The 141,784-nt window shown below is 38.0% G+C and overlaps 12 protein-coding genes and 2 long non-coding RNA genes across 42 annotated transcripts in view; 7 read left to right on the forward strand and 7 right to left on the reverse strand.

The window, feature by feature from the left end:
- Nucleotides 1–14,930: 14,930 nt before the first annotated feature.
- LOC131308585 (uncharacterized) lies at nt 14,931–16,625 on the forward strand. Of its 3 annotated transcripts, none has more exons than XM_058335531.1 (3): nt 14,931–15,099; nt 15,303–15,395; nt 15,714–16,625. In XM_058335531.1, the coding sequence occupies exon 3, from the start codon at nt 15,901–15,903 to the stop codon at nt 16,600–16,602; it is 702 nt and encodes a 233-aa protein (XP_058191514.1). In that variant the 5' UTR covers nt 14,931–15,099; nt 15,303–15,395; nt 15,714–15,900; the 3' UTR covers nt 16,603–16,625. The 3 variants fall into 3 exon arrangements, with proteins under 3 accessions (XP_058191514.1, XP_058191511.1, XP_058191513.1); XM_058335528.1 differs by having other exon boundaries at nt 14,933–15,099; nt 15,303–15,492; nt 15,578–16,625; XM_058335530.1 differs by having other exon boundaries at nt 14,933–15,099; nt 15,303–15,425.
- Nucleotides 16,626–26,448: 9,823 nt separating this feature from the next.
- LOC131308591 (formyltetrahydrofolate deformylase 1, mitochondrial-like) lies at nt 26,449–91,428 on the forward strand. Of its 21 annotated transcripts, XM_058335542.1 has the most exons (11): nt 81,011–81,171; nt 82,789–82,982; nt 83,190–83,367; nt 83,958–84,070; nt 85,763–85,913; nt 86,020–86,093; nt 86,180–86,339; nt 86,562–86,660; nt 86,748–86,834; nt 88,290–88,476; nt 91,010–91,428. In XM_058335542.1, the coding sequence occupies exons 3-10, from the start codon at nt 83,218–83,220 to the stop codon at nt 88,434–88,436; spliced, it is 981 nt and encodes a 326-aa protein (XP_058191525.1). In that variant the 5' UTR covers nt 81,011–81,171; nt 82,789–82,982; nt 83,190–83,217; the 3' UTR covers nt 88,437–88,476; nt 91,010–91,428. The 21 variants fall into 21 exon arrangements, 18 of the variants coding, with proteins under 18 accessions (XP_058191529.1, XP_058191525.1, XP_058191523.1 ...); XM_058335540.1 differs by lacking the exon at nt 82,789–82,982 and having other exon boundaries at nt 81,012–81,171; nt 88,290–88,467; XR_009194490.1 differs by lacking the exon at nt 82,789–82,982 and having other exon boundaries at nt 81,013–81,171; nt 88,290–90,309.
- Nucleotides 38,736–42,848, forward strand: LOC131308587 (G-type lectin S-receptor-like serine/threonine-protein kinase RKS1). Its single transcript, XM_058335535.1, has 7 exons — nt 38,736–40,117; nt 40,580–40,705; nt 40,913–41,046; nt 41,173–41,383; nt 41,529–41,772; nt 41,858–42,008; nt 42,092–42,848. The coding sequence occupies exons 1-7, from the start codon at nt 38,836–38,838 to the stop codon at nt 42,398–42,400; spliced, it is 2,457 nt and encodes an 818-aa protein (XP_058191518.1). The 5' UTR covers nt 38,736–38,835; the 3' UTR covers nt 42,401–42,848.
- LOC131306909 (G-type lectin S-receptor-like serine/threonine-protein kinase RKS1) lies at nt 47,281–52,878 on the forward strand. Its single transcript, XM_058333338.1, has 5 exons — nt 47,281–48,690; nt 49,291–49,416; nt 49,649–49,782; nt 49,910–51,622; nt 51,997–52,878. The coding sequence occupies exons 1-4, from the start codon at nt 47,424–47,426 to the stop codon at nt 51,005–51,007; spliced, it is 2,625 nt and encodes an 874-aa protein (XP_058189321.1). The 5' UTR covers nt 47,281–47,423; the 3' UTR covers nt 51,008–51,622; nt 51,997–52,878.
- LOC131306910 (G-type lectin S-receptor-like serine/threonine-protein kinase SD1-1) lies at nt 51,532–53,478 on the forward strand. Its single transcript, XM_058333339.1, has 6 exons — nt 51,532–51,622; nt 51,997–52,130; nt 52,257–52,467; nt 52,663–52,822; nt 52,942–53,092; nt 53,173–53,478. The coding sequence occupies exons 1-6, from the start codon at nt 51,532–51,534 to the stop codon at nt 53,476–53,478; spliced, it is 1,053 nt and encodes a 350-aa protein (XP_058189322.1).
- Nucleotides 53,619–64,080, reverse strand: LOC131308595 (uncharacterized). Of its 4 annotated transcripts, none has more exons than XR_009194497.1 (4): nt 63,672–64,080; nt 58,765–58,914; nt 55,657–55,707; nt 53,619–53,721 (listed from the first exon to the last, which is right to left on the reverse strand). It is a non-coding gene; the product is annotated as an uncharacterized LOC131308595 (long non-coding RNA). The 4 variants fall into 4 exon arrangements; XR_009194498.1 differs by having other exon boundaries at nt 55,657–55,718; XR_009194496.1 differs by lacking the exon at nt 53,619–53,721 and having other exon boundaries at nt 54,280–55,718; nt 63,672–64,079.
- Nucleotides 58,930–67,074, forward strand: LOC131308586 (G-type lectin S-receptor-like serine/threonine-protein kinase RKS1). 3 transcript variants are annotated; one of them, XM_058335533.1, is made up of 7 exons: nt 58,931–60,928; nt 62,182–62,310; nt 65,171–65,310; nt 65,433–65,652; nt 65,764–66,007; nt 66,179–66,329; nt 66,426–67,067. In XM_058335533.1, exons 1-7 carry the CDS (start codon nt 59,650–59,652, stop codon nt 66,738–66,740), a joined length of 2,478 nt encoding a protein of 825 aa, XP_058191516.1. In that variant the 5' UTR covers nt 58,931–59,649; the 3' UTR covers nt 66,741–67,067. The 3 variants fall into 3 exon arrangements, with proteins under 3 accessions (XP_058191515.1, XP_058191517.1, XP_058191516.1); XM_058335532.1 differs by having other exon boundaries at nt 58,930–60,928; nt 65,433–66,007; nt 66,426–67,074; XM_058335534.1 differs by lacking the exons at nt 65,171–65,310; nt 65,433–65,652 and having other exon boundaries at nt 58,930–60,928; nt 66,426–67,071.
- Nucleotides 67,405–72,725, reverse strand: LOC131308596 (uncharacterized). The gene is made up of 3 exons (XR_009194500.1): nt 72,602–72,725; nt 70,518–70,592; nt 67,405–68,147 (listed from the first exon to the last, which is right to left on the reverse strand). It is a non-coding gene; the product is annotated as an uncharacterized LOC131308596 (long non-coding RNA).
- Nucleotides 74,926–79,088, reverse strand: LOC131308588 (beta-amyrin 28-monooxygenase-like). Its single transcript, XM_058335536.1, has 4 exons — nt 78,362–79,088; nt 77,362–77,655; nt 75,502–75,689; nt 74,926–75,388 (listed from the first exon to the last, which is right to left on the reverse strand). Exons 1-4 carry the CDS (start codon nt 79,044–79,046, stop codon nt 75,098–75,100), a joined length of 1,458 nt encoding a protein of 485 aa, XP_058191519.1. The 5' UTR covers nt 79,047–79,088; the 3' UTR covers nt 74,926–75,097.
- LOC131308590 (VAN3-binding protein) lies at nt 89,001–92,858 on the reverse strand. 2 transcript variants are annotated; one of them, XM_058335537.1, is made up of 6 exons: nt 92,632–92,857; nt 92,043–92,410; nt 91,001–91,379; nt 90,099–90,275; nt 89,567–89,674; nt 89,001–89,401 (listed from the first exon to the last, which is right to left on the reverse strand). In XM_058335537.1, exons 2-6 carry the CDS (start codon nt 92,304–92,306, stop codon nt 89,166–89,168), a joined length of 1,164 nt encoding a protein of 387 aa, XP_058191520.1. In that variant the 5' UTR covers nt 92,307–92,410; nt 92,632–92,857; the 3' UTR covers nt 89,001–89,165. The 2 variants fall into 2 exon arrangements, with proteins under 2 accessions (XP_058191520.1, XP_058191521.1); XM_058335538.1 differs by lacking the exon at nt 90,099–90,275 and having other exon boundaries at nt 92,043–92,858.
- A 24,397-nt stretch (nt 92,859–117,255) lies between these two features.
- On the reverse strand, nt 117,256–117,789 carry LOC131306911 (uncharacterized). The gene has a single exon (XM_058333341.1). It carries the CDS (start codon nt 117,787–117,789, stop codon nt 117,256–117,258), a length of 534 nt encoding a protein of 177 aa, XP_058189324.1.
- Nucleotides 117,790–124,852: 7,063 nt separating this feature from the next.
- On the forward strand, nt 124,853–126,295 carry LOC131308614 (probable 2-oxoglutarate-dependent dioxygenase AOP1). The gene is made up of 3 exons (XM_058335574.1): nt 124,853–125,272; nt 125,385–125,706; nt 125,831–126,295. Exons 1-3 carry the CDS (start codon nt 124,899–124,901, stop codon nt 126,086–126,088), a joined length of 954 nt encoding a protein of 317 aa, XP_058191557.1. The 5' UTR covers nt 124,853–124,898; the 3' UTR covers nt 126,089–126,295.
- A 1,532-nt stretch (nt 126,296–127,827) lies between these two features.
- Nucleotides 127,828–132,538, reverse strand: LOC131308613 (beta-amyrin 28-monooxygenase-like). Its single transcript, XM_058335571.1, has 4 exons — nt 131,762–132,538; nt 129,657–129,947; nt 128,414–128,601; nt 127,828–128,247 (listed from the first exon to the last, which is right to left on the reverse strand). The coding sequence occupies exons 1-4, from the start codon at nt 132,465–132,467 to the stop codon at nt 127,939–127,941; spliced, it is 1,494 nt and encodes a 497-aa protein (XP_058191554.1). The 5' UTR covers nt 132,468–132,538; the 3' UTR covers nt 127,828–127,938.
- An 8,808-nt stretch (nt 132,539–141,346) lies between these two features.
- Nucleotides 141,347–141,784, reverse strand: part of LOC131308381 (beta-amyrin 28-monooxygenase-like) — a 1,022-nt gene continuing 584 nt past the window's right edge. Inside the window, exon 2 of the mRNA XM_058335293.1 lies at nt 141,347–141,784. This exon is cut by the window's right edge and continues 258 nt beyond it. Within this exon, the coding sequence (XP_058191276.1) occupies nt 141,728–141,784 (57 nt within the window). The 3' untranslated portion in view covers nt 141,347–141,727.

Here is a 141,784-nt window from a genome sequence, read left to right on the forward strand (position 1 = left end):
TGAAGAGACAGGAGCTGTTAGTACATCACGTGCCATTATGGAAAGAATGGGAAATGTCCTTTTATTTTTTTTCCACCAGTCTAAGATATCAAAATTTTCTAAGTCGTCATCTTCGTTAAGATGCTCTATCTCTAAATATTTAACAAGTTCAGAGCGTGCACTTGCACTTTTACCTTTCTTGGAAATGAGAGACCAAGATGGGTCATTGCTACTTGTAGATGGTAAAGGAACAGTAGTAGTACTCGTAGTCGTAGTAGTGCTTGCAAACTTAGACTCATAAGAAGCATATAAATTAGTCAATAGCGAATTCACTTCAGCAAGAGAAGGTAATGTAATCATTAAGTTATCAGAAATTCCATCTAAGAGCATTTGAGCAGCGTCTAACTTAATCCTTGGGTCCATTACTGCAGCTACAATAAATATTTTTGGCATGTCCTTGAAATATTTCTTGAATTTTGATTCCATATCAATACAAGCAGCTACAAAATTTGTTTCCGTTCTATAAGTATTAAAATTGAAACTGATATTATACAAGTGATTAAGCACAAGACAAGAAGTAGGATAACGAACACCCGAAAGAGCACAGGTAGCAGCATAAAATACTTTCAAAAATTTCATGAACTCAAAAGCAATTATCCAATCAGAATGAGTTAAACCACAATCAGACTTGGTATTAACAAAAGCAGTAATCACATCACTGTGATTCCTACAAGATTTTAACATAATAAAGGTTGAATTCCAACGAATTTTCATATCAAGTTTCATTCTTTTTGGTTTAACGTTGTAACTTTTACACAATGCATTAAATTCTTGTTGCCTAGCTCCGGAAGTAGCAATAAAAAGAAGAGCATTTCTAATGTTTCGTATCTGTGGTGCTATAGATTACAAACCATCTTGCACAACCAAGTTAATGATATGGCATACACATCGCATATGAAAAAATTGACGAGAACGCAAGTTTGTCATATTTACCTTAAACAATTCAATTGCAGCGCTATTAGCAGTATGATTATCAAAAGTGATACTGAAAACTTTATCAATAATTTAAAACTCCCTAAAAACACCACTTATACATTGAAAAATCTGATTAGCATTATGAGGATGCTCCATTAAACGAAAAGCAATAATTCTTTTATTTAAAATCCAACTAGAGTCTATATAATGAGCAGTCACACAAATATAACCAAGATTATTTATACCAGACCACATATCAGAAGTAAAAGAGATTGTACTATCAAACTTTTTAATTTCAGTTATCATTTCTTTTCTAGTTTTCCCAAAAGCTCCCAAACAGTCACTTCTAGTTGTATTTCTAGAAACTTTAGAAAATTCGGGATTAAGATAATTCTTCACAAAATATTCAAATCTAATATCATCACCAAAAGTAAATGGTTGTTCTGCTGCAGCTACGTAACGGGCCAATCCCTCTCTCATTTTAGGTTTCGAATATTTAAATTTAGACGAACCACCACTAGGTCCACTACTGCCTAGTCTGCCTTCTTCTAGATCTTTTTTATGTATGTTTTGAAAATGTCTACCAGTAGACCCTGTGCCATGGTTACTATTGCAACTAAAATCACTTCCACAATAATTGCATACAGCTCTCAATCCTTGATCAATACCATATTTATCTTTGAAATTTTTAACTTTATGGAAATGATCCCATACGTATGAAGTGAGGCGTCTCTTTTTTGCCCCACGAGTACCTGTAGAAGTAGAACCTGCTGCAACAGTGTTTGAAGCAGCTTCACCTACGAAACCCATTTGCGGGGGTGAAATTGAAGGAGTTGCTCCATGTTCATCATGAGATGAGTCAGATGACTGAGAGTCAGAGTGATCACGTCCCCCTATATGTAAATGTTCAGGATCCATCTGTAAAATAACACAAAAAAACAAAGGAAATGAGTACACCACATTCATTCTGAAAAGAAGAAAAAAAATTATTGTAAACAAAACTACCACTTATTTAATCTCCTACTTGTGAAATCAATAATCTATTCAAAGTTTACCATCTTCAGTTTGTAAAATCAATCAACAATGTCTACAACTTTTTCAAGACATTTGGTAGCCTGATTCAGTATCTTGCTTAATCTAATTGAGCCCTTCCATTCATATGAAATCAAATAATCACAGAAACAGATTACAGAAGAGCAGACAAGACTTACATCATCAAATCTATTTAACTTAAGCAAAAGCAACTGAAATCACATGGACAAAAAAACTCGAAAACAACGAAAAATGCATTTCCAAATCTATTTAACTTAAGCTGCTACTATTTCGTCATGCACCAATAACAGAGATATATACCAAAAACGGATACTTGTAAGTCAAATCCTCATACGGAGAACTTGAGAGTGAGAGAGAAAGAGAGATACCAAAAACTATACGCTTGAACCGCTGAACTTGAGAGTGAGAGAGAGAGATGGCGCTATTCGGGAGCAAACGGCGGTGACCGTGAGCTGAAAGCCTGAGGCAGAGGACCTGAAGGCCCTGGACGGCAACGGCAACTCAGATGAGTCGGATCTGGTTCTAGGGTTTGAGTTTTCCGTTTGAGTCTTTGAGAGTTAGAGTCTTAGAAGCAGAGAGAGAGAGAGAGAGAGAGAGAGAGAGAGAGAGAGAGTTGTGGCTCAGTGGGTGAGACCGTGAGAGACTGAGAGAGAGTTGAGAGTGAATCCGTGACCGTGAGATGAGACTGTGAGAGTGAGAGTGAGAGAGAGAGAGAGAGAGAGAAAGAGAGAGAGAGAGAGAGAGAGAGAGACGTTGAGAGATAAAGAGTGAGAGAGAGACTGAGAGAGGGAGGGAGACGTTGATTGAGAGAGAGAGAGAGAGAGAGAGAGCCGTTGAGACCTGAACGGCAACGGGAAACTCAGATATCGATGATTCGATAAGATCTAGACTCAGGCCAGTCAGGCGTCTGGGTTTCGTTTAAGAGAGAGGAGATGCTAGGGCCTGCTGAGTGCCACTGCCGATCTCATCTCTTTCTCTTTGTATATATACTTGGTCATGTTGTGATCATGTGCATAAGTCACACCACAATCTATATGCACTAAATAATGGAAAATTCTTATAAAGTCTTATAATGCATCACTCGAGGGCTTCCCGAGCTGTTTTTTAAAAATCGGAACCGTCTATCTTTTATGTGAGAGAGATTATATAATTTGTGCAAAAAATGAAATAAATTGGTTATCATTATATACTTGATCGCACATAACAAAAAAATTCCTATTAATGAATCTACGTCCCGATGAAAAGGCTTCCAAAACCCAACAGACCTGAAATTTTGCGGGAGTGATTAAAACACTATGAACAACAAAATGAACGGTATGGATCGTTATAATTGTGTCGCAATCGCGTGGCTAGCGTACATTGGACTATAGCGGAATATATTGGTTTAGAACCAGATAAGTTAGATGTATAGATTTGAAAGGTAGCTGTAGACTAATTTTTTCGAACGTTCGATCTAAACCGTTACGATTTAAGATCTTATCAAATTTATCATTCTCCCATAAATAGGTGATAATCAGGTGTCAAAAACCACGTGATCGAAACACATTCGGTGTTTCCAAAGGCGTTAAAGTTCTATAATATACCACTTGAGGGTCGCCCGAGCTATTTTTTGAAAATCATAACCGTCTACCTTTTATGTAGGAGTGGTTATATCATTCGTGCAAAAAATAAATAAAAAAATAAATTGGTTATCGTTATATACTTGATCACACAAAACACAAAAAATCTTCTATTAATGAATCTACGTCCCGATGGAAGGGCTTCCAAAACCCGATAGATCCGGAAATTTGCGAGAATGATTAATTAAACACCAAGAACAACAAAATGAACAATATGGATCATCATAATTGTGTTGCAATCATGTGGTTAATGTACAAGAGACTCGTTTTTATAGAATAAAATTATATAATATATATTAGTTGTTCCAATTATAAGCGCAACAAGATTGTTGGCCTTAGTGGTTTGAAATGTGTGTCAAGTCCCCAAGGATTTAGGTTCGAGTCCCATAGAGATTATTTTTTTAAAACCAATTTTGTTTTCTTATTTATAATTCGTGCAAAAACATAACATAACTAATAGCCTTGGTGGTTTGCGATGTGTGACAAGTTCCATAGGACTTGGGTTTGAATCACATGGAGGTTTTTTTTTCTTTAAAATTAGTTTTTTTTTCTTATTCATTGTTAGTTGTTCCAATTTAAAAGCTTATTTTTTAATAAATTATGAAACTAAAATGCCTTGTTTTGTAATTAAAATTATTGTTATTTAATCACATTATATTTATGAGTCACAAGTCAAATTATTTAATAACTTTTTCCCGTGCCTTGTGTCGTGCTCGGCTAGAACCGTGTCGTGCCGTGCCTGTGCCGTGTCTGTGCCGTGCCGTGCCCGTGCCCGCCAAAACCATGTCGTGCCGTGCCGTGCCCGTTTAAGTACCGTGTCGTGCCCGTGCCCGGCTAAACCGTGTCGTGCCGTGCCGTGCCCGCCCACCTTCCGTGCCGTGCCCGTGCCGTGCCCGCCCACTTCCGTGCCCCGTGCCAGTCCACGTGCCTACTAAAACCGTGTCGTGTCGTGCCGTGTCGTGCCAAGGCCGTGCCCGTGCCCGTCCACGTGCTCACTAAGACCGTGCCGTGTCGTGTCGTGTCAGGGCATGACTGTGCCCGTGCCCGTGCCGTGCCACATTTAACCGTGTCGTGCCCGTGTCGTGCCGTGTCGGACTGACCCGTTTGACACCCCTAGATGAGAGGTTTTCAAACCTTCCAAATTAAGGAGTCTAACTGGCCTTTTTGGATGATGGGAAATGATGAGATAAGAAAGAAGAGCCTTTTCTCACAAAATCTCACCATTTTATGTGAGATTGGGTGAGGAAGGGAAAGGGTCAATCAAAAATTTTCATTTTTGTACTTTTCTGTCTATTTCTAACCAAAATGTTCAATCCAAATGAGCGATTTGGTTGGAAATTACTATAACCATTTCTAACTGATTGTAATCCAGTAGTGTGACGTGGAATAAAATTTTTCTTCAATCTATATTTCATGGTTTTGGACAGGTCAACCCTTTTGAATTACTATGCAGTATATTGATTTTTGTAGCTTCCCATGTGAATTTAGCCTCTCTTGTACAAAGATAGTATTAAAAGGAATAGGAAAAGTTGATAGTTCAGTTGAAGGATGAGGAATGGGTTAAAGTGTTGTTGGCTCGTGAGGGACTATATATATTGATTAATAATGAATATAATTTTGTACATGGTCGCCTCTTTTTTTTTTATTTAGCTCTGCCTTTAATTTTTTCCTAATCTTCTTAAAGCATTGTCAAGCATAAGTTTATATGAGGAATGCATTACATTATACAATTCCTGCTCGCTTACTTTGGATACCCAGCAATCACTTGTAAACCAATAGGTGTCGAGATGTCTAAGCTGTTTTAGGTAAAAAAAACTAAGACACTTCGTGAATTGACAATGATATAAGATGATTAATTGGAGATATATCTTGTCTTTGTGGGGGTTTTATGTTTTTGGAGTATGAAAATTGAGCTGAACAACTATGGGGTGCCGCAAAATTATATAGTTAAGGATGGAGTTGGATGAAATAGGGCCTTTTCGAATTGAACTGGAAGATTGTCATTGTTTGCTCTAGGATTTGCTAATGGAATCTTTAGCTGCACCACCACACATGTACTCTTACTGACTGTCAGAGTTCTTTTTTATGTTGTTGAGTTTCAAAACTAAAATTGCCCTCTCTTTTTTTACCTAGCTTGATCTATTTTTTGAAAATTAACTCTTTTCAACTGTCAAATATGTTTCTATACTGTTAGAGCTCATGATAATAGTTAAGTTAAATCTTTTGCACCTCATTGCTATAGCAGCATGCCCAAATTAGTACCTTGGACAAGCTGAAGAGGAGCTACCAGATTACAAGGAAGATGGATTTCTGTTTGTGAAAAAGACTCAATCATGGTTCATGCTCGTTTAGCTTTCATTGGAACTTGTATGATATGCCGAGATGGAGTCATTGGAGCATTAATTCCTAGAATGCATGGGAGATTAGATTCATGTTCCATTTCTCCGATGGGTATATATATGTGGAGCATCGAAATCCTCAAGCTCCGCATGGAGGTTTTTATTATCTTATTACTATTCAAGGCCGAAAGGTGATTGCAGCTGTTGCAAGGCATTGAGGAATTCGTTACTTTGATTACAAAGCATATGGTAACTTTGAACACGAGTACAAAGACGTATTAGGTTTGGGTGATAATTTGAGGTGGACTCTGCACAGTGATTTAGTCAAATGGCCGGATGCTCTTGTCCACAATTCATTCATGCGCTATGGTACTCCATGTTTATTTTCCAAAATCTGTTTGATTAGTGTAGATGCATTTTGCATATTGTTTTTCTATTTTATTTGTTATATAGGTACTTAATTGTGATAATGTTGGTAGTTTAGTTTATGCAAATTGCATGATAGTATTCTGGATAGTATATACGCAGACAACTTAGCCATATCAAACTTGTTCATTCAACTTCCGTTCCACTCACCTTCGTTTATGATTTTGAAAACCGTTCTCCACAACGGGCATGACGAACGTGCCTTGCACGTTGCGATTCACCTAGTGTATAAATACATACGGAAACCTTGAACCACATTCTAACCAGGGAAGGATTAATAAATCCTAGTATAAAAGAAATAAAATAATTACTAAATAGAAGGAAATTCGTAATAAGAGGTTAAGGCCCAATTTAGAAATGTTGGAGTTATGACATGCAGAATTTAGTGCTGGGCCACCAACTATTGGATCAAACCCTTCTTTCCATCGCTAAACACATGTTTCGGGCTCCTTTTTGGCACTTTTCTCTTTTTTTTTTCTCTTTTAAGCTTGGATCCATTATCAGCTTCAACCTCTTTAAATGTAACAAAAACACTCGTTTCGCCTGGAAAGAAAGGATAAATTTAGAGGTGGCAAATGGATGGATTTGGACAGGTTGAAACGGGTCATGAGTTGAATACGGGTCAATTGTAAATGGATTAAAACAGATTGGGTCGAATATTGATCAAGCCATACCCAACCCTACCCGACCCATTTTCTCCCCGTCATATACATATAACATGTACGGGTTTCCTAACCATACCAAATTGAATCTTAAAAAAAAACACATAATTAGAAAAATTCATAAAATAAGGATATAAATTGAGAGTACCGTGATCATGAAAGAGAGTGTAAATATTATAACCTCATATTAATGTATTTATCTTGAAGGGAAAAAAAAGAAGAACTATGTTCCAAAAAATTCAATGATCCAAGAGATTAAGAAGTCTTTGAAACAGAGAGAGAGAGAGAGGGGATGAATCTGATTGAAAAGGGGAGAGATTAGAAATGTTGATCATTGGCGCAAAAATCTAACTGTAATCGACAGTTTCGACTATGATTTAGATAAAGAAAGAAATTCGTGGATTTTGGTTATAGTTTCGGTTTTAGGTATAAGTTTTGGTTTTAGTAGCCAAATCGAATTGTGCTGTTGTCATCTCTGCCTAAGGTTTAGAGGTTTACTCCCACTTAAAGGTTTTAGGTTTAAAACTTACAAAATGTTTAGCTCTTTTGTGGCCCAATCCTTATGAAGTTTTGTCTAATTTTAGTTTAAGCGCCCCGCAAGTGAGGGATGGAATTAGACCTGGACACGTAAAAAAAAAAAAAAAAAAAAGTTTTTTATTTTTTTTTATCTAATAAGCTCCTCGCAAGCGAGGGATGAGATTAGGCCTGAACACTCTTGTTTTTTTGCATCTAAAAATTTTTTTATTTAACTTTCAATTTTTACTTTTTATTGATCGGCAAGTTAACTCCAGTTTTTTCGAGTTAACAAAAAAAAAACCTTCAGTTGAATCAGTTTAGTTTTGGTGCCCGCTGCTGAAAGTGAGGACGTGGTGGTGGAACGCTCGTTTCTCATCAGGATACAAAAAATGGGATTTTAAGCTTAACAGTAGTGAATGAGTCTTTTAATTCCAACCCATATAGAACTCATTTTTAATCCATGTAAATATGGGTTGATAACTTGATATAGATTCCATATCAACCCATTATACAATATGGGCGGTTTGGGCGGGTTAAAAAATATGGATTGAGATTGCCACCTCTAGATAAATCCATTAATCAACAACTAAGCATAAATTGGAGGAATTAATATAATACAAGTGCAATACAAGCTAGCCTAGAATAATAGGATAAATTTCCACTTTTAACTATTTATCACAAGATTTGGAATTGTTGACCTCTGTGGCAATGAAATATGTGACCTCGTGAAGGAGCAATTATTGCTTTCTCATAATCACGTGACCAAACTCTTTGAGGTTACTGGTGACAGGATGTTGTGATTTTTTTTTTGGAACAGCGCAAGCTTTTTGTAGTAATTGGATGGTCTCAGATTTTTTTTTTTGGGGTAATTTGGATGGCCTCAGATTATTCAAGACCATATCTTATCTTAGACCCACAGAGGAAGAAATGTCAAGGAAGGCTTCAGACTTGTGCAACAAAAGTCTCTATTGGGAATGCTTGGCCTTTCCTTTCCTTCCCTGCCCTTTTGTCTTTCTGTATTTACTCTTTCCTTTCTACCAAATAAAACGAAAAAAGAAAATGTGGTAGGGCCTTTGATAGCCTGCTCACCATATCAAGGGTTTGAATTAGCGGCGGAGTCAAGATTTTGACCCCGGAGGGTTGGCTTAAAAGATATATATTTTTTATCGGAACGTATCCTTATTATATCATAAGATTTTTGCTTTTCAATTCATTACATTTGTACATTGAAATGATTCTTTAGGCTACTTCAAATGTCATATGCATATTTTTTATTTATGAAAAAAATTGAGAAATGAAAATGTAAAACAACCGAATTTTTTTTTTTTTTATCAAAGTGAATCAAAATTATTAAGATTATAAGTAGCTATACATGGATAATTATCAATGATATTCAAAATCAGGTATATACAAAATAAATTTTTTAAAACTTGGACGTTCGGGGAGTAGGGGCCAGGGGGCGGCCGAGGCCCCCGGGGTTCTAACATAGCTCCACCCCTGGTTTGAATCCTCCCCACTCCTTAAATTATTGATTTAATTTTAGGAAATGATTTTGCCACTCATTTTTAGTTTAATTCTTGGTCCCTAAAACTAAGTGGCGACTCCAAACAAACAAAGTGCGCTGCAAGGGACACTGTCAATACAGACATGTTGCAACGAGTGTCTAGTGTTTCACTTATTGGCCATCCTGTGTGTGAGACTTTGCTCTCATGTGCGGGTATCCATAAAACCTTACGGATCGATCTCCTCTATTTTCGGGGATATTTTTGTTATTATCTACCAAAACTAGTTGTTTGTTTCAATCCAAAACGTTCATCTAATTATTTATGAGGTCTTAATATCCTCCTTTTTAATAGAAAGGACATCTCCACATGAATGAAAAGGATGCATACCCTATTTTGAAAAGTTGTGTTCTGTTGATACGATATAGGTGTGTACGTATATTTTCTCATCTAAAAAAAAATTTAACGCTGCTGATTTTGCCACTCCTTTTTCTGTTTGCGTCACTCCCTTGCAAGTGTAGCTAATAGTACAATGAGAGAAATTTGTCAGGGACCCTCTTTGCCCACCAAATTAACAGTTGGTCGTTAGTTGTTTGACATAAAGCGTTTCAATGTACTCCATTGATTTTGCAAATACTTTTTAATTAGTCATTAAACAGTGTGATGATATGGACAGGAAGATAAATAGTTAAGAGTGTTGCTATATGTACCGAAAAGGGAGGAGGGATTTCGTACCGACGGCCACCGGTGGGCCGTCTCCGACCACCGGACGGCCGATCCGAACCGTCCAAAAAATTTTTAAAAAAAAACCGAGGGGCACCTCGCGGGAATCAATGGCATCCGAGGTGTGTAGGGTGCTTGATCTGAGCACCCCTTTTCGTGTGTATATGTATAGGCCCCTCGGTTTTTTTTTTTAAAATTTTTGGACGGTTCGGATCGGCCGTCCGGTGGCTGGAGACGGCCCACTGGCGGCCGTCGGTACGAAATCCCTCCTCCCTTTTCGGTACCTCTATGATTTCCGAATAGTTAATGGGGGTTGGGGAGGGGAGCATGAAATTAAGAGACAACAAGAAGAATTATTTTTTTTTAACCGAGGAACAACATTGCAGCGGAGCTATTATTAGACCTGATTGCGCAATTCAAATCTCGAAAGAGACTAGCACAGCAACCCACCGCCATGACCCTCCACTTAAATCATGGTTTGTCTCTAGGGGGAATTGAATCTGGTGATCCCCATAAGATTTGGCCGTCGCCACTTCCTAACTAACGACTGCCACTAGTTCCGTCGGTCGCTACATGCATGAATACAACAATCTGGTGGCCGCCACGTGTGGCATTTCTTCTTTATATCAGCAGAGAAACAGAACCGAACAGAAGCTTAAAAAAGACAACAAAAATCAATAAATAAATAAATGGGCTGGCCCAGGACTGTATGAACATCCCACCTTAGATCCCTCATTTTTCGGCGAGATTTGAGAGCTTTGATTTTGCGACTTTTATAGATTAAAAGTTTGAAGAGTAGGTTGAACGGCGAAGAACGATGGCTGTTCGGAGGTTGAAGGTGACACTGAGGGTGTTTTTACTCACAAATTTGAAGATCTACGAACTAGGGTTTGTTTGCTCACGAATTTGGAGGTGTGTGAGGGTGATTGTTCGGACTATTGGGTGATATTATGATTGAAGTGTGCTGAATTCGGATGCAAAGGGCTCAATTCATAGAGGCTTAGAGAAAATTACTCATGATTATCGAAAATGAATTAATAAATCCGAAATCAAAAGTTAATTCAGCTATAACTCCATGAAGAAGAGTTGTAATTAATCCCAATGCGCGCAACTAGGCCTGTCAATGGACCGGATTCGATCCGATCCGATCCGAAAAATCCGATCCGGATCCGATAACATCGATCCGATAATCCGAATCCGGTAATTCAATACGGATCCGGATCGGATCGGATTAAATCCGTTATCAATCCGAATCCGAACTTTATTTTTTTTAAAAATTTTAATTTTTTTTAAATAGTAAAATTTTTATTTTGAAAAAAAAAAATGTTTAAGAAGTTGTATTTTTATTTTTATTTTTTTAAATTTTTTTTCGGAAAATAATTTTTTTTTGCTAAAATTTTTGAAGAAAAAAAGTTTCCGGATCGGATTCGGATTTTCGGATCGGATTCGGATTTTTTGGATTCGGATCCGGATTACCACTATCAGATTTGAGTCTTATCGGATCCGGATCGAATTGTGTCTTATCGGATCCGGATCCGGATCCGGCCCAATGACAGGCCTACGCGCAACAGGCGGGGGGAAGATTCAAACTCTCTGAGAGTTATCGGACTTCTAGAAGCATTCTGTAGAAAAACCAAGAATAGCAGTTGCTAGAAAAAGTGGTGACTGCCACATGCAATGAATGGTGATAGGATAAAAGTAGCGGGCGTGGTTCTTGATGAGAAGCCAAGTGGCGATAAACCAAGGGATTGGCGATCGACTGTTTATCTAGTGATCAACCCATGAGATTGGTGACGCCACATTGAAAAGTGGCAATCAACATTTTGAGTGAAGGCAAGAATGCTGAAATGCTTGGAACGGTGTTCTGAAGGAATACTCCAACAATCGTAGGTTCGTCATCGTTTAACCGGGCCTTCGTACTTTCCTTTAGAGCTCACAAGAATCATTTCATCATCGAGATGCGCTCGAGGTGGGGCTTAAATGTTTGCTGAGCAAAATTAGGGTGTCTACAGGTTTGCCGTCCGACTTGATAAAAACCAAAAAAATGGTGGTTTGACGTAAATTCAAAGATCATTTCAAACCTTTCTCTCTAATCCTCCTTCAGGTGTTGTAGGGCTTTGCCCTCTGTTTATCCAACCCTTAGTTGGATTTCCCCGCTTTTATTCTTAATAAAATGTTACTTTTGCTGATTAAAAAAAAATCTTCTCTCTAATTCCTCTGCACCTTTGAATTCAAGCCAAAATAGGTCTCTAATTCTCCACCCTAATCTACACCTTTCCTTTTTGTCATTATGAGGTGTCAAAATCCTGTTAAATGGAATGGTCCTCTCCAAAATATATTGATTAGGATCTATGTCAGGAGACGTCTATTTACAAGTGTTGTTTCTGTTGTGCGGTGAGGTGCCCGAAAGAACCAACCACAACCCGACGATTGTTGATGATCATGATATTTGTGGAAAATAACAAACCAAACATACTCGAAATAAATGGAGAAACCAAACCAAGCCAAACAAATCAAATAAGAGAGACCAAAATATACGTAGTTCGACTTAGGGCTGTAAACCTATTCCACGGGCAAGCAAACGAGAGACGATTCCACTGTGTGAAGGGAACAATGCTCTAAAGAGCTACAATGGGGACAAACGAACAAAACCCTCACAAAGAGACTCTCACCAACCCCAAAATATAAGTTCTCTCACCAAAAACACCTAATTAGAATCTCTCATCAAATACAGAGTCTCTCATCAAGTCTCACAAAATCCATAGAGTTTTTAACAAAGAGACACAAATGGAATGGAGTTCCACAAGCGTGACCCGATGTTACACAAAAATAGATGATTCTCACGAAACCCTACTATATTTACTAAAAAGAATAGGCGAAACAGATGATCTTCCAGATGGCTAAAAGCCTGCAAAACACACAATAAAAGGATGAAGATTGTACGATGAACCCTAAGGTTCTACACATGAGACTCCCTAAGGCCTCTCAGAGGGTTTCACTCAAGAAGTCCAAATTCTAATGAGAAAGCAAAGCTATATTTATAACCACAGATTGCTTTCTAAAGCAAAAATCTTTGCCAAATTATGTTTCATTTGCATATAGTGTCCAAAACCAATAAGGAAATTAAACTCAAATACCAATCTTTCGAAAGTCCAAATCATCTATATAATAATAGGGGAATGCTACGTACAAAGAAAACTTACCCCGAAAGTACCCCGAAAACAGCAATCAATGGTTGAGAATCACTTTGATGATTGGGTCACATACATCAAAGTGAATTTCAACCATTGATTGCTGTTTTCGGGGTACTTTCGGGGTAAATTTTTTTTGTCCCTAGCATTTCTGATAATAATAAGGGAGGACTGCTTCTGAATCCAATACATAAATAATAGTCCAGATTTATCTCCTCTTTGTGCATAAATCTAGACCGTTAGTTGAGCTATGGATCTTTTCCTCTCTCCCCCAACCTTTGTTCTCCATGTTCTCCCTCACGAGCAAACCCTAACCATTTTCTCTCCCTCCCGAGAAAACCCATTCCCCCTCTCACGTTAATCTAACGCCCCTCTCTCTCTCTCTCTCTCTCTCTCTCTCTCTCTCTCTCAACCGTGGTTCAAAGAGTGAGAGGTCCTTTACCTCTTCGGTTAGGGTTTTTTTTTTTTTTTTTTTTCATTTTTTTGCAACATGAAGATCGGTTCATCCAATAGCGTCGATGGCATCATAAGCCGACAAAGTTCTGTTCTTCCTGTACTCTCTTCCACATCCATTCAGTTCAGGTCTTTTCTTTCTTTCTTTCTTTTTTTTTACTGCATCAAAACTTGATTAGGTAGGGATTATTTCTAAATTAATTTATGATGTTTGATTTTGCCCTGCTACAAGTTTACCTAATGGGTTTATCAGAAAATTGAGGTACACTTACCGTGTTCTATTCTCGATTAAAGTTTTGGTTTACAATTATCCATTCGCATGCTTCTGAATTTTTACTATATCGAAGGTAGACAATAACTTGGGTTTGTTTGTGCTGGCATTAAACTTAATTATATGAAATGGGATATGTGTGTTATGAGTTGGAGAAACAAAAGAGAGGGTACGTGGGTATGCTGGAAGTAAATTGGGGAGTCGAGTAGTTGCACAATTGAGTTATTTGTGTGGCTATGGGTTGCTCTATATTTGGGACGGAGGGAGCGAGTATAATAAGAAAGGTCAAACGTTACATGTAAATTGAGAGAGAAGAGAGTAGAGAGGAGAGGAAGAAACGGGAACCCCTTAGGGGTTTCCCCCGCCATGTTTGAGCGTGAGATGTGAGTGAGTATTTGTATGTGAGCTGTGAGAGTGATGAGTGGGATTATGTAGTTTTGTATGTTATTCGTTTGAAAGTTTAAGGAAAAGAGTTGGATTGTGTGAATGTCTCTCTTACCCACCGTCAGTTTGTTGAGATTTTTTATTTCTACAAAATTTGCTTTTCTGTTTCTTGAATGTACACACAAAACACGTCTTTGATAAAAAGACGTAATCGCTATGTGTTTGATAAAAAGCCTAGGTGAAGAACTCATACTAATTGATAACTTTAACTAATTGATTAACCTTAACAAAGGCTTAGTCCCCTCCCTCACTAATTGATGGACCCTTTTTTTATTAGCGAAAATAAATTTCATTAACTCATAACACGAAGTGCAGAGATAATAGGGTTTGGGTACATTGGTCTGACCACCCAATACCCTCTACCCTTTGTCAAGTATCCTTAATAAAACTTTTTTTGCTGATAAAAAAACAAAGGGTTAGTCTAAGCATTTAAGTTCTTGATTGGGTAGTATTAGCTCTATTTCCTTTCTAATTTTATTTTTTCACAATTTTGGAGCATAACCGGTGGTCTCCTTCCATAATATGAAGGTGTGAGGACTTCTCGCACCTTCGGATTATGTTAGTCACCAAGGTCCCCAGGTAAAGGAAGAAAGTTTCAACTTCAATTTCAATTTCTATTGTTATTATTATTATTACCATAGTCATTGTTTTCCATTGAGGTTATTATTACACTACAAAAAAAAACCGGATTAAACGGCGTTTGGAACACGACACTTATTTGGGCGCCGTCACAGAGAATAAAACTAACGTAAAAACGCCGGCTTGTTTTCCACTGACTTAACGCCTCAAACTAACGGAGGCACACGCGGAAACCTCATTTCATCATTCCATCAAGCACAGCGCGAACCTAGGGCTTCGAGACTCAGTCCACATTCTCTCTTCCTCCCTCGAGAATTCTGAACTTCACTCCTCCCTCTCTCCGATCGAGAAATCTGAAGATCAAGAGGTTTTCTACAATCTGAATCGCAGAGTTTTTTTCATTTTTTTTTTGTTGGAAATCAAACGAAAAGCCCTAATTTCTCTTCCTCCCTCTCTCACGTTTTCATTCGAATCTCTCTTCGGTGAAAATCGAACTAGGTTTTTTGAAATCTCTCCTCAGTGAAAAGCCAAAATTTTGATAACTTTTCACGTTTTTTTTGCGTTCAACAGGAATCTCATTCATCAGGAAGATGTAGATGCAATTGAAGTTCAGAGACCAAAGCTTTTGCTTCTCGTTCATTTGAAAAGTTTGAAGTGCCATAGGTATAGAGCTTCCCAGTCGACCATTTCCTGGTGAGTTCTCGATCGATTATGTTTATTGTTTGAACTTTCTTTGTTGCAGTGGTAGTTGAGAACTAGGGTTTTTGGAGACACCTGGTTGAACAATGTACGGGGGTAGATTTTGGATTAAACCTTAGCTTTTCATGATTCAAATGTTTGACTAGTTTTATTTTTTGAGTACGAGATTGATTTTTGGAGGAGTCAGTCCACATTTTTTATTTGTTTGTTTATTTTTGTGTGATTTGAAGTCAAGTTGTTTGATACTGTGATGCTTGTTTTTTCATGTGAAAAAAAAAACAGTTGACAAACACAAATGGATAAAGGGTGGATAAGTCTTCCTAGGTTGCATCCAGCATACATTCAAGGAGTGAAGGATTTTGTAAAGTATGCACGTGGAATCAATCCTAATTCAAATGAAATCATGTGTCCGTGTAAGAAGTGCAGGAACGTCAAATTAGTAAAAAAGGAGGTACTAGGTGAACATTGAATGATAGATGGGTTTCTACCTAGTTACACGTGTTGGATCTTTCATGGAGAATTTGTAGCATCTCCTGTAGCTCGTACTGAGGATAAAGGGCAGAGTGACTCATACGAGGGCGATGAAATGCATGAACTGCTTTATGATGCCTTTGGAATTCCCCCATTTGTTCCTCCTACAGATGACACGACAGGTTCTAGTAGTAACTACGGTCCAGATGAGAAAACAAAAAAATTCTTTAGTTTGTTGAAGGAAGCTGAAAGAGAGTTGTATCCAGGGTGTTTAAAGTTTTCAACCTTGTCATTCATTGTTCGGCTTCTTCATATAAAGACCCTTTCTGGTTGGACTGACGAGTCTTTCACAAAGTTGCTTGAGCTATTGAAGGAGGCCTTCCCTAAGGGTGACACATTACCCAAGTCCTTTTACGCAACTAGAGTTCTCCTTAAGGACTTGGGTCTCGATTACCACAAGGTAGATGCATGTCCAAAAGATTGTTCATTGTATTGGAAAGATATCGCTAATAGAGATAATTGCATAGTGTGTCATCATCCTAGATACAAACAGTTTGAGAAAGAGGAGATTGAAGCTAAGAAGAAGCAAAAAAAGATCCCACACAAGATTGTTAGATACTTCCAGTTGATTCCAAGCCTTCAAAGATTGTTCATGACATCTGAAACAGCTTCATTGATAAAATGGCATGCAGCTGGCTGAACTAATGACAGAAAAATGAGACATCCTGCTGACACTCCTTTTTGGAAACACTATGATAATCTGTATCCAGACTTTGCTTGTGAGCCTCGCAATGTTAGACTTGGTTTAGCAGTGATGGATTCAATCCGTTCACGTCAATGAGTATATCTTACAGTGTTCGAAAAGATGCCGCATCTTTTGATGGAACTATCGAATATGACTCATTTCCTACTCGACTATCAGGGACTGATGTTTTGAAACAATTGGGATCTAGGTTCGATAACAAATTGGTGGAGAATGATGTGTCTCAAAAATCTACTAAGAGGCGAAGAGCTGAAAAAGGGGATGACAAAGTGGCTGATAATTGGAAGAAGAAGAGTATTTTCTTTGAATTGGTTACTTGGGAGTTTAACTTGATTCGCCATAATATTGATGTAATGCATAATGAGAAGAATGTTTGTGATAATATATTGTGGACAATATTGGACGTGGATGGAAAGGGAAAGGACCATTTAAATGCTCAACGTGACATGGTAGATATTGGAATGCGAAAGGCACTTCACCCTATAATTGCTGGTAATAATAAGTTTTATCTGCCACATGCATGCTTTGCCATGGATAGTAGAGAGAAAACTTTGTTCTTAAAGATGTTGAAGAACCTCAAAGTGCCAGATGGTTATGCATCCAATATTTCAAGCACAAATGCAAAAGCAGTTTCGATTGTACCGGGTCCAATTTGAGACACAAATGAAAGAGATGATGGAGACGCAAATGGCTGCTATGCGTACACAAATGGATGCTACTATTCGAGCGCAAGCTGCTACCATTCAAGCTCAACAAACAAGGATGGAGTATTTGGAGTCTCAATTGGTGACCAAGGGAGGGGGAGGGCCTGCTGCACGTGAGGCTACTTGGGGTCACCACCCAATGTCACGACCGCAACAAAACTCGCACGAGTTTACCTCCTCGTCGAGTCACCAAAAGGTGAGTGAACAATTATGACCAACATGTGCTTTTGTTTTTTGTTTCTTTTTTTTTTTTTTTCTTCTTTTGTCAAGCTATATCCCATTTAAGCAGATTAATAACCTTAGAGTAAAATTGCATGCATGTATCACATTAGCAGAGGTTATTTAAGCAGGAGCCGTGGTTCTTTCTCCTTTTCTTTTCTTTTTTTTTTTTTCCAACTAGCCGTGGTTATGATGAAAGGATCTAGAAATGATTATGTTCATATAGCATTATCCAAATGCCTGTAAAGAGCTAGCAGACTATTAGATATCCAAAAGTCTTTATGCATGAATGAACATAAAAGCTGCCTAAACTGACAATTCTTGTTTGTGTGTAGGTCATCTAATCAAAGACAAAGAACAAGAGCAAGAGCAAAAGGAGGCCTCATATATAAACTGCCTCTTGTTTTTTTGGTTTTGTTTGTGTCTTGTTTCTTTTGTGTCCTGTTTGGAGGCCTAAGAGATCTGGATTTTGCTGCTGATGCAATATGTGTTGCTGTATTATTATTCTATGAGGTAGAATATTGCTGATATGTTTTGATGAATTGATGGCTGAAAGATTATGAGGATGGATGGATGGATTGGTTGCAATTACACGGATGATTTCAGGTAGCAGTTGATATTTATGGCCTTTGGATGTTAGTTGTGGAAGTTGAAGTTTGGTTTTTAAAATTTTTTTTGGTTCAAACATTTGAAAATGGGAATTTGCAGGGCTAAATAATGGATTTTGGGCCTAGATTTTAAAATGGGAATTTGTTGGGCTAAATAAGGGAGTTCTAATTTGCTGGGCTAAATAATGGATTTTGGGTCCAAATTTTGTGGGCTTTTTTAAAACTTGATTCTGGCGTTTTTGACAAAAAAACGTTGGCGTACTACGTCATAATGATGTCACTGTAATGGACGGATGCCGAATGTTAACGGCTGAACCTTTTAGACGGCGTTTTTAAAAACGCCAGCAGAACTTCTACCCCGGCGTTTCTTAAGCGCCGGAAATATAAGCCGACGGCCACGTCCCCGACGTTTGGTATAAAACGCCGGTGAATATTTGGCGGCGTTTAACGGGTCTTTAATGGCGTTATTCAAGCGCCGACAAATGTATTATTCCTTGTAGTGTTATTAGTATGAACATGTTATACATTAGATGGGTTTGAATAGTTTTTAAACTGGAGACAACTTAGGAGAGGAAAACATGTATGGACATCCGTTTATGTTTCTTCATAGCGACAATGACAATTGGTAGTATTGGAAATGGTGTTATACTATTTTTCAATTTCTATTTTATGTGATTTACCATCACACACACAACCACCACCACCCCCGACCCCCCAATAGATATGCTACTTCTAACATGTTGATGGCTTTGAGAGTTGAGTTGTTTTCAAATCACTTATCAACTTTTACTAATAATCATTTCAGTTGTTTGATTGCCACAAGGAAAGGAAGCAAAAGGGACATGAGGTGTAATGCAAAAGTAGTCACATTTATATACTTGCCCAAAAAACACGCTTCACATTTATATACTTTTTGTGTTAGCATTCTTTTTGTTTTCTCCATCTTCATCAATTTTTCACTTCTTTTTTTTTCTTATTTATTGGAGGTACATTTTGCTTTTTTGTATGTGTGTGCGCGCTCACATTTTAAGATGCCTTTAGACATCCATGTGGATGCGACTATACCTATTTTAAGTTTTATGTTACATGTTGTAACGATCCGGATTTTTTTTGCCCTTTTTTTTTACAAATTTATATTGTTAAATTCTTAATTCAATAACTAATTAGATTGAATTATTAATTATACATTATTATGTGTATAATTGATATTATTTTCACACTTATATATGATATATATTTATACTTTAGATATATAAGTATCCATGCTCATCTCTTATCCTATCTAACCAAAATTCTATCAAAATCAATATTCCACTCCCCTTCAAACTCTTCCTAAATTATATCTCTCTCTCCTTCCGCATTCCACCACCTCCATACTTATCCTCAATCCCCACTCCTCTCTCACAATATAACACTCCTAGTCCACTACATAAACAGAAACAAGAAAAGAGGGATCACACCCTTTTAATTTTTGTCCATCGTCCCTCTATTCACGGCCTGTTTCTTCCTAGTTTCTGTCTTTTTTAGGCCTAAGTTTCTTCACAAATGTTGTAGAGGGCGTCGAGAGCTTCAATTTCGACCCAAGAATCACCCAAAACGATCAAGGATTGATAGAGTTATCGCTGTCCAAAGATCAGTGAAATTCTCGGATTTCTGTTTCCAGGCAGCAAACAGGACTTATGAAAACCCCCATTTTTCTCCTAGTTCGAATGGTTTTCGGGCTTCGACTTCTTCACAAAAGTTGTAGGGCGTTTCAAGATCTTCGCATTAGACACAAGAATCGTCCAAAACGGAGGAGATTTGGTCAAGTATTCCAGTTCAAAGTTGCTGCTAGAATACCGATTTTTCGCCGCCAAACGAAAACCCACCGGACTCCACCGAATCGTTTTGTCCGGATTAAAGGTAGATTAATCCTTTTCCTACCTCTCTCTAAGTATATTAATGTACTAAGAGGTTAGTTTTTATGTATTGAATCGAAAAGAATCGAAATTGGATTGAACGAACGAAAACCCGATTTTCCAAAAAGACACTGTGCACTGTTTATAGCCGTGATTATTAATCACGTTTTTGGAACTATTCACCCGCTGGATGTTTTAAAAAATTGACACTGTAATTACACTTATCCCCCTGCTCATTTTGAATATAATGTTTCAGCCCAAATCATTAAATATAGTATTTATCTTATTGCAGTTTTAACCCCAAGATAGTTAACTGTACAGTTTCAACCCTATTGTTACATTATCACTAATATGACAATCTAATTTCAAAAAAAAAAAAAAATTCTAGACTTACTAGTAATTGTACAAAATTATTTTTCTTTATTAATAAAGATTTCCGTTAATAATATTTACTTCTTAACCATACAAGACTAAGGGCAACGGTTCATTCATAAAGGTTGTGTGATTGCATTGCTTGTTATTTGTTTTAATTATTATTTGATTTAATTATATATTGCACCGATACTTGATTAAATGCTAGATTGGATCCAAGAAACATGGGGTGGTATGCGAATAGAATTCACCTAGGCGATGCTAGGTAATGGATGAATTGAAAAGTTTTATTTTTAGATTGCCTGCAGCCGTGATTTTGAGATATGATGAAATTTGTGATGAGATTGAAACTGGCGAGTGTCCAGTGATGAATTGATAAACTGGCGTGTGTCCAGTGATGATTGTGAAGTGATTTGTGAAGTGGTGCATAAAATAGGCGAACCCTAGTTGTGATTTAGGCATGATAAGTTTTCCCCTTGTTGTAGTTATTGGGGTGCACACTCGGTATATAACTTAGGTGTATCTGCGACAACAAAGGGAAGTGATCTCATGGGACCGAGCATGGCTAGCGGTTGGGGAGGAAAGATCTCGTGGAGAGATCTTAGATTTCACATTAGGTTAATGAATAGTAATAACTGGTTTATATGGAAAAATCTCTGTTTTACTTTTCGCCTCCTTGTTATCCGATTTCTTGTTAGCTGTAAAGTAAGAGGGGTGGTTGGGTTGGATTATTCTACTAGGTGATTTATCACTCATGGATACGTTTGTATCCTGGCAAATCGTTTGGTTCGGCGATCAATTTGCCAGAGAGCGCATGATTTAATGGAGAGAATTCAAAGATGGTGCAGTTTGACACAGAAAGAATATCAGGAACGAAGATTGAGTATGCTTCGGATTTGTATCAAGCCTAGAGTCAGCTCTGAAGTTAATGTATTTTGAATCAATAAATTTATCTTGTGACTGTAATAGCTAAACTTTATTTTGAAAAATTATATTTATTTAGCAAATTTTCTTAAGATTTTATTTTATATTGCTTCCAAAAAATCGGGGCGTTACACATGTTGAATTGACTTAATTAATCTGGATTAATTGGTGCAAAGGATGAGAGATCCAATTAATACTCACAACTCAAGAGCCAAGTTTCCAAGGATTAATCTTGAAGAAAACATGGTAGTGGAGGTTTTCTTTTTTAGTGGTTACAGAAGCCATAGCCAACAAGGGCGGCCTACAATTTTGTCGCTAGCACTTCAAGTGAGAGTCCATCTACGAGGCCTACGAATTCACCAACTTCAAGAAGTGATGAGCTTATATGTATATTTCAGTCACTATTTTTTTTCCATAGAAGGACTAATATTTTGCAAAGAAGATTGGTGTTCGCTTTTCTTATGTCAACCAATAATCGCTCTCTTCTATATCTCATTTAATTGTGTCTTTTTTACTTTTATTACGGTTCAGGTTAACAAATGAATGGTTTATATTAATAGACACTTACTAATGTTAGATGGTTCTGATCCCATTGAGTTGTCTTTAAAAATTGATATTTTGAAATTGGTAAATGCGATATTCTTGAAATAAAATTTGGGTAGAAGTGCAGTTTGTTGGTTGGACAGGCCAATGGTAAGGACAGATAAATTTAAGCTGGGTTCAAATTGTGTTGCGTTGCCGTTGTGACTTAAGCACAAACTATTACTAGCATCAAAGAATGGGGATTGGAGTGAATCTACAAAGTAGTACTTAGAATGTTCTAGAATCTCCCACCGGAAAGAAAATGACGAGGATTTCCATATGCTTATCGTTTTATTCTGCATTTTTTTTTTGTTTGCATGGTTTTGTTGTTGGACAAATGGAATTGACCTGGTTAATCATTGGTTGCTTGGAATTCTATTGAAAATCTCATTTGATTAATACATTCTTAATTATTGTCTGCAATTACTCTTATTTGATTCATGAGCTATATAAAATTAGATACATTCGTTGTTGTAAATTGCCGTATTTCTCTTAAATACAGTTTACCATCATTGATTAGATAAACTCTTTTTTGAACCTTATTTGGATTGTGTTCAAAATGTGTTGCATTGTGCCTTTAGACACAAACACAATCGCTAGGGATTGAAAATTTATTTGTTGATTCCAAGTTTACAGAAATGACTCGTGCACAGCAAGCTGTGCACAGCAGCCTTTTTCTCCCGCCTCGGGTCGCACAAAGATGATCGGAGCCGCTCATTTTGTTCAAAATATATCGTTTAAGGTCTCTGTAAAAAATGAGCTTCGTTCGATATCGTTTGAGGCGTTAACAAAACACCCAAAATCACTTCAGAATTTAGTTATGAGCGGCTCCGATCATCTTTGTGCGACCCGAGGCCGGAGAAAAAGGCTGCTGTGCACAGCTGCTGTGCACAGCAGTCTGTGCATGTAGCACAGCTCCCAAGTTTAAACAAGTCAGTAATATATGTTTGGGATATTGTTTTCCACATAGTTGGATTCGTTGGGTAGAAGTTGATTTATTGCACACGAGTGTAGTATTTATTTTTGTGGGGGTTTGGATTATCAGGATCTTGACCTTGAGGGGGTTCTGGCTCCTTCCTCCACTGCTCCGCGCGCCCGCCACCGGACCTGCGACAAGTCACTAGGGCTGTGGAAGCCACCCTCCGATGATCAAGTTAGATCTAGGGAGAAGTGCATAGGTCTAAGGTTAGGATAGAATGATATTCCTCTCTAGGTTAGAGTCCATTTGCTTTTATAGACCTTGCTTTGCTTGGCCTCCAAGTCAGCGCGTAGAGGGTACGCTTGGATAACTATTTCGGGTGACATCATATGTGACAAATGGGATAAGGCAGTTACGGAGCACATGGCCAGGTCAGATCCCAATGATTATCCTTCTCGCATAACTGTTTGGGGCTCTCCTGGCGTAACCGTCTTTCTTCATGCGACCTTGCGGTGTCGAGGTCGGGAATGATCAGCGCCCTTTGGTATTGACACAGCCTAGCCGGATTCTTCCTACCGAGCAACGTTCCAGGGGGATCCCGAGGAGTCCTTGGAACCTATGTTGCACAAGGAGCCGCGGGTCCTCTTGGGCACGCTCGGTTCACTGTGGCTCGTTGCGGGGTCCGAGTCCCATTTCTGGGGCCACTACAATAGCCCCTTAACTCACTTGAGCATCTTCTTTGGGCTCGGGGTAGTTGATAGTTCCCATTCTTTGCCGTATTGCTGGAATCCTCTGTCAGCACCTAACCGAAGCAGAAGGTGCCTTCGCTTCGGTACTTACCAAGAGCATAGCACTAGCTCTAGGAGCCACGTGGCCGCTGTACGGTGGTAGGTGCCTCGGCACGTGCTGTGTCAGATGATTGGTATGAAATGTTTCATCGGGGACACGTGTCAGCCACCTAGTGGCTCAGTAAGCGGCGATCTGACTCTTGCATAGGCTTTTTGGTATGAACCGTCCGATGATTACCACATGTTGAAGATCTAACGGCTTGGGCAGCGCTGCTTCATTTCCCACGCACCACACCTCTTCGAATCATCGCCTATATAAGGGTAGGTGGAGAGAGAGGCATCGCTCTTATATAAGGGTAGGTGGAGAGAGAGGCATCGCTCTTATATAAGGGTAGGTGGAGAGAGAGGCATCGCTCTTTCTCTCTCTTCGCTTTGTCGCTATTGCTGCCCTTCTCTATTCTCAAATCGATATTTTAGAAGTGTTGTTGCATCGGATCTTCTCACAAATCTCAAGTATGTTAATCTCTTCCCATTAATCTTCTGTTTTTGGACGTTTTTCATGTGTTTAGCATCACTTTTTGGTCGCGACAAGGCGGAAAATGCCATTCTCATCATCTGAAACACGACGATCACTGTTCACTGCACTGTTCATGGTCTTCCCGAGGCTAACGACACAATTCCTGGCCCCAAGTATTCTTCCTAAGGAAGGATATCCTACTGTTGCCCATGACTTAGAGGTTCCGAGGAGTGATGCCCAGTCCATCCCGGGCGTTAGATCTTTTAACACCCCCTATGCATATAGCTAATGGGTCTTGCATATCCTTTCTTGCTAGATTGGGGCGGATGGTCATTGTTATCTCATCGGACAGTTCCAGTAACTCGGTCTTCTCTCCAATGGCCTTCATTTTGTGAAGCCAGGGGCGTCCGACAATGGCGTTGTAAGGGCTTGGGACATCCACCACGATGAACTCCATTTGGTGTGTCACCAACCCAGCGCAGACGGGAAGGGTGATTAATTCGAGGGGCCATACCGAAGCTCCGTTGAAACCAATTAGGGGGACCGCGGAGGGGCGTAGGTCGGTCTCCGGGAGCTTCAAATCTTTGAACAGGGAGTAGTACATTACTTCTACCGAACTGCCTTGGTCGACGAGGACACGACGGACGTTAAAGGCTCCAATGCGCAGTGTTACCACGAGGGTGTCGTTGTGCGGGAGCTGGACTCGATCTAGGTCTTTCTCGGTGAACGAGATACTCCACTTAGAGCCATTGTCTGTGTGAGCGCGCTTTGGCTTGGGACCAACCAGCATGACTTGTTTAGATGACGAGGCTTCATTAAGTTCGGCGCGGATGATCCGTGCGGCTTCAGCATCCAAGGGACCATGGATGATATTGGATCGTTTGAACCTTTTCTTCAGTTTGGCTTACGACCCGCTGTGCCCGAGCCCTAGTTTTTTATGGTCAATGAGATAACCGAGGTGACCGCCCGAGACAAGTTGCTCCAAGTAAGCCTTGAAGGGCTTGCAAGCGGTGGTGAAGTGGCATTGCTCGTTATTGTAGCTGAATCGAAAAATCAAGTTTTTGATCTTCCCGTTCCCGGTGCCATGCTTCCGTTTCGGGAAGGAGAAGAAGGGCTGGTCCTTAACTTGGTTAATGACTCTATAGATTGGGATGGTGAAGACGATTTTTTCGGCAATGAAATCGCTCGGCTTCGGTCCCCGCTTCGATGCTTGCTTTATATTGCTGACTGCTTTTTGGAGGTCAGGACGTGTGAGGTGCTCGGGACAACTGCCGAGGCCACTGGGACTATTAGTGCTAAGGGCTTTTCGATTCCTTGCTCAACCTTGGATTCGATCAATTGACACATCCTTCAATTTGAGTCAGAAGCTCCTGCGAGTTAATCTTCTCTTCAATTCCTAAAAGGCCATCTCACACGTGTCACTCCAAACGAAACGAGTTCCCTTACGAGTCAATTTAGTCAACGGGGCCGCTAGGTGAGAGAAATCGAGTATGAAATGACGATAATACCCGGCCAAGCCCAAGAAGCTACGAATCTCGAACACATTCTTCGGTCGCTGCCAACTCATCACAGATTCTTTATCGGATCAACGGACACCCCATCCTTCGATACAACGTGACCCAAAAACTTGAACTCGGACAACCAAAATTCACACTTGCTAAGCTTAGCATACAAACAGTGTTCTCTTAAGAGTTCAAGAACGATAGAAATGTGAGTTTGGTGCTCCTCCTTCGAAGGGGAGTAAATGAGGATATCATCCATAAAAACGACCACGAATCGATCAAGATAGGCACGAAAGATACGGTTCATCAAATCCATGAAAGTCGCTTGTGCATTCGTCAATTCGAAAAGCATAACAATGAATTCGTATGGCCATAACGAATACGAAAAGCAGTTTTTGGAATGTCTTCCCTCCGAACCGTCAACTGACGGTAATCGGACCTCAGGTCAATCTTGGAGGAACAAGTAACGCCTCGAAGTTGGTCAAACAAATCGTCAATTCTAGGCATAGGGTAATTATTCTTAATGGTAACATGATTCAATTTGCGATAATCGATACATAAACGAAGCAACCCATCCTTCTTTTGAGCGAACAAAGCCGGTGCTCCCCATGGGAACGTACTCGGACGGATAAACCCCAAATTCTCCAATTCTTGCAATTGAACCTTCAATTCCCTCAATTCGGCAGGCGCGAAATGATAAGGAGGTATGGAGATAGGAGCAGTACCAGGAAGCAAATCGATAGTGAATTCAATCTCTCTCTCGGGTGGTAAACCGGGTAATTCCTTCGGAAACATGTCCGGAAAGTCGCAAACAACAAGAGGTAGCTCCCTAAGTGCAAACACATCCTCATCTAAAGCCAAACTTGCTAATAAGATATACATCGACTCATGCTCCCGAGACTCACACAGATACGGTTCTATCAGTTCCCGACACTCCTCGAAGAATTCGAAACAAGAACCCCCAGGCGGACAAATACGGCCCGACGCTTGAAGCAATCTATAGTAGCATGGAACGTCGACAGCCAATCCATTCCCAAAATAAGGTCGAACCCCGACATATTCAACACGATAAAGTCAAATGAAAAACGACGATCTCGAATAATAAGCTCACAATCCTGGCAAATGCGTTCTGACGGCGACCTACCTCTTATAGGTGTGTCAACAAACAACGGAGGACTGATACTTTCGATTTCCAATTCCAAAGCACAAGCAAAAGATGCAGCAATGAATGAATGGGATGCTCCAGAATCAAATAATACTCTAGCGAAGAAGTTAAACAAGAGAAATGTATCCCTCACAATCGAAGTTTTCGGGGCCTGAGAAGTGACAAGAAGTGGTGGGGGCGGAATAGCAGAAGTGATAGCAAATGCCCTCCCTTGAGTGGTCTGACCCTGAACGTGTCTACCCCGATGACCGGAGCCCTAAGTAGGTGTAGACAAACTAGCTCCTCTCTTAGCTTGAGATCGCTGAACTGAAGTGGTCTGACGAAAGTGAGACTGTTGCTGTCTCTGAGTGCCCCAAAACGATTGCCAACCAGAACCCTATCCACCCCTCGGCTGCTGCACCGATCCCGACTCGCTGCGAGCCCCATCCCCATAAGGACAATTTTAAGCAAAGTGACCGGTTTTTCCACAAGTAAAGCATGTCCCTAAAAGTCGCAGACACTAAGCACGAATGTGCCCCGCTTGACCACACTCATGGCATACAATCAAAGGTCCATTGGAGACTCCCCGAGTCCTGAACGAAGACGATGGTAGAGGCCTAAAGTTTGACGGACCCTGCGAAGTTAACATTTGATCTCTTTGTCTCTTTCTCCCTTGACTACCGAAACTTCCTGACGAAGAACTCATACTCCTCACTGGTTGTCTCAGTTCCCAAACCTTAGGATTTTTGGGTGCCTCCTTTGGTGTCTCGATGCTCCTGGCACATTCAACAACTTCAGAAAACTTCCCTTTGCGTTGTGCCATAACAAACTTCTTCACGGTGTCGTGCAAGCCTCTTTCGAACCACTTACATTTTCTTTCTTCAGTAGCCACTAACTCTGGTGCGAAACGGGACAAGGATTGAAACTTTAAGGCATATTCCAACACGGTCATATCTCCTTATTCGAACTTCTCAAATTCGTCCCTCAATTGGTCGCGACTCGTTTCAGGAAAGTATTGCTCCTCGAAGAGCACCTCAAATTCGGCCCAAGTTATGTTTTCAACATCTGGCTTATTTGCTTGAGCCGCGGTTCTCGCCACTCTCTTCACATCCTTTCTAGATTCCAAGACCGACTCCCACCACTCATTCGCTTCTCCGATAAGTTGAACTGCTACTATGTTGGCTCGCAAGTCATCCTCCATTATCTGAAGAGCCCTGAAAAGTTTTTGAATTTGGGCTAGCCAATTATCGGCCACAAGAGGGTCACTGCTCGACCCATCGAACGTAGGTGGATTTCTACGGCTGAATTCCCTCATTGCTATCATAGCACGGCTATCTGTGCTTTCCCTAGGAGTAGGATTTAAAAGGTTTACAGCCGCAAAAGCCCAACGAAATCCCTAGCAAAAGGATTTTGAACGATTGGTACCTCCTCTCCCTGACCATGTCTCGTCCCTTCCCCCGGATTCCCATTTGGATTTTCCCCATGATGGCTAACCTCATCCTCAACCGGCACTTCTCGGCCACGACCATGACCACGACCACCCCTACTTTTGGCCTCACCTGCTCTAGCATGCATTCTCGGGAGCATCTTACTACAAGTTATAAGAAAAGAAAGATTATCAATAGCGACATTGTTTCATGAGGTCAAAGCCCTAAACTATCCCAACACGGGTCAAAGCAACTCTACACTACTCTACTGTATTGAAATGCATGCCACGTAAGCCAAATGATATCAATGCACACAAGCATGTTATGAAAATGGCGTGACATTTTGAACCCATGTGACTAGAAGTCTCCCCACAGTTTCAAAGTATTCAAACCTAGATGCTCTGTACCAATTTGTCACGCCTTCGATTTTCAACATAAATAATAATACATTTCAATAAAGAGCCTCGCGTATCATACATATTACCCAAAAGAGTTTCCCACCTGTTTAATTTACAAATAAGTCCTCATATTTAAAGAAATACATCCTTGGTACCATGGCCCAAATTAACTTAGATACAAGTAAAACATGTTCAGAATATTACAAGCTTTAGTCAAAAGATAATTCAAGAGCAATTTAGTTACAAAGCCATCTTTAGCCAAAAGTAAGTCTATTACAAAGATGAATTTGTAACTAATGGAGTTGGTTTCCAAAAGTCTTCATGTCCAAGCACACCATAGCATGCAATCTATTGCCTGGCATTTGAACCTGAAAAGAAGGATTTTGTTGAGCTACACTAGCCCAGTAGGAAAATCTTTACCAATCCTATATGTAAATATGAGGATAGATGCAAAGAAGGAAGACAAGGGCAAAATATGATGTCAAAGAGAGGTAGCTCAATCATGAGATAATGATTGGTTCATAGGTGAATCGACATTCATTATGTTTGTTTAAGATATACCAACATCACAATTAGCCACACAATTTATAAGACTCGAAAACTCCCAATCGCAACACGACTCGCTATTCCAAATTCCCACCTTCGGTATTTCCACCCCTTGCGTTACCGTATACACCACGTGGATTACCGTGTTACCACCCCTTGTGTCACAGTGATCCCTAACAACTCAGTTCACCGTATTACCACCCATTGCGTTACGGGATCTGCCTACGTCTCTGTATTACCACCCCTTGCGTTACGAGACTTCCTAGTCCATCTCTCGGCTCATTCATCTACCCTTGCGCTCTACAAGCCAACTAAGACCAACTAAGACTTTACCTTAATCACACGTTCACACGAAACATCATACGGTGTACAAACAATGCTATAAATATACCACAAACATAACTAAGAAAAATAAATTTATCAATAAGACATAGTTTAACGAAGTGCTAATTAAGGAAATCCTTATTCGGTTCTAGCTAACAGGAAGCCAACGGAACGAGGATAGCATCGAATGGTCAAAGGGAGTCGATTACACGAGCTTAAGATAGGTTAGGAGGTGTCCAAGAAGACTTGGAAATGATCGGGGGTCAAAACAATCGACGGAAGAGCAACAAGAGCAAAACTGTATTTAAGGCTGTGGTATCGATACGCACAAAAATCGTATCGATACAACATTAACTATCAACGAAGATAAGTTTATAGTATCGATACAGCGCTTAAGCTGTATCGAAACCATGAGGTTTCGAGCAGCGATTTCTGCAGATTTTTAAGGCAAGCACAGCAACTAAAATTTAATGATCCAAGACACGATTTTACACCAAATCAACATATAAACACATAAAAGAGATAAAGAAATCCCTACCTCGAGTCAAGGAGCAAAACCCAAGAGATTCGTACGAGACCTAGCCCCGAACTCCTTGAAATCAACCGAAATACTTTCTTCTAAGCTTGACCCATGAAATTTTGAGCTCAATAACGTGACCGAAAGGCTTGAGGGAGGATGATTCTTGAGGTTTTGGAAGAGTTTTTGAGAGGGAGCAAGAGAGAGAGAGAGAATCGAATGATAGAGGGAGGGGAACGGTAGAGAGAGAGTGATTGGGAGATGAAATTATCTCCTACACTCCCACACATCATTATATATACTCACATACTAGCAAATCACACATTCACTCCCTTTAGTTCCCATCCTTTCATTCTAGTCCTCAATTCAAAATATTCATCAAATAAACATATTTTTCCCAATTAACCATTTAATAATCTTTTCAAAAATTAAAGAAAATACGGGTCTCTACACTTGTACTGCACCAAGTGAGTGTAGGCTTCGGATTTGTCGTCGTATTTGGCAAACTTGGGTTGGGTGAATCCTCTTTGGGTGGGTGGGGGGGTGGTTACTGAATCGATCTCTCTTCACTACCACAAAATGGCATAAAGATCATGGTTCAAAAACTAAGAAGATCTCACTTTTTGTAAAAGCGTAATAACATATTATGAACTATAGTTTTAATCTTAATTATATGAAAAAATTGAGATGGAAAGATTTTTTAATCTCAGTAATTTAAAAAGTGAGATTGTAACTTCAAGAATAGATCTCGTTTTTGAAAAACTGAGATTATATATGAAAGAATATATCTCATTTTGGAAAAGCCGAGATAAAAAGAATCTTTAATCTCAGTCATCTAGAAACTGAGACCGTAAGTTAGAGAATACATCATGTTTTTTGATTTGGATTGAGATGAAAACTCTTATATAGAAAAAAGTTGAAAATCACTTACCCCTTAATTGACTCCGCGCGCGATACCCCTAAATAAATGTCCTGATCGACTTCTAAAATTCCATCATCCATTCTCATTGGTCTCTCTCACTCTCAACCGTACTACAAAAAATATTTCGTTGCCATATGGGGCGGTTTTGGCGATGAAAATGTATTTCATTGCTAAATGGGTACCTTTGGTGACAAAATTTATAAAGGTTGCGTTTTGTTGCCAAATATATTTCAAGCATAGCTCTTTGCTCAAAACTTCGGATGAGATAATTCAAATTGGGTTTCAACAATAACACAAAGGGCTACAACTTTCATGTTTATCAAAATTACTAATTTTAATGTTTAAGGATTCAAAATATATTTTAATGTTAAACACATATATTATATATTAGATATTTCAATTATATATTGAAAAGCATGTGTGGTGTAGTTGGTTGAAGTTTCAGTACAAAACTAAGGAGACTTCAGTTCGAAACTCAATTAATAGGAGAAAGAAAGTGGGGGTTTTTTCCATAGGAAAACGCCACTTTTAACCTCGGATTTTTTTAAAATTAAGATTATTTCTCTCTAAACAACCACAGTTTTACAATAAAATTGAGATGCTAAGTTGTTAAAGGTCATGGTTTTTTAGTTTTTTAGTCACAGTTTAAATGAGTTTTAATCACGGTTCTATCTTGTGGTTAAAAGATAGGGACTTTTAGTTATACTTTGATAGACCACGGTTTTGAATACGAGATTAAAAGTGAAAGACCACACTAGCTGATCGAAATCTTTATCTATTTCTCAAGTTGCGCATCGCGATGAGGTCGGATTGAATGGTCATGGCCGTCTAGATGCTCGGTCGCGGTGCGTTTCTTTGGGGCGAGATGGTCAAACTTTGGGTAGTCTCTTGGTTTCGGCGGAACGCTCCCTGACTTTTGGGGGGTGTGTTCGCGCCAGTCCTTTCGCCTGTTAGACCTATAGCTATCTCGAGAGTGGTGCTCGAGGCACTCGATGACAGGGCTTCTTTCGCATCTGTTTTTGAGGCGTTCGTGGTACCCCTTGGTTTGGATCTCCATGAGGCTGTTATCCTTTCTTTTGATTTTCGTGAAGTTAAGGGTGGGCTAGGTATGCCCCTTGCTCCTTCTGACAGAGTGGGTGGAGGAGGCGGAAACACTTCCGAGCCTCTCTAAGGCAGACTGCTTCCCTGGGTGCTTTTTAGGATTTGGGTCAGGAGACCGGGAGCGCTCCCCACGCCACGCATTTTTTTCGACGCGGGCTGCCTCTTCTGGTGGGTCGCTATCACGCCCTCAATTTTCATCACAAATATAAAGGATTTCCATAAATAAAATCCTCACAATATTCCATACGAAACCCAAAAGATTACCGTACTTCCATTTCCATAATTATGCTTCCAAATCCATTTGATTTTAAAATATTACATCGTCGACTCAACGGCCCCAAATTAACAAAAGTATCAAGTCTCAAGAGAGTTAAGGGTTTACAAATATTCCTTAATCAAAAGAATTATAACTTAAGTTATAAATACATCTTTCAAAAGAAATTTACAAGGATAAATATGTAACTCCTTTGGTTAGCTTTCAAAAAGGTGTGTCCACACTCCAAGCACTCCAGGCATGCAAGCTACTAATCTGGGTTAGCACCTGAAAATGATGTAAGGTTTGAGCTACACTAGCCCAGTAGAAAAGTCTACGTAAACTCTATATGCAAATAAGTAATACAGAAGAACAAACGATAGAAACCCAATGACAACAGAAATAAGCATAACTATCATGATCAAGTATCCGACTATAGCCAATCCACCTTCACGTGCAGTACCACATTCTTTCTCATTTCCCATTCGTTCGTCGTCGAACCATTTATCATGATATTTTTCTTTTTGATATCAAACAATTTAGAGAAAACTCAAGACCGTTGTAGGCCGAGCTCCGTTGATTCGGGCTGAATACCAGAGTTCGTTGATTTGTGCCCAAATACCGAAAACCGTTGATTCGCTCAAGAATACCGGAGGATTTCTATCAAAATCCTTTAATCAAAACCAAAATCCTTTCATTTACTTCATAAACCAATTACGTGTCGTTAAGAGTCTAAGCTGATGCTCCTGCCAGGCACTTGCTTGATAACGAGCCCTGAAGATAAATGATATAAGCATTTAGTTCCCACAAGGCATTTACTCATTCAAGAGCCCTGAAAGTATATGACATGAGCATGTATCTCCTGCCAGGCATTTACTCATTCAAGAGCCCTGAAAATATACGATATGAGCATTTAGCTCCTGCCAGGCATTTACTCATTCAAGAGCCCTGAAAGGTCTCTTTGTGTCCATTTGTTATCCACATTTATTCCACGTTCCTATTTCACAAACATCAAACCATTCAAGCGAGTCCAAAGCCATTTATTTAATCACACGATATTATGAAACCAACAATCTACTGCAACGCATATAAGTAAATACACACATTCTCATCGTACCTCTAATTACATCCCCGTACCTTCAAATATCACATATCAACCCACGACTAGACTCTGCGATGCCCGGTCTTCTAGTTTCTATACTTGGAGTCCGTAAAATGTATGCTAAAGAAATCTGAAGGATACTACGAATCGAGAGAAAAACGAATTGCAATACTACCCATCAGATCACTAGACATACTCACGTGTAACGATCATGTTTCAACATGCAATAGTTTACATTCTTCATTCCTCAGCTCAACGAGCTCATACAGATCCACCGGATATCATTCTAAGTTTGAGACAAGTATTATTCTCCAAACACTTGAAAGGATGCATAAACAAACCCATTAAAGTCGATGAGAGGCTCCAAAAAGTAATTTGGAAGACATAGGAAAAGCAGCTCATAGACACTGGGCCTACCGGTAGGTGAATGAGTCCTACCAGTAGAAGAGAAGAATTCAACACTTGACCTACCGGTAGATGAAAGTTCCTACCAGTAGAAATTGGAAACAGAGAGACCAACATTTTGAACATAAAAATCTAGTACTTGGCCTATCGGTAGAAGAAAAATTTCTACCGGTAGGAAATGAGTAACTTTGAGCTGCTGAAGTACGTTTGAGGTGGTTATGAAGATTTTCTCACTTGTCCTACCGGTAGGTGAAAAGTTCCTACTGTTAAGGGAAGCACATTTTTTGGCGATTTTGACAGGATTTTCAGATTTCGATCAAATCTCAATCACAACCAGTACAAGCTCAAGGATGGCACAAGAACACTCAAATAACATATGAAGAGAGGTAGTATTCCCTACCTTAAGTCGGAAGACGAAACCCAAATGATTTGAACGAGCCCTGGCTTTCGGAACCTCAAAATCAACTGAATACTCCTCTTCGAGCTAAACCCCACTGAATACAAGCTCAAAATCACGTACGGAGGGAGGAATGAAGGCCAATCTTCATAGGTTTTGAGGTTGGAGGTGAAATTTGAGAGTGGAGAGAGAGAAATGGAGAGAATTGAGAAAGAGAGAGAGAATGAGAGTGAGAAAGAGAATGAAGTGAGGGGAAATTATTCCCCTGCCTCACACACCACACACTTATATACACAAACCTCACACACTTAGTCATAGCACCCAAAACTTCCAATTCTTTCACATTAAACCCCTAATTTCACATAAATAAATCTTTTACATTAGAATATACATCTTTCTCATTTATAAACATTAAAACTAGGGAATTTAAATACGGGTCTCTACAGTCGCGACGGTCTTTTGCCGAAGGCCTTGATCATTGTTCCACCAGGGGGCCCCTTCCACGGCTATGGCGCTGGCTGTGGTGGCTCATTCACCTGTCGCGGCTTCCGCCAGAGCGAGGGGGAGAGATCTGAAGGAGGCACTTGATCTCCGCTAACTTGTCCTTAACATGCCTGTCACAATCCATGGTCGTCACGAGGTCTTCGATCTTTCGCTCCAGATGACGGATGTAGGTATGGATTTCGGAAGATGGCTCTGCGTCTGGCGTTGTGGAGCCGGCTCTGACTTCGATGGAGATGTGTTGCTTGCCCAAGGCGTTGGCTCCTCCGGAGCCCAGAGCAGGAGCTCTGAGGAGTCCGAGCTTGGCCGTCGCATTGTTGAGAGACAGATACTGTACCACCACCATCTTGGTTCAGGGATTTGAACGGAGTTTAAGGAAGGATGAGAAAGAGAATGCTGAGAAGGCGGTTAGGTCCCCAGCAGAGTCGCCAATTGTGGGGGTTCAAATTATTCAGACCTTGACCGTGAGGGGGTTCTGATTCCTTCCTCCACTGCTTCGCGTGCCCGCCGCCAGACCTACAACAAGTCACTACGGTTGTGGAAGCCCAATGACTCTCTGACGATCAAGTTAGATCTTGGGAGAAGTGTATAGGTCTCTTTGCTTTTATAGACCTTGCTTTGCTTGGCCTCCAAGTCAGCGCGTGGAGGGTATGCTCGGGTAACTGCCTCGGGTGATGTCATATGTGACGAACGAGATAAGGCGGTTACGAAGTACATGGCCAGGTCAGATCCCAATGATTATCCTTCTGGCATAACCGTCTGGGGCTCTCTTGACGTAACTATCTTTCTTCATGTTGCCTCAGGGTGTCGGGGTCAAGAATGATCAGCGCCCTTTGGTATCGACAGATCCCAGCTGGATTCTTCCTAATGAGTGATGTTTCGAGGGGATCCCGATGAGTCCTTGGAACCTATGTTGCACAAGGAGCTGCGGATCCTCTTGGGCACGCTCGGTGCACTGTGGCTTGGTGAGAGGTCTAAGCCCCATTTCCGGGGCCAATACAATTTGCGTGTGCTAATACATTCTAACTGTGCCTTCAAGCACGGGCATGCACCAACAACAAAATAAGCCAAAACCGTGTATCGACCGCCCGGATGGGATTGATTTCCGCCCAGGCGAGATTTTCAAAGACCACTAGAGTCCAAAACCTGATTTGACCATCCAGATGATCGTGATTCCCTTCCGGACGGGATTTCCAGAGAACCAATATTGAGCCGAAATCCCACAGTTTCAGGATTGAAAAGCTGTTTGATTTGGGTGTTGAATCGTGAGAAACTAAATGAGAATATTAGAAAGTTGTTCTTATGGGGAAGCCTGTATCTTTGACTGGATGTGGAAGTCAAATGTAAAGTTTGGATGTTTGAAATCTTCGTCTCCCAAGAAGAACCGGAGAACATACACAAGTCTTATTTGCTGACGAATTTCATGATTGTAGAGAGAAATCAAATAAAGGTACAAAGAACTCTTTCGTTCACAAACCTTTGGTCTAACCTACTTATACGGTACTTCAAAAAAAAAAAAAAAAAACCCTACTTATTCGGTATTTGTATTTGTCCTTTTTAAATTTTTGTTAGATTCACCTCAAGTTTTTGGTATTAAAGCCTTAATAGAACACATTTATCTTGAAACTAATAATTCCAATCCAGTTTGATGACTGCTTTTATTCTTATATAACTGTGTTTTGACAAGGCGTTGATTAGTATCTGACGAACATAAGTTTTTTATTGCATGGTTGAAGTACTTGACACATTTCAAAAAGTGAAAGAGTCCGATCATTGTTCTCAGGCCGTCACATGCCTGCAAAAGGCAAACTCGACGAGAAACTGGACAGGATATACTAATTAGGAGAGACCTATGGTACACACCATTTAATAAGTATGTACCGTACGCACCTTCTATATATTCCCTTAGATTTGAGATAATCTTATAATAACCATTCAATTTTTTAATTAAAAAAAGGGCAACTTGTCTAACCGGTCACCACTTACTCTATTGTTGAGTTTCTCTCTCTTCTATCTTTAATGAGCTTTCAAATGCTGTCCAATATCAATTTGGGTGGACTAGAAATTGGGGTTCTAGGAATTTTATTTTTTACTTTCTAAACTATTAAATTTAAAATTTCATAAATTATGAAAATAATAAAATAATTTAAAACTAATTTAATAAACCAATAAAGTTAGACTGTTCAATATGATCAATTTTTTAGTCCAATTTGATCAACATGACATTATTAAATTTTAATGTCTTCTAATACGTACTTGTCAATATCCGATAATCTTTGATTTTAGTAACAATGTTGAATATCGTAAGACTTGATATCCCAACAGTTTCGATCGATCATCCTAACAAAAAAATTAAAAAAAACAAAACTTAAGTTAAAATTAGTCATACTTTTGACAGTCATACTCAACCCATTTCACCTGAAAGGTCGAACCCAAATCCTTGTCTTGAGACAGTTGAATAATTAATTTTTTAGTGAACTCTCATTTATACACAAAAAATTGGAGGGATTTTGATTTCTTGTATTAAATTTTTTAGAGAGAGAATTTGATTTGGAGAAATATTTTGAGAGGAAATTGTAATTGTATTAAAAATTTTGGGTATGGTACTTACTTTTTGGTGAATTTCTTAGATGAAAATTTTGAGCGAGAATTTCATTTTTAGTTTAAATTTTTGAGGTATTGTATAGGGAAAAATTAAAATTTCAAAAAAATAATATGGATGGAATTAAAAATTAAGATAATATGGCGGAAATTTTTAAAATTTGAAACAAAAAATATGGCGGAAATTAAAAATAATTTTAGTTTAAATTTCGTACAACACATTGTACTAAGGTAACGACAATGTATGGTATTATTACTGAATTTGTGGTATTTTAGACATGTATTTTGCTTGGATATAATTATTATTGATAGTGGTACAATATAGTTTGGTCTTACTATCGAATATTTTAATTGGTTTCCTTTGATATGACACGTTGTGGTAAGAAAACGTTAATTTATGGTATTGTCATAATAATTATGATTTGTTATATAATTTGTGGTATTTACATATGTTTTCTTTTGATACGACACACTGTGGTAAGAAAATGACAATTTTAGGTATTGTCATAACAATTGTGGTTATTCTATAAAATTTGTGGTATTTTACAAATATTTTTGGCTTGGGTATAACAATTGTTGATTCTATTATAACATATTTTGATTTTGTTATGGAATATCATACGAGTCAAATAATTTTTGGTACAACTCATTGTGATAAGATAGTGCCAATTTATGGTGTTGTTATAACATTTGTGGGTAGCATTATTTAATTTTTGATATTGTACGCATATATTTGGTTGGGAACAAGTATTATGGATTCTGGTACGAATAATTATGGTTACATAATAACAATATTTTTTAATTATAGGTAACCTGTTAATGACATGTTCAACAGGTAAATTTTAAAGTACAAGTCGTAACTAGTATCATAAATATGCATTAAAAAACCAAAAATCGGCATAATGAAAATCACAAATTATCATAATTTGAACATACGGTATACCCTGTGTACCATAGCTTACTAATTAATGGTTAAAAATCAGAGTGAAAAAACGTATACCAAATTTTTTGTGCTTAAAGCTCTAGGCTTGGCAGAACAAACAAAACGTTGACTTGTATAAAGTCATTTAGGTCAAGGAAAATACCTAACTTAATTCTGCCTTGTTCTCTTTGCTATTTGAAAAGAATTTTTCAAAAAATTCCTCCTAGATTATTCATACTTTCAACATTTCTCTCTCTATCTCTCTCCACTTATTACCCCTACTATTTTTCAAAAAACTTTTCAAAACACAAACCAAAGATAAAAAAATTCCTCCCTTTAATCTCTATATCTCTTTCAAAGATTAATAAAATTTCTTTGCCAAAAAAATTAATAATAATCTTCTTCTTTCCGCCTATGTAGTTTAATCAACCCCAACACGTATCTTTCCATTACGTTTGCATGTCAATTCGATTGACTATCCTGCATATGGGATTGACAAATTGCCAGCCAAATTTGACTCCGGCCTACTATATAATATCGAACATGTTTTCTGTTCACTAGTGTACCTCAATTCAAAATGATGAATCCCAGAAAATGGGTCTTCATTTTACTGCTTCCATTTATTTTCTTCAGATTTTGCACTTCCATTGACACCATAACACCAACCCAAACCATCAAAGACGGCGATGTTTTAGTGTCCAGCGGTGAAACCTTCGCACTCGGGTTTTTCAGTCCAGGAAATTTCAGTCGCAGGTATGTTGGAATATGGTATAACAAAATTACAGAGCAAACCGTTGTTTGGGTAGCCAATAGGGACAGCCCAATCAATGGTACCACAGGAGTTCTATACTTCAACCAGAAGGGAAACCTTGAAATCTATGACAATACCCGAAATCTTACCGTGTGGCACACAAATATAACTGTGGGCTCTTATTCAGCTCGGCTCTTGGATTCAGGGAACTTGGTGTTGTTCCAAGGAGATAGTGGAAGTGGTGGTGTCGTTTGGCAAAGTTTTGATCATCCTACGAATACCCTGTTGCCAAACATGAAGCTTGGGCTGGACCGGAGGACCGGTCGCGAATGGTTACTCACAACGTGGAAGTCGAGAGATGACCCTGGTATAGGAGAATACTCCTATCGGGTTGAACCGAGTGAGGTGCCCCAATTAGTACTGTTCAAGGGCTCAACCCGAGTCTGGCGGATACCCGCATGGTTAGCACGGCATTCAAGTGCTAAGCCTGAGGCCACGCCAAGTTTCATATTCAATGGAACTTACGTTAACAATCCCGATGAAGTCTACTCGTTCTACACCCTGATCAATGAGTCGAACGTGGCGACAGTGTTCGTGGATGAATTGGGTTCTTTAAAACAGGTGACGTGGGTTGGCAAATGGGTTGAGTTCTATTCGGTCCCTAAAGACATATGCGATGCTTACGGACGGTGTGGTGCGTATGGTTATTGCGACTCGAACAACGGGCGAGAGTTTCAGTGTACGTGCCTTCCCGGATACGAGCCCAGGTCAACAGGGGAGTGGTATTTGCGGGATGCGTCGGGCGGGTGCATCAAGAAGCGCGAAGAACTTTCTATGTGTGGAAACGGAGAAGGATTTGTGAAGGTTGCATATGCAAAGATTCCAGATACGTCCAAGGCACGTGCGCGGATTGGCCTGAGCATGCATGAGTGCAAGGAGGAGTGCTTGAGAAACTGTTCTTGCTTGGCTTACACAAGTGAAGCAGAAGGAGGAGAGAGGGCGAACTGTTTCACTTGGCATGAAAATTTGATGGATGTGAGAAAGTTCACGAGAAGGTTTCCTAACGGGGGACTGGACTTGTATGTACGGGTTGATGCGGTTGAATTAGGTATGTTATTTTGTGCTAATTTTTAGTAGTTGGTTCGTAATCTCACACGGGTTTCAAAAGCCAGGCAAACAAAAATGGTGCTACTAATCGAGGCCAACAACTGGAGCATAGTTTGCTATACCTGTCCTTAACGGAACCGAACAATTACATAACAAAAATCAGAACAACACCAATCTAATTGCAGATTCTCGATACAAATTTTGCGAACATAGCATGTTGCCTTTAGTTATGCGCGCCATTCTGCAATTTAACTAAATGCAAAAACAACTGGGACTATGAAGGTATACAGGGAAAACTTTGCTATCAGAGGTAACATGATACAACAAAGGCAGTCTAACTGAAAGATTTTGCAATGACATTAAAAGCATCTAAAATCACCCATACCATTATGATTTATTCAAGTGAATACGAGTAAAGTTAGTGATTTGATGAATCAATGTACAATGTTTTCGATTTATTCAGCTCAACATAAGGAATCTAGAAGACTAAGCGGGAAGATGGTGGCCGTCATGGTAACATCTGTTGTCTTGGCATCAGTCCTAATAATCTCCTTAGTTTGTTGGTTGGTGATGAAGAAGCGAAGAAGAGGTAAGCAGTTAATCTCCATTTCTTACTATGTTTGAAAGAATTACGTTTTCAATCAATACGTAACCTTAGTTTTGTTCAGGGTTATAAAATACAAAATCAAACACAGGGCTCCGATCGACTCTACCAACATTCACACCATTTCGTGGTGACCGAGTATTGAACTCATTTAGCTTTACATTTTCTTGTGTTTTATGATTATTGATGCAGGGAAAGACATACAAGAAAGTGATGATGAGAACGTAGAATTGCCCATCTTTGATATGGTCACCATTGCAGGGGCAACTAACAACTTTTCTGAAACAAATAAAATTGGAGAAGGGGGCTTCGGCTCCGTTTACAAGGTAAATTTCCCTTTCAATTTAATCCGTAAAAAAATGGAAAGATGAACATTCTCTAGGAAAGAGCTAAAAGCTAGAATTACGAAGTGGTTGTGATTAAAATGACTCTTTTGTTGATTATTAACATAGGGGCATCTATCAACTGGAAAAAATATAGCTGTCAAGCGGCTTTCGACAGACTCCAAACAAGGTCTTAAGGAATTCAAAAACGAGGTTATTTTGATCGCCAAACTTCAGCACCGTAATCTAGTTAGGCTTTTGGGATGTTGCATCCGCGGAGAAGAAAGAATGCTAGTTTACGAGTACATGCCAAATGGAAGCTTGGATTCCTTCATTTTTGGTTTGACCAATAAACCTTCCTTCTCTTGTCTTTTTCTTCGGCGGGATTCATACTTGATCAATGGCAAAATATATTTTCCAAAGCAGTTTTTCTAATTATGTGACAGAGAAAATAAACTAATAAAAGTGTAATGATTTCTGTGCAGTCGCAGAAATAACACGAAGCAAATTGCTCACATGGAGTAGGCGGTTGGATATCATTGTTGGGATTGCTCGAGGGGTTCTTTATCTTCATCAAGATTCGAGGTTGAGAGTCATTCATAGGGATCTCAAAGCCAGCAATGTGCTACTTGATAGTGAGATGAATCCTAAAATTTCAGATTTTGGCTTGGCTAGGGCTTTTGGTGGTGATCAGTCATCGGCAAAAACAAAAAGGGTGGTCGGAACTTAGTATGTGGTCTAATTCATGATCCCTCTGTTTTACGTGTAATAACCTTCAGCACTACTTTTCATTTCTTTATATGATGTTATGCAGTGGTTACATGGCTCCCGAATATGCTTTTGATGGCATATTTTCAACAAAATCAGATATTTTTAGCTTTGGAGTTATAGTTTTGGAGATAATTAGTGGCAAAAGGAACAGAAAATTCCATCATGCAGACCATGATCTAAACCTTCTTGGACATGTAAGTTAAATAGACCAGAAACCCTTTTTCATCGTTCCCATTGTTTTCGATATTTGATTTATAACTACATTGAGCTATTTCAGGCATGGAAACTTTGGTTTGATGGAAAGGCTTCTGAGTTAATAGATCCATTGATGGAAGGTTCAATTTCAACGTCTAAGGTGTTGAGATGCATACAGATTGGTCTCCTATGCGTGCAGAAATGCCCTGAAGACAGACCAGCTATGTCATCTGTAGTATTAATGTTGGTTTCAGATACTATAATTTTATCACAACCCAAGCAACCCGGATTTTATATTGATAGGAGTCCCGAAGAGATGCATGAACATTCGCCGGCTCGAAGTTCTCCTAGCATCAATGAAGTGACCATGACTCACCTAGATGCGCGCTAAAATATTTTTGATATGGAGAAGGATAACTTGGGATGAAGTCGACAGAATGCGTTCGATCCATTGGGATTAGCCTTTATTATTTAGCCCCACTGTATTACATAAACCAAGCTAATATTTACTTATTGTTTTGGCCTCCCTAAAATGTTACCGGATAAAATTCCGACACCCAAAATGCCCAGAATTTTTGAAACCAAGCTTCACAAAATGTTGCTGCCAACCGAATGCCCAAGATGAAAATGTAGACGCCCCGCATGGCAATGTAGAAGCCCACAAGACTAAATTTTCTGGGTCTGTTCCTGTTTACAAGTGTTGTTTCTTTTTCTTTTTTTCTGAATAGATCATAAGAGGTACAGAAGTGTTGCTGACAAGTGTTGTTTCAAGATTGGGAAAAGCTGTAAGCGTTGAATTGTGATAAACTAAATGAGAGTATTAGAAAGTCCTTTCCGTACGTATGGGGAAAGCAAATATCTTTGACTGGAGGTGGAAGTAAAATGTAAAGTTTCTAGGTTTGAAATCTTCATTTCCCATGAAGGACCGCAGCATATAGATTGGGACGACTCATCAGAGTCTATCGCGCACATTTATGCTGACTAATTTCCCATCTGTTGGCATCAACGGTCCCCTTCAAACGAACTACGCCTAACAGATATGAGAATAACTTACGATTTCAATTATTTTTTTTGTAACTTAAAATAGACCTCACAAAATTAGCAATCAGCATGACCATTTATTGGACACCAAACAAGGATCAAGGGGAGCAACTAGGAGACAGCTCCAATGTTGACCATACCTCTCAGTAGGGTCCCCGAGTCCCATGGCTGTACAGAGCAATAGGATTCACGCAAGGATAATGAATTCTTTCATTTCCAAACCTTTGGGCTAAATTAATGATTTGCTTCTTTTTTTTTTGTAAACTTTTGGTTAGATTCACATCAATATTTTTGAACTCAACAAAAGGAATTAGAAATGTTTAAATAAGAAGAATAGACACAGCTACTTCGATTTTTTTACTAACTTTTTTTTATCTTTACTATTTTTTTTTTTTTTGCTTCTGTTAGGTTTTTTTTCCCTTTTTAAATTGATTCCTCTCGTTCAGAGAAATAATTGAATCTAATAGTTTTGGTGGACCTGTCTTTTGGATTCCATTGAATCCTCTGTTCCTGAGAACTCTAAAATTGCCTATATATATGTGTGTGTTTTAATGGAATTTCAGTCTCATGATTGTGTTGCAAAATACGCGTGTTTCAAACTAATTATACCATGTGATTTTGGAGTGCATTAGGACACGAGACAAAAAAAATCAGATTAGAGGCACAGAAAAGGTCTTATTTACTTTTTTCGTCTTTAAAGTATTAACAAGTAGCCAATTTAGTTCTTAATCTAAATATTTGTCTAATTTCGTCTCCAACGTTTAAAATGTGTGTCAATTTGATCCCCACCCCTAACACCGTCCCTCTTGTCCGTTAAAATGGAGGGCATAAGCGGTATTTCATCCCCAAACAATCCAACAAACAGAAAATAAATCAGATAAAACAGAAAGAAAAAAAATTACTCCATTTCCCTGTGCTTTCGGCCTCGGCTTACCCCTTGCCATCCTCTTACCATCACCTCCGCATCCATCACCAACACCACCACAACCGGCGGCGCACCCCACCTCCACTCCCTGGTCCCCCTCTATTACTCCCAGTAACTTTAGAACACTACAGATCCAAACTCCAATTTTGGGGTGTGTGGATGTTCATACCTGGACTTGTGCCCCACATTTGTCGTCCTGGGATTTGTAAGCATGTAACTGTTTCTGACCTGGTTTTTGTCTCTGCTCTGTAATTCACCTTTGCTCTGGATTCCAGTTTGGAATTCGGCCTCCTGGACCACCAATTTCTGATTCCAAACCCAGCTTCCATTTACTCCGGTGATGGCAAGATTGGCCTCTTCCCTGGACTCGAACCTCACGAATCCAAAGCTATGCTCCAGTAACCCTACTCTTTTTCTTTGCAATGAACAATTCCTTCCCTTTCCCAAATTTGAAAATAAGTTGTAGATCCAAATCTTCTTAATATCCGAGGGGAAATTGTCGTCCTCATCTTAAAGAGTTTAAAAATTTATCTTTTCATCTTCAAATTCAAATAAATTCTAAATTACCATTCTCTTCCCTAATCTTTGAAATCTTTCATTCTATTTATCTTTCCTAATTTATCTCATTCTCTCCTATCTTTTTCTCTCCTAATCTTCTCTCTCCAACATTTAAAAATAAAACTAACACCTACCTTTAATTTTAAAATGAATATTCGTAAACAAGAATTCAAGACAAATCGAAACACAAATACTGAAATCATGACAAAATTTGTGAAATCATCATGAAACCAAAAAAAAAATCATGAGTACATTTCGTAAAATTGTGCTGACGAAACTACAATAAATCGAAATCATAACAAAATTAGGAGAAATCGAAACATACATACTTAAATCATGAAAAAAAATTTGGAATAATCATAAAATATAAAAACAGCATGAACACATATCGTAAAATCGTATTGACAAAACTACAATAAATAAAAATCATGACAAAATTAGGAAAAATCGAAATACATATACCGAAATCATAACAAAAAGAAGTGGCTTATCTACCGGGATAAGTATTCATTTTCAAATATATGAATTCATAACAAATATGATTAATTTACCCTCCAAATCGAAAAATCAAAACAACAACTACAAATATACTCTTTAGAATAAATATTGTGCTGGCTACGCATGATTTCATACCTATCTACACAATGAAACCAACTGAAACAATCCAAAGGAAAAAAGATAGGTCATTTTCAGATGAAATTACCCGAATATCCCTGGACACAGGATGCAAACAGAGGACACCGGTGCTTACCAAAAAAAAGCCAGAGGATACCGGTACAAGTCCGGTCCAAAATTTGAAGTGTGCCGACTCCGTTGGCCACTTCATCAATTGTTGCAGCATCTTTAGACAACGACGCAGCCGCCACGACCTTCCCTCCTCTCTTGGCAACCCTCGTCACCTTCTTCTTCGCGTCCAACACCATCTGTTCCACACACAAAAACACCGAAATCGATACAAATCCATGGAGCGATTTTATGGTTGGGACGGGGAGTTGGGTAGGGATAGTTCGGCGGTGAGTCGGAGATCGGTGTTGGAGTGGGAGAGTACGGTTGATGGGCTTTGGACGACGTAGAGTGCGTATGGGTAGGAGCAAAAGATTGATTCCTTTTCTGCGTCCATTTTCATCTGGTTGTTTAAATTAAATAGGATGCCTATTTAATTTCTTTTTCTTTTTTTTATTTTGTTGTAGTGTTTGGGGTGAAATACCACAGATGCCCTCCATTTTAATGGACAAGAGGGACGCCGTTAGGAATGGGAACCAAATTCACACAATTTAAACATTGGGGATGAAATTGGACAAATGTTTAGATTGGGGACAAAATTGGCCACTCACTAATACTTTGGAGACTGACAAGGTAAATAATATTCACAAAATGAAATTGTAAAAATTCATTGAGTCAGTATTTAAGGGTGCCGCTATTCGCAGCCCTTTATTTTCTCCCGTAGCCCACTACATTTCGGTAAATGGTTGTTGAAAATCATAAATAACATTTCGGTAAATTGTTGTTGAAAACAAGATTATATTTCGGTAACTACATGTCGAAAATATATTCAACTTTTGGTAAACAACTGCCGAACATGCATTTTCGGTAAACATCTGTTAAAAAAAATATTATATTTCGGTAATTGGATGCTGAAAATATATCTCAATTTCGGTAACTAACTGTCGAGTATAATTGGAAATTTTTAACGGGCTATGAGAGTAAATAGAGGGCTGCGAATAGCAGCGCCCGTATTTAATTAGATCCAGAAACCGTAGATGTATTGGATATTCTACATGATGCGATTCGATTAATTAATTTAAAAATTAACAAACAAACCCAAAAATCCATTACTTGAAATTACATCATAACAAATTAACAATCTCACAAATCGAAAGTAAAATCCTCGAATCGTGTTCGTACACAAGTCGGGTAGTGGTGTCAAACGGGTCGGGCTGTTTAGCTCCGTGCCAACCGTACTTCGTGCCATGCCGGCGCGTTTACATTATCGTGCCATGCCGTGCCATTTTTTAATTGTATCGCGCTATGCCATTTTTTAATCATGCCGTCCCCATGTCGGCACATCTTCAACTGAGTTTCGTCAGGAAGGAAAAAAAAACTCCGAAAAGTGTAAAATTTGTATCAACACAAAAAGTGTAAAATGTTATGTTACAGTATAAAATAAGAGATTAATATTTTGTTGGTATTAAAATTAGTATTTGGGGTGCCATGCCCGTGTTGTGCCCATCTAGAACTGTGTTGTGCCCATCTAATACCGTGCCGTGCTATGCTCTGCCCGGTCTACTTCCGTACATGCCTGTCTAAAACCGTGTCTGTGCCACATTTAAACGTGCCGTGCCAGCCCAGCCTGTTTGACACCTCTAAAGTCGGTTGGATACTTTCGAATCCGTTGGATTTAGGTTAACAAATTCGGATCAAACAGATCAGCAGATCGGATTATTGTAATCGGATTTAGATTGTCTCGGATCGAATATGGATCAGAACTGGATTTAATCTGGTTCCATGACAGGCCTAAGCTTAAGCAAATATGATGCCCTATGCTAATGGTTAAAAATCAGAGTGGAAAAAACGTATATCTATTTTTTGTGCTTAAAAGCTCTAGGTGTGGCAGAACAATAAAAACGTTTACTGGTAATTTGAAAAGTCGTGTGTGGGTCATAAATTGTAGATCAACTCAGAAAGGACCAGGACAATGCCGAACCCCAATAAATATCATTCAACCAAACCCCACACGTACCATTCAACGACGCAAAAGTCCAATCCATTCCATTGACAAAATTACAAGAATACTGAGGAAACCAGCAAATTTGACTTTGGTCTTCTGCTATAATATCATATATCATGTTTAATTTCTACCTCAATTCAGAATAAATCACAAACCAGAACCATGAATCCCAAAAAATGGGTCTTCATTTTAATTCTCCCATTTCTTTTCTTCAGATTTTGCACTTCCATTGACACCATAACTCCAACCCAACCCATCAGAGACGGCAACCTTGTAGTGTCCAGCGGTGAAACCTTCGCACTTGGGTTTTTCAGTCCAGGAAATTCTAGTCAAAGGTATGTTGGAATATGGTATAACAAGATTTCAGAACGAACCGTTGTTTGGGTAGCCAATAGGGATGACCCAATCAACGGAACCACAGGAGTTCTATCCTTCAACCAGAATGGAAACCTTGAAATCTACGACAATACCCGAAATCTTCCCGTGTGGGACACAAATATAACTGCGGGTTCTTATTCAGCTCGGCTCTTGGATTCAGGGAATTTGGTGTTGTTCCAAGGAGATAGTGGGAGTGGTGGTGTTGTTTGGCAAAGTTTTGATCATCCAACGAATACCATGCTGCCAAACATGAAGCTTGGGTTGGACCGCACGACCGGTCGCGAATGGTTTCTCACAACATGGAAGTCGAGAGATGACCCTGGTACCGGGGAATACTCCTATAGGGTTGAACCCAATGAGTTGCCCCAATTAATAATGTTGAAGGGCTCAACCCGAGTTTGGCGGATTTCCCCATGGTTAGCACGCCATTCAAGTGATAAGCCTGAGGTCACGCCAAGTTTTTTATTCAACGGCACTTACGTTAATAATCGCGACGAAGTGTATACGTTCTACACCCTGATCAACACGTCGAACGTGTCGACACTGTTCGTGGATGAATTGGGTTCTTTAAAAATGGTGACATGGGTTGGCAGATGGGTTGAGTTCTACTCGGTCCCTAAAGACCAATGCGATTATTATGGCCGGTGTGGTGTGTACGGTTATTGCGACTCGAACAACGGGCGAGAGTTCGAGTGCACGTGCCTTCCGGGATATGAACCCAGGTCAGCAGAGGAGTGGTACCTTCGGGATGCATCGGGTGGGTGCATCAAGAAGCACGAGGCACTTTCTATGTGTGGAAACGGAGAAGGATTTGTGAAGGTTGCGAATGTTAAGATTCCAGATACATCCAAGGCACATGTGCAGATGAGCCTGAGCGTGCAAGAGTGCAAGGAGGAGTGCTTGGGAAATTGTTCTTGCTTGGCTTTCACGAATGAAGCAAAAGGAGCAGCAATGGCAAATTGTTTCACCTGGCATGAAAATTTGATGGATGTGAGAAGGTTTCCTAACGGGGGAATGGACTTGTATGTACGGGTTGACGCGGTCGAATTAGGTATGTCATTTCTTGAAAAATTTTAGTTGAAGGTTCCTAAACTTACACAGGTTCACAAGCCAGGCAAAAAAAAAAAATAGTACAATACATGAAAAACGGTCCATGAAACTATGAATCTGGACCATTCATTTCATTTATTGGATAGTTTCATGGAACCTTTTTCATGTATCCTAACATTTTCCAAAAAATAAAAATTTGTGCTACTGATCTAGGCCAACAATTGGAGGATAATTTGCTATTCTGTCCTTAACCCAATTGTACCATTACTTAACAAAATTCAAAACTACACCATTCTAAATGCAGATTCTCTATACAAATTTTGCTATGTATCATGTAGCCTTTAGTTACACCATTCTGCAATTGAAGGCCTGAGGCTATTTAACTAAATGCAAAAACAATTGGGACTATGAAGATATGTAAGGTAATCTTTACTATCAGAGGCAATATGATGGAACAAAGGCAATCTAACCGAAAGATTTTACGATGACATTACAAGTATCTAAAATCAACCATACCGTTATGATTTATTCAAATGAGTTACGGATATGTGTATAATTAGTGATTCGATGAATCCATGTCCGATGTTTTCGATTTATTCAGCACAACATATGGAATCTAGAAGACTAAACGGAAAGATGGTGGCTGTGGTGGTGACATCTGTTGTCTTGACATCAGTCCTAATTATCACCTTAGTTTGTTGGTTGGTGATGAAGAAGCGAAGAAGAGGTAAGCAATTAATCTCCATTTCTTACCATGTTTTCTCATATCTTTGTCTTAGTTTATGTTTTGGTTGCATAGGAACGTAAGTCACTATTAGATAATGCTATACAAACAGGAAAAACAACCGAAAAAGTCATACCTGATACGGTTGAAAGCAGGACATATCACTCTCAACGAAGAACCAAGAAACTGTATCGAAAAAATTACATTTTCTCGTGTTTTGTGATTATTGATGCAGGGAAAGACATTCAAGAAAGTGATGATGAGAACGTAGAATTGCCCATCTTTGATATGGTCACCATTGCAGGGGCTACTAACAACTTTTCTGAAACAAATAAAATTGGAGAGGGGGGTTTTGGGTCTGTTTACAAGGTAATTTTGCCTTTCGATTACATCCGTAAAAATAGTGGAAAGATGAACATTCTCTAGGAAAGAGCTAAAAGCTAGAATTACGAAGTAGTTGTGATTAAAATGACTTTTTTGTTGATTATTGACATAGGGGCATCTATCAACTGGAAAAGATATAGCTGTCAAGCGGCTTTCGACTGACTCTAAACAAGGTCTTAAGGAATTCAAAAATGAGGTCATTTTGATTGCCAACAGGGACGACCAAATCAACAGAACCACAGGAGTTCTATCCCTCAACCAGAATGGAAACCTTGAAATCTACGAAAATACCCGAAATCTTACCATGTGGCACACAAATATAACTGCCGGTTCTTATTCAGCTCAGCTCTTGGATTCAGGGAATTTGGTGTTGTTCCAAGGAGATAGTGGGAGTGGTGGTGGTGTTTGGCAAAGTTTTGATCATCCAACGAATACCCAGCTCCCAAACATGAAGCTTGGGTTGGACAGGAAGACCGGTCTCAAACGGCTACTCACAACGTGGAAGTCGAGAGATGACCCTGGAATGGGAGAATACTCCTATTGGGTGGAACCGAGTGAGTTGCCCCAATTAGTAATGTTCAAGGGTTCAACCCGAGTCTGGCGGATGCCATCATGGTTAGCACCCAAAAATTGGGTCTTCAATGGAACTTACTTTAACAATCGCGATGAAGTCTCCATGTTCTACACCCTGATCAAAGCATCAAAAGTGTCGACACTATTCGTGGATGAATTGGGTTCTTTAAAAATGGTGACGTGGGTTGGCAGATGGGTTGATTACTATTCGTGCCCTCAAGACAATTGCAATGATTATGGCCGGTGTGGCGTGTATGGTTATTGTGACTCAAACAATGGGGGAGAGTTTGAGTGCACGTGCCTTCCCGGATACGAGCCCAGGTCAACCGAGGAGTGGTACCTCCGGGATGCATCGGGCGGGTGCATCAAGAAGCGCGATGCACTTTCTATGTGTGGAAATGGAGAAGGATTTGTGAAGGTTGCGAATGCAAAGATTCCGGATATGTCCAAGGCACGTGTGTGGATGAGTCTGAGTGTGCATGAGTGCCAGGACGAGTGCTTGAGAAAATGTACTTGCTTGGCTTACGCAAGTGAAGCAGAAGGAGGAAGGAGGGCAAACTGTATCACTTGGTATGAAAATTTGATGGATGTAAGAAGAATTCCTAATGGGGGGAATAGACTTTTATGTACGGGTTGATGCAGTTGAATTAGGTATGTCATGTGGTAAATTTAGTATAGTTGGTTTAGTCGTTCCTTATCTCACACGGGGTGCACCAGCTAGGACAACAAAGATGGTGCTACTAGTCCAGGCCACCAATTGGAGCACAGTTTGCTATTCCTGTCCTAATACCAATTATGCAATTACTTAAAAAAAATCAAAACCGCACCATTCTAATTTTGCAGATTCTCTATTCGAATTCTGGTAAAATGGCATTCTGCATTTAGTAACACTGTTCTGCAATTGAAGGCCTGAGCTATTTAACTCAGTGCAAAAATAAATGGGACTATGAAGGAATATAGCGCAAACTTAACTATCAGAGGCAACAAAGGTAGTCTAACTGAAAGATTTTTCTGTAACATTGTAAGAATCTAAAATCAACCATAGCATTATGATTTATGCAAAATGAGTATGATAAAAGTTTGTGATTTGATGATCATCAATGTCCAATCTTTTTGATTTATTCAGCTCAACATAAGGACTCTCGAAGACTAAACAGAAAGATGGTGTCCATTGTGGTAACATCTGTTGTCTTGACATCAATCCTAATTATCACCGTAGTTTATTGGTTGGTGATGAAGAAGCGAAGAAGAGGTAAGCAATTAACCTGCATTTTAATTTATGTTTTGGTTGCATAGGAACACACACACACACACATATAAGTTTTAGCTAATGCTACACGAACCAAAAAAAAAAAACATACAAAAAAGCCATAGGGAACGATGTGGTAGAAAGGAAGGATGATGAGGTTGACAGGTGGGGTATCACTCTCAACGAAGAACAATGTAATTGTTTCAACATAATTACGTTTTCCGTTTGTACTTGTAACATTCTTTATTGTTGTTAATGGTTATGAAAAACAGATTCAAACACTAGGGTTCTGCCTACACCACTCCCCAATTCAGGGAGACCGAGAAGTGAACCCATTTAGATTCATGTTCTCATGTGTTTTGTGATTATTGATCCAGGGATAGACATACAAGAAAGTGATGAAGAAAATGTAGAATTGCCCATCTTTGATATGGTCACCATTGCAGGGGCAACTAACAACTTTTCTGATACAAATAAAATTGGAGAGGGGGGATTCGGCTTTGTTTACAAGGTAATTTTGTCTTTTGATTGAATCCATAAAAACCTAGACGATAAATGTTCTCTAAAAAAGAGCTAAAAGCCGGAGACTTACGAAGTAGCTGTGATGAAAATGACACTTGTGTGTTGACTAACACAGGGGCATCTATCAAATGGAAAAGACATAGCTGTTAAGCAACTTTCGACGAAATCCAAACAAGGTCTTAAGGAATTCAAAAACAAGGTTATTTTGATCGCCAAACTTCAACACCGTAATCTAGTTAGGCTTTTGGGCTATTGCATCTGTGGAGAAGAACGAATGCTAGTTTACCAATACATGCCTAACGGAAGCTTGGATTCCTTCATTTTTGGTTTGCCCAATAAACCTTTTTTTCTTTTTTGTCTTCCTAGAGATTCATACTTGATTGATGGGAAAGCATATGTATTTTTAACCCAAGTTTTTCCGATTATATGACCCAGAAAATAAACTAACAAAAAGTGTCATGTCTTCCATTGAGTCACAGAAATAACATGAAGCAAATTGCTTACATGGAGTAGGCGACTAGATATCATTGTTGGGATTGCTCGAGGGGTTCTTTATCTTCATCAAGATTCGAGATTGAGAGTCATTCATAGGGATCTTAAAGCCAGCAATGTGCTACTTGATAGTGAGATGAATCCTAAAATTTCAGATTTTGGCTTGGCTAGGGCTTTTGGAGGTGATCAGTCATCGGCAAAAACAAAAAGGGTGGTTGGAACTTAGCATGTGATCTTAGTCATGTTGCCTGTTGTACACGTAATAACATCTAGCACTAATTTTTTATAACTCTTTCTATGTTATGTAGTGGTTACATGGCTCCCAAATACACAATCGATGGCCTATTTTCAACAAAATCTGATATTTTTAGCTTCGGAGTCATAGTTTTGGAGATAATAAGTGGCAAAAGGAACAGAAAATTCCATCACGAAGACCATGATCTAAACCTTATTGGACATGTAAGTTAATAGACGAAGAATATATGTAACAGCCTTTTGAGCATTTTTATTTGATTTCTCACTATATTGAGTTGTTTCAGGCATGGAAACTTTGGATTGACGGAAAGGCTTCCAAGTTAATAGATCCACTAACGGAAGGATCATTTTCAATGTCTAAACAGTTGAGATGCATACAGATTGGTCTCCTATGCGTGCAGAAATGTCCTAAAGACAGACCGTCTATGTCATCGGTGGTCTTAATGTTAGTTTATGAGACTGTAGTTTTGGCCCAGCCCAAGCGACCTGGCTTTTACATTGAGAGTCCCAAAGAGACGCATGAAGGTTCGCCGGCTAAAAGTTATGCTAGCATCAATGAAGTTACAATAACTCACCTAGAGGCTCGCTAAAATATTTTTGATATGGAAAAGGATAAATGAGATGATACTGACAGACGCATTCAATTAGGATCAGCCTTTATTTTTTAGACCAACCGTATTACCTAAACAAAGGCAAACATAGATTTCAGCTTTGATATACATCAATGATACCCAATGCCTCTCTCCAATGATAACGAGTGAATATTGGGCACTAATCGCTCACGATGTTGCAATCATTTAAAATCAAGGGGGGGCCAATAGGGGCGGTCGCCCCTGCAAGAAAGAAAAGAAACACTACTATTATATGTAAAAAAACAATTCTATGAAAGTATATAGGCTCGCCCCTGTATAGAATTTTGAAAAAATATACTCCCTCCGTCCCCTTATTATAGTCCAGTATTCCATTTTGGGTTGTCCCTTAATAAGTGTCCATTTGGTAAAGTTAGTGAGTAAAAGTTGGAACATTGTCTATTTTGTCCCTAAAAGTAGATTCTATTTTGAAAAGTTAGTGAGTAAAAAGTGTAATGATGATGGGTAAGTAAGGAAAGTGGAGGAAAAAGTTGATGTGAAAGGTATAATGATGATGTTTTTTTAATAAGTTAGAGTTACGAAGTAGGACATTTAAAAAGGGACGGAGGGAGTATATAATTATAACATTTGAACTGAACTACGAGGATACCAACATTAATTACTAAAGGTTAAGGGCTAAAATATAACAAAAAATAAAAAATTATAGGGTTAATATTATGAATATTCAAGTAAGAAACTTCCACCCAGTGGCGGAGCCACATGAGGACGAGCGGGGGCATGCGCCCCCACTGAATACTCTTTTTTTTTTTTTTCAGATTTTGTATTTTTTCCCTGTAATTGGCTTCTTAAATTATTCTTTGTTTAATTACTTTAATACATTTTGTATATATTTCATTCGCAACTTTTTGTTTCCAATATTACAACAATTCTACTACACTTGCGAAGTGAGATGTTTAATGAATAAAAAGAGTCACGACTCACCATTTGAAACTCCTCAATACATAATGTCCAAATTTGTAAGTGGCTAAGCCATGGGTTATATGCATTATACTTCATTAATTATTCACTATTTTGAAAGTAATCTTGTCTTTGTCAATAGAACTCACAACGCGTGACGAAATTAGAGGTTTAAGCATAAAATTTGAAAAGAAAAGCACATTTTTTCTGATTGGATCAAGATTGCTAAATATTAACATTTTAGTTATTGTGTATCTAACTGCTATTAGACTTGGTCCATTAAGACAATTCAAACAATTGATTATTTTGATAGTTTATGAAATTACTACCTTCCTTACTAAATGTGTTAGCTTTTTTTTAAATTATTTTTAGCACAAGTATTCTTTTATTATTTTGGTGTTGCTAATTATGAATTTTTTTTTTTGTTAACGTGTGTTTAAAAAGTGCCCCCACTATCGTTAATTCCTGGCTACGCCATTGCTTCCACCTTTCGTTAGATGGGTTTAGTGTTTTACAGTTTTATTTCTTTTTGCCCTAAAATCTCAATGGCACACCAAATCCCCCTTAACCCCGCCCCCGTCGGCACAAACTCTCGGCATAAACATCCCCACTTGTTAAGACTTCAAAGGCAATTTCGAGAAAATAGAGACAAAGGAGAAGAGATTTTGGAAACCCTAAGTAATTTTGATGAAATTTAAGTTGTAGGTATGTCTTTCCCCAATTGTTGTTCTAGACATCTCCTAATTCTTTATTTTTTGACTGGTAAGATCAAGTAACATGAAAACCTATGCACTGAATTCGTCTAGTTGTGATGAATGAAAAAAAAGATGAACAATAAAGAAAAATAAGACACATACATCAAGATCGATCTCATTAGTTAAACCGATTTATGTATTTATGTTATTTTGAGTTTTAATGTATTTACGTGATTATACATGTGTATTTATTTATTTTTTCGTATGCACGGTCGCCCCTGCGTGGTGAAATTTCTGGCTCCGTCCCTGTTTAAAATGGGGTTGGGCTAGACTGTTTGTGTATCTATTTAATTCCTGTCTCCTTGGGATCCCACTAATCAAAATATAAATCGGGTACTTTTTTGTTGTTTTTTTTTGCCTCTCTAATGTGGACTCAATGAATAGTAACTTGTGTACCAATCTAAGACTATATAGTAAAGTATGATATTTGATCTCTGTCTACCAAGAAGGACCAGAGAATATTTACCTGTTATGGAGGACTCGGTGCAATTTCCCCGCTGTTGTCATCAACGGTTCCCTTCAAAATAACTAGACATGGTTATAGAAAGCAAAAACATAAATACAATGAAAATATAAAATCTTTAACATACCCAAGCAAACATAAATTCAAAATGATTCACAAACCTTTAGGTTAAATTAATTTTTCCGGTTGTCTTTTTGAATTTCATTAGATTCTCGTCAAACTTCATGGACTCATCAGTCGCCTCGACAAGGAGTCAAAACAACAAAAATTACGATCAAACGCAAAGAAAAAGGATCATTGAAGACAATTTTTTTTGCAAACATTTGTGTTTATTGTCATTAGTGTCGTTTTAACTTTTTTCAATTACAATCTATATTTTTATACCTTTGATTCCTCTCGTACTGATCAAACAATTGATCCTAATAATTTTGAAAAAACCCTGAGCAAAAGACAATGAAAACTAAATAATACCAATTGTTTTAAAAAATTGAGCAAATTCCAGTTTGGTCAATTCCACTAGTGAGCCTAAGGCCTTCACCGGTGCATTTCTTACTATGTTTTCTTATGTTGTTGTCTTTGATTTCATGTTATATTTTGATTGCATAGGAAAATAAATCACAACTAGATAAGCCTTACAAACAGAAAAAAACATATGAAAAAGTCATACAGAACGATGTAGTTGAAGGCAGGCATATCACTCTGAACAAAGAACCATGTAACTGTTTCGGAAAAACTATGTTTTCTATCAGTATTTGTAACCTTAGTTTTGTTCATGATTATAAAATTCAGAATCACACACTAGGGCTCCACCCGGCCTCCCCCATGACACACGCCTCATCTCGAGTGACTGAGTATTGAACTCATTTATGTTTACACTTTCTTGTGTTTTGCTTTATTGGTGCAGGGAAAGGAATTCAAGAAAGTGATGACGAGAACATAGAATTGCCCATCTTTGATAGGTCACTGTTGCAAGGGCAACTAACAACTTTTCTGAAACAAATAAAATTGGAGAGGGAGGTTTCGGCTCTGTTTACAAGATAATTTTGTCTTTTGATGGAATCTATAAAAAACTGGAACGATGAGCATTCTCTAGGAAAGAACTACTTACGAAGTAGTTGCAATGAAAATGACTCGCGTTGATTAGATAGGGGCATCTACCAACTGGAAAAGCCATAGCTGTCAAGAAGCGGCTTTCAACAAATTCCAAACAAGGTCTAAAGCAATTCAAAAATGAGGTTATTTTTGATCGCCAAACTTCAACACCGTAATCTAGTTAGGCTTTTGGATGTTGCATGTGTGGAGAAGAATGAATGCTAGATTACGAGTACATGCCTAATGGAAGCTTGGATTCCTTCATTTTTGGTTTGCCCAATAAACTTTCTTTTTTTTGTTCCTCAGGATTCATACTTGATTAATGGGACACCATATTTTTCACAGAAGTTTTCTGATTGTAACCTAACATGAAATGTCATGATTTTCATCCAGACGCAGAACACGAAGCAAATTGCTCACATGGAGTAGGCGCCTTGATATCATTATTGGGATTGCTCGAGGGGTTCTTCATCTCCATCAAGATTCGAGGTTCAGAATAATTCATAGGGACCTTAAAGCCAGCAATGTGCTACTTGATAATGAGATGAACCCTAAAATTTCAGATTTGGGCTTGGCTAGGTCACCAGTCATCGGGAAAAACAAAAAGGGTGGTCGAAACTTAGTATGTGAGCTTAGTCATGTTTTTTGTTTTACGCGTAATAACCTTAAGCACCAAATTTTCATTTCTTTTTATATTGTTCTGCAGTGGTTATATGGCTCCCGAATACGCAATCGATGGCCTATTTTCAACAAAATCAGATATCTTTAGCTTTGGAGTCATTGTTTTGGAAATAATGAGTGGCAAAAGGAACAGAAAATTCCATCATGCAGACCATGATCTGAACCTTCTTGGACATGTGAGTTCGTTAGTCGAAGAATCTGATAACCTTTTGAGCTCTCATATTTATTTATTTTTTTACATTCTATTTCTTACTATATTTAGCTATTTCAGGCATGGAAACTTTGGATTGATGGACAGGCTTCTGAGTTAATAGATCCACTGATGGAAGGATCATTTTCAATATCTAAGGTGTTGAGATGCATACAAATTGGTCTCCTATGCGTGCAATGCCCTAAAGATAGACCGACTATGTCATCAGTGGTCATAATGTTAGTTTCAGATACTGTCGTTCTGCCCCAGCTCAAGCAACCTGGCTTTTATATTGAAAGGGGTCCCAAGGAGACGCAAAAAAGGTCACCAGCTCAAAGTTCTCCTAGCATCAATGAAGCGACCATGAGTTACCTAGATGCTCGCTACGTATTTTGGATATGGAACAGTACAATTGACAGATGCTTTCGGCTGGAATCAGCCTGTATTATTTAGACCCACTGGCCTCCATATTACCTAAACCAAGCCAAACAGAGATTTAGGCTTTGATAAATGTCTATGATACCCAAGGTCTCTCTCCACATATAAAGAGGGAAATTGGGAATTAAACGGCTAGAATATTTGTGTTTCTATTTCCACGGTCTCCTCGGGATCCCACTAATGAAGATATAAATTGTGTAAATATTTTTTTTGCCTCTGTAATTTAGGTTTGACCTTTAGGGACTTCTGTAGGTTGGTTATCGGGTTTAGGGTTTAGCTCATTCCTATGGTCTTACTTTAACAAATGATACTGAATATCAGCTCTCATTGGTGGTATGAGAGATTAATCAGGTACTACAAATATGAATAATACGCATAAGAATAAGGCTGCAACATGAAAATAAATCTCGTTTATCAAATATGTGCAAAAGCTTGAAAAACTGTCTCTCCTTTGGTTACTTGCTGCAAAAGCTTATCTTAATCCAGTGACAGAATCTTTTAGGACCCCTTCTCTGTTGGGTCTATGAAGAAGTTTGCATGTAAAGAATTTCAGGAAAAGTAGCATCTTCTAGATGACTTCGGAGATCTCTATGAAGAAGTTTGCGTGTAAAGAATTTCAGGAAAAGTAGCATCTTCTAGATGACTTTGGAGATCAAAACAGAAACAAAATCACATTGTGTTGAAACTGTTATGAAAAGTCGGACATTTACCTCATCACAACTTGAATGGATGTTTGAATTTAGTGACTGTTTCCCAAACTTGACCGGGGCATGAATGACAAGGATGAGGCACTCTTTCAAAGTCTTCACTGCTGAACATTTTATGGTTGTTGGGTCCGTTGAAAATCACAAGCCAATCTCCTAAAGCAATCATAAGAGAACTGTTAAACGTGACACAAATGAACTAAAGAGGTAAACCAACAACCACAAAAACTCAATCACAGATCAAGGACCATGGATCTCATTTGATTGCAAGCTTCAGAATTCAGACCCAAAACACATAAAAGGTGGCTCACAAAAATGACTGTAGTGACATCCCTGACCAAATAAAAAATGTACGTTTTTTGTTTTTGGCAAAATGACACTTTATACTTCTCTTAAGGAAAACCCAGCAAGCTACGCCTTCAAACTAAAGATGTACAGTTGTCTACAGAAAACTATACGTTTATTAAAATGAAGAGATGACTATACTTTCAAAATTAAGTGTCCTATAGATTATGCCAAAGAAATGCCCAAAAAGGATTGATTGGTGTTATATGATAGACTTCCCTTAACATCTTCTCATAAATTAAGGTCCCTTGAAAGTACTACGTGCTTTTGTCTTAACAGATCTCAGTCCTGTAGTCCCAGAGCAATGAAAAGGTCACGCAAGACGTCTGAGTATTCAATCAGTTCTTTTATAATCACATCAACCCAATTTCGTTATACTTTTTCCATGATGTTGAGTCAAATCTATTGACTATATTGCCTTTGGTATTGACCATAACATCTAAGAATCAAACCTCAATTATGAGAAGCAGAGGAAGATTTACTCTGCTACTAAGGCGTCCCTAAATTTAACCAGTGAACATAACGAATAAATTGCAAACCCAAAAAATGGATCCTGAAAAGGGCGTCTTCAATTTATTGCTTCCATTTCTTTTACTCAGAGTTTGCACTTCCACTGACACCATAACTCCAAACCAATCCATCAAAGATGGGGATCTTTTGGTGTCAAATGGGGAGACCTTCGCACTGGGGTTTTTCAGCCCAGAAAATTCTAATCGTCGATATGTCGGAATATGGTACAACAAGATCTCAGAGCAAACTGTTGTTTGGGTGGCCAATAGAGAGAAACCAATCAATGGTCCCTCTGGAGTATTGTTCCTCAACCAGGATGGGAACCTTGCCATCTACGACAATAGCCAAAACATTACACACTGGGACACAAATCTTTCAGTAGCAGAAACAGGCACAAATACAAGTACGTTTTATTCAGCTCGGCTCATGGATTCGGGAAATTTTGTTTTGTTCCAAGGTGATACTGTAAGTGACGTTGTCTGGCAAAGTTTTGATCATCCTACGAATACCATGCTACCACACATGAAGCTTGGGCTAGACCTGAGGACCGGTCTTGACCGGATCCTCACGTCTTGGAAGTCAAGAGATGACCCGGGTGTTGGACAATACTCCTACAGGGTGGAACCAAGTGGGTCACCCCAATTAGTGCTTTACAACGGCTCAGTGCGAGTGTGGCGAAGCACACCCGTATGGATCGAGAATGAAATGAGTGGTAGTCCCAATACGACGTACTGGTTCTTATTCAACGCTAGTTACATTGACAATCAAGATGAAGTATCTACAGTGTATACCCTAATCAACAACTCAATTGCGTCTACAAAGTTTGTGGATGAATCTGGGTCCATACAAATGGTTTCGTGGCTCGGTAGATGGGTGCGGTTCTACTCAGTCCCCGAGGACCAGTGTGACAATTACAGAAGGTGTGGCGTTTATGGTGATTGCGACTCAAACAATGGGCGTGAGTTTGAGTGCACATGCCTTCCAGGGTACGAGCCTAGATCAACAGACGAGTGGTACTTGCAGGATGCGTCGGGTGGGTGCGTGAAGAAGCGCCAGGCACTAGCCATGTGCGGGAATGGAGACGGGTTTGTGAAGATTGCAAAAGCAAAGATGCCAGATACATCCAAGGCACTTGTGTGGAAGAACTTGAGCATGCAGGAGTGCAAGGAGAAGTGCCTGAGAAACTGTTCTTGCACAGCATACGTAGTTGGAGGGAGGGGCATCTGCATCACATGGTATGGAAATTTGATGGATGTAAGAAGGTTCCCTGATGGAGGACAAGATTTATACGTACGGGTTGACGCAATTGAATTAGGTAAGTCATTTTGAGGTAAAGTTCGAATATAAAACATTGTCTCTGCTATTATATGGGTCTGTCCGGGCTCAAGATTTTTTTTCCAGGATCAGATTGTTATTATATATTAGCTAGGAGTAAGTATGGACCAGATTGATTCTGTTTATGTGGTAAACCATGAACCAACCCAGCACTTACGTATTGAAGATTCCGAGGACCAAAATAATCTGCAAAATGCATATAACCGAAGCACGAACCACACTTACGTCTAATGTGTTATTACATACTGTATTAGACAGTTCGGTTACAGTTTACAAAGCATTTGAGGCAAAAACAATTTGCATAAATTTTTCAAAATAAAACTTGATTTTGAACCAATTTCATTAAGATCACCAAAGTCGCTAAAGTAAATTAAAACTCACTGATAGTTAATAAAGTATGTGTTAATTATATAGGCTAAAAGTATATCATTGAGTCTATTAATATCTAGTGGTTTTCAAATAAAGTACCAATTAAATGTAATATAATAAGTTGTGGTCCAGATCCATTCGGAACCAAAACTGTGAGAATAAATCCACAAACCAAACCATTTGATTCATCTTTCATATAAACCGGGACGAGACCACACTACTAAAAAACCAAATCAAATCGGCCAGTTTGGATTGATTTTGCTCACCCCTAGGCAATCAGACCCAATTGTAGATCCTTGTGATATAGTTTGCCATACAACAAGGGAAAAAAATACAAGTATGTTGTCAAGTTGTGAATCGGTCTTTTTAAAACCAAAAAAGAAACGTCAAGATAAATTCACTTACAAATATCATTGCTACATCATTCTACTTGAAGATTTAAATATCTAGAATAGCACTTTGCATTTTGAAAAGCTCTACAATTTAGGGGTTGAGGCTATATTATTAAATTCCGAAAACAACAGAGGCTATGAATACTCCTTTGTATAAATACTAATAATTAGTGGCAAAACTAAAAAATAAGAGGCAAGTTACCACAAAGGCACAAATTCATTAGTTAGCAAACTAAATCACGAGGATATAAAATTAGCCACCAACTTATGGGATAAGAACTTTTTCACATTCACTAACCTAGAAATAACTGCATTACTGCATTTCTGTTATCTTTCAATACCTACTTGAAAATAAACTATGGTACTATTTCAGAGTGAAAAGACTACCTTGAAGCGTGAAAAAATACACCATTTTGCATAACATAGTATCTGCGATTTGATCATTTGAGGGCCATGATTTTCTTCTATTCAGCTCAATACTTGAAGAAATCCAGAAGTCTTAACGGAAAGAAGGTGGCCATATTGGTGGCATCTGTTGTCTTGACGTCATTCTTGATTATCTCCTTTGTCTGTTGGTTGGTGATGAAGAAGAGAAGAAAATGTAAGCGAAATTGCTTTTCCTAAATCTTGCATTTCTACTCTGTTTTCCTTGTATTATTTTCCTTATAGTTGATTTGGTTGCATAGGAACCTAGGTTTTAAAATCTCGGGGTTATCATATTGGGCAATAAGAAATGGTTTTTGAGCCTTCAGATACACCCCAATATACTAGTGAGATGGAAAATTGCATGCGTATGGAGCAGTTCCTGTTAGGTATCAGTTTTTTTTATTCATGGACCGGTTTACGGTTTGTTACGGCCAATATACTCGACCGTTATGGAGGATTTAGGCACTCTAAATCTTCTTTTTGTCAAAAACAATTTTCAAAAATTCATGACTACTACAACCGATTCCCTTTGCCTGTGTCATTTGATACTCCCATGGCTATAACACTGCAATCGCAACCATTACGAGTCGTGATGCCGTTATTAGAAAAATTAATCACTACCAAGTAATGCTAATGCAGGCAGTAAAACATAAAATGCCTTGAGCATCTGTATAACACTATGTAGCACGGATACTTCGTCAGAGTCAAAGTATCGGTGTCGGTGCTTTTCGAACACCAATACTCTTCGGCTATGAAGCACCGAAACTCGTAAAGGTCGTTGTGTCCGCGTATTGGACATAGGGACACGACTAAATACGTATTGGACATGCCATGTGGTGTCTTCCTTGAGGGTTTTTTTTTTGTTGCAGAAGGGAGCATGCAGGGGGGGGGGGGGGGGGGGAGGGGGGGAGGATGTGCAATATTTAAAAAAAAAAATATCGGGTGTAAACATGCTATTACTCAAATGTTTAGGTTTTAGTGGAATTAAAGCTATATAAGCAATACTAAAACATCGACAAAACAAATATCGATCAGTCAATTCAAGCAGCCAAGCAGGAATCCTAGATCAACATCATCAATTGAAGCAGTCTCTCTCTCTCTCTCTCACTTTGTGTGTGTGTAAGTCGTCGTATATGTGTGTGTGTGTGTGTATTTATATTTATATTTATATTAAAATATATATATATATATATATATATATATATATATATATTTATTTATTTATGTATGCACTGCTATACATATTGTCACTGTATATATTTGGTACATCAGAGTATATCTAACTAATATAGTTATATATATGTGTATATGTGCTAGCTATGTAGCACAGACACGAACACCGGGAATTCAAAAAAAAAAAGGGATACGGACACAGCAGGGACACACCATGTGTATATTTAAATATATATTATTTTTCCACACACACATATATATACATATATACCGAAAGCAAAAGTGAGAGAGAGACAAGATCAAATACAAACACACACACGTATATACACATACCGAGAGAGAGTGAGTGAGAGAGAGACATACATACATACCGAGAGTGAGAGAGAGAGATTGCGAGACTCGAAGAGATATTGCGAGAGCTGCTGTCGATCGTGAGATAGCTCTGAGCTGCTGTTGATTGTGAGAGAGATGAGAGAGAAGCCAATTAGGGTTTAAAGTAGTCGATATATGTTTTAATTATGTTTTAACCCAAAACTTTGAGTAATAACATATTTACCCCCAAAAAAATTTTAAAAATACAAATGCACCCCCGTCGTGTTCCCATACGTGTCCCACCTGTGTCACCCCGTGTCCCCGTCAAAAATTTAAACTAAATTATTTGACACACCACGTGGCATGTGGTGTGTTGGAAACATTTCTAGCCGTGTCCCCCGTGTCCTAACACACCGATACGACGACCTAGAGGAGTGTCGGTGCATCATAATGTGCTAGTATAACATATATATCTTATCAAAAAAAAGTTACTCCCTCCATCCCCTTTTTAAAGTCCAGTATACCATTTTAGGTTGTCCCTTAATAAGTGTCTATTTTGTAAGTTAGTGGGTAAAAGTTGGTACATTTTTCATTTTGCCCCTAAAACTAGATTCCATTTTGAAAAAGTTAGTGAGTAAAAATGTAATGATGATGTCTCTGTAGAGGGTAAGTAGGGAAAGTGGAGGTAAAAGTTGATGTAAAAGGTGTAATGATGATGTTTTTTTAATAAGTTGGAGTTACAAAACGGAACACTTAAAAAAGGACGGAGGGAGTATATAAATATACACATATTTTTGTGTCCCCGGCTGTGTCCATGTCTCCATTATTTTAGAATTTTCGTGTCCCGTATATGTGTCCGTGTCCGTATTAGCATCCGTATCTGTGTCCATGCTACATAGCTCTCCAAAAAAATTCTGAACATGTGTTTGCCACTCAAATCCAAAGTGCCCTAATTTTTGCTCAACGTTTGTAGTTTAGACACTCCGGGGACCCTATAAAAAATGATCCGGACACAGAAGACACATTATGGGTGTTAAACGAAACAATTAACACTCTCTTGTTAAAGCTTAGAGAAGTTTTTCATCTTTGTATGACATACGATAGGACACACATATTATGAAATAATCTTTGTTGGAATACTTTTGTGAAAAATGTGATGACAAATAAGGATTTAAGGTAAATATGATATTAAATATTTAGAATTATAGCCCTTTTTATTCAAATGATTGCATACACAAACATTATTTAAGATGTGTCCCAGTGCCCCCCATTTTTAAAAAATTTACGTGTCGGAGTGACGGTGTCGTGTCCTTGTTGCTGCTACATATAGAATAATGTGGCCAGACTGTGGGTCTGTCACCGTAAACAAAGACACAATTCTGCACGAATTACTTTTTTCACCAGTATTTGAAACCTTGCTTTACGGGTAAGAGAGAGAGAATTAAGAACAAGATATAGAATAAAATTGGTTTGTCTTGCGTTCCTTATTTCAGGGTAACCAAATATTGAATGTAATCAGTATGTCTTCTAATGTGTTTTGTGATTACCAGATGGAGGATTCGATAATCAAGACAATGACCAAGAAAACATAGAATTAACCATCTTTGAAATAGACTCCATTGCAAGGGCAACGAACAACTTTTCTGATACATATAAAATTGGAGAAGGTGGTTTTGGATCCGTGTACAAGGTAAATTTATTCCACTGCATCTACGCTATTTTAGTGGGCAGATGAAAATTCTCCAAAAGAGAGGGAAATAGTTGTAAAATTTGGCATGATGATCACAGCATATCCTATGTTGATTCCTGTAGGGTCAGCTATCAATTGGAAAAGAGTCTAAAGACATAGCTGTCAAGCGGCTCTCAAAAAATTCCACACAAGGTCTAAAAGAATTCAAAAATGAGGTTATCTTGATTGCCAAACTTCAACATCGTAATCTAGTTAGGCTTTTGGGATGTTGCATCCACGGAGAGGAAAGAATCTTAGTTTACGAGTACATGCCTAATGGAAGCTTGGATTCCTCCATTTTTGGTTTGCCCTCTCAACTTTCCACTTTTGCTTGCCTTCATAATTTATATTTGACAAATACAAGTAGAGTAGGTATGATCAAAGTTGTTCTCAGAATTATGTTTCACCAAGCAGGTCTAGAGAGAGCACAAAATAAATTGCTCACATGGAGGATGCGCTTGGATATCATTATGGGAATTGCTCGAGGGGTTCTTTATCTTCACCAAGATTCAAGATTGAGAATCATTCATAGGGATCTTAAAGCTAGCAATATACTACTTGACAGTGAGATGAATCCTAAGATTTCAGATTTTGGTCTGGCTAGGGCTTTTGAAGGTGATCACTGTTCGGAAAAAACAAAAAGGGTGATTGGAACTTAGTAAGTGACCTAAGTCATGTTTCCTTGTTTATTGTGGAAGCCATATTTTAATTACTTGATAACCTAGCTCAAAAAGTTAGCATGTTTCTGTTGCAAAGTCATGGGATAAAGGAGGACTCCTATCTTAAGATCATATTCGCACTAATCTCTAATAACTTCAACATGATGCAGCGGTTACATGTCACCAGAATACGCAATTGATGGCCTATTTTCAACAAAATCAGATGTTTTTAGCTTCGGAGTCATAGTTTTAGAAATAATTAGTGGGAAAAAGAACAGACAATTCCAACATCCAGACCACGATCTTAACCTTCTTGGACATGTAAGTTCACCGACAAAGAATATGATCTCCTTTTCAATTTCGTCATATTTTTCTCGGTGTTTGGTATCTAATCAGAACTATATTGAGCCATTTCAGGCATGGAACCTTTGGACTAAAGGAAAGGCTTCTGAACTATTAGATTCGCTGATGGAGCACTCATCTCCAATGTCAAACGTTTTAAGGTGCATACAGATTGGTCTCCTCTGTGTGCAGAAATGCCCAGAAGATAGGCCAAGTATGTCATCTGTGGTCTTAATGTTCGTTTCTGAGAGTGTAATGTTGCCCCAGCCCCAGCAACCTGGATTTCATACAGAAAGGAGTTCCAAAGAGACACATGATCGTTCCCCAGCACAAACCCAAAGTTCTTCTAGCATCAATGAAGTGACCATGACACAGCTAGAGGCTAGATGAAATGTCTTTCCATGAGAAAGGATATGTAAGCCCAAACTGACGAATGTGTTCAGCTGAGATTGGCCAGTGTTATGGTTGATGGACCATATTACCTATACTTGTAGCAACAGAGGTAGGGGCCTAGAAATCATGCTATACGCCCACAATGCAAATGTCTTCCCCTGTGTTACAAGCACCGATGAGGCATTTTTTCACCAGAGTTACCTTTTGGTAAAAGTGATGTTGAGCTAGAATGCTTATGCATCCATTTTCCTGCATTTATTCAAGTTGTGCTAACATGTGTAAGTCGGCAATATATTCACGACCCTCATAACTTTACAATTTGCATGGTATTACTTAACTCCAACAATAAGTTGTAAGAGGTTTTAATAGAAAGCCTGGAAAGAAAGTGATTTATGACTAAATTCAGAGGATTTGATAATTGTTGGCTTTATAGATTAAAAGGGTCTTGCATATATTAACAATAATCGGAATTTGCTCTTGAAAATAACTTCTGTTCAAAGTAATTTCACCTCTCCAAGAGCCAAGCAACCATATGTATGAATACTTGTTTATACATATATCCATACATGTATATGTAAGCACTAAGCGCAAAAGCTTGATAAAGTATCTGTATCAAACCATATCAACAATCTTTCTCTTGTTAAATTGCTACAGAAGTGTACCTAAATCCAGCAAGACAAATCCTGTTGGAACCCTTTTCCATTGGGCCTATGGAGTTTGTGTTCAACTATTTTGGGGACAATTTACATGTCAAAAACATAAGAAATCAAACTGGTTGAAGTTGTTTTTTTCTTTTCACAAGGATGTTATGTGTTCTTCACTTGTGTTCTCTATTTCAACAGCTAACAGACAGGGTACACTGCAAACCCAAACATGGTTTCTGGAAAATGGGGTTTCAAGTTATTCGTCTCATTTCTGTTACTCGTAATTTGCTTTTCCATTGACACCATAATTCCAAACCAAAGATGAGGACCTATTGGTGTCCAATAGTGAGATCTTTGCACTTTGGATTTATTGTCCAAGAAATTTCCGATATATAGGAATTTGGTACAACATGATCTCAGAGCAACAGTTGTTTGGGTTGCCATAAAACAAGTCAATGGAACCTCTGGAGTTATATTCCTCAACCAGAATGGAAATCTTGTCATCCAAGACCGTAACTTTAGTGTTATACTCTGGAGACAAATGTTCCAGCAGCAGAAACTAGATCTCATTCAGGTTGGCTCATGGATTCAGCAAATTCGAACGTAATACAGGGAGTAGTGTGGTTGTTTGGCAATGTTTTGATCATCCCATAAATACTTTACTGCCAAACATAAAGCTTGGGGTGGACTAGAGAACCAGCCTCAACCGGATCCTCACGTCTTGGAAGTCTAGAGATGAACCTGGTGCATGACAATACTCCTACATGATGGAACCAAGTGGCTCACTCCAATTAGTGCTTTACAACGGCTCAGTGCGAGTATAGAGAACCTTACCCACATGCATACGGAATGAAGCCGCAAGATTACTCACGCTTTCATATTCAACGAATCAGCACTAGTTATATTGAGAATCAAGATGAAGTAACTATGGTGTATGCACTGACAAATGACTCAATTGTGTCGACATTGTTCGTGGATGAATTTGGGTCCACACAAATGGTTTCATGGCTGGGTAGATGGGTCGAGTTCTACTCCATTCCCAAGGACCGTTGTGATTACAGATGGTGTGGCAATTATGTTGATTGTGACTCAAATTATGGACACGAGTTCTAGTGCACATGCCTACAAAGGTACAGAGCATAGGTGAACAAATAAGTGCTACTTGTGGGATGCATCGGGTGAGCGCATGACGAAGCGCGAGGACTTTCCATGGTTGGGAAAGAACACAGGTTTGTGAAGGTCGCAAAAGCAAAGATGCCATATACATACAAAGGCATGCGGGTGGATGAGATAGCATGCAGGAGTGATTGGAAACTGTTCTTGCACGGCTTACGTAGGACTGAGGGGGATCTGCATCACATGGTATGGAAATTTAATGGATGTACAAATGATACCTAATGGGGAACTAGACTTGTATTTATGGGTCGATGCAGTTGAATTAGGTACGTCTTTCTGCTCAAGGTTTCTCTTGTATGATTTCGCCAAAAAGTGTAAAACTGCATGAGAGTATTGTTTGCTATTATCATCCAGACCCAGTAAGAACCAAATTCTAGGTGGCTCTATCGTAACTCATTAAATTCCATTTTGAGTAATGCCATAAAAAAGGAAAAAGGATACCAAAAATTTGTGAATAATAATGATGTCAAATTGTGGCCCTATCAATTTAAACACAGTAGTCATCAAAGATGATGCTAATGGGAAAATGTCACTGCTACATCATTATTAGCATTCCAGATGCAAAGTTGTTTCACTATTTGAGGATAAAAATGAAAATAGGTGAGGCTAGGAATGATCCTCACAACACAATTAGTACCAACAAATATGAGCAACATTTAAAATAAGAGGCAAAAGATACCAGTCATCAGCCTGGCAATTAAATATTTCTCAACAACATCAAAAGATCCAAAATTTGACCTATATTTGCTATTTTAGTTTCATTCTCATTTTGAATCTTTCAGGAACAACTGCAGCATTATGCAATTGTGATCTTTCGGTAACTTTGTAAATTGAAAGTACAGCGTTATTTTAATACTAGAGATAACATGACCTTGGACCATGCTAAGTGATGCATACCATTATTTCTTTTGCTATTTGATGAGACAATGACCTTGTATTTTCTCATTTCAGCTCAACATAAAAAAAAGGTCCAGAAGTTTTGTTGGAAAGAAGATGGCCATTGTGGTGATTACTGCTGCCTTGACGCCATTCATGATTATCTTCCTAGTTTGTTGGTTGGTGATGACTGATGAAGAAGAGAAGAGGAGGTAAGCAAAATTCCTTTTTCATTAACCTTGCACTTGTTACTATTTTTCTTTAGCTCTCTTTTCAATATTCTATTTTGATTCAAGCTAGATTTAGTTACATGTCTAAATTTCCTTTTACTCTACGAAATCTCAAAATCTATGATTGGCGGCATGCGTTGATACGACATCGACGGCCTCTTTTCTAGGAATTCAGATGTTTTTAGCCTCGGAGTCATTGTTTCTACAACAATGAACCGCATAGAAAACTATGGAAAAGGTATTAATGTGCTAGCTCGGACTCCTGTGCATGCCAACTTGCCGTCAAGACAGGCCAAATATGTCACCGGTGGCATTAATATTGGCATCGGAGAGTGTTATTTTGCCCCAGCCCAAGCAACTTGGCCTTTGTATATAGAGAATTCCCAATGAGGCAAGTGATTCTTCGCTGCCTCAAAATATTTCCACCATCAATGAAGAGACCATGGTACACCCTAGAGGCTCGATAAAACATTTTGATACTAAAATGATCCCTCCCTATACGTTCAGGGTACTGATGTCTAACCCCAATGTCGAAGATGGAATAAGGGCTCTATCTTTGCTAATCTATGCTCTTCAGCTGTATATATTTGTCATAAAGTTTCTATCTGTGCGGTGTTACCTTACTGACACGTGGCGTTAGTAGCAAAATAGGATATTTGTTCAACCGTTGACTATCTACTAGTATGAATATTTATGACTAGTATGCAATTCAGTAACCTAGAACTTCTTATCAACAAGGAAAAGCTTTGCACACATAAGGAAATACATATTCCTATAAAATCAGTGAGATCAAGTCCACTAATTAATAGTTCCAAACTTAAACAAAGAGGGCTTCGAAAGATGCATACCACTTACTCATGCAGCTGCAGGAAACTTAAAGGCCAAAAAGTGGCAAAATGACTTTCCCCTTCGGCCTTTACTTCCTGACCACATGACGAATAAACATAAAACTGGGTATTATACACGATTTAGACGAATCATGAAAAGGTTTAAGCTTCACAAGCCAGGAACTGTAATAGTGTAATACCTTCAAACAATGGAAAGAAAGAGATGTTAGGCAATAGTTGGATAATAAAGAGTAGACCTCAGAGAAGCAACATAATCTAGAACCTATGAAGCACCGACACCTCTAGAAGTCGAAGAATCGCAGTGTCAGAACACGGGGACACGGGGACACCACGGGACACCGCGGAGATACGTACGGGACATGCCACGTGGCGTGTCCCATATTTTAATATTAAATTTTGAGGGGGACACCGCTGGGGACACGGCGGGACACCGCTGGGGACACCGATGGGGACACGGCAGGGGCCAAACTGCAATTTTTAAAAAAAATTTGGGGGCCAAACTGTAATTTTTTTAAAAATTCGAGGTCAAACTGTAATTTTTGAAAAAATTCGGGGTCAAACTGTAATTTTTTTTTAAAAAATTCGGGGCCAAATTATTATTATTTTTTAAATTTCTGGGTGCTAAACTATAATTATTTATTTATTTATATATAAATAAATAAATAAATATACACGTGGCGTGTCCCCCGCCGTGTCCGTGTCCCCATTTTTTCAGAATTCCCGTGTCCCGGTGTCGGTTTCGGTGTCCGTATCCGTGTCCGTGTCCGTGTCCGTGTCAGTGCATCATAGTCTAGAACCAAAAATAAAGATACTCTATCCAGGCAATTGTGAAGAAAATCAACATCCCCTGTGAACAGAGTCAAAGTCAAAGTCACGGTCACGGGCGGCTCCACTATGTCCCGAGGGGTTCAAGCGAACCCGCTGGGTTCAAAAAATGTACTAAAATTTTGTATTTTCTAACCATATAGTTTGATTTTTCTTCCATTTGTCGATACAGAATCATTTCTATCTAGCTAAAGTAAATGAAAGTTTACTTAAATATATGACTACCAAACCAAACCAAACTGAGCCTTATGTCTCAATCAATTGGGGTCAGCTACATGAATCCTTTTTCTCCATTGAGCTCTGTCAAAGGCCACTTGTTCACTTAAACCCATTAGACTCATATCTTTGTGCACAACAGCATCTAATGTCAATTTAGGTCTTTCCCTCCTCGTAGCATTGCTACATAACGCTATTCTATCCGGCTCTCTTAACTACTGCATCTCCAAGTTTACAGTAAACATGCTCAAACCACCTTAGCTTATTTTCCCTCAACTTCTCCTCTCTAGGTGCTACACCTACCATCTCACAAACTGTTTCATTTATAATCCTATCTCATCTAGTTTTACCGCACATTCACCTCAACATTCGCATTTCCGCTACACTCATCTTGCTCACTTGTTGTTTCTTAATAGGCCAACATTTTGTCCCATGCATCACTAGTCTAACGGCAGTTATATACTTAAATATATGAATAAGTAGATAAAATATAGCTCAACACAACAAAACAAACTAGGCCGAATAAATTTTCAACCAAAAGAAATCTATTTTATAGAAGAAGGCATTCGAACTTTTTTTCCCTTCTTTTTAATCTTTTTGTCACCGCTTAACTAAAATTCTGGACCCTCTAAACTAAAATTTTGGAGCCACCCCAAGTCACGGTTAACTCGGTTTTACAATGAAAATAACAGAAAACAGAACATTAGGAAACAACATCTAGCATTCTCCATTACCACTAACTTGATTGAATTGTTGACGACTCCTATATTACACAAGCCACAATCAGCATTTTATTTAATGTGTTCATGCTGCCCTGGACAAGAGGCGGTTCAATTTGTCAAATTTGCAGAACGATTTCTAGAGTAGAAAGTTGTAGAGGGAGGCGATTAACAAACTACCACGTTTCTAACCAATCAAAAGTCAAAACCTAATCATAAAATGGTAATTGGAACCGAAGACGGCAAAAAAACACGTAACAAATGAAAATGGGGTGCAGACATAAGGTGCGATGCGTAAAAAGAACAAGGTAGAGAGAGACTGACGTAAAGCTGAATCAAGCACATGAACAAGGAGTTATACAGTGGCGCCATGGATGCCGGCGACAAATAGATGGCGAGATGAGAGAGAGAGAGAGACGAGTAAGGGCGTTCCGCTAACAGAAAGTCTATTGACACAGACTTTTCATACACATATCATGCACAGATCATTATGTGGGGTCCATTATAGATCTCACAAAATGATCCAAACTGCTCATTAAATGTAAAATATTTTTTTAAGGGTTTCTACAAAAAATCAACTCAATCCGATACCTATAGGCTCTCGATCCAATCATTTAACTTTTCATTATCATGATATCTGAATGAAAAGTTAGATTATTGGATCAAGCTTTTATATGTATTGGATTGAGTTGATTTTTCGCATGGACACTCGAAAAAATATTTTACATTTAATGAACGGCTCGAATTGTTTATATGAGACCCATAGTGAGCTCCACATTAAAATCTGTGCACGGTCTATGCATAGAAATCTGTATGGATAGCACAGCTCTTCCGCTGAATAAATCCGTTGGCTTATTTTTTTTCTCCTTTTTCAAATCTTTTTTGCATTAGGGGTCATTTGGTTAAATAAATTAAGTGGCTTATTTTTTTGTCTTTATTTAAATTTTTTTCTCATTTGTTAGTTTCTTGTCAATTTTTTTGAGATTATTGTTTCGTCATGATGAAAGGAATCTAAAAAAATAAAAAATTACGATCGAAACCTAATTTTTTTGAATAAAGACAAAAATAAACTAATAAACCAATTTTTTCGTCTTTATTCAAAAAAAATTAAATTTCGATTGTAATTTTTTATTTTTTAAATTTCTTTCGTCATGACGAAGCAATAATCTCCAAAAATTTGATGAAAAACTAACAAATGCGAAAAAAATTTTGAATAAGAACAAAAAAAATAAACCACTTGACTTATTTAGCCGAACGGCACCTTAGTTTTTTGTCAATTTTTTTTGAGATTATTGCTTCTTCTTGACAAAAAGAATCTAGAAAGTAAAACAATTACAATCAAAATCCAATTTTTTTTTGAATAAAAACAAAAAAAATTGCTTATTGCCTTGTTTTTGTCTTTATTCAAAAAAATTGGATTTCAATATTTTTTATTTTTTAAATTCCTTTCGTCGTGACGAAGCAATAATCTCCAAAAAAATTGACGAAAAACTAACCAATGCGAAAAAAAATATGAATAAGGACAAAAAAAAATAAGTCAAATGACTTATTTAGCTGAACGGCCCCTAAGTAAACTAGGACTTTTAGTTAGGCTAAAGTTGCGCCAAGGAGTTTTTAGGATTTTTGGGTTTTTTCTTTTTAATATACAAAAATATTTCCGTAAAAGTCATAATTTTTTACTTTTTCATTCGTCTCAAACGAATCAATAATTTACAAAAGTTATACTCAAAACTAACAAACATTAATAAAAAAAAAATTGAATAAAGATAAAACAAAACAAATCTCAAAAATCTTATCATAACTTTGTCTTTTCTTAAAAATAACACCAAGTAGTAAAAAGAGTAAAACTTTAACCCCCAAAGAATACTAGAGATTGACTTATTCACGAAGTCACGCCATCTTGGCCGTCCATTTCTGCTTTGAACGGTCCAAAGCTGAAATGTATGCGTGTAATTTACCTCCGTAAATAACTATTCACGAAAAGCTCCGTTAAAAAGGTATTCTCATAATACTACTATTGATTACTTTATTCTTATATTTCCATACTAATGAAACAATTGTAGTAGAGATTAAGTACTTGGGTATAAAAGTTGATTTTATTATCTCATAGCTAATAAAATGCCATTTTTAACAGGAAGAATTTATTTGAAATTCATAGTACGACTTTAAGCATTGTATAACCTGCAAATAAGTTTTTGACTATTTATTTATTTGTTGATAAAAGCTTTAGGGATGAAAGTACAGGATTAATCTTGTAGATAAAAAAAAACTACGAATATGTAGAAGCAAAATACAAAATAATAATATTAACTATAAAATCTTAAAAGTTGTAAATACTATTTTGACCTAGTAATTAAATATAAATGTCAAAGTACACTTGAAATATATTTAGTGTTTATATATATAGAAAATTATAACGCTAAGAAAACATATAATTTTTTTACGAAAACGTATATATAGGGCCCTTGTTTTACAATCGTGCCTAGGGCCCCATGTTTATGGTCGAGCCTGGTTGTTTTGTTAGATATATGTTGATATTGAACAGCCATAAACAACCTTCTTTTTAAGTAGAGAACTGATAGAAATTAATGATAATTTGTTCTATATATAGTCCAAATTATAGTTTCATATATAAATTCTCAGCAGGACTTTTGTCGATTTAATTAGGCAGCATCCATTTTCTCCAACATAGTTTTAAGTACAATATACATTCACTAATCCTAGAAACATATCCCAAGCAGAGCATTGAACTCTCACAAACAGTACAACAAACAACATAATATTGGTACATAAATACTACATTAGCTACTAAGTGCTAGGTTAAGTTTCATGAGCCGTGAGGCAAATCGGAAGACCATTTTCAGGAGACTTAAAAACTATCCTGTCATTTGGTATTAATTTCTCCCAGTGGAACTTCTTCACCAAATTATAGATGAACACGAGTATCTCTTGCCGAGCGTACTCTTTCCCGGGGCACATCCGATTCCCTCCACCGAAAGGTACGTATGTGTATGGTGCAGGTCCGTTTCCTTCAAACCTAGACGGATTAAATTCATCCGGATCTGGGAAGTAGGCAGGATCTTTGTGAGTTGAATGAAAACTCCAACAGATCTACAAGTACATAACAAATTGAAAAGAATTATTATTATTATAGTAGTAAAAATTCACCCACATAGACTAAATTCTATTGTTTAGAATACAAAATCAAAATTAAGCTTAATTACCTTCCAGCCTTTAGGTATTGTATAACCAGCAAAAGTGAAGTCGGTTAAAGCCTCTTTGAAAGCTATTTGTGCAGGGGGTGCTAGCCTCATAGTCTCACACACTACATTCCAAGTATACCTCATATTTTGAATGTCACCCCAAGTTAGCAGCTCTCCTGGCCCTTTGGCCTTCGCAATTTCCATTATTTCTGAAAATACACAAGCAAAAAAGATATTACATACAGATTTGAATGCAAATGGCTGGTACTGACCATTGGGTTAGAAGCCTAGATTGCGTGTCCCTATCTCATTTTAAGTGGCACACATGTTTAATTTTGAAGTTTGTAAAAGCAGGGGTGATAAACAATCTGTCAAACCAACCGAATAGGTAGTTGATCAAGCTTGGTTTGAAAATTTAATGAGCTTGAAAAATATGTTTGAGTTTAGCTAGTTTATGAAACGAGCCGATCTTAAATAAGCTTTAATCAAGCCAAGCACGATCCAATCTCAAGTAGTTTGAACTTTTTATACTCCATAATAAGCCGAACGAGCCGAGTAGTAACTTGTTCAAACTTGGTTTGAAATCTTAATGAACTTTAAACATTTGTTCAAGGTTTGTTTATGTAACAAAGCAATCTTAAACAAGTTTTAATGAACAAACACGAGTTCAGACTCAAGTAGCTTAATTGGTTCCTTTAGCAGCCCTATTTAAAAGTCGATCTCTAACGCAACACTACTTGACAATAAATGAAGAGGTCTCTCATATTATTAAGTGAGCTCTAATTCCATACATACTCAAGCAATGTGTGCAATGTGTGAGTAATCTCTAACACCCCCTCTCACGTGCAACCAGCCGGATTTAGGCCTATCACATGTAATCACTTTTGAGTCTATCTTTGAGCAACCATTTTTTTTAATTTTATATAGTCTATCATCGTTGAGCATGTGCTATTCTAACTTTCAATTTTGTATGGAACGGGCCGCTCTGATACCATGTGATAACTTTATATCCAATACATAATCAATTAACAATGAATAGAGATATCCCTTATGTTATTAAGTGATTTTCAATCCCATACCTAAGCAATGTGGTACAATTCTCTAATAAATAGTACTAAGCCTACATTAATTTATAGAGGAAAGTCTTTGAAAATAGCTTTGGAGGATTAGTTTGTGCAAAATTTGTTAAGCATCACTCCGTAGCTATCTTAGCATGAAATTCATGACTGTCAAACAAATCACATGAAACATAATGTCGCAAATACAAATAAAGCCATGCTGAAAAATATATAAATGTCTAAAGCCTTTAAGATTTTACCACTTTAAATAGAATGTAGTGTAGGTCTGCCAAAGCAATAATTTGTACAACATGCTCACGGGGCAACGTCTAATTTTGTAGTGTAAAATGTCAATTCATCCAATTGCCAATATGTGGTCGTGGTCCCCATTTTTACCCTTGCTGGTTTTTTGGGTTTCCGTTGTTGTGGTGGTGATAACGAAGGGCGTTCCGAGTCAGCTTGCGCATATTTCAGACTAATCTTTACAACTCCTCTCACAGCCGTTTCATGCGGCGTCCCAAGAGTTGTTGGGAAGGAGAAATTAAATCTGAGACCTTAAAATAGAGCAAGCACCTAAGTTTCAGGCCAAGACCACTTGGCCAATCTCTCGGGGTTCAATCGTTGCGTTTGCATACTCTATTATAAAGAAGACGTCCATAAAGGCCGGGGCTAAATATTTTTAGATGATTTCAACAGCTACCATAGCATTTGGACGATTATTAACTACAACTAAAGATTCTGCAAATCAAAGTATGAAGTTTCATGGTATGCACAGCGTCAAACATGTAGAGAAAACACAAGAAATGGATTTTTCATACGGTACCTTTGAAAACCTCTTGATAAACATGGGGAAGCTCTGCGAGATATTTGATAGTGAAGGTGAGTGCCATGGATGTAGTTTCGAAGGCACCAATCATTGTGCCCAATATCTTCTCAGCTGTGTCTTCTACACTCCTGAATTTTCCATTCTCATCTGGAGTGAGAAGATAGCCCGAAACTAGATCAGGGATACTCGGATTCTCTTCCTTCTCGAGCCTTGATTTTCTCTCTTTGATGATCACCGCAATCTTCTCGCGGAGGAACCTAGCATCTTTTATGGCCTTGCTAAATGTTGTCCCTGTTGTAGGAAGTAACTTAGACCCTTTCCACTAACAACTTTTTCCATTTTTGTTCTTATTTGAATTTTTTTCACGTTTGTTAATTTTGCGCCTCACTTTTTAGGTTATCCAATACTTCTTGTCAGGATGAATCAGAAAAGTAAAACTTTTTACTTTTATCCAAATATTTTGGAAAATAATCAATTTTTAGCAAAAAAAATTGACTTTTTTTACTTAAAAGTGGATATTTTTCAAAATATTTGGATAAGAGTAAATTTTTTTACTTTTCCGAGACGAATCAATAAGTCACAGAAATTTGGTGCAAAACTAACAAACGTAAAAAAAAATTCAAACTTTTAGAAAAAGTTAAGTTAATTCCACGTGTGCAGAGCTAGAATAACCCTAACTAGAACGAGTGTATGTAAAATCAATGCTAAAACATATTTTTGATGTGAGTATTTGTTTGTTTTATTTGCTCGGCAAAAGAAATTTATAAATCTTTGAAGAAATTATATGGTGAATGAACGGACCAAGGGCACAACGGCAATCGCAACCCAAGACCCAAGGAAGGAAGGCCAATTACCGAAACAAAACGAACCACCAGAAAACATTAGGGACTTTCAAATCTTGGTGCAATTAGCAAAGTACTCTGTGAACTGGTAATTATGTACAGGGGAGGTTTCGCTCGACTCGAGTGGGCAAGAATTTGTTTTCGACGGCACTTACCTGGAAAATCTATGGGCACAGACGTTATCCCAGCCAAAACACTAGCAAATCTATCGTGAAATCCAGCCCAATGCTCAGGATCTTCGATACCTGCCAGCAATTGACAAGCCAACTCGAACGTGTATTTCTTCGCCATCTCATAAACCACCACTTCTCTCCCGGCCTTCGGCTCCCATTCCTTCCTTATAAGCTCCCTTGCTACGCGATCCATGGCAGGTACGAAACCCTGCACTGCATTCGGCTTAAGAAACACTGCGATCAATTCCCTAGACAACTTCGACTTCACCACCATGGAAGTGCTGGAGACGGAAGAGTCAGAGTAAAATAGCTTGTTGATAGACTTTGGCCACCACGACGCAACTAATTTGCTCTCGTTGGAAAACAAGAACTTGTTTGCTGCAGGACCACAGAAAAAGACCATGTCATGCCCGAACAAAGAGGTTAGGAATACATCCGAGGAGTACTTCTTTCGTCTTTCGCTTATGAACTTTTCTTGGCGGGCCTTTCGGAAGAACAGGAGGAATTGTAGGGTTTCTCCTATAATTGGATATCCCACTTTTCCGGGGGGAAGATTTGCGCTACGAGATTTGTGTTTGGTTAATGTGAAAAAAGACCAGAGAAAGATGAGAGTGAGGGATGTGCAAAGTAGTAAACCAGGCAAAGGGGAGAGGGAGAACAGATCCATGGCTATTTTGATGAACAATAGAGACTGAGAGAGAATGATCAATAGCTTTGACGAAGTTGATTACGAATTAGCAATATCCATTGCCATGCCATATATACGCTACATTTTTTGTTTTTTTTTTTGTTCAGTCTTTTTTGAATTAATCAGAGCATATGAGTTTTAAAAAGTAAAAAATTGTCTCCGAAAGCCAAAAAAATCAGAAGTCCATCCAAATGTGACGCTCTGTAGAAAATATAAGACAAAATTTTCAAATGTGACGCTAAACAAATCAAAAGTTCTATGTAGATATAATATATATTCAACTCTTCTACATCTACAGAAATCTTTGTGATCAGAAAATCTTTCCCAGATAATGCTTAACATGAACTAATAGTAATTGTTTATTTTGACGGCAAAAGGTCAATAGATAAATAGCAACGGCATTTTTCTAACAATAATTAATGCTATGGACACTCTAGCTGGTGAATGTCATAGATTTTTTTAGTACTGCATCATTCATCATGGTGAGCAACAACTGGATACTTTTAGACAGTTTTTTTTTTTTGATTAATTTGTAAGGTATAGAAAAAGGTAATTGATTTTTACACTTCGGTCCCTTTTTGATAATTGCACTTAACTTTTTGTCAGTTTGTAGTAGAGGTGGCAAATGGGCGGGTTAAAACGCATCGCGAGTTGAATACTAACCTTCGTAGTGCAATAAAATTTACTCATAAAAGGCTAATTATGTAAACTTACATACAAGAACACAAAAAATGAGTGTATATAGTTGTAAAAAAAAAAAAAAAAGAGTGAGAAAATCTCTCCCCTACAGAATTCTGAATTACAAAGGGGTTTTTACCGGCCAACCCTTTTTTTAGCTTCGTCTGTAAAATAGTCTACTCCCATATTATTTTTACTCAATATAGTCCTAATTCATTATTTCAAATAAAAATAACTCTCACTTCACATAATATAGTTTTTTTTTTTTTTGCCACGGCGATATACATCAGCAGGAGTTAGTGGGGGTGTTAGAGTTAGCACGGGGAGACCAGAAGCTATCCATAGCCTTGATCCTCTAAAGGCCTGCCCTCTGTGGGACTCGAACCCAAGACCTTTCACAAAGGGGAAGCAATGACTGACCAACTGCACTAAGTTCAGATAGCGCAATTCACACATGTAGTTCACATAGCCACACAGTTCACATAGACTCAACACATACTTAAATAAACAATTCACATAAACAACATACATGACCTCACCACACACAATTCACATAGCTCATCACATAGTTCACATAACTCCAACCCAAACTAAAATACATAATTTAGTTAGACAACTCACACAATTCACATAGCCTCACAAAATAATTAACATAGACTGATCGCCACATAACATCACCTCTATAATACACAGTTCATATAGCCTAACTTAATTTTTTTTTTAATTCCAGCTAAACTCAAGCACAAGTTTCAAAAAAAAATGTGACGGGAGAGAAGAGCCCTCCAAATGTCTTTTGATGAGACATATGTTTTAGTTTTTTTCTCTTATTAAAAGATAGCTTCACTAATAACTAGGCAGTCTAATTAATTAATTAATTAACTAGGCAATCTACTTTACGAACAATTTTCTTTGTAAAAAATAACGTTAGACACATCAAAATCTTCTGGTGGTTTTAACTTGTAGATCCAGAAAAAAACGGAAATACAACATAAATTGATATCAAAATTAGTAACAGAGATTATTTTTCAATTGGCCCCGTTTGTTAACCCCCTTCGGCCTTGAGATTGGACTAACAATTTCAATGACTTTCTAATCCCTTTTTTGATAACTCAAAACTATTCCGAACTATGAATTCTAAAAAATTAATAATACATTTTAAAACTTGGTATTCATAGTTTAATTTCAACTCATTATCAATCTCTTTGCATTATCGATCTCAAACCGGATTAAATCCTGACTTGGGGACTCTCTCTCTCACCCACACACACCCACACACGACACCCCATCAAACACGGTATCAATCCGCAGAAGAGTTGGATCCGCAACTGTTGCAAAGAGACGTTGACACTACATAACGCCCACTCTCTCTCTCTCTCTCTCTCCACCATTTTTTCCTGGTATTCTCTACAGTATCAATCCCTCTGAGGTTAGGGTTCTCACTGTTCTTCCCATGCATTGTCATTTCACACTTTTTATCGCATTTTGTTCACTGAATGACCGGAAATTCTTATGCTGACGGTTGAATATATTGTTTTGACAAAATTCTTGTTTTTTCCAGAAGTTAATCTTTGCGTTGAAGTGTTGAAAATTTCTTGTCCAACAGTTGTTAGGCTGTCTTTTTTTTTTTTTTTTTGAACATTGTTAGGCTGTCTTTGGATCGATCATTTGTAGATATGTGCAAGGAAATCCGTTTGTGGCATGCCAAGAGTAATTAGTTTGTAATTTTTGTTGATTTTGATCAAGTTGAAGCCAGTTGTAGTGGACAGCAATAGCAATATCTTTGCTAGTTTATTTATTTATATACTCCTTGAGTTATTCATGTTAATAGAGAAACAAGATTGCTTTCTTTGGTTCGTTGCTGCTGGGAAAATGGAATCATGCTTGTTTACACCGCGTTTTTTGGGGCTAATTATACCTATCTTATCAGAAAATGGCAATCCAATAGCGAATATGATCAATTTGGGGGAAGAGAGGGGATGCTTGAGAATTGACTAGGAGGAGGATGGGAGATGATGGAGGAATTTGAAGAGGGAAGTATTGATGGGTAGGGTTTTAATTTCGAATTTGGGAGTAGGTTGGGTCAAAATAGTTTAGAACTAGGTTGAGTTAGGGTGGTGGTGCGGTGGTGGGCGGCGATGGGGGGTGGTGGGTAAGAGAGAGAGAGAGAGAGAGAGAGAGAGAGAGAGAGAGAGAGAGAGAGAGTCATGATTAACAATCCCTGTTAGCAATTTCCGTTATCAATTTAACGGAATTTGACGGAAAGGGTCTATTTGAATAACGGAAGTTAACTTTGGGAGTTAAATTGTTTTTTTTGAAAGTTTGGGAGTATATTAGACATTGTGTGTAAAGTTTGTGGGGTATTTTGAAATTTTCCCATTGGGGCTGTTGTTTTATTTATTCCAAACGATTGGCTTTTAGGTACCTTTTCTCTTCATGAATCTTAGGCATGATTTTGTAGACTTTGGAAGCTTCCAAAAAAGGACTTTGCAAAGTGCTTGTAAGACATGAAAATTTGAAATTGGAGAGCCAGCTGCTACTTGTTATTGGAGCATAACCAAGGTTGAATTTCTAAAAGTTCTCTTCAGTTGCTGTCATATCTTTGCTTTGCTTATATATAGATACCAATGCTAACTTGAAGGCCTAATGTTGTCATAAGTTAATTTGTTGGCCTAATGATACCCATTAAAAGGTTAGGATGAAAGTTGGTGTTTTTTTCCTACCCACTCCCTCTAATTTAAACCCCCTCTTTGGCCTCTTGGGATATTTTTTTTTGTTTTTTCCGTCTGATATGATGCAGTTTGGTGGTATGATTTACTTACGGTGTGTGTGTATGTGTGTGTATAATATGTATGTGTGTGTGTGTGCATGTTTGTATGGTTTTTATAGTTGCTAATTTGAGGGTTCCGTAAATCAGGCGAGCCGTATTTTTCCGTAGGTGATTGCTTTACTGATTGTTGTTGATGGTGAAGACACAAGTTATTTTACATCCAAACTCAAAGCTTATTGCGAGGTTCATCTCTACCGAATTTATTCGGAATTGCAGGTTATGGTTCATGATAGGGTCAGTTTGCCTCATCTTGGTGTCCGAAACAATCCTGGCGTTTTGTACACCCACAGGCCAAATGTCAGCCCTTAAATTAGTTTCCCTTGCAATCTTAGCCTTGAATCTGAATCCAATGGTTGAAAATGCAGGGAGTTCAAATACTTCCCTTGTTATATGGATATACACACACACAGGTACATAGTAAGGTTTATGTTTAAGGATGTGTCCATATGTGTGTATCGGCATGTGTGTGGCAGTAAATATTTACTTTAGCTTCAGCTTTGAATTGCTGTTTCTTCAGTAATTACAGTGTTGATGGCTTGCAATTAGGTTCGAATTTCTAGGGGGTTGATTTGTAATGCGGGCAACTTTCATTGTTTTAATTTTTCTCCGTGTGTTAGGGCTCGGAAGTGCATAGAGAGATAGAGCATGAGCCTCCTCCGAAGAGTAAACGCAGGCTTACCTCAAGCTATTGGATTTACAAGAAGACCCTTCAAATCTCTTAAATTCGCTGGCGAGTCCCTCGACGCCTCTGCCTCCCCTGCTCTCCTCCATGGGATTCACGTCTTCCATTGTCCTGTACGCCCTTCTCTCTCTCTCTCTCTCTCTCTCCATATATATACACACACACACGCACACACACACTTATATTCTAATATATACAGGGTGAACAACAATTGGTGCTAACAAATGTTGGAAGTTGTGTCAAAAGTGATTTACAATATTACACTAATACGAGACAAAATTTTACTACTATTTTTATTATAATATGAAATTATGAATTAACTATTTGGGCAACGTAATAAAATTGCTCACTCAGAGCTCATTTTTACCCACTCCCTAACTTGCACACCCCATGTATTCACATTTGTACACACGGAGTGTGTGCCCAACCTCTCTAGTATATATATGTGTGTGTACATGTATATATATTTGTGTGTACCTATGTATGCACACAAAGGTTTATGTTAGGTATGTGTCCATGTATGTGTATCGGTATGTGTGTAGTAGTACTCATTTACTTTATCTTCAACTCCAAATCACAGTTCTTTAGTAACTACAGTTTTTGATGGCTTGTTATTTTCTACTCCCGCCATTATGTTCTAATTTCTGGGTTGTCGGTTTGTAATCCAGGCAACTGTCATTGTTTTTTCATTTTTCTGATTTAGGATGTGCTCGGCATTGTGGCAAAGTTATCCGAGTCTATAGCTTCAAGAGGGGGAAACATATTGGGTGCCGACATCTTTGTCCCTGAAAATAACCAAGTCTTCTATTCCAGAAGGTCTGTATCCCATCATTACCTGCTTATTATGTTTACTTCTGAATAGCGCACATTTTGTCGGTTATCTAATCTTCAGAACGTAAAACAAGCTATTCTAGTTCGTCATTTTTCTACAAAACTGTGATTTAGACTTCAACTGCTTGTGAATTGATTGTTTTTGTATATGTCCTAATATTTTCCATGGTTTCTTTGTGCGGTCATTGCTCAATACTGTCTTGTGATTGTTTTAGTAGGGACTGAACACTATTTTGGTTGAAGCGATATCAGAATTGAGAACTGGACCTTTTAGTAATTTGTCTATGCTTTATAAGTGTTTCCGTAAATTTCTATCCATAATGAGTTTAAAGAGAGAGAATTGAAAAGCGTAGTTCGAAATAAGTGAGGCTGATGGCATAATGACCCATTCTTTATTTGAGGTTAAGGAGCAATGACAGGAGTAAGGCTGTCAACTTGAGGCCCTGATAACGGTAATTATTCGTCAAAGTATAGGAGTCCGGTCTGCAATTGTTTATCTTTAGAGGAAGAATGAAAGGGAATTTTAGTGCTTTATCAGGCGACACTTGGATAAATGGATTTCAATTCAGTGGACATGGGGTTCTAGTTAGTAGTTAGTGGTAAATGCATTTGAGAGTTAGTTGTTTATAAAGATGGACTAAAGACCTAAGGGTAGGCCTGAAGTTTATATCTTTCATTAGTATCCTTGAACAACTATTGTTCTGCTGTAGTTGATTTAGAATAAGTACTTTCCTGGTAAACTGATGATGATTGACGACAACTACAAACATAGGTAGGCCCATTGTCGCTCATCTCTCGTGTTCTCTCCCGTTAATTGATTAATTAATTCCTATGGAAAAGCAAGTATTCGGATTAGGGGAATTTTCGTTGCTCTGATGATCCCTTCTGCCCTTCCCACGGGCGGTAAGGTATTTAATCTTCTAGATTACTTTCAGTAGTTCTTCCACTGCCTCTTGGTCCACCTATGCCTTCACTCCCATGGAGTCCTCTATCCTCGTCCGAGAACTTGTTTAGAGAAGATTTCCCAAAGTGCAACAGGTCTTTCATACCAACTTAGCTACCTGGTGCTGCTGTTGGCATTGGGTCCTTTCAGTTCTCCCTTTAATACCACAAACCCTGTCGCGCCAGGGTTGGGTCCTCTCAGTTCTCCCTGTAACACCAATGGTAGCTAGTAACAGAATTGTCCCATGATGTGAATTTGAAATCTGTACATGCTAAGCATTCAAATCCTTACATGCATTCGATTGATACCTAAAACGTGTATAGAGTCAATACGAACTGATGGTATTCTGTTGATTGAATCTATGTCCGGCATAAAAATCACCTTTACGGTTACAAACATGAAGTGTGAACTATGCCTTCTGCATAAAATTCAATCGTTAAGGCCTCTTCCTTGTTTAAACGCCAGATCATCACAAAGAAACTGGAGCGACCTCATACATCTCTACTAGATATTGTAAAGAAATAAGCCACCGGTTCTTGTTTAAGCAAACATCATTCCAATCAAAGATGTGACTCCACAATAAAACAAGTAAAGAAAAAGGTTTTGACTTGGTGATGGATAGTCTGCTGCTGATATGACATTCCACTTTAGTCTGTGGTGACTAGGTGTCATGAGGCAAACGTTAAAATGTGATGCATTGAAATCTGACTATGCTATTTGATTTAATTTGGCAGTGAATTTGTCTTTGATCCTGCTAAATGGCCACGGGTGCAAATGGAAGAGGACTTCCTGAAGCTGTCAAAGATGTTCAATGCGATGAGGTCCGTTGTTCGTGTGCCTGCTCTTGATCCCAAATACAAGATCTCAGTTCTTGCTTCAAAGCAGGTGTAATCTTCGGTTGCTCTACTTTGCACTTTTATGAATCATGTGAACCATGTGGCCTAAAGCTTGTAAACTTTCACTTACTGAAGCTGTTTTCATATTGGTGCAGGACCATTGCCTGGTTGATTTGTTGCATGGGTGGCAGGATGGAAGACTCCCAGTGGATATTTCTTGCATAATAAGGTGGACATAGTGTATTTCCTTACCCATTTCCCCCATGTTTTTGGATTCGTAATGTTGCTGAAAATATTGCATCATCTCCTTTGTAGTAATCATGAAAGAGGATCAGACACCCATGTCATTCGATTTCTTGAAAGGCATGGAATCCCATATTATTGTTTGCATACAACTAAAGGGAATAAGAGAGAGGCTGAGATATTGGATTTGGTACAAGATACTGATTTTATAGTCCTTGCCAGATACATGCAGGTAAACCTAATTCTGAGATAGCCAGATCCTACAATTATCTATCTCCTTATCTTTCTTTGAGCCCATTAATGATTGGGTTACTGAGTGGAAACATTCTTTACATGCTACTCTGTTATTCTTGGTGCTTTTCCGCTGCTTGTATAATTGTGACTTGCGCACAATCATATGATTTACTTGCACATTGCTGTTTTGGATTGAGAACCACATTTTTTATTTATGCAGCTATTATCTGGAGATTTTTTAAGTAGTTATGGAAAGGATGTTATTAACATCCACCATGGTCTTTTGCCATCATTCAAGGGCGGGAATCCATCTAAACAGGTTACCTTTTGTGCATCTTTCCCTATCTTTCTTCACCATCACATTGTTTCTTCACCGATGCCTTACAGATTACCTTACATTTCTCAGGCCTTTGATGCTGGTGTGAAATTAATTGGTGCAACAAGTCACTTTGTGACTGAAGAACTTGATTCAGGACCTATTATTGAACAGATGGTAATTTCGTCTATTAATAACTGCATTTGATTTTGCTCCATTCATTTTAGGCGTCAATCATTTTCTAAGCTTAAAAACTCGAGATCCAGGTTGCTAACAGATCTCAATTTGGGTTGAGAGTATTCTATGGAAACTATATTCTTATTTACTTCTTTTTGAACTTCCACTTTGTATCGCTATTGACTACCATGTGAAGCTGAAAGATGTTTGGAAGACAAAACTCAAGTTAGGGTAAGAATTTGGATCAGTAGCATTAGTTACATACCGAGTATTGGGAATAGCGTTGGGTGGCCCAAAATATTTTTTTATGGAGTGATTGTATTGCTTCTATTGGAGGTACGAAGGAATACTTCCTTGCAGAGGCGGAACTACCCTTAGGCTTATGGGGGCCAAGGCCCCCACATAGTTTTGTTTTGTTTTTTTTGAAATTTCAATATTAATATTAGTGATTTTTTGTTGGCTAAGAGCACCTAGATATTGTGTTATGTATTGGGTGTTATTTAGACATTTAAATACTTTAAGAATGTGTTCGTTTTTTGTCACAAAACCCAACCACTCTCTCTGTGCAAGGTCTCTCATAAGTTTTTCTTTCAATTATTAATCTCATTTCTCTTCCTATCTCTCTCCACTCATTACCAAAAAACATTCCTCAAAATCCAAACCAAACAAACTATAAAGATTCCTGAACCTTGTTGAAATTTCAAAATTTAGTTGCTCGTAGTTCGTCCCCCAAGTTTATGGTTCCGTCCCTGCTTCCTTGGTATGGAATTCTTAGCTATCATTCTTTATTTTTCCTGCTTTCTTTTCATCGATCAAGATCTTCTTGGATGTGATGACATCACTCGTTAAGCCTGACTCAGATTCTCTGCGTCTGTTCTATTGTATTAAAGTGCCCTTTAGTGCACCCATCACCCACTTTACTTGTAATGGTACTTGTTCTCTGCAATCACCAGGTGCAAATATTTTTTAGCCGCAGTGGATCCATTTAAAATCAGTGATTTTGCTCCTGCTTCATAACATTACAAGAGAAATAAAATGTGGAATGGAGGATCCACTCTAAGTCAGTTTGTTGTTGCCATTGTAGATTAATTATGAAGTTTGATGGAATTGTCAGATTGCAATGTCTAACAATTGGTGGGTTAGCTGTATTTTTAGAAACAGCAAAAACAGCTATTGCTGTTTCTATCTGAACTTAAGATAGTTCAAGTCATGTTGAATTTTCCTGACTATACTGCAACTTGTTTTTTTATCACATTGTGCATCTTTGCATGCAGGACAGTTGGTGTTTCAGCATATTTCTTGTGTGCGTATGTGAAAATGAATTTCAGCATGTTCTCGTATGGCATGGAAAATATTGCATTACTTGTTTATTTATTAACTGAGAACATGCATGATAAACCAAAATTATTTCATTTGTTCCACATTTTAGAACACAGTTTTTCCCCCCTTACCCAGGTTGGGAGGGTTTCACACAGAGAGAATTTGCACAGCTTTATACTGAAATCAGAGAACCTTGAGAAACAGTGCCTTGCGAAGGCAATAAAATCTTACTGTGAATTGCGGGTGCTGCCGTACGGAGAAAACAAGACAGTTGTCTTCTGAGGGGAGGTAGATGACAACTTGAAGTTCAAAGGTACAATTGGTATGTACATCTGATTGTGCTTTTAAATTGCTCAATACAAGTTTTCCCATGTTGAGCTATTAGCCTATCCCATAATTTTGATTCTGTGTTAAACTTTGACTTTGCTAATACTGAATCAAACACCATTGCGGGGAAAAAACAATTAATGAGAGGATCGCTGAGTGTTCCTTTTTCTCGCTTTTATCATTCTAGAAGATTTTTGGCAGAGGAGTAGAGTGCTGTTTGTGTTCATGTAAAGGAGCTTGATATTCTTTTGACAAGGTTATCTGCAGCTACTAACAGGTTATTAGTTAGCCGTTTAGTGGCTTCAATTGGGATAAAAGGCCATTAAGTTGCGGTTCATTTCTATATATTGTGGATAGATGCATAATGAAGTTTACCCCTATACTGCTCCTATACTGCTCTATGGATTTAAGGTCAATTACGGAGAAATCATGACATTTCGTGGTTCCATTTGTTTAATTTTTCTCGAGAAAAGGTGTACGTAAAAGTAAATGACGGCTGAGAGGAAAACTGGATAGGACTTTCTTAGGAGTGCAAAAAATATTTTCACTTGTATAACAGGAGAATGCTTTCTTTGAAAAACTATAACCCCCCGTAATGTTGCGATCCCAATTGTGTTACTTCCCACCTATTGTCGAAGTATCGGATGAACCCTGACTATTAAACCAAGTATGTCTACAAACTAGTCATGTACTCTTAGTAATGTTTAAGAATTTGATAGAGCGCTCATCATCTTCAATGCTACACGCTTGACGAAGAAGGTTTCGAATCCCATCTACCCAATTCTGCTTATGGATCTTGTTCTTGCACTTGAACTCTAGAAGACCCTGTCCTGTTTTGACTCCAAAATAGACTTCCATTTGATCCCTTTCCTTTCTGAATGGCCATGCCGAGGTCTCATCACAGAGTCCATAAACAAGACCTGGTACCGATACATGATGTCAGAAACGAATCAGAAATAGAAGGTAAGAGGGATTTTTGGAATTCTACGTGTGTTTTTTGAAGTGAAGGTAAAACAGAAGAAATATCCGGAACACATTTAATTGCTCTAGTATTGGTCTGGAATTTTAGACTGAAGAGTGCTTACATTTGTTCTTCTTGGTGAAGGCTCCTCCTACATGTTTGCTTTTGATCTTAATCATGACCTGAGATTTCTTGTTGATATAGACAGAAACACGCTTCCATCGCAACACACCTGAGAAAAATTTCCATGAGAATGAATCAGACTTGGCAGTAAAGTGATTCGTATCCCAAATTAATTGCACTCTTGGACTGTAAGAAATAAATTAAAAGGAAAAAAGTGATAAGCTATGGTGTGAACTTAAAGGTTCTGAGGTCTATTGGGGACCTATTAAACTACAGATGGATGTAGTTCTGTTAGAATCATCAATGTCAGGCGAAACCAAAAAGTTTACAGGTATGCAAATATTATCACCAGCAGGAGTCTCGTGAAAACATTACATTTCAGGATTGTGAACAAAACAATCTACATGTTTTGTTAGTTATGCAGAATTTTATTTATGTTGATTTTTATGCCTCTTCACGGGGACAGGATCTGTAGAGATAGGAAAGTGCAAATGGAGTAGATGAACCTGATTAAGCTTTGGATGGGGAAGTACCTTTTCGCGTGTGTTGCAACAAGTCGCCTATAAAACGAGGATCCTGCTCTTCAATTTCACTATAGAAATTAGCAACCCTATGAGATTCTGCCATGCCCTTGTCATAAGGGCTTATAGCTGCATTCTTCTTTGCTTCTTTTGGCAATCGCGCTTTAAGAGCTGCTTCTCCTCGCAAAGCTTATTGAAAAGCCAAACAAATTGACATTAATGGGTGGCTTATTGAAATTCTTTATGATAACAAAAGTTGCACGTCTTTGCCAAAATTATACACCTATATTGTGGTACAGTTTTTTGGTAATTCGGAACACATCCCACCAATAGGTTGCGTGGCCGCACTGTAAACTGGAGCCCCCTTTTTCAGCTATATCACGCAAGCGAAAGGGTGACTTAAATGATTGTGCTCTTGGTGGGAGTTCTAAGAGAGTCGATCAAGACACTTGTGCTTCTTAGGCACTTCTGTTCTGCCCTCTTTAACACTTGAGCTAACCCTTTTGGTTAAATGTTCAAGGCATTTATTACTCAGTGGATGAATAAGTGGTCGATGATATAGAACCAGAACTCTTTATGTGACATTCTGGAACCAAGATCACAATCCATGGTTCAGAGACTCATTTAAATGTGTACCCTGGATAAGTGTTTGAGAGATATCCAATGGGCCATATGCCTAGTTAGACATTCATCTTACAATAACAGTTTGTAAACGGAATTCACCAAACCACAATCTATGCCCAATTGCATGAGAACTGTGTATCCTGTAAAATAATACGACCATACTGAAGAATATGAATATTTTGCTGTGCCCCATGTGCTTTAGGTGTAAATGAGATGACTATGATATAAACACTCAGGCCTACCTAGCATATGCAACATAGACGAAGATACAAAATAAACTGATGGAATACCTGTTGCAGCTCCAGCAGTTAGTGTCACTATGTCGCTTGGACCTCGAATGTTTACTGCCGATCGGACAACAGAAGCCACACAATCGTGATCAACCCCAGCTGATTCAGCCATCTCGATGCAATGGGATGCCAGGAGCTCTGTAGCCGATGTCAAAGCCGCGCTCATTTTTGAGCCTGGGCCTTTGGAGTTATCTGCTGCAGCCACCGCAGCCAATGCTGAAGCTAGTCCAGCAACAGAGAGAGCAGCGTGCGTTCGTGCATTTTCTACTCTCGCTTTGTCTTTCTTCTTTAGGGTGCTGTTGTTATAGTCCTTTTGGTGGAACCACCTACCTATTGACCCCGTTCTCCTAGCGTTGAAAGATTTTGTTACCTTGCCTGACTGCAAAAGGCACAGAGGAATAAGAGAAGGTGCATTACTATTTCCTCCAGTCATTTGCTCATTGATCATCATCTTTTTAAAATCCTCTGCGTCATATTTTTGTCTGCATTTATGGACTTGTTGAAAATGATACAATACAATTGGTGTCGGGTTTATTGAAACCTTACGAACATTGACAGAAGCACACTCATGGAAGTACGCTCATCACAAATGAACAGAAATTACACAAACGATTTACTTGGTTCGCCCAAAAACAAGGGCTGCCTCTGTGGGCGAAAGAGAATTCATCCATGATAGACCATAGACTGTACATTGTACAAACAGAGACTACACACCGAGATGCCTGACCCGTGACCCGTTTCCTTTTTCAATTGTCACCCAGATGCTCCCAATACTTTCCTGTCTCACTTACATGCTTCTTCCTATTCCTTAGGTTTCCTTCTGTAGGCAAAAAATTCTCAGTTTGCTTTCGGTTATTGAAACTTAAGTGTATTGTATTTGATTCAATGATTCATTTTGCGTTTAGAGCCTACAAACCCAATCCTAATGTCTTTCTCTTTTCTCCATAGATTCCTAGGCAAATCCATGACCATGATCCAGACAAAGAATTTCATACCCTCATAAGTTGGAGTTGATGCAGAAAACGATGAAACAATAACTTACATGTATATGTGGAACTGTTCTCTCTGGTATTCCATTCGGATCCTTACCAACCAGGAAGTGTTTTTGTTTTTGAGCCAGAGCTTTCGATATCTCGGAAGCAGAGAGGCTCCATGATCTGGACAAGAACGCCATGGGTTCCTTTGGTGTTTGTGGTTGAGGAATCGACGGTAATGTCGAAACCATTTGCGTCACATCCCTCTCTCCTGCATTACCTGCGCATCTAAAAGAATTCCTCCTCCATCCCCAAAAATGTCCGCCCTCCATTTCGAAATTAGATAACCCTGAAAGTCAATTCAAAAATCTCCTCCTCTCCCCAAATTTATCTTATATGTTGTTTATTTACTTTGCAATATTTTTACTCCCTCTGCCTGCATTTCCAAATCAATTGAAAGAGAAAGTAAGAATGTGAGAAGGAACAATACCATACCCATTAATTATTAGAGAATCCTTTTTTATTGAATGGAAACTATATATATGTATTTCTTGTTGTGTGTGGGTGTATATAAAAACTTTTATTATGTGAATCCAAAGGGATGAAACTCATATACTAGAATGTGATAAGATAGGTCATAGAAAAACTCTAATATACCTGACAGATTCTTCAAGAGAGAGAGAGAGAGAGAGAGAGAGAGAGAGGGGTCTTCGCAAACCTCTTAAAAAGAGAAGAAACCAAAGTGTGCTATAAACTAGTCGTTGGGGTATCTACCCAGCTTTTATGCATAGGGAGAAAACCAAGCAATAGAGGGACTCACATAATGGCCAACACAAAACCTAACATCATAGTTCTCGTGCTTCGAACCCCCACGAATCCAGGTGGATGTTAATTCCTTTTACACAAAACAAAGGGGGAAAACAGGACTACTAAATATGTTTATTGACAAAAACTTATTTACGGAAGCTTCGTAAACTAAGTTTTACAGCGCTCAATCTTGAGCGTCCAAAAGTGTTTGTCGTGAATAAGTTATTCTCATGTTTATAATATACTCAATGTATTCGTCGTTGTTTATCTATAGATAGGGAGGGGAGGGGAGGGTGGAGCTGAATTCACGAATGTGGAAGCCTGCAATCTCTCAAAGACTACTCTGAACAATATATACATATATAGGTGTAATGAATTTAAGAAAACATAAAGAAAACATTGTCCTTGTAACATGGAAAATGTACAGAAAATGTTTCACAACACCCGTGCAAACCCTGCTCATCTAACGCGTTTATCCATAAGAAAAGCTTTTGATTGTTCACACTTATGTACCCAATAAAGGCTATCCGTATTCCATGCATGCTTGATCAAGATGTGGACCTAAGCCTTTATTGAGGTGGCCCTTATGATTCTTGCGAAATCAAATTTTTACTTAACATGATATTCAGATCAATTTATACGCATCTCGACTCTTACAAAATTAAACGTGTTTTTGGAGCATTTCCATGTATTTTTTTTTATCGGGAAAAAAACATTTCCATGTATTACTCTAAATTTTGTATGATTGATTAATACCGTAAGAGGTAAGACCCATTTGGTTTGTGATTCAATAATATTTCATGTCGATGATTTAAGAGAAGAAACTACATATGACACATCGTGAATGGTGTCGAGCAATGCCCCAAAACCAACAAATAACCTTGGGCTGGGTTGGCACGGCACAGACACGACACGTTTAAATATGGCACGATACAGACACAACACAACACGGTTTTAGACGGGCATGACGCAACAAATACTAAGTTGTAATTAAGGAAAACTTGAATATATAGGGGTACTCGTGCCCTATAGAAATACTTAAGTCCTTATTCTATTAGGTTTGAAAACTTTTCTTTCCATTCTCAAAGTCAAATAATTAATCCTAAACTACCCTTTCTCTCTCCTAATCTTCCAAATCTTTCTCTCTCCTTATTTTTTCTAATTATCTCAATTCTCTCTTCAATCTTTCAAAATTTTCTCTCACCTAATCTTGTAATTCTTTCCCTCTCCTAATCTTCTCTCTCAAATTTCCATTCCCTTAAATCGCAAAACTAAATTTAAAACTAAATACAAAATCATAAAACTATCAAACTAAAATAAAAAAAAGTAGAATTAACTTGTTGAATACAAATACGACAATTTATCGAATGTGATGAATTTAGTAATTATGATACATTTTTTATATATTCAATAAATTTACCAAAACACAACAACAACAAATTAATCGAATATGATAAAATTTAGCGTATATGATGTGTAAGGATCTGTAATTTTAAATTCCTTTTCGATCTTTAATTATTTCGGGTGTCGATAATTGTATTTTGAATGAAATTATGTTTTATTATTGTGATTGTATGGATATACGTGTATCAGAAGTTTGGTGAATTGTTGAAATATATATTTTGATGTTGTGAAGGTGTTTGGAGGTGTTGTGGGTGTGCTAGTGGTGATTGGAGTTGAATTGGTGGAAGTTGGAAATGTTATAAAAATTCCTTGGAGGTACCGTAGCAACCTTTACCTTGGTACCGGTACCATTTGATCAATAGCTCAAACTTTGTGACTGGTACCGGTACCAGCCTTTACCTTAGTACCAGTACCACCTGCAAATTTTTTGATTTTTCAGCTCACGATCTGGACCACTATAAATACAACATCTGTACTCTTTTCACACCCCATACCCCGAAATAGACCTAGAAACACTTCCTCTCACTTCTCTATTCAATCCCTCATTCAAACCACTTGATTTCTACATCAAACCACCTCAAATCTTCAAGATTTAAGCATCTCTCATCTCAATCTCTCTTGATTTTCAAGTTTTGCAACCAAGGGGAAAGTCTCACCTCTTTTCTCTTGATCTTTCCCTCTACATCACATTTTTCTCCCTCTCCTCACCAATGTACTTCATTTTTGGAAAACCTAGACTTTGATTCTTTTGTCAAAGCTAGGAGGGAGGTTCCTTTGGTGGGTTTCAAGCTCGATCCATTCAAACACTTAGGGTTTCGGCTCAATCTCTCTTTTGGTAGGGATTTCTCTCTCTCTACTTGTTTATGTGGTTAGGTGTAACACCGTTGAGCTTGGAATTCGTTTTTCTAAAAGCCCAGGAGGTACCGGTACCAGCCTTGGAAAACTTATTATTTTCCCTTCTTGATTGTGATCCATGAATTGGTCTTGTTGACTGTTGATTACGTGTTGAGATGCATGAGAATGAATTAGTCATAGTGGTATTTGATTGGCGAGGTTACATAGTTGTTGTTAAGAAATTTGAATGGGGAAGTAACGGTAATGCAAGGGGTGGAAATATCGAAACCCAAAAAAGGGCTGAAGTTGACTGTAACGTAAGGGGTGGAAATATAGAAACGTAAGGAGTGGTGTTTACTGTTAAGTAAGAGGTAGAAATATAGTAGAATATGTGTGGACACTTTAAATTTTTGTTTATGGTGGTGATATATGTTGTCCCTTAATATAAGAACCTTTGTCTGCGTTATAACTTGCATAATTGCTTATGGTTGAGCTTTTGATGGCATTTCCTCTAAAAAATGATTTTGTTTCATCCACATTTAGAGTTAGTTGAGATTATTCTACTCAGCTGCTGTAGCTCAACCCTTCATTTTTTAGGTGGGGCCCAGGGCCAGTAGCATGGTGAGTTGTGCGTGCATGGATTGACATCATTTTAAAAGTTGATATTGAGGAGTTACTTTAACATCCTTTTTGTAAACCCCTTTTGAAGATGTAATCATAACTTGATTTTGATTTATTTTGATTATGGATGACTGTAATATCCAATTCACTCTTCTTAAATAGTACTTTGGAAATATTGGACCGTAGTGCCTAAAGTGTACTCTTTTGGAACTAGATTCAGTGACATCACTATGGAAATCTCTTTTGGGTTATTATGTATGTTACTGCAAGGATTCGATTTATGGAAAGTTATCTTTATTTATGTTTAAAATCGCGGGAATGACAACTTGGCATCAGAACATCTAAGTTAGAATACATTGAGACCGTGGGGAGATATATACTTAGTCTCATGCATTGCACTTAAGATTTCGTAGAGTGGCGTTGCAATGGTGAATCATGTTGGGAAGGTTGGAGGCTTTGACCGCATCTTGATATTGCTGTTATTGATAGTTTTTCCTTTCTTAAACCTTTGTAGTAAAATGCCTTCGAGACGTCATGTTAGACAGGGTAGGGTTAGAAATTGTGGTCGCCAAGGCCATGGGGTTAGTTGTCAAGGGGAAGCTCAAAGTGAGAATCAAGGAGCGGGAGCAAAACAGAATATAGAGACACCAAACGCTCAGAATCTGTTGGGGGTTAGTTGTCAAAGGGAAGCTCAAAGTGAGAATCAAGGTGCGGGAGCAAAACAATATATAGAGACACCAAATGCTTAGAATCCGTTTGCTAGCGATTTCATCGCGACACTCGTATTGAAAAATCTCTTAAATCCAGCTCTTAGGGTTGCAACAAATAATCAGGCTATGGAAGCTATAAGAGAGTTCTGATGTATGGACCCATCCAAATTCAACAGGGAGGGTGATGATTTTCTTGGGGCCAACCATTGGCTTGCTGAAATCCCAAAAATTTTTAATGCTCTAATGATTACTAAGGACGACTTAAGGGTTCAGATGGTGGCATGTCAACTCATTAGAGAAGCGAATGAGTGGTAGGAATCCATTCTTGGGGTTTGGAGGGATGTTAGGATGGCGGCTCAGCCGAAATTGAAAAATTGATTTGGGCCGAGTTTGGTGAACTCTTCGAGGGCCAGTACTTTCCAAAGTCTTACTGTGAGCATTTGAGGGAACAATTTGAGAAGCTTGAGAAGGGTACAATAACCGTTTCTAAGTATGCGTTGAAATTTCTGTCCTTGTCCCATTTTGCGCTGGAGTTGGTGGCGTCGGAAGAAAGGAAGTGTAGACGACTTGAAAAGGGTTTACACACGTCTATTAAGAGGTTGGTTGTGAGCCAACGTATTGGCAGGTTTTTGAAATCGTGGAGTGCACAAAGAGTGTTGAGATTCCGAATGATGCGCCTATAAATGTGAAAGTGTGGGAGCCTAGGCAACAAACTGTGAGTATGAGTTCTTCCTCGGGGAGTTTCAGGAGTCAAGGGAGAAAGAGGTAGAGGGAACTGTTCAGCCTTTATAGACTTTTAGACCACCTATTTCTTCTGGGGCTATGGGAGTTTTTGTTAGGCCTCTGGTTATGTGTCACAGGTGTTGTCAAACAGGTTACATTCGTACTTAGTGTCCTCAGCTTCAGGGGTCTTGTTATGTGTGTGGTAAATTTGGTCATTTTGCAAGAAATTGTACTCAATGAGGGGGAGCATGGAGTGAGTCAGGCTCAGTACAGTGGCCGAGAGCTGGGCAGAGTTTTGGTCAGTAACAGTCGTTCAGGGGTACTGAGAGATAGCACAAGCCTCACTTTTGTCAGACTACATCGAGTCAGGGGTCTCAGGTTGAGTAGGGAGCGAGTTCTTTCGCACTTAGTCAAAGTTTCGGATAGAGGGGCGGATTTGTGCAAGGTCAGAGTCCCAGGGGTGAACGTTGACGATCACTTCAATTATTCCACCTGCCACTTCTAGACTTTCGTTGTGAGGGATACATTTCTCTTGTTCAACTCCCTCGCTAAAGTTCTTTTCAATTATGGAGTATCACATTCATTCATTGCTGCATCTTTTGTTCGTGCCTTAGAATTGGAAAACGAAGATTTTAGTCCACCTTTGTTTGTCGAGACACCGTTTGGGGGTAGAGCACCTCTAAAATGTGTATGCCGAGATTGTGAGCTAGTTATTTGTGGCCGCCATTTTGTCTTCAACTTCATTATTTTGGATATGTCAGGGTTCGATCTTATTCTGAGAATGGATTGGTTATCCACGTTTCATGCAATAATAGATTGTTTTAAACAATGAGTTTGTGTCTATCCACCCGAGGGTGATTGTTTTGAGTTCTATGGGGAACCTTATTTGTGTGGGTCGCAAGAGCTCGAGTCAATTTATTGTCTCTTGGAGAGTCTGATGCTAGATGAGGATGTGTCTGCGCGTGAAAAATTACCTTTGGTTGTTTTTTATTTTCCTGATGTGTTTCTGGAAGAGTTACCTAGTTTACCACTCAAGAGAGTGGTCGAGTTCACAATAGAGTTACTTCTTAGTGCTTCTCCTATATCTTTGCCTTCTTATCGTTTTGCTCCAGCCGAGTTGAGGGAATTGAAGACGCAGTTGCAAGAGTTGCAAGACTTGGGGTTTATTTGTCCGAGTACGTCACCATGGGGAGCGCCGACTCTCTTTAATCAAAGGAAAGATGATTTGCTTTGTTTATACTTATGTTACTTCACTCGGTTGCAGTGCTTGGCCCTAGGTTATTCTGTGAAGGTGTGATTTGGAATAGTTGGTAAACCTTGATACCATTAGAATTGTAAGAACCTGGTTTTATTATTATTTATTTTAATTGATTATACGTTGCCGTGTGGGCATATTGTTTGAGTGACGTGGGACCTATTTGCGTATCCTGAGACTTTTAATATGATTATATATACATTCGATGCAAAAATTGAGTTTTTGTGGCCGAACTAGAAATTCTCGAACCTTGGGGAGTTGATTAGTGTTACCATAGAGCTAGAGGGACTTATGGTGTAATTTTTTCCCAAAAATCAGATTTTTATTTCCAGGGGAAGATCGGCTCCTCCATTTTCCATTTCCAGGGGTTCTTTTTTCTTTTTTTTTTTACTTCTTCTTCATCTCTTGACTCCTCATTCTCCCTCACTACACACTCAATCAACCTCTCAAATCTTCTAAATTTTGGAGAATCTAAGGAAAGGAAAGCTGAATTTCATACATAGAACTCAAAGATTTTGGAGCTAGAAGTGGGTTTAGAGTAGGGATGGCATTAGGGGCGTTCGGGGCGGATATGGGGATTTCCGTCCACGATCCCCGAAATCGATATATGACCCATATCCGCCCGATAACCGAACGGGGATGGGAAAAATGAACCATAACCAAACCATTCGGTTTTTGGGTAATCCTCGAACCGAATGGTTAACCAAACCAAATCAAAAAAAGAGGGAAAAGAAAACCAACATTCAACCATTCTTTCTGGATAATTCAGAAATTCTTCAGAAAAAAAAAAATCACAGCAATACAAGTGAAAACAAACCAACAATCAGTGGGTCGAAGGGGAAGGACGGAAGAAAACGATGCCAAAACGAGTGAGCACGGGTTGGAATCGAAACGAGTTTCTACTGACTCAGTCCGTCACCTCAATTTTCAACTTCGTTCAGTTTGCCGAGTTCGAGATCCTTTTCGTTCTGTTCTTCGTCGTCTCTTTTATCATCTTCAAAGATCTCACAACCAGGGCCGAGTACAATCAGATCCTCGCGAAGATTGGTGGCCTTACTAGACAAATTTATGGAAAAACATGAAGGATTTGTTGGATCAAAAAGCATATCTAAAGAACAAAAATCCATGTGAGATTTGGGTTCTGTAAAATGAGTCCAGAGAGAGAGAGAGAGAGAGAGAGATCACGGAGTCAACTCAAAATCGCCGCTCTCGGCAGTTGGTCTAACGGAGGAGTGGGGAAATGAGGACAAACCCTAACTGGTAGTGGTATAAGTGCATATATATATATATATATATATATATATATATATATATATATGTAGGGGTATTTTTGTAAATAAATTGTTTCGGTTCGGTTCGAGTAACGGATCGGTTCGAGTATCAGCTGAATCGTAACTGAACGGAACCCGTTCGGTTATCTCCCACCCCCCACCATATTTGCACCAACGGGGAATATTTTGGTTATGGTTCGGGGAAAAAAAGCGGTTAGGGTTCGGATACCCATCAGTTTGGTCGAGATTGCCATCCCTAGTTTAGAGAGGATTCATAGCTAGGGCTTGGTATTTGCATCTTTGAGATAATACATGACTAATCCTTTTGATATGTTTATTTTTAGTATAAATATTGTGGATTTGTTTGTAGAGCATGAGTTTTAGATTATATGAAAATTTGTGTTAGGGTTTTAAGATCTCACATGGAAAACATGGATTTTTGTTGATGCTCGTTAAATTCTTAAGATTTATGTGTTATTGAGATGTAGAGATGCTAAATGTTTAAAAGTTACATGTTTTAGTGAAATAGTTATGCGTATTTGAAGTTTAGTGAATACTTGGAGCTTGGATACTTGATGGGAATTATGCGAATGATATTTGGGTATGAATTATCTTGTTCGGTGAGATAGGTTGAGATGATTGTGCTCGGATTATGTTGGTCTAGATTTAAGTGGTGCACCTAGGAAAAATAAGCTGGGCTTGGCGAGCTCTTCGGTGAAAGACCGGAAATTGTTGAGGTGGTATACCGTACCCGATTACCCCAGTGCAAGGGTGGTGCTTGTACCCGGCTACCCCAATTCATGGGGTGGTACTTGTACCGACTACCCTTGGTTTGTGAAGGTGGTGCTTGTACCCGATTACCCCAGTTCATGGGTGGTACTTGTACCAGGTTACCCCTCGGTTAGATATTAGAGTTGGCGTATGGTTTATGACTTTGGGTTAAATCTAGGAATGTTGGGCAATGATGATTAGGCGGAGAACCGTATGAGGTTATTATTAAGGGATACTTATTGACACTTGATAATTATGTGTGGACTTTCAACTTGTGCGTGTTTCACAATATTTATGTTAAACTTGAACATATTATTTGGTTTAGTTTTGTTTCCTACGGGCTCTGGCTCATGTTATTTAAACCATTTCAAGTGGCAATTGTCACACCCTTGATTTTTAACATAAAAATAAATAATCCATTTCAATAAATGATCCTCGCATATTACAGATAATACCCAAAAGAGAATTCCCAAATGATCATTTACAATCCAAGTCCCCAAGTTTAAAGGTTTACAACATTGGCACTAAGGCCCAAATTTCATGGTTAGACAAAGATAGTAAATTTAGAGATTACATGATATCTAAAATTAAAAGACTTCAAATGAATTTACAATTTCGTCTTTCCAAGAGATCATACAAAAGATGATGAAATCACCTCTCGGGCGGCTTTCAAAAGAGATTAAATCAAGTATGCACATCATGCACTCCGCATCTAGGTCCTTGAGATACACCTGAAAATGATAGGTTGAGCTACACTAGCCCAGTAGGGAAATCTCTACAAACTTTATATGCAAATGAGAAGATTTGTACATAAAAGAATGAAGTCTGAGACAACGAAAGAGAATGCAACTAACGCAACTTCATGGAGGGAACTCAAGACTCAAGGGGCACTTCACTCGTCATTAATCAATCAATTAGCCATCTTCTATGTGTCCTTATTGACCACACTCGAGCTCGCGCGCTTCTATATCAAAGAACTTACATTATGGGTCTTGAGAACTTTGTACGTCTCCCAGAAATCTCCAACGTGAGTCCAAGTAGCTCATTCTCCACTGACTCATCAATAGTAAACTTAAGAAACTTTCCGGGTCTTAGGGCCCCATATACCCATAATACATTCCGGGTACTCATGACCCCGTACATCCATTTCACATTTCGGGTCTTAGGGCCCCATATACCCATAGTACATTCTGGGAGCTCATGACCCCGTATATCCATTTCACATCATTTGTATCGCTTTTCATCCTATGTATTTCCAAGACTCTAATTTCAAGAATGTAGATGAGAGAGATATCGATATTAAGTAGGTGGTTCACCTTTCAACTTGCATTTCAATTTTATTCCCTAACTCATTATCTCAACTCGCTCCTTGTACTGCATGGCATCAATTGTCAAGTACCGAACCCAATAATAATCCCATGACGCACCACCCGCTAAGTTCTAAACGAGAATCTATAGAACGAATGCCAAAGGAACATAGGACGATCAATCAAGACGAAGCACGACGATACGAGTTACCCTATTCTCTTTCGGACCACCAGACAAACCACTATCGACCACCCAAGCGCTCACGCTATACCTTTTAGCTTACGATATTTAATAACGACTCCATGGTACGTCTACCAATCACTATGTTACGCCATAGCACTTAATAAGTCTATATCGTTCATTGAGACATGCCACAACATCTATTTCAATTGACAAAGAGCATAAATAATGTACGAGTATCCTAATCATTTAATTATACACCTTTCTAAGCTACGACGAGGGCCCAAAGTGATCATTGCTCAAAGAATCTTTCGAGGTACGAACAATCAAGTTTGGAAGTGATTTGAAACTATTCAAAAGGTAATTGAAGTGTTCGGGGTCAAACGGGTACGAGAAGAAACAAATGAACCAAATCTGTCTGGAATAGAAGAGGGGTATTGATACCCCTGATCGAGGTATCAATACCTGGTCAGAGTCTGGTCCAGAGGAGAGTGGGGTATCGATACCCCTTTTGAGGGTATCAATACCACGGAGTTTTTCTGCAGATTTTCAGCTTTTTAACAACGAAATCCCAACAACAAACGACGAACCAAGACACGATCAAGGCACATAATTAACCCATAAACACATAAAGAGAGTAAGAAATTCCTACCTCAAGTGGTTTGAACGAGACCCAAGCGATTGATCGAAGTCCAAGTGATTTCTAGACTTCCAAAGCTCCAAAATCAACGAAGAACTTCCCTCCAAGCTTGACCCACGAAATTTTGAGCTCGAGAACGCGATTGGAAGGCCGAAGGGTGGTTGATCTTTGAGGTTCTTGAGGTCTTGGAGGAGTTTTTGAGTGAGAGGAGGAGAGAGAGGGATTTTTCAGTGGAGAGAGGGACGGTAGAGAGAGAGAAAGGATGGAAGATTATAATCTCCTACACACACACGTACCCTATATATACTCTTATATCCTATAATCACACATCCACTCCCTCAAGTTTCAATTCCCTCATTTTAATCCCTAATTCAAATAATCACCAAATAAACCGTATTCTCCTAATTAGTCAATTAATAAACATTTTAAATAATTAAAATTTTACGGGTCTCTACAACAATGAGGCGCCGTGAACTTAGTGAAGTTGTGGACACATGGATTTCCTTTATGTGATATCATCTTGTTTAGCTTATATCTTGAATCATGTAATGCCATAAGGCCGTCTCGGGTTCGATGTCTTTTGTAGCATGATCGTAGAACTGAAAAAAATTGTGTTATTATTTTGGAACTATAAAACTAGGAGTTGTGTAATTATCTTTTGGGTATTTCGTCTTATGGCTTGCAGAATTTATGAAAACATAGCTATCTAGTTTGACTGTATAGAGTTATAATTGGTGAAATCTATTTTAGGCATAGGAACTTGTTAGCTATTGTGAAAAATATCTTCGTCGTGTTAATTTTTAATTTTTTTGATAAGTTGTATCAGGGTTTAAAAAGGAAGGAAAGTTTTTTTTTTTGGTCAATGTGCTCAATGTTTGACGAGGACTTGACTTTTCAATGCGATATTTATGCCTTTATGACACGTGTTAAGGTTGAATTTTTGGGGCGTTATAAGAATAGTTGCTATGTTTGGTCAGACTCATCCTATCTGTGGTATTCTAATAGAGATTTAGGTACTCGGAGAGGTCAGTGACCGTCCTTGTCTAACAAAAAATCTTGGGGATTTGTTGATTTGTATTAGGGAAAAGAGTAGTAAGAATGGTTAGGATTCTCATGTGTCATCCATAGATGTTATGTTAGAAAACTCAGCATTAATATTGTTGAGAAACTTTTATGTATCCCGGTATACAAGGGGGTTGGTATCTCTTCCGGAGAGTTTCTAATTATCGGGCTATTTTTCGATCACATTTGAATGATCGGCACTGTTCATTTTGTAGAGTTTGGCGATGTAACGCCCCGATTTTTAGAAAGAAAATCGAAGGTTTTAAATATTGATTTCTAAAAATTTATTGAATTAAAATTCAAAATCCAAAACGGATAATTCACCCTAAAGTTTCGTCTATTACAAATTATTATAGGAATACTGAAAATAGTCTTTGTGATAATAAACTAAACAAAATAACAGAGGCATCTTCTAAGTTTGATACGGATCCCAAGCATACTCTGGCTCAGCCTCAGCCTCAGCCTCTGGATCCTTCTCACTATAATACTGCTCACCTTCAAGATTCTGCGCCTCTTCTGGATTTTCTATAAAATCTGGCACGGAAGCCAGACTATCCGTACCTGAGTGAAAAAGTTCACCCCGTATTATAATCCAATCCAACTACCCCTCTTACTTTACAGTTAGCAAGTGACAGAATAATAAAAAGACGAAAGTAGAACAAAAATTCACGAACATCAGTTTATTACTATTCATTATTCTAATGTGAAATCTAAGATCTCCTCCGTGGGATCTTTCCTCCCCAATCGCTAGCCATGCTCGGTCCCATGAGATCACTTCCCTTTGCTGTCGCAGATGCACCTAAGTTATGTACCGAATATGCATCCCAATAACTACAACAAGGGGAAAGCTTATCATGCCTGAATCACGATTAGGGTTCGCTTATCTTATGTACCACTTCACAAACCACATCACAATCACCACTGGACACCCGCCAGTATTAATTCATCACTGGAAATCCGCCAGTTTCAATCTCATCACAATCACAAAATCCGCCTGCAGGCAATCTAAAAACAAAAACTTTCCAGTTTATCCATTATCTAGCATCATCTAGATGAATTCTATTTCGCAATACCACCCCATGTCTCTAGGGTCCAATCTAGCATTTAAATCAAGTATCGGCACAATATGCAATTAATCAATAATAATTAAAACAATTAATAAATAATGAAATCATGCAACTTTTTATGGATGGGCCGTTACCCTTAATCTTGTATGGTCACAATGTCAATAATAAAGTAAGAGTTTTAAAATAATTTAAAAGAAAAATTTTCTGGGCCCTTATTAATTAATTCTAAGATAATAGATTAATTAAAAACTAATTAAATATATTAATTAGATAAAAATATTAGAATATTTATCATGACCTTAATAAGAGTCCTAAAGGTCCTATGCAACCAGTTGAGTGTCAAAAGTTGGGTTCGGAGGGCCGCGAGATTATTTTAAATAAAAAGATTTAATAAAAGTTGTTAAAATTAAAATAAATGGATAATAAATTATTTAATAAATAAGATAGGTCGAGGTTAACAACGTTTCATCTTTGGAAGGTAAAAAGTCTAAATAAAATTATTCGAGAATTTATAATAATGTTTATAACGTAATTTTAATTAGAAACACTGTAAAAATAATAATAAATAGTAAATTATATAAAAAAATATGAAATTAACAAGATAACATCTTTGAGGTGTGAGGAATTTAGGAAAAATAGTTTGGGTGTTAAAAATATTGTTTGGAAGGTCGCAATTATTTTTCGTTTATAAAACCTTGAAATATAACGAATAAATAATTAATAAATATCTAAATAAATAAATAAATTATGATATTAACAAGGTATGATCTTTGAGGTGTGAAAAGTCTAGGAAAAATAATTCGGGGGTCAAAAACAGTGTTCGGGATGTCGAAAAGTCGATTCGAAACAAAACAGATCAAACCGCAAGGTCTGACCGGTCAACCTTGCGGTGGAGCCTTCTGCCGCAAACTTGACCCTGGTTCTTGCGGCCCGCACCTTGCGGCCGCAAGGTTGAACGCAGTTTTGAATTTTTTTGTTTTCTCCACGGTTTTCGATGCATGAGTCCATTTAGGCTATTGGGTTAAGCATAAAAACACTTAATATACTTAGAGGAGTGTTTGGAAGGGATTATAATACCTTGGTTTGGATCGAATTGATTTTAAAACGAATCTTGAGTTTTTGGAGAAGACAACTTCGGTTTTGGCGATCGGGGGACCTTGGGCTCGAATTGAATGATGCTTGGGGATGCTTGGGGTTGAGGGAAGTGATTGGAATGATCAATTCGGGTCTCGGTTGGTCGTGGCTATGAAACCCACTTTTCTCTCTCTTTCCTTCTCTCTCTTAAACTCCATGGATTGGAGCTTCATTTTCCCCGAATTCTCTCTCTCTTCTGGACTGGTGGGATGTGAAGAGTGGCGTGGTGTGCCCTAGGGTCGGAGTTATGGGGTATATATAAGAGAATTTTTTTTTTATAAAGGTGATAAAATTGTGTTTTAATGGAATTCCAACTCTTGGCTTTGAGATGGACGGAATATGGACGAAAAATAGGGTTAGGGAGGAAGTAGAGACTGAGTAGGAGTAGGAGAGGTGGAAGGAATTGTAATTATGCATGCATGCAATTAAAAAAAAATTAAAATAGGATAATTAGAATAGGATAATTATGTTTGAATATATATATCCTATTAAGGAAATAATTAATTTTATTATCAATAATACTAATTATATGATATTATTATTAATAAAAAATATCGGGTTGTTACAACCTATCCCCCTTTACAAAATTTCGTCCTCGAAATTAGAGTGTACCTTTAGGAGGAAACAGATTCGGGTAGTTGGCGCGCATAGTATTCGTTCGTTCCCAGGTTGATTCCTCAATTCTTCGATGTCGCCAAAGGATTCGGACGAGTTGAATGGTTTTTCCTCGAATGCACTTCTCACTATAGTCTTGGATTTCCACTGGCTGTTCCTCGAGAGTGACGTCCTTGTTGAGTTCGATGTTTTTCCAATTGATGATGTCGGAAGGATGTGCCATGTACTTTCGGAGCATTGACACGTGGAATACATTGTGAACTCGGTCCAGTTGTGGCGGTAGTGCTAAGCGGTACGCCACTTCTCCAATTTTCTCGAGGATCTCAAAAGGGCCGATGTATCGTGGTGACAGTTTTTTCCTTTCTTTCCGAATCGGATAACTCCTTTTCGTGGTCTAATCTTCAAAAACACATGTTCTCCAACCTGAAAGGTCAATGGTCGGGTCCTCTTGTCAGCGTAGCTCTTTTGTCGACACTGCGCGGTTAGGAGTTGTTGGCGAATGGTTTGGATCTTTCCTGTTGTCTCTCGGACTAGCTCTGGTCCTAGAAAGCTTGCTTCTCCCAATTCAGCCCAACAAACTGGCGACCGACAAGGTCGCCCATACAGAGCTTCGTATGGTGCCATGTCTATGCTGGATTGATAGCTATTGTTATAGGCGAACTCAACAAGGGGTAGGTGTCGTTCCCAAAGTCCAAAACACAAGCGTGAAGCATGTCTTCTAAGATTTGGATTGTTCTTTCGGATTGTCCGTCCGTCTGTCTGTGGGTGAAATGCGGTGCTGAGACGAAGGTCGGTTCCTAAAGCTTTCTGCAGGCTACCCCAAAAGGTTGACGTGAATCGTGAATCTCGATCACTCACGATGGATACGGGTACACCGTGTAATCGCACGATTTCTCGGATATAAAGCGTGCTGAGGGAGTCCATCGAATCCGTCATCTTCATGGGTAAAAAGTGGGCGGATTTGGTTAAACGGTCAACTATCACCCAAATGGCGGTGTTTGATTGTGGAGACCTTGGCAATCCTGTCACAAAATCCATGGCAATATGTTCCCATTTCCATCCAGGTATAGGTAATGGTTGTAGGGTTCCATTAGGCTTCTGATGTTCGGCTTTTACTTGCTGGCAGGTGAGGCATGATGAGACGTATTTGGCCACATCCCTCTTGATTCCAGCCCATCAGTACTGTCGGCGGAGGTCTTGGTACATCTTGGTGCTCCCTGGGTGGACGGCGAAGCTGGAATGGTGGAATTCCTTAAGTACTGCTTCCCGGAGGGTACCGATGTCTAGTACAAAGATTCTTCCTTGGAAGTGGAGGCTCTTATCAGCGTGGATCTCCCACCTTGCTGCTGCAGTTCCAATTGAGAGTTGATGCCGGATGAAGTCGCATTCTTGTTCAAAGGTTTGAGCTAAAAGAATTTCTCGGTGCAAGGCTAGAGTTGCGACTATGGCGAAGAGACACGCACTACAAGAAATCAAGCCTTTTGCGAGGAAATATATTTCTCGCTAACTGCTTAATTCTCCTCGCAAAAGGGCTTTTGCGACAAAATTTCATTCGTCGTCCATTCCTCGCAAATGGGTAGTCTCTGATTCTTTTTTGCGACCAAATATTTTTTCCTCGCCAAAGGGTTATTTTTTGCAAGGATGTTTTGGTCGTTGCTATTGAATGACCCATTTTGCGAGGAATATCATTTGACACTAATGTAAAACAAATTAGTCGCTATAAGTATCCCGTTCCTCGCCAAATATACATGTTTGGCGACAAATTATTTCCTCGCAAAAAGGGTGCATTCAATAGCAACAACCCGACTTTCCTCGCAAAATATAAATTTTTAGCAACAAAAAAAATTCCTCGCATAATAGCCCCTCAGTAGCAACAACACATGTTTCCTCACAAAAAGGGTGCATTTAATAGCAACAACCCGAATTTCCTCGCAAAATTTAAATGTTTAGCAACAAAAAAATTCCTTGCAAAATGACCCATAAGTAGCAACACATGTTTCCTCGCCGAATATATATGTTTAGCGACTAAGCATTTCCTCACAAAATGGTGCACCCACTAGCGACAAGTAAAATTCCCTCGCAAAAAGTTATTTTTTGGCGAGGAAATAAAATTTTATCCCTAAAGAAGAAATACATTTTGCAAAGAAACTCATCCTCGCAAATAAAAAATAGTTTTCTTATCGCAAATAAAAAATAATTTTCTTGTCACAAATTACTCTTTTAGCGACAAAAAAACCCCTTGGTAATTGTTCTTTTTTTGCTTCTTGTCGTACAATGATCTGCTTTATTATTCAAATAACACAATCCATCAAACTCAAAAATAATTGCAGGAGTATTAAAACAATTCTCAATGTCAAAACATGATACCTCAATTCCCAAAACATAATATCAAGTATCTATACAAAACGGATCAAAAAAAAAAAAAAGTATCTATACAAAAACCACAATGAAGTACTATATTATGTACTGTTAAATACCAAAAGCCTATCCTCCACAATGAAGTACTATATCATATTGTCAAGTACCAGAAGTCCTTTAAACAAAAGGCAACAATGAAATACCAAATTATGTACTGTTGAGTACCAGAAACTAATTGCATCCTTCAAGTATCCTTCTTCCATCTAGAAGTCCCAAAAAACAAAAGGTAAAAAACGGCTTTGTCCTCCAAACATCATTGGTTTCCCATCTAGTACTCCATTGCATTTTCATCCACAAAAAGATCACCATCATTCGTTGAGCAATCTACATAAATGTAGTAAAATGGAAAGGTTTAGAAATTCTAGTCTTGATTACTATTTGATTACAATATACCATCACTACTAAACATGAATATCCCAACAAATTTCTATAAAAAAAATTATACTCATTAGAAGTCTTTCACTCTAGGCTAGGAAAGTATATTACTATACTAGCGTAGCTCTTCCAAGGGGGTTCTAACAAAAGAGTAAAAAACCAACTCTCTGCCATTAGTTCCCCTCAGCACATAAATATGACGTGCTCAATCAAGGCCACAAAAAATCGAACCACAATCATTAGAATTGGCCGGCACTGTCTACCAACCCAAGTCAGAGGGTTGAACTTATGCAGTAGAAGTTTCAAGGTATATCATCTAGAAACAATAGAATACAAGACACATTGTGAAAAGTTATCGGCATTCTCTTGGTACGTGATTTTAAGGTTATGAAAGCAATAAATGGTCTAGAAATTCTAAACTAACTCGTAAAAGGTTATGTCCCTGCATAGATAATTCCTAGTTTCAGCAACTAGGACTCATTCCAACATTTTGATTCACACTTTTACGTATTAAACCTAATTTCCAGCATGTAACACCAGTTTCCTGCACTTGAAACGACAGTTCTAGCACTGGAAACATCATTCCAGCACTTATACGCAGATTTCTTACAACTAAAACTCTGTTTCTGATATTCAAGGACCTAAGTTTGTCAATTGAGTTTCAGTCTTAGCATGTATAAAAAAGTAAGGAATAGATACTCACTAGCATCATTGGAAGGCATGTTGTGACCATTTTGCTGTAACAAGAAATTTAATTGGGATTGCATGTTGGCCATGGTTTCTGCTAGTTGCTCAGTATTTGTACGAGCTTGTGTTGCTTCAACTAGAGCTTCCTCACACTTCTTCTGCACTGCTGTAGCTTCTTCTTTAGCCTCTTCAACATCTCTTATAAGTTGCGCCCGAGAAGCTTGGCCAGATTTTGTTAGGCTAGGCTTGGGACCATGTCCTAAACCACGTATGTATCCTGAAAAGGGTCCAAAGACTGTACATGAGAGCTCCTCATCTGTCAAAGGAACAAATCCATTTGCCATCGCTTGATCATGAACATCTTTTAACTGTTTCTGCAAATATCACAGTAAATTATGCCTAGACAATCAAAACAAATTTTTCTAGAAGATAAAACTAATACATTATGAGATGTTTTCCACTTACATATACAGTTTCTGAACTATGACATCGTCTCTTTTGGCTGTAATGAGTCTCCTTCCAAGTCTCAGGAAGGTCAGGATTCACACCGTTCTTTGCTCTGGATCATTATTTGGCTTAGATTACACAGCAGGAGTAATTGCTGATCTTATAGTCACATCATTATTTGGCGTAAATTTCACAATAGGAGTAAGCACTGATCTTGTAGTCACACCATGAGGAGTTATTCCATGACTTGTCATTCCACGACCTCCTCGTCCTCCACCTTTAGTAGACGTCTTTGCATATCTATAAGAGGACAAAGAATAAGAATAGACCAACCATCAAACAATATATAAAATTGAACGAACATTGAATATAAGGGAAGAAAATACCTTAAATTAAAGTTAATTTACATTGCTGTTGATGTTTAAAAGATTAAGTAATGTAATCTATTAGATTTTCTTCTTTTTTCTACAAGGTTAATAAAAGAAATAAAAGAAAGTTAAGGGCAGTTCAATGTAGTGTTTAAAATTGGTATTCTCCAAAGATCTCAAACTTTCTTAGTACCTCTTTCTCATCAAGTATGATTTACTATTTCCTTTTGGTATAGTATATCAAATGCTCAAAATTTTGATCACAAAAAAAGAGAACATGAATCCAACTCAGATTCTTTTTCCAGAATAAGCAACAACAAAAATAGCAGATGGTAATATAAATCCAGCACCAGTTTGGTCGTGCTAGCTGAGTTCCATTGACAGAATAGAAGCCCCTAACATCTCCCAAGCACTCCACATAACCAACCACAACACCAGAATCAAAGCCCCCAAAATTTTTTTTTTTTTTGAATGGCGAAGAAGAAAGATATATTAAGAGAGAGGAGAACAAAATACAAGAGATAGTCCCAAAAGAAAAAATGGCAACAAGACGCACTGGATACTTTTCAACAAGGTTGGCACCTATCCAAAAATATCAAGCCAAAAAAATCGAAAAGCCGGTTGATAAGCAATCAACTAGCAGACAAACAAAACAGAAAAGGAAAACAACCCCCATGAAAAGGGAGACAAATAACCGCAGTGTACATGAAAGGGACTGCCACAAGTGATTTGAACAGCCACAAGCCATAGAACAGAGTAGTTCACCAACATTCTACCGGAAGTCCATCGCATATCTAACATTTTTGCCACAGGTGCCACAAAGAAACCAACAATGTAGGTTCCAAAACCAGCAGTATAGATTCTGGAGAGCATATCAATAATGAGCTGCATTCTTTGAGTATAAGACATGGCACCTCTCTTCACCCTCAGAATCGTACTCCCACACACCCAACCCCAATCAGCCCCCACACCAAAAATTGAAACCCCTGTACTCCCACAGCTACCGCACCAGAAATTGAAACCCCCACACTCAAAGAACCCCACACTGAATACCCCTTCTGCATGTGCTTAATTTCAGCACATAAAGACATAGAGTAAATAAACACAAAGACAGAGAGTAATTAAAGACAAAGACAGATTAATTAAAGACAAAGACATAGAGTAAATAAATGAGGCCTCTTCTGCATGTACTTAATTTCAGCAAAAAAAATAAAAAAATTCCATACATGTGGTTTCAAGATTCTTGATTTCCTTAGTGTATTCAGCTTTTCATTATTATTTTTTTGCTCGGTTTCAGCTTTTCATTATTGTGAGAGTCGGTGCATTGATGGGGTTTTGTGACTATAGATTGGAGAAATACTAACATATAAGTGCATATATATACACAAAACCATGTACAAACATATGTGTGTGTGTGAAAGTGTAAGATTATGAGACCTTTGCCCCAAATAATCACAACAAATCAACTGGGATTTAGGATGTTTGCAGGATTATATGGGAAATGAGAGATGAAAACTTACCAGTGTACCTAAAATCTCAGAGAAGAGTTACCACAGATTCATCGAAGTGTTCTCTGCAACTTCACCAGAGAAGAGAAGAGGAGAGAGAGAGAGAGGGTTATGAGACGTAAGAGAGAAAGGAAACAAGTAGGACTAGCATTCCCCTTTTTGCCCAAACGGTGCCGCTTTTGTCTTTTTTTTTTCCCCTCCCGCGCGCCGCTCCTTTTTCCCAATCCCGCCACTAATTGGAAATTTTTGGACAAATGACAGACGAAAATTATTCCTCGCTAAATTATTTTCTTTTGTAACAATGTTGCATATACAATAATTGAAACACAACATCAAACATAATCTCTCACATAAATTTTTTTTAGCAATCAATCCTGTTAATTTCATTGTGTTTGTTGATGAAATCAGTCACATAAATTTTGGCTCAATCGAGTTTAGTAAGCCGCTTCAACGATCGAGATACAAATTCATTGATAAAACGATATGTTTTGTTATGGTCAAACGTCTAACGATACTTGATTAACTTCATGCTAGTACAAACTAATCTAATTCATGTCATGTAAAAGATAAACGGTTCGGATGGCAAAAAAAGACCACAATATGGGCTCGAGTGATGCACCATAAAGACTTTAATGCCTCCGGACGCATTAATGTCTTCTGATCATATGTTTCGATTATCTCAAATTTTAGTAGAAATGATGTAATCAGTAAAAGGTGAAATCCTAACTGTTTAGATCGACAATTATAAAAATAGACTTGACACTAATCTTTATAATCTATACGTTCAACTTACTTGATAGTAAACTAAATCTTGTGCAGTAGTTGAGTGTACAGTAGCCACGCGACAGTGACACAATCATGACGATCAAGATCGTTGATTTTGTTGGGCTTAGTGATTATAGCAATCATGGAAATTTTTGGCTCAGTTGAGTTCAGAAAGCCCCTTCATTGGGACGCAATGGATAGTAAACTAAGTCTTTGCAATTGCTGATGTACAATAACCACATGGTCGTGACATAATCATGATGATCGAAATCGTTGATTTTGTTGTGCTTATTGATTAAATCATTCATGTAAAATTATTGCTCGATTAGGTATTAAAAGTCCCTTCATCGAGATGCGAATTTGTTGAAAAAATGATATTTCTCGTCCGATCAAGTGTCTAACGAATATATGATTAATTTTAATTAATGATCTAATTAATCCGTATTTCGCAAAACTTTGAAAAATTATTTACTGTGTAATATTATTATGTTATATTTCAATTTTTTTTTGTAAAACTAAGATATAATGACATTTATTTTAAAAAAGGGCAACAATAGTATAAAAATACCAAAGATCACACTTAAATAATACTCTCTTTTTTTTTTGAACTTTTTTGCGACCATCACATTTCCTCGCAAAATGCTTTTACTGTTAGTATCAAACAAAGTTACCACAATTAGGCTTTTAGTGACTAAAATTTGCAGTAAATAAAGTTCCTCGCAAAATGTTTACTGGCTTTCGCAAGGACATTTTCTATTGCCTCCCAAAATGCTTTTCTCCCGCCCACAGGAAAATTTGGCGCCAAAGTATTACTGACAACCACTATTAGCTAGGGAAATATCCATTCCACACAAAAAAGTACGGTTAAAAAATTACCACAATTATTTTTTAACTTTTTAGAGCGTTTATATATTAAAAAATATGGTTAAAAAATTTACTGTTCCAATTTTCAATCAGTTTGAACCAGTGTGAAGATCTTATTATTCTAATCATATCATTCTAACGAGGCATAATTAAATTTTATCTCTAAGGCTCTCATAATCACGTTTCTGCTCTTTAGGATTGCAAATTGAAAACTTAAGAATTTTTTAATTCCAAACGGTACCGTTTGGGGGTGTTTGGGGGTGTGGGTAGGGGGTGCTGTGCCATGAGGCACAGCAGAGCCCAGGGATGGGAAAATTTTCTACTGTGAGCCTTAAAACTAATTATAGGCTTTTAGCGAGGAACACAATTCCCCTCAAAAAATAAATATAGATTTTTAGCAACCAATGCTTTATTTCCTCACAAATAACCACTATTTTGCAAGAAACATAATTCCTCGCAAAATGGTTACAACTTAAGCGTCCAAATAAGTTTGACACAAAAAAACTCTACAGCCTTTTGGCGACAAAATTTTGTATTTCCTCGCAAATTCATTTTTCCCATGTACATTATTAGCCAGGAAATTTGAAAATTTGTCGCAAATACTCTTTAGTGACGAGGAAATAGCGAGGAAAATTTGCCTTCCACGCAATAGAACACCACTGTCGCCCCATTAGCGAGGAAACCGTAATTTCCTCGCCAATACCCTTCCTTTAGCGAGGAAATTGATTTCCTCGCTAAAAAATTCCTCGCAAAATGCCGGATTTCTTGTAGTGACGCGTCAGTGCCTTCTGCGGTTGGTTGCAGTTTGAAGCTGTGAAGGTCCTCCATCATTTTCCACTCTCTTATGGCTAAACTAGCCACTTGTCCTCGGTTCTTACGACTCAGCGCATCAGCGACTACGTTTGCCTTTCCAGGATGATAGGACATTGTGAAGTTGAAATCCTCCAAGTATTCCACCCATCTCCTTTGTCTCATGTTTAGCTCTTTCTGGGTAAATAAGTATTTCAAACTTTTGTGGTCCGTAAATACCTCGAACTGCTCTCCGTATAAATAGTGTGGCCAAGATTTTAGGGCGAATACTACTGCTGCCAGTTCCAAATCGTGAGTTGGATAGTTCTTTTCATGCGGCCTCAACTGTCGGGATCCGTAAGCAACTACTTTTCCATTTTGCATGAGTACAGCTCCCAATCCATCTCTGGATGCGTCGCAGTACACGGTATACCCTGCGTCTCGTTCAGGTATGATCAATATAGGAGCACTAGTCAGCCTCTTCTTAAGTTCTTGGAAGGATCTCTCACATGCTTCATTCCATTCAAACTTAACTCCTTTTTGGGTCAATCGCGTCAATGGTTTTCCCAAGATGGAGAAATCCTGAATGAATCTTCTGTAGTAATCGGCTAATCCCAAGAAACTTCTAATCTCGAATACCGTAGAAGGTCTTTTCCAGTCCATGACTGCTTCTACTTTGCTGTCGTCGACTGAGATTCCTTTCTCTGACACTACGTGTCCCAGGAATTTGACTTCTTTCATCTAGAATTCGCACTTGCTGGTGTTCGCATACAAATGGTTGTCTCGAAGTACTTGGAGGACAATTCTCAAGTGGTCTTCGTGTTCTTTCTCCATTGGAGAGTATACAAGGATGTCATCGATGAACACTACCACAAATTTGTCCAAGTACGGCGTGAAAATTTGGTTCATCAGACACATGAAAACAGCAGGAGCATTGGTTAGACCGAACGACATGACTATGAACTCGTAGTGTCCGTAATGCGTGCGAAACGCCGTCTTGAGTATGTAGCAATCCCGAATTCGCAATTGGTGATATCCAGATCTCAGATCAATCTTTGAGAAACAAGTCGACCCTCTCAGTTGGTAGAACAAGTCGTCTATTTTCGGTAGAGGATATCGGTTCTTGATGGTGACTTTGTTGAGTTGGCGGTAATCGATACAGAGTCGGAGCGTTCCTTCTTTCTTTTTGACGAATAGCGCTTTAGCTCCCCATGGTGAGGTACTAGGGCGGATAAAACCCTTCTCTAAGAGTTCCTGCAATTGTGTTTTCAACTCTCGTAGTTCTGCTGGAGCCATTCGATACGGGGCCATCGAGATTGGGGCTGTGCCGGGTTGTAGCTCGATGGTGAAATCCAATTCTCTTGGCGGCGGTAATCCCGGTAATTCCTCTGGAAATACGTCTTCGTACTCGCAGACGACATGAGGGAGGCCCAACTCCATTCGGTCCGTTTCCTCCAATTTGAGACTCGCTAACCATCCAACGAGCTTCCTATGCCACTTTGTTTCATGCGCGTGGGGTGCAGATGGGTCTTGTCTATCCCCCTTAAACTTGAAACACGTTCCTTCTGGAGAATAGGCTGTCACCATCTTTCGATGGCAGTCTATGACAGCTCGGTGTGCAGTCAACCAGTCCATTCCGAGTATGACGTCAAAGTCCGTCATTTCGATTACTCGTAAGTCGCATGTTAACCGCAGGTTCGATACTTCTAGTTCCCACCCTTTACAGATTAGTACTATTGGAATCTTACCCCCTAGTGGTGAGGTCACATGCATAGTTGTCTTTAGAGGTTCAGTTTCTAATCCAAGTGTAGATACACATGTGGCAGTTATGAATGAGTGCGAAGCTCCAGAATCAAATAGTGCTTGAACACATGTAGTAAAAAGAGTGAGGGTACCTTGGATTACTGCAGGGTCCATCTCCTCTTCTGTTCCTTGCAGTGCAAACACTCTTCCAGCATTGGGCTGGATTGGCCCGTTTGATCCTCTGTTCTGAAAAGGGCGAGTTGGCAGTTGGTTCCACCCACCACGAGGCTGGTTCTGTCCTCCAGCTTGGTTACCATTCCAAACTGGCCTAGCTGGGTTTTGATTCTGATTCCCAAATCCTGCAGTCCTGACCTGATTTTGCGGTTGTCCTCCATAGTTTCCAGTGCCGTTCAACTTAGGACAATTCCTCTTGATATGTCCTTCCTCTTGGCAGTAAAAACAGCAGTAGTCTATGCTTTGATTCTGGGGTAGGGGGTTGCGGTTTGGTCCAAGATTAGGGTTTGGGCCTCGGTTTGGTACTTGGATCTGGTTCGGATTAGGGTTAAGGTTTCGATTGAAGCTTGGATTGGGGTTTCTCCAAGTTGGGTTGGATTGTATCGGTTGTGGGCGAGGGTAGTTTTGGTAGTAGGGTTGAGAGGTTAGGGTACCCCGGTTGGTAGAGTTGGTGCGGATAGGTCCTCCAACTGCAGGTATTGCCTTCTTTTGCTCACGCCTTGTCTTGAAATCCAAGTTCTCTCTCTCCATCTTAAATGCGCATTGCACCACTTGTGAGTAGGTGGGAAGTGTCTGTGCCACCACTGCTCGGCGTGTCTCATTGAGTCTCCACTCAAATTTCCTTGCCTTGTCGTCATCAGTAGGTATGATTTTTGCGCCATAGCGAGACAGTTCTTCAAATCATGCTGCGTACTGGGCCACGGTCATTGTGCCCTGCTCAAGGTTCATGAATTCCAAGGCTAGTGCTTGTTTGATAGGTGTTGGAAAGTACTTGTCAAGGAAAGTTTCCTCAAACCTTTCCCAAGTCATTGCTGCCACATCATGGGTGTTCTTCATCAGGTCCCACCAATGCTGAGCTTTACTCTGCATCTGATAGGTAGCTAGGGCAATTCGATTGCTGGCCTCTTGAACGTCTAGGGTTTCAAGAATTTTCTTGATTTCTGCTAGCCAAGCTTCCGCAGCTGTGGGGTTAGGTTCTCCTTGAAAGTAGGGCAGGCGACGCTTGCAGAATTCATTTAGTGCCTGACTTCTGGTCATTGGTCCTCGCGGTGTGTGCGGGGCTCTGCGCTGATTCTGGTTTTTTGCAGTCGCAGCGGTAATGAATGCTTGCATGAGTTGGACTAGTTCGATAGTCCCAATTTGGTTGTTGAGTTGAGGGGCTCCATTTTGTCCATTGTTTTGCTCGTTATTCTGGTTGTCTCTCGTTTCCTCCATCTAGATACCGTTATGTTATAATTTAGTAAGGGGGGGTTTTATTATAAGAACATATATATTTGTATAATTATTAAATACGTGTAAGCAAAACATCATAAGAAACTTTTCTTTTATTAACAAAACAAATCAAACACACCATTCATGTCAAAACACACTACTTAGATGTGTAGCTACCAAAAGTCGAGATAAATTCTACTACCACAATTGTTTTCCTAAAAAAAAATGTCCAGAAAATTCCTATTACCACAATTGTTTTCCTAAAAAAAAAAATGTACTGTGCGTGAAATAACTAGGAAATGCTAAGAAAACGATCAATCGAAAAGCATAGGAAAATATTCTGCCAGGAGACTCTGCTTTTCGACGGTGTCCTATGTGAGCCCGTAGCAACGCCATGTTACTCGCCATAGTGGTTCCTGCTGGTTGGGGTTTGGGTAGTTATAAGGTTCTAGACGGATGGGTATCTCTGCATAGGTGACGTGATCGGTGAAGTCAACATTTTTTGTAATGATACGATGTTCCTGCTCGAGGCGGGACCTTGCGACTCGTGAATAATGGATGCGGTCGGTGTAGTGTTCCCGGAATCCTTGAGGTACAGCGATGAGATAGTGTCCATTATAACATGGGGCTTGGATCTTTACTGGCCCTAGGTAAGCTGATTGTGCCCTGATCTTAAATGGGCAAGAGTATAGCGGTTCCATCTGTATATAGACCCAAGTGTTCGGACCATAGTCAGAATGGTGTCCTACCCATGGAATTCCTGCGGGTCGAGTCATCTTAGGACGAGGTGGAGGGTCGGCATCTATGACTTCACACTCATTGTCTGATTCTTCCATTGGTACGGAAGCTGGAGAAGGTAGAGGTTCCTGCATTTCGAGCCGTTGGCTAGTCAGCCACCACTGCAGCTCGGCATCCATATCTCTTGGTGCATCTATGGGTAGGAGCCAGCCATACTCATCCATCTCCGGCTCTGCCAAAAATCCGTCTTCACTGTCAGTACTGTTTTCCGCATCTTCTTCTAATTCCGGCTCATCATTGCCCATCTCTTCATCCTGGTTTTGCCCTTCCTCTGGTATTATTTTCTCCTCCTTCTCTGGCTGCCAAGGGCCCAAACGGTAGTCGTGTCTGATCCTGGAAATGGAGGCTCTTCTGGGTCTTCTTCCTCCCCCGGGGGTTCTTCGGGATCCTCTTCTTGTTCAGGGGGTTCCTCTGGATCTCCCTCTTCCTCAGGGGGTTCTTCGGGATTCTCTCGCGGTCCCACTTGTACTCCAAGGATGTAGGTTAGTATGCCTCGTATCTCATGGTCTTCAACGGTGGAGCGGGTGGCGGCGTCGGCGAGAGCTGAAATCCTTCGGTGAGCCTGTCTCATTCGATAAAGGGTAGGAACATTCCTGCCAAATAATCATCTCCCATCGGAAAATCTGGGGTGGCTGTCATGAATGCCCTTAGGTTTTCTACTTCCGCAGTTAGCAGGGCCATCTCATCCTCCTCCTGAATGTTGGGAGAGTTATGGTTTCGGTCTGGGGTGGGAATCGGAGGTTGGTTATCCATATCCCTATAATGTGAGTAATAAAGTTCGCTCCTGATGTCAAAGCCTGGTATACTTTCTAGTATGTCACGAATTTCCCTCTCGAGATTAGCCCTTCTCCATGGGCTTGGATGTTGAGCCGTGTATACCTCCCTTTGGTTTGGCGAATTCGCCCTCAGCTGCTGATACTGGCCGTACATAATAGGGAACTCAGCTGGCACGTAAGGGTCTTGAAAAGAGAAATCGGATCCTACGGTGTTTTCCAAGAAGTCTTGCAATCTGCTCTATTCATCGGCTAGTTGGTCTGCAAACGTGGGGTCCATCTAAAAAAAAAGAAAAATATAATTATCGTTAGGTTTCGGTATATTTCAAACAGTGCCATTTTAAACTTGTAGTGAAATACTCAATCTGATGTGATCTACCCAAACTACCCAAGGCCGAGGGTTGAACCTAAGGCTTTGATACCAAGTTGTAACGCCACGATTTTTAGAAAGAAAATCGAAGGTTTTAAATATTGATTTCTAAAAATTTATTGAATTAAAATTCAAAATCCAAAATGGATAATTCACCCTAAAGTTTTGTCTATTACAAATTATTATAGGAATACTGAAAATAGTCTTTGTAATAATAAACTAAACAAAATAACAGAGCCATCTTCTAAGTTTGATACGGATCCCAAGCATACTCTGGCTCAACCTCTACCTCAGCCTCTGGATCCTTCTCACTATAATACTGCTCACCTTCAAGATTCTGCACCTCTTATGGATTTTCTGCAAAATTTGGCATGGAAGCCAGGCAATCCGTACCTGAGTGAAAGAGTTCACCCCGTAGTATAATCCAACCCAACTACCCCTCTTACTTTACAGTTAGCAAGTGACAGGATAATAAAAAGATGAAAGTAGAACAAAAATTCACGAACATCAGTTTATTACTATTCATTATTCTAATGTGAAATCTAAGATCTCCTCCGCGGGATCTTTCCTCCCCAACCGCTAGCCATGCTCGGTCCCATGAGATCGTTTCCCTTTGCTATCGCAGATGCATCTAAGTTATGTACCGAGTATGCATCCCAATAACTACAACAAGGGGAAAGCTTATCATGCCTGAATCACGACTAGGGTTCGCTTATCTTATGTACCACTTCACAAACCACATCACAATCACCACTGGACACCCGCCAGTATTAATTCATCACTGGACACCCGCCAGTTTCAATCTCATCACAATCACAAAATCCGCCTGCAGGCAATCTAAAAATAAAAACTTTCCAGTTTATCCATTATCTAGCATCATCTAGATGAATTCTATTTCGCAATACCACTCCATGTCTCTAGGGTCCAATCTAGCATTTAAATCAAGTATCGGCACAATTTGCAATTAATCAATAATAATCAAAACAATTAATAAATAATGAAATCATGCAACTTTTTATGGATGGGCCGTTGCCCTTAATCTTGTATGGTCATAATGTCAATAATAAAGTAAAAGTTTTAAAATAATTTAAAAGAAAGATTTTCTGGGCCCTTATTAATTAATTCTAAGATAATAGATTAATTAAAAACTAATTAAATACATTAATTAGATAAAAATATTAGAATATTTATCATGACATTAATAAGAGTCCTAAAGGTCCTATGCAACCAGTTGAGTGTCAAAAATTGGGTTCGGAGGGCCGCGAGATTATTTTAAATAAAAAGATTTAATAAAAGTTGTTAAAAGTAAAATAAATGGATAATAAATTACTTAATAAATAAGATAGGTCGAGGTTAACAATGTTTCATCTTTGGAAGGTAAAAAGTCTAAATAAAATTATTCGAGAATTTATAATAAGGTTTATAAGGTCGTAAGGTAATTTTAATTAGAAACACTGTAAAAATAATAATAAATAGTAAATTAAATAAAAAAATATGAAATTAACAAGATAACATCTTTGAGGTGTGAGGAATTTAGGAAAAATAGTTTGGGTGTTCAAAATATTGTTTGGAAGTCGTAATTATTTTTCGTTTATAAAACCTTGAAAGATAACGAATAAATAATTAATAAATATCTAAATAAATAAATAAATTATGATATTAACAAGGTATGATCTTTGAGGTGTGAAAAGTCTAGGAAAAATAGTTCGGGGGTCAAAAACAGTGTTCGGGATGTCGAAAAGTCGATTCGAAACAAAACAGGTCAAGCCGCAAGGTCTGACCGGTCAACCTTGCGTTGGAGCCTTCTGCCGCAAACTTGACCCTGGTTCTTGCGGCCCGCACCTTGTGGCCGCAAGGTGGAACGCAGTTTTGAATTTTTTTGTTTTCTCCACGGTTTTCGATGCATGGGTCCATTTAGGCTATTGGGTTAAGCATAAAAACACTTAATATACTTAGAGGAGTGTTTGGAAGGGATTATAATACCTTGGTTTGGATTGAATTGATTTTAAAACGAATCTTGAGTTTTTGGAGAAGACAACTTCGGTTTTGGCGATCGGGGGACCTTAGGCTCGAATTGAATGATGCTTGGGGATGCTTGGGATTGAGGGAAGTGATTGGAATGATCAATTCGGGTCTCGGTTGGTCGTGGCTATGAAACCCACTTTTCTCTCTCTTTCCTTCTCTCTCTAAAATTCCATGGATTGGAGCTTCGTTTTCCCCGAATTCTCTTTCTCTTCTGGACTGGTGGGATGTGGGGAGTGGCGTGGTGTGCCCTAGGGTCGGAGTTATGGGGTATATATAAGAGAATTTTTTTTGATAAGGGTGATAAAATTGTGTTTTAATGGAATTCTAACTCTTGGCTTTGAGATGGACGGAATATGGACGAAAAATAGGGTTAGGGAGGAAATAGAGACTGAGTAGGAGTAGGAGAGGTGGAAGGAATTGTAATTATGCATGCATGCAATTAAAAAAAATTAAAAAAGGATAATTAGAATAGGATAATTATGTTTGAATATATATATATCCTATTAAGGAAATAATTAATTTTATTATCAATAATACTAATTATATGATATTATTATTAATAAAAAATATTGGGTTGTTATAGGCGAGAACCTTAATCATATTAAAAATCGTGTTCATAGGATTTTAGTAGATACGTGATCGGCACATGTGAAAATTGCAAAAAAAAAAGAAGCCAAAACTGGGTTTTGTATATGAACTATATAAATCACTATTCTCATGTGTGATTATTTTCATCCATGAAAAAAATTGAGAAAATTTTACATGACAATGTAGAATAATTTTAATTTTTTTGACAAGATCAAATCTAAACTATTTAAAATTTCAAAGATTCGTATATTAACTATATAAATACTAATTATATTATATATACTATTTATAAAATTCTAAATCCGGGGTTCCCCCCCCCCCCCCCCCCCCCCCCCCCCCGCCCGAGAGCCTACACACGTCCCTTTAGAGTCTGAGGAAATGATCAATAAGGGAGATTAAAGTCTTCAAGGCTGAGTCAATAGATTGAATTAATTAGTGAAATCTAATCTGTCAAGTTAATTAATTTGGGTTATTTGGTTAAGAAAATGAGTAGTATTAATTTGGTGTTCTTTCCATTATCCACATAATCCTTATTTTGTTTTTCTTTTTGTTCATTTTTGAAAAGGAATCCTTACTTTGGTTGATGATCGAGTTTCAATGATTCTCTTCCTTCATACTTAAGGAAAAGTTCCTTTTGGGGTATACTCTTTATATACATACTCGAAGAGATATTGTGTAAGTATCATATATGCTTCGATCCTTGCTTTGTCATAGGGTCTGTAGTAATATGCTAATGAGATTTTTATTTTGGATTAACTTATACTATAGTACTAAATTTAGGAATTCATTGTCATACAGTTAGGTACCCGCGGGACTTTATTTTTGATACTATGACGTGTATTTGACAGAGAGTCATATTCAACCACCGGTGTCGGATTGACGTACGCAATTATGCGATTTAAGTTTGATTTGTGTAGCGCGCAATTTCCATTAAAGTAATACTAATTGTGCATGCATTTGGTTAAAAATAGAGTATGTAGTCGTGGTTTGGTTGGTCCTCGAAATAAAGGAGGTACGCTGGACTAGAATGTAGTAAAATGTTTGATTCTGTTTCCCGATATTTTCTGGTTGAGCATTGTGAGAATTGGATTTTGGTTGCCAATTGTTACACTCTAATTGGTAGTTTATTAAGAGTTTGATTATATAGAAAGTTGCAGAATGGGCCACACTGTTTTATTTTATTTTGGAGAATATGATCATAGCATTGGTTATAATTGTGTGAAGGTTTGCTAAGATCTTTTTATTTAGAATAGTTGCTATGTTTGGTTGACTCTTCCTATCCGTGGTATTCTAAATATTATAATAGAATCGGAGAAGTCAATAACCGTACTTGTCTAACTAAATATCTTGTAGATTTGCCGACGTTTATTAGTGGATTCGCCAATCGCCCTTAGCGACCATCAAATATGAGAAGAATGGTTAGAATTCTCATGTGTCGTCATCCATAGATGTTATGTTAGAAAACTCACCATTATTATAACATCTATTATACAACTCTCATTACTAGGTCAATAAAGAAATTGTTAACAGAAAACCTTAGGGAAAGACTAAATCATTATCACAATTCACATCGATAACTTTTCAATAGTTTGGTGGCCTGTTGTGCCACCCACAACCAGCTAAGCTAGCCTAATTGGCCACATTTAAAGCGATCCCAAATAAGCGAGAGACTGTGTGATGCAAAGAAAATAAATCAAAGTTTAGAGGACCAACATAGTTCGGATGCTTTCTCTCATTGTGATGCCTCTTCTCCATTCCTTTTAATATTTTTACCTATTCCAAATATTAATACGGTTCTTTGTTTTGCTGTTAAAAAAAAAAGAGAGGGAATCATGAACTTTTATTTTACAAGCGTCAAGTTTATAAACTCATCCCTGATAATCACTTTTGATGATATGGTTAAGACAGTGCTGGTGCAGAGGATTTGCTAGCTAGAGATCTTGCTAGCTAGTTTTCCTTTCTATACCGTTTTATGATTTTCAATGTTTATTCTTTCTTTGTATGATCTTTATGAACTCCGTGCATCTTAATTTGCTATATATTAATGGAGCCCTTATCGTTGAAAAAAAAAAAAAAACAGAAGGATAAGATATGCATTTGATTTTATTTTGGGAGAGCCATATATTAAGTAGAAAGGTTGTTACGTTACCAATTGCCCCAAAAACTTAAATAGTTAGAAAATGGACCCAATAACGTATATCAAGGCTATTCAAAATCCGTTCCCTTACGTGCAATCCCGTTTGCACGTGAAGATGCAAATACTCATAAACTGAATACGAACGGGAGGAGAAGAATTGCAACTCTTCAACTTATATCACCTTGAGAATAAAATGATCAAACTATACATAGTGTAGGTAAAAATTCCACCTTTATTTTGAATTCCCAAAAACCGCGGCAACTTTCTTAAAATACCAAAATAATGAAGCAGAGGAAGGACCGTTACACATGTATCCACATCACGCAAGTCATTCTAAATAACTCTATAAATAGGCTAAACCACTTGAAATTCAACAAAACCCACACTAAGTTCAGAGCTTTAAATATCATTGCCTCCAATTATGGCCTCTGAAACTCTCCTAAGAATTCCCGTTATTGATTTTTCCCACCCAGGACTACAGCCGGGCAGTCCTGAGTGGGAATCAATCAAACTCCAAGTCCAGAAAGCTCTCGAAGAATATGGCTGCTTTGAGGCTGTATTCGTCAAAGTTTCTTCAGACCTCCGAAAAGCCCTTTTCGGTGCACTGGAAGAGCTTTTTGATCTCCCTTTAGAAACAAAAGTGAAAAACTCTTCGAAAAAACCTTTTCATGGGTACGTGCAGAAGATACCAAAAATGCTGCTGTTCGAAAGCCTGGGAATTGACGATGCAAATGTACTTGAAAAGGTCAAAGGCTTCACCGATGTCTTGTGGCCAGAAGGAAATCCTAATTTCTGGTAAATACCACAGATTATAGTACGTCCTTTTTGTTTTCTTGTAAAATTGTTATTGTTTTCTTGTTATTTTGAAAGTATGGTTCCTTGACTTGTGAACTCTTTGCTTTGGCAGCAAAACCATACAAACGTACTCGGAGCAAATATCTGAATTAGATCTGATAATTAGGAGAATGGTTGTGGAGAGCTATGGCGTGGAGAAATACTTTGACGAAAACATGAACTTAACGAACTACCTTCTTCGAGTCATGAAGATTAAAGTACCCGAAACAACCGATGCGGAGGTTGGGTTGCTCCCACACACGGATATGAACATGCTGACCATTTTGTCTCAAAATCATGTGGATGGGTTACAGGTGCAGACAAAAGACGGGGAATGGATCGATCTTAAACCCTCAGCAAACTCGTTCACAGTTGTGGCTGGAGATGCTTTCTACGTAAGTCTGCTCGAAAAATGAGTAGGATTCTTTTGCGGGTTCAAATTCAACATAAACTTCAGTGGCAAAGTTGGGAAGCTTATGTAACTTGGAAGATTTTAATCTGTTTCTGATCATTTTGCAGGCTTGGACAAATGGTCGACTGCATTCTCCAACTCATCGCGTCATGATGAGGGGGAAAGAAACAAGGTACTCTACCGGATTATTTGCGATCCCAAAATCAGGACACATAATTAAAGCACCAGAAGAGCTAGTAGATAAAGAGCACCCCTTACTCTTCAAGCCCTATGATCATGTTGAATTCCTTGGATTCTTCTATGCGGAGGCTCATCGGTATGGTACAACAGCCCAATCTGCCCTCAAGACCTTTTGTGGGGTCTAAATTTGGCATGAAGGATGTTGAAGATATATCAAACTTGTGTTTTATTGTTTAATTCTACGTTTTTTTCCAAATGGTTTTACGTGATTTTGTTTCTCCTATGGTTGGTAATATCTCGCGTGTTGATATGATTACAGCTTGTAATGTTCAACTGCCAAATTTTATTGTATCTGCAGTTCTTGGATGACTATGGAAGCAATAACTTAACTCCCCTCGATTTTTAAAAGTCAGCCAGGCTCCAGATTAGAGCCCAAAGGCCAAGCTATTTGCCCATTTTCATATAGTTATCGAGTTTGAATTGTTATCTACATTCCCAAATTGCAATTTTGAAATGGAATTTAACTTGAGAAATTTTAGCTAATCCGTGAAATTGATGCTCTTTTACCCTGGTAGGAGCCTAGGAGGGTTAAAGTCTTAAAATATGGAAGTTTGCTGAATTTCCAGGGACATTTTCTTTGTTGGTAATGATTGATATTTACCAAAACAAATCAAATCGCAACTTCTACGCCTCCAAATCAAAGCCTGATCTCCCACACCAAAGCGCCTACCAATTCCACTGGCTTCTCCACGACCCCATCACGATGACTAGTAAGGCTTGCGTTCGCCATTGTCTGCTGCCCAAAATCCTTTCCTGGTGGAATCACCGCAGTAAACTTTCTAGTTTCCACCAGGACTGCCCAATTTTTGTGCATGAACAGAAATTGACAGAACATTTCAAGCTGAGACAGGAACCCGAATTTAAGCTATGTGTGCATATTCTCTGGCCTGCTTTCTTTACTTATGCCAGTATATCTTCCACTTCATATTTAGACCATTTGCTTGGAAGGTACTAGGAGGCCATTTGGGCTCTAGCTCCATGCTTGGATTAGCTTCTGGCAACTGATATAGTTGGGATAGAGGAAAATTGGACTGGTTGTCTTTGTTAAGAGGCAAGATAGGTAAGAAGAATTCTTGTCCAATTCCTTATGGCTGGTTTGACAAGAATCACTGTTGATAAAGAAAAATTGGAACCACGAGAACATGATGCAAATGATCTCCACCAATCTATGGCCGCACTCACTGAAAAGTTCAAACCTTACAAAGGCTCCTCCCCTCCATCGAATGATCTCCCCATTGTAGGAGATGCAATCGGCAAAGAAAAGATTTAATTCATAGCTCGAAGGGGTACATTGAGAGGAAGGCTGAGGATGCATCACACTTAGAACATACATCCCAACAAATGGATAAGGCAATCATGTGCAACACATCAACAAAAAGAAAAAAGAAAGAGAGAAAAACATCCAATAAGAGTTTGGATGGGAGGCCAAAACAGACAAACCAAACATCATCTCATTTTGATCTTCCTGATTCTTAATAAGCATATCTTGAAATCCTCGATGGTGTAATCCTAGGAGATGCAACTCTTGATGATATCATTTGATTTGATAAAACGAATCTGTTATATTTGTGGTATTCATGCATATTAGACTACGTTCAACCATCATATTTTCCTGCTTGCGTCGTGTTCGAAAAACCCACACCATGCTAAGTATAAGTTACTGATCAGTTCCGTCGGTATATTTAATGGGCTCCTTTCTGTTTTGAGTTCATCTAACTTTCTACCTCAGTGGGTGTATGCATTTCTGCTAGTGCCATGATTTCTTAGCGGACAACTTCGTGGTTTGGTAATGCAACCGCTATTTTCTTTGTCCTCTATTCATACCGAAAGAACCAGCTAAATGGCACACTCGACTGCATTCAAATGCTGGAACAATTTAAGCACACCGAACTTTATTCAAGAATGAGAAGCTTATGCATAGTTTCACACACAGGACCACATCAATCTTGGTATATCGATCAAAACGTTTGAGCTACTAAATGCTAGTGCTTTCATGAGGCTGGAGACGAATCGGAAGACCATTTTCAGGACACGGATTTGGCCTAAAAACTATCCTCTCATTTGGTATTAATTTGTTCCATCGGAACTTTTTCACTAAATTATAGATAAACACAAGTATCTCCAGTCGAGCATAGTCTTTCCCTGGACATATTCTAGGCCCTCCGCCAAAAGGTACATATGTGTATGGCACAACTCCTTTTCCTTCAAACCTAGTGGGATCGAATATCTCGGGATTTGGAAAGTAGTTAGGATCTTTGTGAGTCGAGTGAGCACTCCAGCAAGCCTGAAAAATTAACAAATGCTAAAAATTCTTAATAAAAGTGAATTCCCCCCCCCCACAATTAAATTATAAATTTTGGTATTTATAGTTATCTAAAATGTTTATAGATTCGAAGAAAATAAATGTATGCAAATACAGGATATGCAGAGCTAAGCAAAACAACAATTACCTTCCATCCCTTGGGAATTGTAAAACCAGCAAAAGTGAACTCAGTTAAGGCTTCTTTGAAACCTATTTGAGCAGGGGGTGCTAGTCTCATAGCTTCACATACAACATTCCAGGTATATCTCATTTTGTTAACGTCATCCCAATTTAGCAACTCTCCTGTCCCTTTGGACTCCACAATCTCCATTACTTCTGAAAATATCAAAACAAAACCTTAGAACATATATAGGTATCAAAGGAAAAGATATGCGATATTGTGCGTGCATGACATGGGAAAGGACGTGGCTTTTCTCCAATAGGGTTGTAAGAATCGCAACTTACTCCCAACGTGACGCCCTAGGAGAGGCTCGATGTCTCCCATCCGAATTACGTGATTTGAAGTGTTTACTTTAAATGTAGGTAATAATCAACAATATCGATCTCATACAACTGTAAATTTGTTTGATAATACTACTCATGAATAGTTTCAAGTGTTGGCCTCCGAGCAAAACAAATTTGTACCACATGCTAATGGAACACTGTGTGATTTGTTATAAGATCATCCATGTACACTTTCAAATGTGAGACGAGGTGCCACATTAAGTTGATCAGATTTCCGCAACCGAATGATTGACCCAAACTATCTTGATAACGTATTCCCAAAATCAAACTTCCCGTTCACTTATTGAAGACAAGTTTTTTTATTCGTTTAATGGATGACCGAAGTCTAATCAACTTTGTGTTCAGGTTGTACATGTTGATTAGGTTCAGATCAAAACAAGTTGGGTTTTGGATGTTTTGAATGGGAAATAGTCAAATAGAGACATTTTGACTCAAAACGAGCACAAAAAGCTCAACATAATGATTCTACGAATTGAAAATGATATTTTGCAAACCAAAATTTTGAGAAGCTTTAGAAACCTCGGGTTCCAACAAAAGGGCTAAAAGATTTTGAAAATGAGAAACGACAATGGACCTTAACTTGAGACATTCTACACAATGAACTGGCTTCTTGGAATTTCTGCAGCAAACTTCGTATCATTGTCGTCATTGGGCAATGTCTCAGCAGCAGGCTTAAGCTAGCATTGCAGACTATCTAAATGACGTGTCTACATGTTCGCAAAGGGACTAAAACAATTTTGGATGATTTAACTACCACATCATTTGGATCTTGTCTAACGTCTATAATGATTCTTCAAGTTATGAAATTTTTGACATATACTACGTCAAACTTGTGGAGGAAACGAAATTGGATTATTAAATAGTACCTTTGTAGACCTCTTGATAGAAATGGGGATGTTCTGCTAAATATTTGACAGTGAAGGTGAGCGCAGTGGACGCAGTTTCCCCAGCGATCAGCAGGCCCAGGATCTTATCAGAAATGTCTTCTTCACTCATGAACTTGCCATTCGCATCTGGAGTGAGAAGAAAGTAGGACAATAAGTCTCTGACAGTGGGATTTTCTTCCTTCTGCAGCATGGTTTTTCTCTGTGTAATGATCGCCAGAGTCTCTTTTCGAAGGAATGCAGCATCTTTTATGGCCTTGTTAAATGTTGTCCCTGTCAAATAAAGTAGGAAAAATCTAATGCAACGGATGAACAAAATAATCTTCAATGACATAATTGTTTGTGAGAATATATACCCTCACGTAATCTTCTGAAAAGAGATCGATCCTTTTGTGAGGTGAATGGAACCTGCTATAGTCTCATGTTGATGATTTGAGCTATTTAGTTATTTTAAAAGTCTCAATTGTTCGATCACTCATTAAAAAATTAAAAAGTTAACCTCCAGACAGACACTTTTATTACATATATAAACATTATTGAGTTTGTATTTAATGATCATTTTAGCCCCACTTGCATTAGTAAGACTTTGTGATGTTTTTCAAAATATTGAGTCGAAACTATTCCTTATTGGATACAATTCATATCCGCTCCACTATCAACCAAGGCAATAATATTGTTGATTGTGTATTCTTTGTGAATTACTAAGTTTATCTTTATATGCCATTTTCGATAAACCATATTATTGATAGAATTCTTGTTTCATTTGAGAAGGTCTAGCTTTTGTGGAAATTTTTCTTTCATCAAAATCCTTCTCATAAGGGAGTGAAACAATATATTTCTTTATTTCCCAAAAAGCATTTGGAATATCATTACAAATTTCTTGTTTGAAGTTTTCCTCAATTCGAGAAATTTTCTCTTTTAAAAGAGGTTTTTGAAGCGCTTCTTCAATATTCATAATTTGAATTTCCTTTTGAAGAAAATTTATTTGCTTATCTTTGTGAGAAATTTTTCTCATAATATCATTAATCTCCTTATATACAGGTGGAGAAACCTAAGTCAGCATTTTTATTAGAATTACTTAAATTGAATCCAATTATAGGAATTGGTGGTCGAATATTAGAAAGAGAAATACACCATTATCGTAAAATGTCATTTTTCTTTTTCCATCTATCTACAAACTACAAGCACTAATACGCCTTTCCCATCCTACTTTTTCTATTCTCTCTCCTCCAATTTGGTGTTAGTCTTTCCATGTCTTGTGTTTTCACTCTTTCGCATAAATGGCCTTTTCATTTTTCTGTTCTCCTCATGGGAAACAACATTCATCAATGAAGAAGTCTGTGGTCTCCTTCCTTCCTGATTAAATAGCTGCGCTATTTAGGTGGGTTCGGTTGTTAGGGTAACATTTACGATAAGTTGAATCATGTGACAATATTTTTACATCTATGATAGATTTATTACACTCGTGATAAATTATCATACTTCGATACATCTGTTTTACCTATTATGATAAATTTGCTCTATTTAGATAGATTACTTTAATATGGTGAACTATTATTATAATTTTACAAATGGAATCCGATGCAATGATTTTGATGATAAATTTTGTTCCATAAATATGATAAAATTCAACATATAGACTACAATAATTGTTAGATATGCTTAAATATGGTATAAGGTGATGTTCTATTGATTTATGGAAGCTTTTTCGTAAATTTATAATATTCGTGATACATTTATTCTGCTATAATATTTTGATTGTATGATTGTTTTCGGATTTTTGTATTTTGTTTTCATTTTGTTTCGAGACTTTAGGGGAGAGAAAATTAGAGAGAGAAAGAAATTCCGCTACGATGTACCCTTTGTCGAATTCAATAAATTCTTGTTGCCGATCAAAAAAAAGAAAGAGAAAGAAATCAAAAGTGTAGGAGAGATTATTGGAGAAAGAAGATTAGAAGAGATAAAGATTTGGAAGATAGGAGAGAAAAATGAAGATTTAGGGTTTATTCAGGATTAAAAGATAACTAACACTAGGGTTTAGCACTAGTATTTAAGATTTGCATATATAAATATCTGACAGTTTTTACCTGGAAAATCTATGGGAACAGACAGAATCCCAGCCATAACACCAGCTAACCTAACAGGACATCCAACCAAATGCTCATGATAATCGATTCCCATCAACAACTGACATGCCAACTGAAGGAGATACTTCTTCACCACCTCATGAACCACCACTTCTCCGCCGGCCTTCTGCTCCCATTCCTTCTCTATATGCTTCTTCGCCACGCGATCCATTATGGGTATGTAATTCTTCATCACGTCCAACTTAAGAAACCCTAAGAGCAAATCCCTGTACGGCTTCATTTTCTCCACTATGGACGTGCTGGTGTCGGAGAAAAACAGTCTGTTAAAACTGTTGGGCAACCACAACACGACCAACTTGTTCTCGTTGGAAAACAAGAACTTGTTCGCGGCTCGGCCACAGAAAAAGACCATGTTGTCCCCGAACAAAGAGGTTCGGAATATGTCCGAGGAGTACTTTTCTTTCCTTTCGCAGATGAACCTTTCCGGGTGGCCCTTTCGGCCTAGCAGGAGGAATTGCAGGGTTTCTCCCATTATTGGCCATCCTACTTTTCCTGGAGGAAGGTTTGGTATACTGGATCTGCGTTTGCGTAATGTAAAGTAGCAGAAGAGAAAGATGAGAGTTACTGACGTGCAAAGTAGTAAACCAGGCAATAGGGATGGGGAGAAGCTTAGATCCATGTCTATTAGTGAATAATAATAGAGCATGGATATAGGTTTACAGAGAGATGATGAATTAAGCTAGTTATAATGAAGTTGATTGTGAATTAAGCTCGATTGCTATATAGACGTACGTGTATACTTTTAAATGTGAACCGGCATAGTTGCATTATTATAGTACTAACACTTTGACCAATAGTGCATACATATATAACACCAACAGGCCAGTTAGCCTGCTAATCAAGACTTGAGATTTAAGACTTTAATTTAGACGTCCCTCCAGAGGTCTTAGGTTTGCAATTTCCTAGGTGTTATCAGCTCCTCTGGAGCAAGTTCATATACTGCTTTGTATTGGATAAATTGAGACTCTCATAAGTGAGCTATGAGATTAGTTCTCCAAGATTAGTTAAAGTATGCGTATACTGGTTTGGACACCTAAGTTATAAAAAAAAAAGAAGTAATAATACTTGTAAGAATTTTGCTTAACACATGTAGGTTTATAGGAAATGGGCCAGAGGTCCGTTGTACTAAAATTTGATGTGCCTATGCATGTACCAAATGATTTTTAGCCACGGGTCAGAATCTCAAAACACAATCGTGCAGCTAAAAATCACTTAGTACACGTGCAACTGAAAATCACTTAGTACATGAATACACTAAAATTTCGGTGCAGAGGATGTTGAGTGCAGGAAGAGAATATTCTAGTTTGATGCTTCATGTACTATATGCTCTATAAGAAAAGATAAATACTAGTAAGACTGTACGTTGTAATTAGGTAGGTCGTCGATTAATGTTGTGATATCATTCGAATATTTGTACGGGTGAGAATATATTAATTGGTTTTTTTTATCGGTAAAATATATTAAAAGATGAAAAAAAATTGGTTGTTAAAAGACTAAAAGTATCTTATCGGAATATACAGATTGCTCGGAAATTGAATCGGTATTATTGATTTAAAATAAATGCCTATCAGTTGCAATGATGCATGTTTCGTAAATGGATTTTTGAAATTGGTATGCCACTATATATATATATATATATATATATATATATATATATATATATATATATTCCCAGAAAAACTTGTAATTAAATATTTGTGTTCTCGCAATATCTCAGCGGCCAGTGAGAATTTTTAAAGTTAAAACCTATTTCAAGCGATCGAGGAGGACTAAACATAAAACGAGACAAGGTTGACATCACTGAATTCTAAATCTATGGCTTCGTTTTTGTGAGAAGATCTCAGATAGAGGCACGTGACATAACCATAAATCACTAAAACCTATTTCAAGCGATCGAGGAGGACTGACAACGAGACGAGGTCGACCTCATTGAATTCTAAATCTATGGCTCTTTTTTTTTAGTGACGAGCTCAGATATAGAGGCACGTGCGCGACATCACCATAAATTGCGAATTAGTAATCAAATAAAAAGTAGAATGGAATATCCACAAATGTAAACGTAAACGTGAATGGCATTTAGCACACAATTCTTTGATTATCTTTCCAAAAAAGATATGTACCGATAAAGAGGTTTTTTTTTTTAAGTTAACAATGCTGACTTTTAAAATGCGAATATTAGTCAACCCAATTCATTGAATACCTTTAATTAACATTTGGATGCGGTAAGCAGGCACTTCAAATATATAAAGCAGACTCGAAGTTGAAATTTGATAATTTAATATTCTAAACAAAAGATAAAAATTTCTTTTGGTCTGGCGAGAAAAATATCCACATAGTCAGTGAAGCTCATATTTTATACACATATAACATAAAAATCTCTTTTAATAAAATGAACAGGTTGAACCCAAATAATAATATTTCAATAACTTTTATTTGAAGACCAAAAGAGAGAGTTGGTCTAAACTTTGTTCTTTTTAAAAACATGCCCTCAATAAAACTTAATTATAGAATGTACAAATAACCTCCATTTGCACACTTTTACCGATAACAATCAACAGCAAAATTAGAGTTTTGTAGAACAGTGCCACTCCCCAAATGAAGTTTTGGCACCACTGTGGTGCCCTACCACCCTTATTAACCACATATTCCATGGGACTAAGTACTATATGTATGGATTCCATAGGAATATCTCGTGGGCGAGAGCGTTGGGGTTGGTGGATTCTTTGACGACGGTGATTGTTGGACCCGTACAGGGTGAGTAACGCATGGCTACTTTTTGTAGGGAAAGTTCACAACATGCACACTTCTTAAAATGGTGTATCATATGCACATATTTTATGGTTCATTTATAACATTTTTGTGTGTTTTGTAAATTTTGTTCTAGAATTCATAACTTTTCAGCTGTACGATTCGTAACATTTTTATTATGATTCATAACATTTTGGTATATCTTGTAACCTTTATACGATTTGTAACTTTTTAGCAATATGATTCGTAATATTTTCTCTACAATTCATAATATTTTGGGAGGTGCATATAATACACACTCAAATAAGAAGTGTGTATTGTAGTCTTTCCCCTTAAAAGAGCAGCTCTTACAGATAGACGTCGTGGCATCAGGATAAAAATCACTCATTAATTACTAAAGTTGAAATTAGAATTGAATACCTAGCTAAGAAATAAGGAAGCAGATAATCTCTGGTCCATGTTTTGGACTAAAGAAAATAATCGCAATCTGAAGGTATGTTCCACTAACTAAAATATGTATTTATTTTTTAAATTAAAGGTGATGGACCTGTCTCATAAAACGGTAAATAAGTACTTAATAAAAATTAGTACCTTAGTGGAACAGGGCATGAATCGTTTAATATTGTAATAAGTGGCTCAGATCTGCTCAGAGACTCTTCGCTGAAAGAACTCATGAATTCTTCACGCGAAGAGTTCTCGAGCAGATTCGAACCATTTAATTTCTGAATGTACGATCTACATTTGGGCTGTTTACTCTAATTCAAAACTTGGACCGGAGAGGATCTGATCCCAAAAAATAATTGTAAATGGTATTGATCAACACAATAGATTAAACTGTTGAGTGAACACTACTTACTTTAAAGTGCAAATGGTAATCAAGACAAACAATTAAAACATTATTTCCAAAAGAAGTATACGTACGGTTACTTTAAGAACTTACGTTTTCAATAAATCCAACGGTCGAAGTTTTTGTGATAATTAAAATGTTGTAAACACAAAAAAATAAAGATAACTTCCTGTCTTCCTCTATTGAGATAGAGATTATATTAGTATCCACATGTTAACTAGCAACTTCAGTGCCAAGACTTTAATTGGCGGAAGCAAATTGTGAATACGTACCGTACAGGTTATGGTGCCATTATCATTACAGATATGATACATATTGGCACTCGTAAAATCTCGGATACCATTTTGGACTTATTGATATTAATATATTATTTATATTCTTTGTAACTCTATTTCCGTATTAATACATACAATACATTTTATTCAGTAAAAAATAAGTAAAATAACTAAAATAATAAGTACTTGTTTTTTGAATTAAATATAATGTATTGTAAAAGAATGACATGTCTCATAAAATGAAAAATAAATACCTAATATAATAAAAACCTTAGTCGGAATGGACCTAATTCATTCTGTTTCAAGCTTGTATTTTTCTTATATGTACAAATAGTTAGGAATAAGAAGTCAGTCGCACGAGGAATGCATAAATTCTGGGGATAGTGAAAATATAAACTACCTTTTCCGGAACACAAAGACAAGTACAAATTGGGGCTCAAAATGAACTTCAGTCTACAACTTTTGTTGGGCCACGGTTGGGCGTAGACTTTGTGGACAAAGATGCAGAAATTATATATGTAGAAAATGAGAGATAAAGATTGAAGCTAAGGAGTATCCCCATGAGAAAATTTTGAGTGTCGAGTGGATACCAAGGGATGTCTGCTTGGCTCATTTGGGCTGTCTATTACGGTTTTAGATAGTTCGGATTTAGAAAGAAAAAAAGGAGAGAGAAAGAGGAGAGAGAGTGGGGGTTCAGTTCATGTCCAGTTTTTTAATGGTCCAATTTTGGGCCTTTGTGGGTCCCTCGCAGGCCCCCAACAATGATCGGAATCGTTCATTTTGTAGAGCTCGTCGAATATGTCATGCATGCCAAAAATTAGCTTGATCAAACATAAATAGGTACTTGAACTAAACATATTTGTACAAGAAAAAAACGATGACAAAAATAAAGTTGAAATTAATAATTGCCCATTTTTTTTATTGTACGAATCTGTTTCGTTCATATATCTATTGATGTTTGATCAAACTAATTTTTGGCGTGAATGACATATTCGACGAGCTCTACAAAATGAACGATTTCGATCATTATTGCGGACTCGGGTGGGACCCACAACGGCCCAAAATTGAACCGGACTGGACCATTAAAAAATTGGACATGAACTGAACCTAGAGGGTAATGGACTACTGAGAGGAGAGAGAGTGTTTTAATTTGAATCATTCAACACACTTTTGAACGGCCTGCGTGGCTGCTCGGACATCACGTGTGTGTGCCCACGTGGTACCCACCTGACACCCAAAAGTTTCTCTTGTTACAGAGAAACACCATTGCTTACAAATGTGAAGTACTAGCTAGCTAGGCATCAGTCTAGGTCCTATCTCAATGTACCTTTTACCAAGCTTAATTATATTTTCTTTTTTCGATAAAAAAAATAGGTAATTTTTCTACTAGTTGGAAAATAGGAAAATAATAAGCGGTTCTTTTATTGACAGTTCATCCGATAAGTTAAGAAAATGACAAAAAAACATACTCCCTTCATCTATTTTTAAGTGTTCAGTATTTTATTTTGGGTTGTCTCTAAATAAGTGTCATTTTGTAAAGTTAGTAGCTAAAAGTTGATACATTTTCTATTTTGCCCCTAAAAGTAAATTCCCTTTTGAAAAGTTGATGAGTAAAGTGTAATAATAATGTTTCCGTATAGGGTAAGTATAGAAAATAATATTTTGAAGGTACAATTATGTTGGCTTCTAAAACTATGTGAAAGTTAAATTAGGACACTTAAAAATGACGGAGGGAGCGTACTCCAATATAATTTTTACACTTTTCAATTTTATGCCCTTCCATAGACCTTTCACACATTTCAATAACTTTGTCAACCTTTACAATCCAACTTATATACCGACGGCCATCACATCGATGTAGATTTGCCTTCATGGTTTTGCAAACCTACGCCTAGTAGCTAACGGATTAGAGCGTCCACAATGTAATAATCAAAATTAAATAATTAAAAGTTGTCACATTACATTTTGGTTATCTATTTAATACATTGCTAAGGTTAGCAATGTAGAGGTTCACAATATAATAATCAAAATTGGATAACCAAAACTTACCACATCATCTTTTCAAACGACAAAATTCTAAAAAAATAAAAACTGTGATAATAATTTGAATAGTTTTTTGAAAAATAATAATTTGAAAAAAACAGTTTAGTGGAAAACATTTTTTTATAAAAAAAAACTGTTTTTTTCAAAAAGAAAACAATTTTTTTTTTAAAAAAGTTTTTAAAAATTATTTTTTGAAAACAGTTTTGAGAGAGAGAGAGGGAGAGAGAATGGAAGAGAGAGAAAGTTTTGTTTAATTATGGGTGTACTTGATTGAAAAAATGTAGGGACTATTAGATTTGATTATTGACAAAAGATTGTTAGTTTTGATTATTCAAATGCCAAAATTTGATGAGTTATTAAGAGGTTGCTACGTTTGGTTACAATGTAAGCACTTTTTTTGAACATATATTGTTAACTTTAACAACTTTTTAATTTTGATTATTACATTGCGGATGCTCTAATATGCAAATAATTCCAAACAATTTCGGATTTCAATATATATCTCACGAATTAATACACTTTCACAAATATCAATATATTTTCTTCATATGTCAATACACTTTTTACTTGTTGTCCATTGCCCCTTAGGGCTGATCAGTTAGCATTTTCCTATTAGTAATGCCCAGTAGAGGTTTCCTTTTTTCTTTTTCTTTTTTTCAAAACGGAAATTTCCAATAGAGGTTTTCGTCTCAATTATGAATTGGAGGATTTGCTCCTTCTTTGTAACACAAGTCCGTGATCTTTCAAGAGTTGTTGGGACATAGTTTGTTATTCAAATTCGGCAGAGGACCATAAAGATCTGCGTACGTACGTATTTTGATTTTTTGTCTTTCAATGGCTTCTTGGTCTAGGCATCCCCTCAAATAAATTAAAAGATGACGATGCATGGTTATGGATTACAATATTTGATAGTTTGTTTTTTGGCGTCTCCACACGGTGAAGCGTTCCTGGCTAACCGTGCGTCTTTGATTACAATTGATCGTTTAACTTGCGATTTTATGTGATTAGATATGGACAGGAGTTGGATGTTGCTTTCCAATAGATTTAGTCAAACCTAGATCGGATCATTCCATTTATCTAGCTAGCTAGCTATATCAATCTCCAAGACGGAATATGCATCTCCATTCATCCTCCACAGATAACCTGGCCGCACTCATGGTTAAATGCACCTCATACTATCAACGATAAAGTCTCTGTAGCTAGCTTACTATGCGACAATCAACTTATTCCTTCAATGTAGTTCAAGTTATCCAGAATAAAAATCTCACTCCCCATTTTAGAAACCTTCTTAAAAAATAAATACTCCCTTCGTCCCTCATTTAGAGTCCAGTATTTTATTTTGGGCTGTTCATTAATAAGTGTCCATTTTGTAAAGTTTGTGGGTAAAAGTTGATGCATTGTCTATTTTGTCCCTAAAAGTATATTTCATTTTGAAAAGTTAGTGAGTAAAAGTGTAATGATGATGGATAAGTAGGGAAAATGGATGAAAAAATTGATGTAAAAGGTATAATGATGATGCCTTTTTAATAAGTTGGAATTACGAAGTAGGACGCTTAAAAAAGGACGGAGGGAGTAGCTTATTTTATATTTTCAAACTCAAAAATAATATAAATGAAAGATTATTTTTTGAATATTGCATATTTTTAAATTTCAATAAGCTCATAATTTTTTAGCTTGAAATTATCTTCTTAAAAAATAAAGACTTTTTTTTTTTTTTTTTTGTTCTGGAGCAGGGCCCTCTAATTAAGTTGATTGTCGTATGGTGAGCTAGCTACTGAGACTTTATTGTTGTTGATAGTATCCAAAGTAAAAATCTCATTAACATCGTACTATATATATATATATATATATAGACACACACACACACCCTATGACAAGCGATCGAGGATAAAAGCATATTCGTAGAATATCTCTTCAAGTTTGTATAATGAGTTTACCCCGAAAGGAACTTACCCTGAACTACGAAGGAAGAGATCAATCATCCAAATTCACCAACCAACCAACTACCAAGTCAAGGATTATGATGATAATATATAGAAGTAAGATCAATAATCCTTTTCTTAACCAAATTACCAATCTCTAAATTAATTCAAATATAATGACGTACTCAGCCTTGAAGATCAACTATAATCTCCCTGTTGATCTCCTCAACTCTAAAAGATATGGATATTCCTTAGGTACCATAACTCCGATGACTTAATTAATGTCCGGTCATTCATCGAGTCTCTAGTCAAGTATGCATCCAACGTGGGAGTAACATCCAAATAGTAACTTAGTTGAAGCAGTACCGAATATGCCTTTCTTTCTTTTTTTTGGTGAATCGGAAATTCAGAATATGCCTTTCAATTCTCACTCTCACTCAACATTATTCAAAAAGGGTGCCGAGACCAAATTCGTCAACCCTTCTTTTTTTTCCTTTTTTTTTATAATCGAAATTGATTAACTAAGTGCAATTTATTCCAACCACGTTAAACGAAGTTTCTAAGAGTACCAATGAGGCAATGATGTTGTCAACAGAATAGACAATATAGTGAGAAATTCCTATAAAAAAATTGCTTCCATTTGGCATTAATAAAAAAAAATATAAGATTCAAGGATCGTCATTTAAATATTTACTTCCTTACCAATCACTATAAACTCCTTGGATCCCTTTCATCGTTGTAATTTGTTTCCACATATGAATAAAATTTCTTCAGTTGCCAATCCAAAAAAATTTCACTAAATGCAGGCCAAGGTCTGCATGCAAATTACTAAAACCTAATGCATAGTTCAAATACAATATGTACTCCCATGGAGTATATATGGATATAAAGTTAGAGATTTGGCCTTCTGGAATTGGAATTTGACAGCGTCTCTCCAAGAAAATTTGGAAAATCCATTATAGAAACACCTCAGGAGTATTATTACTATGTCACTCTCATAAAGATAGTATTTTCCCAAACCAGATGTTCTGCACTAGGTTACAGGAAATCATCCTTCAAGATTCCATGAAACTCAAACTCAAAATTCTCTTTGTCTGCATTTGTACAACAATGACAGACAAAATATCTCCAAAGCCAGTACAAAAAAAGTCAAGAATTGATATTCTCAATAAACCTAACATATTAGAAACAGAGTTTGTAGAGATATAGCAATTCAATATGGAGTTTTTGTATTTCTGTCCAATGACTTCACAAGGGTTATCACTTTTGTGAGATGGCATGCCTCTAGTAGACACTCTTTATGATCCTGGTAGACACTCATTAGGAAGGATCATTTCTCTTCTAATACACTCATTAAGAATGATCATGTCTCGCGTAGGTACCTTTTTGTGAAGGGTCATGTCATTTGCGAATACCAATTAGAAATGTCAGGGCTCTTGTAGCTAGGCATCCTTATGCTTTACATCCTTTTCTAAACGAACACACATTCCTTCCGAACAAATACATCCGATCCCAATTTAATATATACATGTTGTGACTGTCCATGTCCTTTGCGTGAAGTCTTTACTCATGCGAAAGAGTTGTTGAAATCAGTCACAAAAATCTCTCTCAACAGAAAAATGAAACTCACACACACTCACAAAACACTTCCAACGACCTAATTGTGCAATTGGTAAGAGAGAATTCACACACAACACACCTCACAACTAATTCATTAATCAACTTTCACAAAATATACAAATTACAAACTGCATATACACACATCTCATTCTCACACAATCTCTCACATATTTCTTCACACACACACTCACAAACACTGGTGGGGAAACCCCCTAGGGGGCTCCAATCTCTCTCCTCTCTGCTCTCTCTTATCCCACAAATTGCACACAATACAAACACACATACTTATAGGAACCACAATACACTCTCAGCCACACAATTCTCTCAACCCTGAACTTTCCCACTTCCCAAATAATTGTCTCTCAACCTATCTACAACCAAACCCCAATTGAATAAATAAACAAGATTAAATCTCCCACAATGATAATGGTACATAAGCACGATTGAGCTACTAAGTGCAACTGGTTTCATGAGGCTTGAGACGAATCGGAAGACCGTTTTCAGGAGA

This window comes from Rhododendron vialii, chromosome 11a (assembly GCF_030253575.1).
Source record: "Rhododendron vialii isolate Sample 1 chromosome 11a, ASM3025357v1".
Classification (NCBI taxonomy): domain Eukaryota; kingdom Viridiplantae; phylum Streptophyta; class Magnoliopsida; order Ericales; family Ericaceae; genus Rhododendron; species Rhododendron vialii.

What these genes read in the sequence shown, in the direction of transcription:
- LOC131306911 (XM_058333341.1), bottom strand. Translation starts at nt 117,789, where the DNA reads ATGGAGGAAACGAGAGACAACCAGAATAACGAGCAAAACAATGGACAA.
- LOC131308586 (XM_058335532.1), top strand. Translation starts at nt 59,650, where the DNA reads ATGGATCCTGAAAAGGGCGTCTTCAATTTATTGCTTCCATTTCTTTTA. An exon ending in GGTTGACGCAATTGAATTAG is followed by an intron (nt 60,929 to 62,181) that starts GTAAGTCATTTT and finishes TCTTCTATTCAG; the next exon opens with CTCAATACTTGAAGAAATCC. An exon ending in ATCTTAACCTTCTTGGACAT is followed by an intron (nt 66,330 to 66,425) that starts GTAAGTTCACCG and finishes GAGCCATTTCAG; the next exon opens with GCATGGAACCTTTGGACTAA.
- LOC131308590 (XM_058335537.1), bottom strand. Translation starts at nt 92,306, where the DNA reads ATGGAGGGCGGACATTTTTGGGGATGGAGGAGGAATTCTTTTAGATGC. An exon ending in AACTGCTGGAGCTGCAACAG is followed by an intron (nt 90,276 to 91,000) that starts GTATTCCATCAG and finishes CTTTTCAATAAG; the next exon opens with CTTTGCGAGGAGAAGCAGCT. An exon ending in GTTGCAACACACGCGAAAAG is followed by an intron (nt 89,675 to 90,098) that starts GTACTTCCCCAT and finishes AATTTTTCTCAG; the next exon opens with GTGTGTTGCGATGGAAGCGT.
- LOC131308585 (XM_058335531.1), top strand. Translation starts at nt 15,901, where the DNA reads ATGATAGATGGGTTTCTACCTAGTTACACGTGTTGGATCTTTCATGGA.
- LOC131308591 (XM_058335546.1), top strand. Translation starts at nt 83,218, where the DNA reads ATGAGCCTCCTCCGAAGAGTAAACGCAGGCTTACCTCAAGCTATTGGA. An exon ending in CAGTTCTTGCTTCAAAGCAG is followed by an intron (nt 85,914 to 86,019) that starts GTGTAATCTTCG and finishes ATATTGGTGCAG; the next exon opens with GACCATTGCCTGGTTGATTT. An exon ending in GCGGGAATCCATCTAAACAG is followed by an intron (nt 86,661 to 86,747) that starts GTTACCTTTTGT and finishes TACATTTCTCAG; the next exon opens with GCCTTTGATGCTGGTGTGAA.
- LOC131308587 (XM_058335535.1), top strand. Translation starts at nt 38,836, where the DNA reads ATGATGAATCCCAGAAAATGGGTCTTCATTTTACTGCTTCCATTTATT. An exon ending in GATGAAGAAGCGAAGAAGAG is followed by an intron (nt 40,706 to 40,912) that starts GTAAGCAGTTAA and finishes TTATTGATGCAG; the next exon opens with GGAAAGACATACAAGAAAGT. An exon ending in ATCTAAACCTTCTTGGACAT is followed by an intron (nt 42,009 to 42,091) that starts GTAAGTTAAATA and finishes GAGCTATTTCAG; the next exon opens with GCATGGAAACTTTGGTTTGA.
- LOC131308613 (XM_058335571.1), bottom strand. Translation starts at nt 132,467, where the DNA reads ATGCTCTATTATTATTCACTAATAGACATGGATCTAAGCTTCTCCCCA. An exon ending in CTATCAAGAGGTCTACAAAG is followed by an intron (nt 128,602 to 129,656) that starts GTACTATTTAAT and finishes TGATATTTTCAG; the next exon opens with AAGTAATGGAGATTGTGGAG. An exon ending in CAATTCCCAAGGGATGGAAG is followed by an intron (nt 128,248 to 128,413) that starts GTAATTGTTGTT and finishes TTAATTTTTCAG; the next exon opens with GCTTGCTGGAGTGCTCACTC.
- LOC131306910 (XM_058333339.1), top strand. Translation starts at nt 51,532, where the DNA reads ATGGTGTCCATTGTGGTAACATCTGTTGTCTTGACATCAATCCTAATT. An exon ending in GATGAAGAAGCGAAGAAGAG is followed by an intron (nt 51,623 to 51,996) that starts GTAAGCAATTAA and finishes TTATTGATCCAG; the next exon opens with GGATAGACATACAAGAAAGT. An exon ending in ATCTAAACCTTATTGGACAT is followed by an intron (nt 53,093 to 53,172) that starts GTAAGTTAATAG and finishes GAGTTGTTTCAG; the next exon opens with GCATGGAAACTTTGGATTGA.
- LOC131306909 (XM_058333338.1), top strand. Translation starts at nt 47,424, where the DNA reads ATGAATCCCAAAAAATGGGTCTTCATTTTAATTCTCCCATTTCTTTTC. An exon ending in GGTTGACGCGGTCGAATTAG is followed by an intron (nt 48,691 to 49,290) that starts GTATGTCATTTC and finishes CGATTTATTCAG; the next exon opens with CACAACATATGGAATCTAGA. An exon ending in GATGAAGAAGCGAAGAAGAG is followed by an intron (nt 49,417 to 49,648) that starts GTAAGCAATTAA and finishes TTATTGATGCAG; the next exon opens with GGAAAGACATTCAAGAAAGT.
- LOC131308588 (XM_058335536.1), bottom strand. Translation starts at nt 79,046, where the DNA reads ATGGATCTGTTCTCCCTCTCCCCTTTGCCTGGTTTACTACTTTGCACA. An exon ending in TGTGCCCATAGATTTTCCAG is followed by an intron (nt 77,656 to 78,361) that starts GTAAGTGCCGTC and finishes TTCCTACAACAG; the next exon opens with GGACAACATTTAGCAAGGCC. An exon ending in TTATCAAGAGGTTTTCAAAG is followed by an intron (nt 75,690 to 77,361) that starts GTACCGTATGAA and finishes GTGTATTTTCAG; the next exon opens with AAATAATGGAAATTGCGAAG.
- LOC131308614 (XM_058335574.1), top strand. Translation starts at nt 124,899, where the DNA reads ATGGCCTCTGAAACTCTCCTAAGAATTCCCGTTATTGATTTTTCCCAC. An exon ending in GAAGGAAATCCTAATTTCTG is followed by an intron (nt 125,273 to 125,384) that starts GTAAATACCACA and finishes TTGCTTTGGCAG; the next exon opens with CAAAACCATACAAACGTACT. An exon ending in TGGCTGGAGATGCTTTCTAC is followed by an intron (nt 125,707 to 125,830) that starts GTAAGTCTGCTC and finishes ATCATTTTGCAG; the next exon opens with GCTTGGACAAATGGTCGACT.